This window comes from Hyla sarda, chromosome 1 (assembly GCF_029499605.1).
Source record: "Hyla sarda isolate aHylSar1 chromosome 1, aHylSar1.hap1, whole genome shotgun sequence".
In the NCBI taxonomy this organism is placed as follows: Eukaryota; Metazoa; Chordata; class Amphibia; order Anura; family Hylidae; genus Hyla; species Hyla sarda.
This window is the reverse complement of record NC_079189.1, coordinates 10,697,253-10,820,368: the sequence shown is the minus strand read 5'-3', so window position 1 is coordinate 10,820,368 and position 123,116 is coordinate 10,697,253. Positions and strand designations below refer to the sequence as shown.

Sequence of the window (123,116 nt, the reverse complement as noted above, 5' to 3'; positions counted from 1 at the left end):
GCACACTCTGCTCCATGCTAGGAGCTGTAGTACCTGCATTAATAGACAGATCGCAGCAAGTGTGAATTCTGCCACCTCTTGCGATCTGTCTATTAATGCAGGTACTACAGCTCCCAGCAGTGAGCAGAGTGTGCTCCCTGTTGGGAGTAGTAGTACTTGCAGTTAAGGAAAGATCACAGCAGATGTCACTCCTGACACTCGCTGTGATTCTCCTGTATAATGTATAGATGCAGTCGGCCACTCTTCTATGGTCCCCTGCACTGACGTGTATATACATATATTCATTTTTCCCACAGAGAGTTGTGATTGGCTGGAACCATCTGGCCAATCACATCTCTCTGTGAGAAGTATGAATAGGTGTATATATATATATATATATATATATATATATCTACAGCAGTGCAGGGGACCATAGAAGAGTGGCCGGCCGCATCTATACATTATACAGGAGGATCACAATGGGCAATCTGTCTATTAGTACAGGTACTACTACTCCCATCGTAGAACATTGTGTTCCATGCTGGGAGTAGTAGTACTACCTAAAAAAAAGTGAAAGAAAAAAAAAGTGAAAAACACACACACTATATATTTTTTTAAATGTCAGCTCCATTTTTAGTGCCCTGCCCGCACACATAAATTGATCCCTGTTTAAAAATGTATTAAAATTTAGTTATAAAAAAGATACATTTCGTTAAATACTATTTTTTCCATCACTACTGTATCTTTTTTATTATTACTTTTTTTATGGTAACCTACAAAATGTTATTAAAAACGGTATGTCCCTCACTTTTTTGGATTGCTAAAGTCCAAAAAAGAATAAAAACCGCCTGCAAAAACACCAAAGTTAAAACCCACATGGCGTTTTTCTTGAAGTTTTTTCCCTCCCATAGACTCCCATCTATGGGAGAAAAACGCGAAGATTTCAGGGAATAAAACGCCATAGGCTCAACATACTGTGACTTTGCAAAACCGCCAAGAAGCTGAAAAACGCCAAAAAAGACTGAAAAAATTCCAAAAAGATTAAAAAAAATCACCAAACTGAAAAATGCAAAGTGGAAAAATGATTTATTTTTCATTGATTTACAGCTAACATCTGGTCACAGCATTTTTTTCAATGAAAAAAATGCAATGGAGGCAGTTTTGGCATTTTTGGGGGGCAAAATGCCAAAAAAAAGGAAAAACAAGTGGAAACTTACCCTTATTCAGATATCTGGAGTGAAGAAGGACTTTTTACCCAAACATGGGAAATTGGCATCTGCCTTATGAGGATTTTTTTTGCCTTCCTATAAAAATAACACAGTAGTTATATGTGGACTTGATGGACTTTTGTCTTTTTTCAACCTTTTCATCCATTAAGAAATGCATTATGTAAAAAATACATTATTGTAAAGAATGCATAAATAACTGGTAACAATGGAATAAGAATCTGACATTTATTCAGTTTCATCCATAAAACAACTACTTTAAGTGCAAAGTTTTACTATTCTTCATGTGTATATGTTTATAGTGGGATTACATATCTTGCAGTCATTCCTTCCTTTTCCCCAGCAGGTCAGTTTTTCTGTTCATTTCAGGTTTAAATAAAATAATGAAACATTTTGGGAAAAACACCCACCCTAAAAGTCCAGCACTGGATGCCATCACTGCAAAGATCTCCACAGCCACCATGGATTTCCCTGTGGTGCTCAGATAAGCCGGGATCATGGCGATCCAGACACTGCAGAACAGCAGCATGCTGAAGGTGATGTACTTGGCCTCATTGAAAGTGTCCGGTAATGTCCTCACCATGAAAGCCAGAACAAAGCTCACCGCTGCCAGGAACCCCAGATAACCCAACACAGAGTAGAACCAGATATCTGAGCCTGTATTACACTGAATGATGATCTTCCCAGGATAAGACTGAGTGTCCAGGTCCTGGAATGGGGGAGAGATAGACAACCAGATAACACAGATTACAACTTGAATGGAAGAACACGACAACACTATGGTATAGGGCAGCTTCACATTCAGCCATTTTCTCCAGGAGCTTCCAGGCTTGGTGGACTTAAAAGCAACACAAACCATAACAGTCTTGGCAAGAAGTGAAGAGACGGCGACTGAGAAGAAGACTCCAAAACTGGTTTCACGTAATCTACAAGTGACATCACTGGGACGACCAAGAAACAAGAAGACAGAGAGGAAGCTGAGGAGGATGGAGACCAGGAGGAGATAACTCAGGTTCCGGTTATTAGCTTTAACAATAGGACTGTCCCGGTAGGAGATAAATATTCCAAATATGGAGCCAGTCACAAGACATCCGATAATGGAGACACATGAGAATACAGAAGCCATTGTGTCATTCTGGTAAGAGATGAAATCTATGACTTTGGGCAGGCATCGGTCTCTCTTCTCATTTGGCCATTCATCACTTGGGCATTTCATGCAGTTTTCAGAGTCTGTAGGAATGTATCAAATAAATTACATGTTTAAAGCGTGTATTATTTATATAATCTATCTATCTTTATTTGTCTTATATTTCTATAATAAAGTCTCTGTATTATTGACCTTATTATACAGAATTGAAACCCTTAAGGATGCTGTCCTTTTTTTTGCAAATCTGACCACTGTCACTTTACATATTAATAACTCAGGGATGCTTTTACCTTTCATTCTGATTCTGAGACTGTTTTTTCATGACATATTCTACTTTAACAAAGTGGTAAATTTTTATCGTTACTTGCATTCTTTCTAGGTGAAAATACCAAAATGTCGTAAAAATTTAGAAAATTTAACATTTTTCGAAATTTGAAACTCTCTGCTTGAAAGGAAAATGGATTTACAAATATATTATATATTTATTCACAAATACAATATGTCTACTTGATGTTAGCATCATAAAGTTGACATGTTTTTACTTTTTAAGGACAAGAGAGGGCTTCAAAGTTCAGCAGCAATTTCTAATTTTTTACGAAAATTTCAAAATCTGAATTTTTCAGGGAACAGTTCAGTTTGAAGTGGATTTGGGGGGCTTTTTTGTTAGACATACCCTATAAATTACCCCATTATACAATCTTCACTCTTCAAAGAATTCAACATGACATTTAGAAAGTTTGGTAACCCTTTAGGTGTTTCACAGGAATAGCAGAAAAGTGAAGGAGAAAATTCAAAATCGAATGTTCTTGTAGAGCCATTTGTTGAATTTTTACAGGAGGTAAAAGGAGAGAAATCTCCCCAAAATTTGTGACCCCATTTCTCTCGAGTAAGGGCTCAGAAGGGAAAGAGCGACATCAGGATTTTGGAGAGTGAATTTTGCTGAAATGGGTTTTGAGGGGCATGTCGCATTTAGGAAGCCCCTATGGTGACAGGGAGAGGATAGCTTCAAAGGAGAAGCCGACTCCACGTGGCGCAGGACACAAACCAAGGTTTGTGTCCTGTGCCACGTAAAGCCGGCGTCTCCTTTGAAGCTATCCTCTCCCGATTACCTGTACAAGCCGGAGGGCTTCGGACACTTTTATACCATACGCTCACCCTAGTTGTGTATGTGGGTACACAACCTCATCAGGTGAGTGACTTACATGCATTTTTTAATTTCCACTTAATCCTCTTTTATAACACCACGGAGCGCTGTCACCTCCATTTTCCGATCCTATGGTGACCGAACAGCAAAAAAAAAACACATGGCATACTATTTTGGAAACTACACAGCTCAATGAACGTAACAAGGGGTACAGTGAGCCTTAAAACCCCACAGGTGTTTGATGACTTTTCGTTAAAGTTGGATGTGTTAATGAAAAAAAAATAATGTTTTTTACAAAAATTTTGGCTTTTCCCCAAATTTTTGATTTTTACAAGAGGTAATTAGGAAAATGCCCCCCAAAATTTGTAACCCCATTTCTTCTGAGTATGGAAATACCCCATGTGTGGACATCAAGTGCTCTGCAGGCGAACTACAATGCTCAGAAGAGAAAGAGTCACATTTGGCTTTTGGAAAGCACATTTTGCTGAAATGGTTTTTGGGGGGCATGTCGCATTTAGGAAGCCCCTATGGTGCCAGAACAGCATAAAAAAACAAACACATGGCATACTATTTTGGAAACTACACCCCTCAAGGAACACAACAAGGGGTAGAGTGAGCCTTAACACCCCACAGATGTTTGACGACTTTTCGTTAAATTCGGATGTGTAAATGAAAAAAAAAAAACATTTTCACTAAAATGCGTTCTTTTCCCCAAATTTCACATTTTTACAAGGGGTAATAGGAGAAAATGCCCCCCAAAATGTGTTACACCAATTCTTCTAAGTATGGAAATACCCCAAGTGTGGACGTCAAGTGCTCTTCTGGCGCACTACAATGCTCAGAAGAGAAGAATGGAACAGGTGTATTTTGACTTACCCGATGACCAGGCGGCTAATTACGACATCGTCAAGGGGGAGATTTTGGCAAGACTGGGGGTAAATGTGTGGGTCTGGGCCCAGCGAGTAAGGCACTGGGAGTATAAGCTGGCAGAGCCTGCCCGACTGCAAAATTATGACTTATTGCAGTGGCTGCAGAAGTGGCTACAGCCAGAGGTCCTGAGTCCTACTGCCATACTGGACCGACTCCTGGCTGATATGTTCTGGAGGGCTCTGCCTTACACCCTCCAGTGCTGGATTGGTCAGACGTCACTTAGTAACGCACTGGGTATGGTAGACTTCGTAGAGAGGTACAAGGCCACCATCAAACTGTGGGAGGGGGCAGTTGAACCCAGGAGGTCCCCAACCTTGCCCAGGCAGCTGGAAAGCCCAAAAACCCCTGCCTCATTGCTTTGTTTTGACTGTAACGAACTGGGACATGTTAGGGCTAATTGTCCCCTGCGGCCGGAACCAATGGACACAAATTATGCACTCAGGCCGTCCCTGTATGCCCAGAGACTGTGTGCCACCGGTATCCCCAGGGCAGGAGACTCGGGACACCTCCGCCAGCTGAAGGTGGGAGGTTGTGTGGTCAAAGCATTATTGGACTCTGGGAGTATGGTGACCCTAGTGAGGTCAAATCTGGTGCTGCCCACGGACTACACAGGAACACAGGCTGGGGTATTATGTATTCACGGGGACCTGAAAAACGATCCCACCGCCCTGGATTACCGTGTTAGCCCCAAGCTACCCCTTCAACTGATTATTGTTACTTTCCGGGGTTTGTGTCTTTGTGGCCCCAGATAAGAACTCCCCAGACCTGTGAGGCAGGGGTTTCCCCCATAGATTGGCCCTACTCAGGGATGACCCTGGAACCCTTGGAACCTGAGTCAGAAGTAACCATGGTTGGTGTGACCACTCATACAGTGGAAGAGACGTAATCGTCTCCACTTCAAGTAATGGTGGGAGATGTGGAGGAGCTGCCGTCAGGTCCCGAGTTGACAGACCTCAATGTCTCCGGAGAAAATTTAGGTACAGCCCAGCACCAAGACACAACATTATCTCAGGACTGGGAAAATATCTAAATTGTAGAAGGTGCACCACAACAATCAGGAGCCGAGAATGTGTACCCCCACTTTGTCGTCCATCAGGGGATGCTGTACCGGGTAAATCAGGTGCGGGGTGAGAATGTGGAACATGTTAGAGTTAGCCCATCAACATGTTCTAGGGGGACACCTGGGCCAGCAGAAGACGCAGGACCGAATTTTGCAGCGTTTTTACTGGCTTAATATGTATAAAGAGGTCGAGAGGTACTGTGAATCTTGCCCAACATGTCAAATAACTAGCCCCCAGCCACATTACCGTAGTCCCCTGGTTCCCCTCCCGATTATCGAGGTCCCATTTGAACGGATCACTATGGATCCGGTAGACCCTTTGCCAAAATCCGCTAGGGGGCACCAACACATCCTGGTAGTCTTGGACTCTGCGACTAGGTATTCAGAGGTGCTGCCTCTGCGACATTCCTCGGCCAAACTCATAGCTAAGGAGCTAATGGAGATCTTTTCCTGAGTGGGCTTACCTAAAGAGGTATTGACTGACCAGGGCACCCTGTTTATGTCAAAAGTAAGGAAAGAGCTCAGTAAGTTACTGCAGGTAAAACAGCTACGGACCTCCGTGTATCACCCGCAAAGAGACGGGCTGGTAGAAAGGTTTAACCAAACATTAAAAAATATATTAAAGCGGGTGGTGGCTAGAGATGGGAAAAATTGGAATCTTTTATTGCCCTATCTCATGTTCGAAGTGCGAGAGGTGCACCAGGCTTCTACTGGGTTCTCGCCCTTTGAACTGCTGCATGGCAGACATCCACATGGTCTGTTAGACAAAGCTAAAGAGGCATGGGAACAACAGCCCACGCCGCACAAAAGTGTAATTGAATATGTCACTCAGTTGCAGGAACGGATGGAAACAGTGTTGCCCTTGGTTAGGGAACATATGGAGGCAGCTCAGCGAGCTCAGAGCAGAGTTTATAATCGCCAGGCTCGGGTTCAGAATTTTATCCCAGGAGATCGGGTTCTGGTTCTGGTACCAATGGTCGACAGTAAATTCCTGGCTAGGTGGCAGGATCCCTACAAAGTGGTTGAAAAGGTAGGGGAGGTGACGTACAGAGTACACAAGCCCGGGCGAAGGAAGCCAGAGCAAGTGTACCATGTAAACTTGATAAAACCTTGGAAAGATAGGTAGAATAGTGTGGATGACAGCCACCGACCAGGTTTGTTAGGGGTGGAGTTTCCGTCCCTCAGTCTGGTGCAAAGAAAGCAGTTACCACAGTGAAAATTGCTGACAGCCTTTCCTCTGCACAGACTCAGGAGGCCAGGGCGTTCATCAGTAGGAACACCGATGTGTTCTAAGACCTTCCTAGGCGTACTTCTGTCATCTGCCATGACATTGTCACTGAAGTTCAGGTAAAAATATGGTTGAAACCATACCGGGTATCTGAGTCGCGGCGACAAGCCATCTCGGAAGAAGTACAGCAGATGCTGAAACTGGATGTCATCGAGGGATCAAAGAGTGAGGGGGCCAGTCCGATAGTCTTAATACCCAAGCCAAACGGTACGTTGCGGTTTTGTAACAATTTCCGCAAACTTAAGGAGGTGTCCAAGTTTGATGCATATCCCAAGCCCCGAGTTGATGAGCTTATTGAAAGGCTAGAACAGGCTCAGTGTTTTTCTGTTGTGGACTTCACCAAAGGGTACTGGCAGGTGCCCTTGACAGAGGCTGCCAAAGAGAAAACATCCTTTGTCACACTAGAAGGTTTGTTTCAGTACAAGGTGTTATCCTTTGGTTTACATGGCGCCCCCGCTATGTTTCAAAGGCTAATGGACATTGTACTTTGGCCACATCGTTGGTATGCCTCAGCTTATCTGGATGATATCATCATCCACAGTACAGACTGGGAAAGTCCCCTTCCAAAATAACAGGCAGTGGTAGATTCCCTTAAGAAGGCCAGGTTAAATGCTAACCCCCAAAAATGTGCCATAGGGTTGCAAGAGACCAAATACCTGTTGTATGTCATTGGGCGTGGAGTTGTCAAACCCCGGGTAAACAAAATAGGCCAACCGGAATTGTCCCCGACCTGTCACTATCTGACAGGTGAAGTCGTTCCTAGGAATGGTGGGTAACTATATGAGATTCATGCCCCATTTTGCTACGGTGGCTGCGCCCTTAACAGACTTCCTGAAGGGACGCAAGTCCGTCATGGTGCGCTGGAAAGAACTAGCAGAGCAGGCGTTTTCCGCTTTGAAGTCGGCCCTATGTGGGTCTCCAGTGTTAGTGACACCCGACTTCAAAAGGGAATTTGTGGCACAGACTGAAGCCTCTGAGGTAGGTCTCGGTGCTGTACTCTCCCAGGAAGTCAACGGGGAAAAGCATCCCGTTGTCTTTCTCAGCCATAAGTTGACCCCGGGCGAGACCAGGTATAGTATAGTGGAGAAAGAGTGCCTGGTCATTAAGTGGGCACTTGAGTTTCTCCACTATTATCTGTTGGGCAGGAAGTTCCGTCTCGTCACGGATCATGCCCCCCTTAAGTGGATGTGCAAAGCTAAGGACAAAAATGCCAGGGTCACCAGGTGGTTTCTGTCATTACGGAATTTCAAGTTTAGGGTTGAACACAGAGCAGGTCATTTGCTAGGCTATGCTGATGCCCTATCACGAGTCCACTGTTATACAAGTGTTCACCCCCTCGGGCTTGAACAAATGGGGGGGGGGGGGTATGTGAGAAGGTGAAAGGTATGGTGTTTGATGGGCGAAATGTGTCACCAAGGCTCCTGGCTTTGGTGAAGAAAGAGCTGGTATAATTCAGTGTCTATGGCCGTAGTATGGCTGGAAGGCCAATCCGGGACGGCTCTTACTGGGAATGATCAAGTGTAGGGTGGGGGTCATTTCCCACAATCCAGGCGGGCTTTTGTTGGCCTTAAAGCTAGGCTGCCTCACCAGCTGAGGGGGATTTGCTAGTTGCAACTAACAGTGCCAGAGAAAGCTGTATGTGGAGTTCTTGCCTGTGGTTGCTGCAAGAGTGAGCTGGAGGCCTGGAAAAGTCTTGCTTGATGCCGCAATGGCAGAAACACAGGTGAGAACAAACACCTAGGAAATACAGGTGGACTTTTATTACGTTTTCCTTATGTTCTGCATTTAAAGACTGTTTGCCGTGTGCATAGTGTGAATAAACACTGAACTTTGATTTAATTTGTCTCCTTGCCTTTATACTGCAATCGCACCAATCTGAAAGAGCGAGTCATCACAGAGGATACATTGGTGGATACTTATGCTATGTTTATGTGGCCACCTAGGGGTTCCAGAGGGGCCTATTGTCACCTAAAAAATGAGCTATACTTTCTGTAAAGTTTGGCTTTCCTACTATGGACAGAGGTGTCAGCAGAGAGCACTGTGGTCAGACAAAAGACACTTTTGTTTTTTCCTCATCACCTTCTAAAAATCATAATGCTTTTAGTTTTGCAAATATATTAAAAAAATGTGGGAGCTCAACGTAAAAAGAGAAGACCTATACCGAGGATACTGGGTGGCACATACCCATGTGCCAAGAAAGAGTACTAATAGTGTAAAAAGGGGTGGCAGTCCTGCTAGGCTAGGTCAGAGTAAAAGATATAAGGTACAAAAATTTGAAGAAAGAGAGAGAGAGAAAAAAGAAAACGTGTCTAAAATAGCATAAAATGATAACATTTATTTGGAAAAATCATGTGAGGTCTGCGGCGGGGCCCTTGTCGCTGACTGGTCACTAGATAAAATGGTTACAATGTTATAAAATGCTAAAAATATAAAATATACACAGTGGTATTGCACTTCACTAATTGGACAATGAAAGTGGGGCAATGGGACAGTGCAAACAGTATCTGTTTAGTTATACTGTAAAGTCATATTATAAGAGCCAGGATTAATCCAGAGGAAAGTACATAGCAAAAAAGTTGATAATCCAATAAGGCAAATTTTCAGTAGCTCTGGAGCCTCCCAGATTGGGGCCCACTATAAACGTTTTTGGGTGCAGAAATACAGGCGATGCCCCCTCTACCCCGATGGCATGGGGACTGAATGCAAGAGGGCAATCGCTATACAGTTCAGGCACTTAGTGCCTCTTACCGGCTACAGTGTGCACAGTCAGGTGAGTGCAGCTGTCCCGGCGGCACGGGAGAAATGTAGCACCCCGGTGCTGGGGGTTGGAGATGATGGCTGGGAAGCAGCGTGTGGCAGCGCTGTGAAGCTTAGCGGTCGTAGCAGCGTATGGCAACGCTGGAAATATCCTCTCTACCCCGACGGCACGGGGAGCAGGTGAGAGAGTAGGTGAGGAACGGCAATGCGGTAAAGATTGTCTCAGATGATGTGCAGGGTTGTCTTAACACCAGACGTGTTTCGGGGAACTGCGTCCCCTTTTTCAATGGTGGAGGTTCAGGAAGACTGTATGGGTCATGGCTGAAAATGTCAGTCTTTCATAACCCATTTTATGGGCGTCGTCCTTGTGTAATACAAAGGCTGGATGTGGGTTTTGGAAGGGAAGTGTCAGGGTTTACAGTTAGCTTCAATAAAGTTTTTGGACACGTTCAAAAAAAATAAATAAAGAATAGAATACAGAGAAAACAGAATTGCATAGAGGAATAAAAGAAAAAGACTTAATAAGAAAAATAGGGATACATATGATACTGTGTGTAATGAGAGTAGTGTTATGTTTCTAATTGGATAGATATTAAAAGGCAGTCTTTTACGTTCTTTAATTTTGGTTGCTATGCATTATGTTCGTGAATTTTGGTTGCTATGCATTATGTCCGTGAATTTTGGTTGCTATGCATTATGTTCGTGAATTTTGGTTGCTATGCATTATGTCCGTGAATTTTGGTTGCTATGCATTATGTTCGTGAATTTTGGTTGCTATGCATTATGTCCGTGAATTTTGGTTGCTATGCATTATGTTCGTGAATTTTGGTTGCTATGCATTATGTTCATGAATTTTGGTTGCTATGCATTATGTTTGTGAATTTTGGTTGCTATGCATTATGTTCATGATTTTTGGTTGCTATGCATTATGTTCGTGAATTTTGGTTGCTATGCATTATGTTCATGAATTTTGGTTGCTATGCATTATGTTCGTGAATTTTGGTTGCTATACATTATGTTCGTGAATTAGAGTAACGGATGTAGTGCATTGAAAGATAAATTTTAGAGTATTCTGACATGCAAAGGGAAAGGGAGAGAAAAGTACGGATACAGTAAAGATAAATGACAAATTTATTTATGATGCATATTTTTATAAATGTTATTTGAGTGAATACTGAATAAAAATGGTGATGCAAAAATGATAATGATGCTGTTTATGTGAAAGGCATGGGAAAATGGATCTGAAAATGTTTGCCTGGTCAAAAATGATTTGACAGGATACTCGTATTTCGAATATCCAGTGATAAAAAGTGATGTCATATGTTTGAGCACTGTGTGTGCAGATTTAGAGACTAGCCGATAAGGCTAATAATTAATATATAATGATAATAAAAAGGGGGGGGGGGATTCAAATGTTAGGAACAAACCAGAGGTGATAAAAAACTGGTATAAAACAGGTTGTGAGATGGTGATAAAAATATAGAGAATTTATTTAGAGTGTATATGAATATTGCTATATGTAAAATGGGGGTATGAATATGATACAGTGAAGAATAAAATAGATGTGGGTATAAATATGATGTGGTGAAGGAAAGGGACGGGTGTGATCGAATAGAGCCGATAGAATAGATTAAGTAGATTTATATGTTCATATGGTGTTTATTTACAATAAAATATGTATATAATAGTGTAATAATTTATACCTATAAAAATTTGCACCCTACTTATAATTAAATAAAAATAAAGAATTTTCATATATGGGGGGGGGGGGGGGAGGGAAAGGACTGGGAAATGAATAGTTAGGGGGGGTATGTTTATAAAAAGCCGAATAATTCTAGTTCTGCATTCAAGCCTTTGGGTTCGAGGCTGCCAAACTCATAAATTTTTCGTGCCTCGGCTTTTGACATTTGTATAATAAAATTGCCACCTCTCCAATTTCTGAATAGCAGCAAAAGTGAATTCTGATGGGTCTGAATTGTGGTATTTGAGGAAATTGGCCGATAGTTAGTGTTTGTAGCTGCTTTTTTTTATGTTCTATATATGTTCGGCTATACGTGTTTTAAGGCAACGTTTGGTCCTGCCGATGTACTGTTTTTGGCAGCTGCATGTAATGATGTAGATAACACCCTTGGAATTGCATGTTAGGAATTGTTTAATGGACCACTGAAAGTTATTTGAGGTAGAGGTTACTTTTTCTGTTTTCTTTGGAAATTTGGTGTTTTTGCAACCTGAACAGGTGCCACATCTATGAAAACCGCCGGTGGTCAACCATGTGCCTGGTTTCCTTTCTTTGATGTTACGTACAGTGGGAGACACTTGAATGCTCAAATTGGGTGCTCTTGTAAAGATGATGGGAGGTGTGCTGGGGAGAAGAGGGCCTATTATTTTGTCTTGTAGAAGGAGGTGCCAATTTTTCGAGCAAATTTGTTTAAGTTTTTTATACTCTTGATTAAAAGGGAAAATTAGACGTGTTTTATTATTATCACCGTTGGATGGTCTAGTTTGTTCCTCAAAAAATTCTTGCCTGTTTAGTTTTTCGACTTTTTCTTTTGACTTTCTAAGTGTTTTAGTGGGATAGTTTTTAGCCGCAAATTTTTTGGTGAGATCGACTGCTTCTAACTGATATTGGGTCTCGTCAGTGCAATTTCTTTTTATCCTTCTGTATTGGCCAATGGGGATATTGAGTAACCATCTTGGTAAGTGGCAACTTGAAAAGAGGATAAAACTGTTACGTGCTGTTGGTTTGGTGAAGGTGCTGCAAACTAATTTCGTGGGGGTGGATGTGATTAAAAGATCTAAAAATTCAACATGTGTGTTGCTAATATGTGAAGTAAAATTCAGGTTCCAGGTGTTGATATTTAAGAAAAAAAAGAATTAAGTTCTTCCATGGGTCCGTTCCAGATTAAAAAGATGTCGTCTATGTAACGGCGCCAGAGTACCAGACCCGCACCGAGCCTTGGGGTAATATTGCTGTGCTCCCAGTGGGACATGAATAAATTAGCATAGCTCGGTGCGAATCTGATACCCATGGCAGTGCCGTTAACCTGTAGGTAAAAATCCCCTTCAAAATAAAAATAATTGTGAGTTAAAATGTATTCAATGGATTCTAGAATAAAAGATGTTTGCTCGGGTAAAATTTTGGCTTCAAGTAGGTGATATTCTACTGCAGACAGTCCCAGGTTATGCTTAATAACCGTATAGAGGGAGCTGACATCTAGGGTGGCTAAAATATATTTTTGATCCCAAGGGAACTGTTCTATTATCTGTACAATCTGTGTTGTATCTTTTAAGTAGTATGGGGTGGATTGTACATGGGGTTGCAGAAATTTATCGATATATTGAGACAGATTTGATGTTAAGGAGCCTATACCCGATATAATGGGTCGGCCGGGGGTGTGTGTAGGGTTCTTGTGGATCTTGGGGATACAGTAGAATACCGGTAGTCGTTCTTGTGTACCGAGGATGAACCTAGTCTCTTTTTCTGTTAAGATCATTTTTTCTTGGGCACGGTTGCACATAGTTTTAAGTTCTTTAGAAAAGAGGGGTAGTGGATCGCTATTGAGTTTTTTGTATGTATTGGAGTCTGATAGTTGCTTCAGACACTCTGAATTATAATCTGATGTGTTTAATAGGACTAGACCACCCCCTTTATCGGCTGGTCTGATGGTGATCTGTCCATTTTTTTGGAGCTCAGTAATGGCCATTCTTTCTTTATATATCAAATTTGGTTTATTGATCTGTCTAGTTGGCAGTTGGGATAATTCACTCTCTACTGCATATTTAAAAGCAGTTAGAGCTGGACCTGCTTCTTGTCTCGGATAAAATTTAGATTTGAGGGAGCAATCTGTGTGTATAAAAGGGTCTGATCCTGATTTTTGGGGGGAAGGGAATGTTTCAAAAAATACTTTTTGAGGCATAATTGTCTGATATATTTTTCAATCCCAATATAAGCATTGAACTTATCTAGTGGATGTGTCGGGGCAAATTTAAGGCCTTTATTAAGAAGTTTGGGCTGGAGTAAGGATGTGTTCGCTTAAATTGATGATGGCACTGGGTTCTATTGTAGTTTCCCTATTTCGGACGGGGGTTGTGTCTGTGTATTTGATTCTGTTTTTTTGTCTAACCCTCTATTTCTGGGGGTGGGTGCAAGATTGGGTGTTGGGGTGTTGAGAAGGGGTGACGATGGTATCTGGTGTATATCTGCTGTGGTGATGTGCTTCTTGACTGGGGGTGGGGGTGGGGGTGCTTGATTCTGATGTGTGGAATTGGGAATCGGATGTGATGTGGGTAGTAGTGGAGAAGGTCTTGGCGCGGGTTGTTAGTACGATAATAGTGGAGGGGGTCTTTGTGTGGGTTGCATGTGAGGTATATGTGGACATCTCTTTTTGTAAAAGTCCATTGTGTGATTGTTTCTCCAAGATTGATGGTGAGCGTGATTGGGTCTGTTGTGCCACTGAGGTGAATGTTGGGGGTAGTTTTGGTAGGTTGGATTGGGTTTGGAGGTTCTCCAAGGTGAATGGTGTGCGCGTGGATGATATGTATGGTGGGATCTTGTGGACTTTCAAGGTGAATGGTGTGAATACTGAGGTTTGTCTAAAAAAGGAGAATTGGGTTCAGTGAGTGGTGCATATTTGTTCTGTGTAGGAATGTTATAAATTGATTGTTTAACTGATGTATCCGGATTGGGTTTGGGATTGTTAGAGAGCCATAGTAATTTTTTTATATTTACGCTGGATATCTTTTTCTAATTTATCTAGTTTAAAGCATATATTGTTTTGATATTTTAGATAGAGTTCATTTTGCTCATATTTAGAAAGTTGATCTTTGATAGACACCAGTGTATTATCAAATTCTTCTAACATTTGTTGCTTTCTCTCTATGATTAATTGTATAAGGATACGTGATTGCTTCTTCAATGAGTCGTGCCATTTCTTATCAAAAACCGGACTTGAGAGGTCAGATGCCGGTGCTTTATGTAATGTTAACCCTTTAGGGATCATGTCCAAGGTTAGGAGATGTTGCAGACTTTTGATTTCCCACTGTTGCTTAAGCCTTTTAAAAGAAATATTTTCAAGTTGCCTGAAAGTATTGGACATATCTGTGTCCGATTGTTGGTATACTTTGGCAGGTTTAGTGGGGTCTGCAATATCATCCTTAAATTGGAAATTTTCAATGGCTTGTTTTTTGGACTCTATGTGTTTCCAGATGTCCATACTGAAAATGAAGATAAGGGAGATCAGAAAAGATTTTACGGAGCACTAACACCTTGGGCAAAGAGAATTGAAAATATATATATTGCTTTTAGTTTTGCACCTACAGACCCATATGAGGTCTTGTTTTTTGCGCCACTAATTTTACTTTGTAATGACATCAATCATTTTACCACCCAATCTATGGTGAAACCAGTGGGACAAAATTGGAAAAAAATGAAATTTTTTTAATTTTGGAAGCTTCTGTTTCTACACAGCGCACTTTTCCGTAAAAATGACACCTTATCTTTATTCTGTAGGCCCATACGATTAAAATGATACCCTACTTATATATATATATATATGTTTGATTTTTTTTTTTACTTCTAGCAAAAATCGTAACTACATACACCAAAATTTATACGTTTAAAAATGTCCTCTTCTGACCTCTATAACTTTTTTATTTTTCCGCATACAGGGCTATATGAGGGCTCATTTTTTTTGCGCCGTGATCTGAAGTTTTCATCGTTACCATTTTTGTTTTGATCAGACTTTTGATTGCTTTTTATTCATATTTTTATGGTATAAAAAGTTAATCAATATACGCTATTTTGGAATTTGGAATTTTTTTTACGTGTACGCCATTTACTGTGCAGTTTTATTAACAATATATTTTTTATAGTTTGGACATTTGTGCACACGGCGATTCCACATATGTTTACTTCATTTACCGTCGTCAAGTTTATGAACATTATATTTGAATAGTTTGGACAATTATGTTTTTTATTATTTTTTTTTTTTTTTTGTAAAATGGGGAAAAAGGGTGATTTTTTTTTATTAGGGGTGGGGGTTTTACATAATCATAACATTTTTCATTTTACACTTTTTAAGTTCCCATGGGGGACTTTTAGATGCAATCATTAGATTGCATATACTGTATAATGCTATGCCTATGGCATAGCATTACACAGTAAGATCGGCAATCCATTGATATAGCCCGGCTAAAGCAAGCTACATTAGTGGATCAGCAATCAGTGATCGGCGGCCGGAGGCAGGTATGGGGACCCTCCTACGTCATTTAAGCTCACATAACCCCTGCAATCATGTAGCGTGGGTTCCGTGAGCTTCACTGAGCTACCGGCAACTTTCATTTTTACTTTAGATGCTGTGAACGTGATTGATTATGGCGTCTGAAGGGATAAATGACCGCCAGCAGCCAGTGACTCCCGCTGCTAACAGTAGTCGACACACAATGCTCTGAAGCACTCTCTTTAAACCCGCTGAAGGCATCAGGGCATACAAGTACATCATTTGTTCTTAAGTATCAGAACACAAGGGTATACCTGTATGCCTGATGTCCTTAAAGGGGTACCCTGGTGAAAAACATTTTTTATTTTTTACTAGCTGAGTACCCTGTGCTGCCCGGTTTTTCCTACCTTATCCTTATGGGGGAGGAAAAGCAACAAAGGAGAAAGCTTTTGTCCTAATATCCTGTCCTTAAATCCTGACCCCATATCTAATTCTCATATCCCGACCTCATATCCCGACCTCATATCCCGACCTCATATCCTGTCCTTACTTCTAATCGTCATTTCTAATCCTCATATCCCATCCTCAGGTGGGGCTGCGTTGTGGTAAAGATATTGTAAGCTGAAAATAAAAGGGTTTGGCTACAAGGGTGGGCATGCCTTTACAAGATGGGGCATGGAATGCGGGGAGCGTGTGGCTTGGCAGTGACTGACACATTCACCAGGAGATGCAGAACGGAGGTTGTGGAGTAAGGCACCGGTCCTATATACTTGCAGGGGACTTGAAACAAAAACCTTCACATATGGGGGTAGGTTAGGGGTTAATTTAACTATTTCATATTTTTATTTTACATATAAGTAACATGTGACCAAGTATTATCGAAATATCTCCAGCAATACGGATGTTATGCTGAAACATACTTTTCCCATAGATTTGCATTGGACTTTAAACAAAAAACCCAGACCCTCACAAATGTGGGGGTAGGTTAGGGTTAAATTAACTATCCTATATTTTAAGTGGACATATGAGTAACATGTTAATGAACAACCTACTTGGGGAAATAAATCCCCTCAGGATTAACCCTGACTAAAGATCCTCTGAAAATGTACTTTTATTAATGCTTTTAAAAATATTTCTTGACTTGTGTCTCTAACCTGTAGCCCTCCAGATGTTGCAAAACTACAACTCCCAGCATGCCGAGACAGCTGTTTGTGCATGCTGGAATATGTAGTTTTTCAACATCTGGAGGGCTACAGTTTGAGAACACTATACAGTGGTCTCTAAACTGTATCCCTCCAGATCTTGCAAAACTACAACTCCTAGCATGCCCAAACAGTTTTTGCTGTCTAAGCATGCTGGGATTTGTAGTTTTGCAACATCTGGACGGTCACAGTTTGGAGATCACTGTGTAGTGGTCTATAATCTGTAGCACTCCAGATGTTGCAAAACTGCAAATTCCAGCATGCACAAACAGCAAACAGCTATCTCGGCATGCTGGGAGTTGTAGTTGCGTAACCTACAGCTGTTGCATAACTACATCTCCTAGCATTCCCTTCGGCAATCAGTACATGCTGGAAGTTGTAGTTTTGCAACAGCTGGAGGCACACTGGTTGGAAAATACTGAGTTAGGTAACAGAACCTAACTGAAGGTTTTCCAACCAGTATGCCTCCTTGCTGTTGCAAAAGTACAACTCCCAACATGAATGGTCTGTCAGTACATACTGGGAGTTGTAGCTTTGAAACAGCTGGAGGTTTGCCCCCCCCCCCCCCTCCCATGTGAATGTACAGGGTACATTCACATGGGCAGGTTTACAGTAAGTTTCCTGCTTCAAGTTTGGGCTGCGGCAAATTTTTCGCTGCAGCGCAAACTCCAAGCGGGAAACTCATCGTAACCTGCCAGTGCGAATGTACCCTAAAAACACTACACTACACTAACACATAATAAAGGGTAAAACACTACATATACACCCCCTTACACTGTCCCCCCCCCCCCCCCCACAATAAAAATGGAAAACGTATTGTACGGCAGTGTTTCCAAAATGGAGCCTCTAGCTGTTGCAAAACAACAACACCCAGCATTTCTGGACAGCCACTGACTGTCCAGGCATGCTGGGAGTTTAGCTACAGCTGGAAACAACAACAAAAAACATGGTCAAATGGCTGGAGGTGCTCAACCCCAAATGCAGTTGTGCATTTATTCTGGGGGAGCAGATCTTGCCCTTGTAGTCCGTTGCTAGGGGCGATCCCCAGCATAAAAATGCATACAATGTAAGATGCCTGCAGTGGACTACAAGTGCCACAATAGAATCCTACACCAGATAAACAGTGTGGATGTGTAACAATTAGAATACTACAATACAGAAATTTAGGTTCACTACTGTGGTAGATGTATACAATGACATTGGCTATCCCTCAACACTGATTTTAAAATTGAGACATTCGTCAGTATATCCTTATATGAAGGACATACCAGAGCCCGCACACCAACACAGTAGTGCACCCAAATTTCTGTATTGTACTACAGCTGGAGGCACCCTGTTTGGGAATCACTGGCGTAGAATATCCCTATGTCCACCCCTATGCAATGCCTAATTTAGTCCTCAAATGCGCATGGCACTCTCTCATTTCGGAGCCCTGTCGTATTTCAAGGAAACAGTTTAGGGCCACATATGGGGAGAAATTGCACTACAAATTTTGGGGGCTTTCTCTCCTTTTACCCCTTATGAAAAGTTGGGGGCTACACTAGTGTAAAAAAATAAAAATGTTTACACTAACATGCTGGTGTTGCCCCATACTTTTTAATTTCACAAGAAGTAAAAGGAAAAAAAGACCCCCAAAATTTGTAATGCAATTTCTCCTGAGTACGGAAATACCCCATATGTGGGCGTAAAATGCTCTGCGGGCGCACAACAAGCCTCAGGAGTGAGAGTGCACCATGTACATTTGAGGCCTAAATTGGTGATTTGCACAGGGGTGGCTGATTTTACAGCGGTTCTGACATAAACGCAAAAACATAAATACCCACATGTGACCCCATTTTGGAAACTACACCCCCCACGGAATGTAACAAGGGGTATAGTGAGCCTTAACACCCCACAAGTGTTTGACGAATTTTCATTAAATTTGGATGGGAAAATGAAATAAAAAAATGTTTTCACTAAAATGCTGGTGTTACCCTAAATTTTTCATTTTCACAAGGGAAAATAGGAAAAAAGCCCCCCAAAATGTGTAACTCCATTTCTTTTGAGAAAGAACATATCCCATGTGTGGATGTAAAGTGCTCTGCGGTTGAACTACAATGCTCAGAAGAGAAGGAGCGCCATTGGGATTTTGAAGAGAAAATTTGTCCGGAATTGAAGGCCTCGTGTGTTTACAAAGCCCCCATAGTGCAAGAACAATGGACCCCCCCCCCCACATGTGTCCCCATTTAGGAAACTACATCCCTCATGTAATGTATTAAGGGGTGCAGTGAGCATTTACCCCCCACAGGTGTCTGACAGATTTTTGGAACAGTGGTACGTGAAAATGAAAAATGTAATTTTTCATTTGCACAGTCCACTGTTCCAAAGATCTGTCAAGCGCCAGTGGGGAGTAAATACTCACTGCACCCCTTATTAAATTCTGTGAGGGGTATAGTTTCCAAAATGGGGTCACATGTGGCGGGTCCACTGTTCTCTTACCACAGGGGGCTTTGTAAACGCACATGGCCCCTGACTACCATGCCAAAATTTTTTTTTTCCAAAAGCTCAATGGCGCTCCTTCTCTTCTGAGCATTGTAGTTCACCCGCAGAGCATTTTACGTCCTAACATGGGGCATTTCCATACTATGAGATGGGGTTACAAAGATTGGGGGGCATTTTCTCCCATTACCCTTTGTAAAAATGGTAAATTTGGGGAAAAAACTGCACTTTAGTGAAAACATATTTTTTTTTATTTTCACATGTGGGGTCTTCTGCTGTTCTGGCACCATAGGGGCTTTCAAAATGTGACATGCCCCCCAAAAACCATTTCAGCAAAATTCACTCTCCAAAATCCCATTGTTGCTCCTTCCCTTCTGAGCCCTCTACTGTGCCCCCTGAACACTTGACATACACATATGAGGTATTTCCTTACTCGAGAGAAATTGGGTTACACATTTTGAGGGGCTTTTTCTTCTATTACCACTTGTAAAAATTCAAAAACTGGGTCTACAAGAACATGCGAGTGTAAAAAATGAAGATTTTGAATTTTCTCCTTCACTTTGCTGCTATTCCTGTGAAACACCTAGTGGGTTAACAAACTTACTGAATGTCATTTTGGATACTTTAAGGGGTGCAGTCTTTATAATTGGGTCATTTGTGGGGTATTTCTCATTTGAAGGCCCTTCAAATGCACTTTAAAACTGAACTGGTCCTTGAAAAATTCAGATTTTGAAAATTTTTAGAAAAATTTGAAAATTGCTGCTGAAATTTGAACCCCTCTGATGTCTTCCAAAAGTAAAATCATGTCAACTTTATGATGCAAACATAAAGAAGACATATTGTATATGTGAATCAATATATAATTTATTTGGAATGTCTATTTTCCTTACAAGCAGAGAGCTTCACATTTAGAAAAATGCTAAATTTTCAAATTTTTCATAGCATTTTTAAATTTTCCACCAAGAAATTATGCAAGTATAGACGGAAATTTACCACTACTATAAAGTATAATATGTCATGAAAAAACAATCTCAGAATCAAATTTATAAGTCAAAGCATCCCAGAGTTATTAATGCTTGAAGTGACAGTGGTCAGATTTTCAAAAAATGCTCCCGTCCTTAGGGTCATAATGGGCTCCGTCCCTAAGGGGTTAATATTAAAGAAGCAATGTGACTGGTTGCCCTGGTCTATTGATCAATTGTTCATCTGCACAGGTTTTGATAAATTTCCCTAATGGTCTGGTGTGAAGATATAAGAGATGTCACGCTCCGGCCACCTGCATCGGCCGCGAGCGCATTATTCCCTTATCCCCGGCTGCCGGCGGGGGTTGGATTCGCATCGCGGGATGCGCCCCCCCGCATGCGAATCCCAGCCCCTCACTCACCTCTCTCCTCTGCTGCCTCCGCTGTGTCTCAGCTCCAGCGCGCGTGTCCCCGTCCCTTAGGGTGCGCGCACGCCGGAGCTCAAAAATTTAAAGGGCCAGTATGCCTATAATTATTGTGTACACCTGACACAATTCTATAAGTTCATGCACCTCCCACACTTCCCTGCCAGATCTTCAGTGCCTGAGATTAAGCTACCCTTATAGCCTGTTAGCCTTACCTGTATATCCAGACCTTCCGCTGCATTATTAGACTCCGCACCTTTGCCGCCTGCCTTGACCTTCTGGTATGTTTGACTATGCTCCTGCTTTTTCCCTTCGGTACTTCGCCTTGCCCAGCTACCTGTGTGGTTGAGCTGTGTCGGGGGTAGCGACCTGGGTGTCGCCTGCCGCAGCAAGCCCATCCTGCCTTGCAGCGGGCTCTGGTGAAGACCAGCGGCACCTTAGACTCCGCTCCCCGATACAGTCTGAGTCATCAGCCACACAGGTTAGAGGATCCACATCCAGCTCTGTTACAAGAGATATGGCCTGGGTTTTGATTTGTCTCCAGGTTTTGGGATATAAGTAAATTGGTGGTGACTTCAGCTTTATTTCTGGATCTAATTTATTTATAGGTCTAAATACATTTTCCAGGATTGATCTATGGTCTAATTTTTCTAGGGTTGTGGCCTAGGACCTGAAAGGATGAACAGTTTGTTCCAAACGCTGAGCAGTGGAGTACCCCTTTAATATAAAAAATATTTATCAAATATATGAAGAGTTGTCTTAATTCTAGTGGTAATTCAGTACTACTACTAATACTACTATATACCAGTTATATTGGATATCATACTTCTATTTACCAGTTATATTGGATATCATACTATTATATACCGGTTATATTGGATATCTCTCCTTCTGAACATGGGGCGCAGTCATAGCAGCAGGTATAGATTGATTTTGCCGCCTTTTTCCGGCTTCCAGGTAAACATGGGTCTGAGCAGCGGGATACCGGGACCTGGATGAAAGGACAAGTCGATTGTCAGAGATTAAATGTACATGTACGAAATAGAGCTAAAAAAAAACTGATTAGGGATAAGCAAATCTATTCAATTTTAAATTTTACATGATAGAATTACTTTTGTTTACTAAAAATTGGGAAAATTACCCCTCTTTGGTCCCAGATGCCTGAAAGGGCTTATACAAATATGGTGAAAAGGGAATTTATATCTTGTATAAGTTTAGAATATTTAATTCCATAATGATGATAATGACGATAAAAACTTTTGTACAATGCTGTGGAATATGATGGGGCGGTACAAAACAAGAAATTATTGCTATTAACATCATTTTATTAAAAATCAGTAGTTTTTTTTGTCTTTTAGTCTCACTACCACGAAGACAGCATTAGTAGAGTATAATTGACAACAACAGGTACGGTCTGATTAGTTTTCTTTCCAAAACTAGAAATGGTCCAAACAGAATCACTTTCAGAAAACTAGCAAAAGGTTATTTGATGTTATTTGAAAAGAAAAATTATATAGATATTACCCAGCACATCCACAGCCAAGACTATTGACCTGTGACAGTGTGCCCGACTATTCTTGAAAGTGAAAAAACAATAGATATGGGCAATTCGTTTTGTCACAAATGCATATCCGTACGGATATTACTGAGTTTGTATGTTTGGATCGATCCGAATATACGAAATAAATTTTTTTAATATTTCCGAAAAAACTAAAATCCGAACAATGCATCGCCAAAAGCTGAAAACGAACCAACGAATGCATTTGTTAAATGTGTATCAGCAGTAATGAATTCATTTGTTTTATTTAATTGGTCCTTTTTTTACAAAAGGATCATTAAAGTTTGTTGAAAAGGTCTGGCCTGGCCTATCTGCTTATTCACTTTGGCCGTTTCCGTCATTAGTCAAAAATAACTTATAACAAATTCCGCCAAATAAGTAATAAAACACGAATAATGAATAGATCCGAAAATTTTTCAGACTCTGTTCCAAAACAGAATGAAACAAATGATTCCATCCGGAATATTGAGCAGAACCGAAATTTTTTTTTATCCCAAAATAAACGTAATGAAACTAAACATAATTTTTGGGTTCTGCACAAGTCTAAAAAAAACAATGGCCACTTATTAAAGGGGTACTCCATTGAAAACCTTTTTTCTTTTAAATCAACTGGTGGCAGAAGTTAAACATATTTGTAAATTACTTCTATTAAAAAATCTTAATCCTTCCAGTACTAATTAGCTGCTGAATGCTACAGAGGAAATTCCTTTCTTTTTGGAACACTGATGACATCACGAACACAGTGCTCTCTCCTGACATCTCTGTCCATTTTAGCAACCGTGCATAGCAGATGTATGCTAAGGGCAGCATGGTGGCTCAGTGGTTAGCACTGCTGCCTTGCAGTGCTGGGCACTTGGGTTCAAATCCCACTAAGGACAACAATAAAAAAGCGCTATTATTATTATTATTATAACGTCAGCAGAGAGAACTGTGCTCGTGATGTCATCAGAGAGCATTCCAAAAAGAAAAGAATTTCCTCTGTAGTATTCAGCAGCTAATAAGTACAGGAAGGATTAAGATTTTTTTAATAGAAGTAATTTACAAATATGTTTAACTTTCTGCCACCAGTTGATTTAAAAGAAAAAAGGTTTTCACCAGAGTACCCCTTTAAAGCCTATAAAAAATGTGGCTTACTAGGATGCTGTTTACCATGTTGGTCCTTTCTGCGACCATTAATCATGGCCAGAATCATGTTGATCTTTGTGATTATCATCACTGTCACTATTATTGTGTTATCTGGCTATAGGAGTGTGCCCCTCCGCCCCTAGGTGAATTTAAGAAAAGCCCACGTCCCCATTAGCCTCGGGTTCCTCAACATTATTTTTCCCCTTCTTTTTCATGTCCCCCTCCATGTGATTTGGTTAAGCTAAAGGTGGAAGCTGTCCTTCTTCTTCCATCCCTTGTTCTATCATAGTGAGAGTCTACTGTACGGTAAAGATTAGTGAGATGACATCATTCATCCCACTGTGGTTCCTACTGACAAAGTTTGGTTGCCTCAACGGCCGGGACCCGCGGCTAATACAGGACATCACCGATTGCGGTGATGCCCTGTATTAATCCTTCAGACGTGGCGATCAAAAATGACAGCCGCGTCTGAAGCGAAAGTGACACTAACCCGGCTGCACCGGGTAGGACCTTACCTGCTTCCTCGGTGTCTGCTCTGTGCCGGGATCCCCTGCATGGCCGGCGCTGTCCTTTGTCATCTTCACATCATCGTGCACGGCGTGCGTAGCGGCGTGCATAGTGACGCAATGGCGGCGGCAGAGAGAGAGAGAGGCGGCAGCAGAGACGTTCCGGAGAGACGGGGACACCCCGGGGACGCGGCGACAGCGATGGAGGGCGACATCCAGGGTAGCGGTGACGAGCGATGATGGGTCTAGAGTGGCGAGTACGCGTGAGAATTACCTCCTATACCAGTGGTCTTCAACCTGCGGACCTCCAGATGTTGCAAAACTACAACTCTACAACGGATCTTGCAAAACTACAACGGTTGTCCGGGCATGCCGGGAGTTGTAGTTTTGCAACATCGGGAGGTCCGTTGGTTGAAGATCACTGTCCTATACTTTACAATGTAGTCTAGATTTTCCTCCTTTAAAATTATTTATTTAAAAGTCTTATATGCCGGAGCGTCCTATATGGCGAAAAATATGGTAAATGGTGCAATAGCAGACCATCCATCAGTGAGTTCTTTGCCCTATAGGAATGGTTGAAATGGTGATCATGCCTTCCTGGTAGTGGTCAGAAACGTATCCATGCCTTGATAGGTTTTTAGAAACTTTTGGTAAAACAAACTAAACACAGGGTGCAAGCGGTATGTGGTCCAGATATAGCGAAGCAGCAATGTTTTTTCTTTCCTATGTGACATATGTCATATTGGTGCTAAAATGTAATTGGTGGAAAGACCATTGGGACAATTGGGATGTTTGCTGTTTGATACAAGATATCAACAGGGGCCAGATTTGAATAAACCCTTAAAGGGGTATTCCAGGAAAAAATATATATCAATTTTTATATATCAACTGGCTCCAGAAAGTTAAACAGATTTGTAAATTGCTTCTATAAAAAAAATATTAATCCTGTCAGTACTTATGAGCTTCTGAAGTTAAGGTTCTTTTTTTCTGTCTAAATCCTCTCTAATGACAAGTGTCTCGGGAAACGCCCAGTTTAGAAGCAAATCCCCATAGCAAACCTCTTCTAAACTGGGCGTTTCCCGAGACAGGTGTCATCAGAGAGGATTTAGACAGAAAAGAACAACTTTAACTTCAGAAGCTCATAAGTACTGAAAGGATTAAGATTTTTTTTAATAGAAGTAATTTACAAATCTGTTTAACTTTCTGGAGCCAGTTGATTTATAGGCCCATCAATTAGCACACATTGATGAGGGGGAGGTGTCAAAAACTGTCACAATCCCGTGACGTCATGTAGTAAACAGTGATTAAACAATATCACTCACAGTGATCTATCAGTATATAAAGATACATATACATCAATAACATCTATCAACAACCATATAGTGTAGATCCCCACTTAAAAGTGACAAGTTACAATACTTCCAGTGTCCGATTGTGTACCTATATTCATGATCTCCGGTGTAGTGGGCGGTCATCAGCTGTTGCTGGCTGCGTCATTCCTCCAAGCAACAGCAACAGCTGATGACCGCCCACTACACCGGAGATCATGAATATAGGTACACAATCGGACACTGGAAGTATTGTAACTTGTCACTTTTAAGTGGGGATCTACACTATATGGTTGTTGATAGATGTTATTGATGTATATGTATCTTTATATACTGATAGATCACTGTGAGTGATATTGTTTAATCACTGTTTACTACATGACGTCACGGGATTGTGACAGTTTTTGACACCTCCCCCTCATCAATGTGTGCTAATTGATGGGCCTATAAATATATTGTGCATTTCACTTGTGTTTGTGCTTGAGAAAGGCTCTATTGAGGAGCCGAAACGTTGCGCTTTTCTACAGATGTGTGAATAAATACACCCGCACGGGGTTACACGTATTTGGAGTGCCGCTCTCTTTGTTTTGTGGTGAATCTCTTGGGGCCTGAGTCGGACCCTGGAGCTGAGCACCCAACAGGATTTGGAATCCTTGGCAACAGCCACGCATGGTTGGTGCTTCTTCATTTGGATTGTTATATATATATATATATATATATATATATATATATATATATATATATATATATATATAAAGTTTTTTCCTGGAATACCCCTTTAGTTTTTTAGCGATTATATTTTATTCAAATTTCAATCTAACTACATTATATCTCTGGTGTGTGGGAATTTCAAACCATAATTTATGTAAATCCACCATAAAATGGTAAAGATAGCTGTCTGGCACTGCCAGCTTCTTATATTCCTACCCCACTGCTCTCTGTTCACTCATCGATCCCAAACAGTCATTAATCTGGGCCAACTCACTAGCAGTCTGATAGTGTATAGCGGCATAGGCCATATTTGAATTTGCGATATTTCGCGAATATGTGGCCAAATATTCGTCATATATTTGCAAAATTTGCATATTCGCAATATTCGCGGCCATAATTGCATGCACATTCACCATAAAATTTGCATGCGCAAGATCGCTTGATAAAGGAGCTAAAAGAAGGGAGTGATCAATATGTGCGAAAATTCGCATATGCAAAATTTCGGGCGCAAGCCAGTCTGACACAGTAACTAGTATTGGAGCCTTGTTGACATCACAAGCTGGAAGCAGGGAGGGAGGATCACTGTGATGTGTACTGTGAAAAAAATTGTGAATTCACGAATATGCAATATTCGTGATAAATATTCGCATTGCGAATATTCGCACCCAACACTACAGTCTCAATAAGCATTTATCATGTGGAACACAATTGGGATCTGGGGCACGGACAGCAATGGGCTGCTTCCCATGTAGAAGGTAGAAAATAGTAATTGATCCAGCTCCAGAATTTTTTTTATAAAAGGCAAAACTTTAATGAGGCTTATTAAAAACTACAAAACAACATGTCACTTAAAACAAGTGAAACACCATCACTTTTCAGGCTATATATGGGCCCTTAATTATGACAAAGGTATAATTCATGAATTTAAATATCTTATGTACGAGAACCATTTTGGGCATACGGCAAATCCATCAGCCCACACCCACCAGAAACTCAGGGAATTGGGAAATGGCTAATTGAGATCAGCCGTAGATAACAGAAACAACAAAGAAAGATAAATGTATTATGTGACATAATGTGTCTACATTGTTGTGTATGGTGTTTTCCTTTGTTGGGGTCCATTTCCCTCCAGTTTCTCTTCACACTGTGCTATAATTCATTCACATTCAATAAGAAATCCAGGGGAGTAATGTATGGGTTAAATTTTCCCAAGTGACACATTATGTCTAGAGATGAGCGAATTTAAGAAAAATTTGATTCAGCTAATTCGCCGAATTTTTCCCCAAAAAATTATTCGATCCAAATAAATTATTTTATTAGTAATGTATTTTAATGATGTGTTTAATAAAGTGCGTGTGTTTCACCTTTTTTCTCTATTTTTTTTTTTCATTTTCCATGACTGTTCCATGATGGGAGTAGTAGTACCTGTACTAATTGAAAGATTGCCCTGGGTGTCACTCCTGACACCTGCTACGATCGTCCTGTATAATGTACAGAATAGATGTGGGCGACTTTCTCACATCTAGATGGGACAATCGTATCGGTTGTCAATAGTGACACCTGCTGTGATCTGTCCTCAACTGCAGGTACTACTGCTCCCAACATGGAGCACACTCTGCTCCATGTTGGGAGCTGTAGTACCTGCATTAATAGACAGATCACAGCGGGTGTTACTTCAAACACCCGATGCGATCGTCCTGTACAATGTATAGATGCGGCCGGCCACTCATCTCTGGTCCCACTTTAGTATGAGTAAGTGCTCTCTCTCTCTCTCTCTCTATATATATATATATATATATATATATATATATATACCTATTATTCATATTTCCCAGGGCAATCTGTCTATTGTTACAGGCACTACAGCTCCAATCGTGGAACAGTTTTTTCTATGCTGAGAGTAGTAGTACTACCTAAAAAAATTTAAAAATAGAGAAAAATAATGAAATACACATACACAATATTAATTAACCCCTTAACGACTATGGACGTGCATAAATGTCCAGGCAGGATGAACTTTCCTGCACCAGGACGTGTATAATCGTCCATGGTTCTCGTGGGTGCTGCCCAGTGCACCCACGAGATCGTGGCGGGGACTTGGCTGTAACACACAGCCAGGACCCTGCCGCACTCCCGGGACCGAAGTAAACTTCGGTCCCGACAGTTTAACCCTTACAGCCGCGGTCGGAAGTGACGGCTGGCTGTAAGTGTTATGACAGAGGGAGCACCCTCTGTCACCCCTGCAGCACCCTGCAGCACAATCACGGGGTGCTGTGTGTGATCCCCGGCGGGCGGCAGTTTAACCCTTACAGCCACGGTCGGAAGCGACCGCAAGCTGTAAGGAGTTTTGACAGAGGGAGAGGGCTCCCTCTGTCTCTCTCTTGTAGCACCCCGCAATGATTGCGGGGTGCTGCTTGTTACCTGGGCAGCCGGGGGTCTTTACAAGGACCCCCAGGTCTGCCCTGGTTATTGTCTGGTTATTAAATAAATATAATGAAAAATAAAATGTGTAGAATCACACGGCGCACATCTGCAGCATATTACATGCTGCGGATGCCCACCAGCAGTCACAGCAATGAGCTCCCTGCTGTGGCTGGGTAGCTTTGTGTGTCCACTCATAGCGGCGGATTTACCACCGGTAGTCATGAGCGGACACACTGAACTACCCAGCCGCAGCAGTGATCATACCCTTGTGACTGCGGTGTGAAATAAGCTGCAGATGCGCTCTCTATGACTCTACACTGTGTCCTGTTCATACTGTATTTCTGCAGTGTAAGAGGTATCCGTCAGCATCACGTCAAAAAGAGTGATGCTGATGTATACTGTAGAAGCTCCATTTATTTCTGAATGAGACTGCTACAGTATACATTGGCATCCCTTTTTTGACATGACAACAGACACCTGTACTGCAGAAATGCAGCATGAATGGGGGCTATTCATATAATGATGCCCTGAAAGCCAAAGGGGCTCCTCTCCTTCTTGGTCCTACCAGGTGGTCAGGCAACCAGATATGGTCTAAGTAGGGGTACTGCCCAGCCCGGAACGAACAGCGTGATAAAATATGGGGCGCATTTCCTCCATTTCAAAAGCGACTTACCAAAATGATGTCCCACAAATAAAGAATTTGCGGAAAAAAAAGCTAATTGCTATTTTTTTCCACTGACTTTGAAATAATTCTAGCCACACAATAAGGGCTCAACGTACTTACTTTTTCCCTAGGTGAATACTTTCGAAAATGGGGTCAAAATGAAGATTTTGAATTTTCTCCTTCATTTTGCTGTTATTCCTACACACTTACTGAATGTCATTTTGGATACTTTGGGGGGTGCAGTTTTTATAATGGGGTCATTTATGGGGTATTTCTAATATGAAGACCCCTCAAATCCACTTCAAAACTGCACTGGTCCCTGAATTATTCCACTTTAGAAAATTTTTCTGAAAAATTGGAAAAATGCGGCTATACTTTGAAGCCCTCTGATGTCATCCAAAATTAAAAACATGTCAACTTTATGATGGAAACATTAAGTAGACATGTTGTGTATGTGAATCAATATATAATTTATTTGGAATATCCATTTTCCTTACAAGCAGAGAGTTTCAAAGTTAGAAAAATGCAACATTTTCTAAATTTTCATGAAATTTGGGGATTTTTAACCAAGAAAGGAGGCAAGTAACGACAAAAATTTAACACTGTGTTAAAGTAGAATATGCTACCAAAAAACAACCTCTGAATCAGAATAATCGGTAAAAGCATCCCAGAGTTATTAATGCATAAGGGTTCAGTCCTTAAGGGGTTAAAATACATTACTAATAAAACATTTAAAAAAATTAATTATAAAAAATTTATTATTTTTACATTTAAATGGCCCCTTTCTACATTTTTATTATTGTCGGCTATATTTTTAGGTGCCTGTCCGCCCACATAAATTGATCCCAGTTTAAAAATGAACATTAACATAATTTTTTTTTTTTTTATTGGTGGCTTTATAATTTTTTAAACACCCAAGAATGGAGTGTACATTTTAGGCTGCTTTCACACTATGAGTATTCATCCGTTAGTAAACATCTGATTTCTGTATTGTATAATTATAAAACGGATGTATAATTCCGGATGAATAATGTCCATCAAAGTAACAGGCATATTCATCCATTAAAAACCATTATAACATCCCTCATATACCGCTATTTTATGGCCATTTTAATACCTCTGCCTACAGACTCCCACAGCCGGGACTACTACTACTCCCATCATAGAACAGACTTGTTTCCATGATGGGAGTAGTGGTTCCCCGGCTGCAGAGTCTGTCGGTGGCTGGGGAGGCTACATTAGTGTTTGTACTACTACCCCCATCATGGAAGGGGGTTATAGTACATGGGCTGAGGGATTGATTGCACCAGGTCACACTTTTTAGACCCAATGCGATCAGAAGTTATTAAACATGGGAGCGGACGGCATGCGATGTACCATGTATTTTTACTTTTACTTTAAAATTCCCCGCCGGGAGCCCTGAATGGCTGCCACCGAGGAGCCATTCAGGGCTCCCGGCTGAGTTTTTAAACTACTAATTTGACCCTCAAATGTATGCCCCCCATGCATATTTATAATAATTCATCAGCCCCAGTGTGTTTAAAATAATTCATTGGCCCAATTGTGTTTATAATAATTCATTGGTCCCAGTGTGCTTATCCTTAATCTCTCCCCCGCCCCCAATGTCCTTATTTCCCCTCTTCTAGGAGCAGGGCAGCAGCGGGACATGTTAGGAGCTGGCGGCGGTAAATGAATGAATGAAGCCGTCATGTCCTGCATGTAGGCTTTATTCATTCACCGCCGCCACCCGACATGTCCCTGCTGCTGCCCTGCTCCAAGAACGGAGATGAGCAGCAGAGAATAGACATGTCCCGGCTGAGTGCTGATTGTGCTTGGAGCAGGGCAGCAGCGGGAACATGTCGGGCGACGGTGAATGAATGAAGGCTACATGTGGGACGTGTCGGCTTTATTCATTCATTCATCTCCGCTGGGTCCCGACATGTCCCGCTGATGCCCTGCTCCAAGAAGATGAGGAGCAGGCAGTGTGAGCGGAAATAAGGACACTGGGGGGGGGGGATAAACACACTGGGGCCAATTAATTATTATAAACACACTGGAGCCAATGAATTATTATAAATATGCATGGGGGAGGGCATTTGGGGGTCAAATAAGTAGTTTAAAAACCCCGCCAGGAGTCCTAAATGGCTCCTCGGTGCCGGACATTCAAGGCTCCCGGCGGAAAATTTAAAAGTGAAAGTAAAAATACACCGTACATCGCAGGGGAGCGGAGCATGCCACCCGCTCCCATGTTTATTAACTTCTGATCGCATCGGGTCTCAGAAGCGAGACTCGGTGCGATCAATCCCTCAGTCCATATACTACAACCCCCTTCATGGAACAGTGTCTGTTACATGATGGGGCAGGTAGTACAAACACTAATGTAGCCTCCCCAGCCACCGGCAGACTCTCGCAGCCGGGAACTACTACTCCCATCATGGAAACAAGTCTGTTGCATGATTGGAGTAGTAGTAGTCCTGGCTGCGGAAGTCTGTAGACAGAGGTGTTAAAATGGCCATAAAATAACGGTATATGACGGATGTTATAATGGGTCTTAACGGATGAATATGCCCGTTATTTTGACGGACATTATTCAGCCGTTAACACTTGTTATTTCATCCGTTATTATACATCTTTTTTTTTATTATGCAATACAGAAAACAGATTTTTAATAACGGATGAATACGCATAGTGTGTAGACTCCATTCTTGGATGTATAAAAATTTATAAGGCCACCCAAAAAATTTTTTTTTAATGTTAACTTACATTTTTTTCATCTTTTTAGGTAGTACTACTACTCCAAGCATGGAACAGACTTTTCCATGATGGGAGCTGTAGTACCTGTACTAATAGACAGATCACAGCAGGTATCACACCTGACACCCGATGCGATTGTTCTTTCTATTGCAGAGATGGAGTACCTTTCATCTCTGCACTATACTCTGGCCGGCCAGTGATGTGAATTCTTATTCATATTTCCTGAAGAAAGCTGTGATTGGCCAGATGGTTCCAGCCACTCACAGCTCTCTGTGGGAAATGTGAACAATAGGTATATATATGGCATATATTCATACTACAGTGGGACCAGAGAAGAGCGGCCGGCCGTCCTCATCTATACATTATACAGGATGACCGCATCCTGCAATCAGTCTATTAATGCAGGTACTACAGCTCCTAGCATGGAGCAGATTGTGCTCCATGTTGGGAGCAGTAGTGCCTGCAGTTGAGGACAGATCACAGCAGGTGTCACTCCTGACACCCGCTGCGATCATCCTATCTATTGCAGAGATGCGAGCTCAGGAGAAAGCCGCTCACATCTATACATTATACAGGACGATAGCAGGGGTGTTGCTAATGAAGAAATTTGTTATTTCGAATAGAGTCGAAGTTCGGATTCGGTCCAAATTGAATTTTTCATGAAATTTGGAACGAATTCCACTTCATCAGATTTGATTCGCTCATCTCTAATTATGTCACACGATACATTTCTCTTTCTTCTTTTTTTCTTGGATCTATGGCTGTTCTCAATTAGTCATTCCCCCCCCCCCCCCCCCCCGTCACTGATTTTCCAGTGGGTGTGGACTGATGGGATTGCCGTATGTCCAGCACGGTCATTGCACATAAGGTATTTAAACTCATGATTTATACAGTATCATTGTAATGATCAAGGACTTGTATACAGCCTGGAACACATCAGTGTTTCACTTGTTTTAAAAACATTTGTTTTATAATTTTTTATATTCTTCATTAATGTTTTTGATAAAAAAAACTCTTTCCTCAATTTGTGCGGACGCCAGTTTGATTAAACTTAGTGAGTGGCTACAACTGTTTCATGCCTTTTAGCATATATATATAACTCAACATATGTGTTTCTGCCAACAACAAACATCATGGTACAGTAATTAACCATCTGGGCTCCTCAATTTTACTCTGGGGCTGCAGATATTATTGGTATCGGGACATCTGCACTTTAGTAAAGCTTAAAGGGTAGAGATGTCGCGAATTGTTTGCCAGCGAACAGTTCCCAGCGAATTTAGCATGATCGTGTTCGCATCGCCGGGCGAACATATGTGAAGTTCGATCCGCCACCCCTTACTTTAACATTGCAGTAAACTTTGACCCTGTGAGTCAGAGTCAGCAGACACATTACAGCTAATCAGCAGCAGTCCTTCCCTTCCAGATCCTCCTACCTCTTGCACGGACGCCATTTTAGCCTCATTCAGCATGCTGCAGGCTTAGGAAGTGGAGTGTCAGAGAAGATGCTCCTGCTGTATAGGGAAAGCAATAGCTAGGTTGCTGCTAGGTGGTGTATTCAGGGTCCAGTTTCCTTCTAAAGCACTAGTGTAACATCTGCTTTAAGGACAGCACCCAAAAAAGCCCTTTTTAGGGCTGAAAGATATCAGTCCTGGTTGGGAGGGAACCGCTGGTTAAAAGGGGTACTCCAGAATCAAACTTAAGTTCCTTCAAGCAACTAACTACTACAGTCTTCAAAGGGCTGAAAGATATCAGTCTGTGTGTCTTGCAAGTTGCAACAGATGGAGGCACCCTGGTTGGGAGGGAACCGCTGGTTAAAAGGGGTACTCCAGTATAAAACTTAAGCTACTTCAAGCAACTAACTACTACAGTATTCAAAGGGCTGAAATATATCAGTCCGTGTGTTTTGCAACAGCTGGAGGCACCCTGGTTGGGGACCACTGCATAAAAGGGGAACTCCGCAGGCAAGCTTTTTTTCTTGCACTAGGGTGACACTAGGGTGACACAATTTGCCCTGCAGGCAAAAAAACTGACTACTACAGTATTCAAAGGGCTGAAATATATCAGTCCGTGTGTTTTGCAACAGCTGGAGGCACCCTGGTTGGGGACCACTGCTTAAAAGTGGAACTCCGCTGGCAAGCTTTTTTGCCAGTTGTGACAGTTGTGACAGTTGTGCAAATAAAAAAAACAAAAACCTTTTTTGGCTGTTAAATAAAATCAGTCGTCACTGTCAGTTCACGTCACAGTTGCCAGTTTTTTTTGCCTGCAGGGCAAATTGTGTAACCCTAGTGCAAATCCCATTAGGTGTGACAGTTGTGCAAATTAAAAAAACAAAAACCTTTTTTGGCTGTTAAATAAAATCAGTCGTCACTGTCAGTTCACATCACAGTTGCCAGTTTTTTTTGCCTGCAGGACAAATTGTGTCACCCTAGTGCAAATCACATTAGGTGTGACTGTGCAAATTTAACCAAAAAAAATGACAGGAAGAGGAAGGCCACCCCGCAGGGGCCGTCGCGGTGCTGGGATTCCCTTTGTCCCTAGTGTTCAGAGGCCACGTACCCTGAACCCCCAAAGTTCTGAGGACTTAGTTGACTGGTTATCACAAGACACCCAATCTACTACAGCTTCAGCTCGGAACCTTGACGCACCGTCCTTCTCCTCCTCTAGCTTAGCTTCGGGCCCCTCTCATGCTACCACTTGCCCGCCTGCCGCCACCACCAACACTAGCACTACAGCAGCTTTACTTGATCCATCAGAGGAGTTATTTACACATCAGTTTGAAGACATGAGTGATGCGGAACCATTATTGCCAGAGGATGTAGTTAACAGGGATATGTCTCAGTCAGGCAGCATTACACACATGGACGTACGGTGGTATGATGATGTTGTACCCGCTGCTGCTTCCTTTCTTGAGGTGTCAGATAGCGGTGAAGGTGTTGATGATGCCGATGTGTCCGTGGATGCCACGTGGGTGCCCGCTAGAAGAGAAGAAGAGGGGGAAAGTTCAGATGGGGAGACAGAGAGGAGGAGGAGACGAGTTGGAAGCAGGGGGAGGTTGTCGCAAGGAGCTTGTGGCACAGTCAGACAGCATGCATCGGCACCCAGGGTCAGCCAGAAGGGACGCCAATCAACGCATTCTGTTGCCACCACCAGAATTCCGTCATCGCAGAGCTCAGCAGTGTGGCATTTTTTTTGTGTGTCTGCCTCTGGCAACAGCGAGGCCATTTGCAACCTGTGCCAGAAGAAACTGAGTCGTGGGAAGTCCAACACCCACCTAGGCACAACTGCTTTGCGAAGGCACAAGATGTCACATCACAAACGCCTATGGGATCAACACGTCAGTACAAGCAGCACACAAAGTCAAAGCCGCCATCCTCCTCCTGGTCCAGCATCTTCAGCCAGGTAAACCACTGCTGCCCTCCTTGCCCCCTCTCAACCATCCGCGTCTCCGTCTCTCGCCTTGAGCAGTTCCTGCTCATCTGCCCACAGTCAGGTGTCTGTCAAGGAGATGTTTGAGCGCAAGAAGACAATGTCTCAACGTCTGACAGCTGGCTTGTCGGGACTGCTAGCCCGCCAGCTTTTACCATACAAGCTGGTGGAGTCTGAGGCCTTTAAAAAAATTGTAGCCATTGGGACACCGCAGTGGAAGGTACCCGGACGAAATTTTTTTGCACAAAAGGCAATCCCCAACTTTTACTCCATTGTGCAAAAGGAAATTATGGTATGTCTGGCACACAGTATAGGGGCAAGGGTCCATCTGACCACTGATACCTGGTCTGCAAAGCATGGTCAGGGCAGGTATATCACCTACACTGCACATTGGGTAAACCTGGTGACGGCTGCCAAGCATGGAATGCGTGGCTCTGCAGAGGAGTTGGTAACACCGCCATGACTTGCAGGCAGGCCTGCTGCCACCTCCTTTACTCCTCCTACTCCATCCTCTTCCATAACATCCTCGGCCGAGTCCTCTTCCACTGTTGCGTCTTGCTCCACATCACCGGCAGCCCCCCCCCCAGCTCCCCAGGTGCTATTCCACATCCCGGATACGGCAGTGTCACGCCATCTTGGGGTTGACTTGCCTCAAAGCGGAGAGTCACACCGCACCAGCGCTCCTGTCGGCCCTGAATGCACAGGTGGACCAGTGGCTTGCTCCGTACCAACTGGATATCGGCAAGGTGGTTTGTGACAACGGAACAAATTTGTTGGCTGCATTGAGGTTGGGCAAGTTGACACATGTGCCGTGCATGGCACATGTGTGTAATCTGATTGTACAATGCTTTGTGCTCAAGTACCCAGGCTTACAGGATTTCCTGAAGCAGTCCAGGAAGGTGTGTGGCCATTTCAGGCGTTCCTACACGGCCATGGCGCACTTGTCAGATATCCAGCGCCAAAACAACATGCCAGTGAGACGCTTGATTTGCGACAGCCCAACACGTAGGAATTCAACACTCTTAATGTTCGACCGCCTGCTCCAACAAGAAAAAGCCGTCAACGAATATTTGTATGACCGGGGTGCTAGGACATCATCTTCGGAGCTGGGAATTTTTTTGCTACGTTACTGGAGGCTCATGCGCAATGCCTGTAGGCTCATGCATCCTTTTGAGGAGGTGACAAACCTGGTCAGTCGCACCGAAGGCACCATCAGCGACATCATACCGTTTGTTTTCTTCCTGGAGTGTGCCCTGCGAAGAGTGCTGGATCAGGCAGTAGATGAGCGTGAAGAAGAAGAGTTGTGGACACCATCCCCACCAGAAACAGCCTTATCAGCATCGCTTGCTGGACCTGCGGCAATGCTGGAAGAGGATTGTGAGGAAGAGGAGTCAGAGGAGGAATGTGGCTTTGAAGAGGAGGAGGAAGACCAACCACAGCAGGCATCCCAGGGTGCTCCTTGTCACCTATCTGGTTCCCGTGGTGTTGTACGTGGCTGGGGGGAAGAAGATTAAACCTTCTCTGACATCACTGAGGACGAGGAACGGGACATGAGTAGCTCGGCATCCGTCCTTGTGCAAATGGGGTCTTTCATGCTGTCGTGCCTGTTGAGGGACCCTAGTATAAAAAGGATGAAGGAGAACGACCTGTACTGGGTGTCCACGCTACTAGACCTCCGGTATAAACATAAAGTGCCTGACATGTTACCGCATTACAGCAAGGCGTAAAGGATTCAGCAGGTCCAAAATAAATTAAGAAGTATGCAATTTTTATGGCCACTGCTACAGCTGCGACAATACCAAATTTTCCAGCCAGGTGTACATGCCTAATTTTTCTGGCCTCTGCTGCTGCACTTTTTCTGGCTGCTGCTACAGCTGCGGCTGCGAAAATACCCAATTTTTCATCCATGTGTACATGCCTAATTTTTCTGGTACTCTCTGCTGACATCTTTGTCCATTTTAGCAACCGTGGATATTAAATGTATGGTAAGGGTAGCATGGTGGCTCAGAGGTTAGCACTGCTGGTTTGCAGCGCTGGGGCCTTGGGTTCAAATCCCACTATGTGCTGCCCTAAGGGGGGCTCTAATTTGCCTAATATGGGCAAATCTATGTGCTGTCTAAAGGGGGGAATCTAACTATGTGATGCTTAAAGGGGGCTAAAGCACTTTATTCCAAACCATTTAGGAATAATAGGTGATTTATGCCCTTTATGGATTAAAACCAGACTCTGCCTCAACTATGTAATTTTCCATGGGAGTTTTGTCATGGATCCCACTCCGGCACGCCACAGTCCAGGTGTTAGTCCCCTTGAAACAACTTTTAAATCACTATTGTGGCCAGAAAGAGTCCCTGTGGGTTTTAAAATTTGCCTGCCCATTGAAGTCAATGGCGGTTCGCCCAGTTCGCCGGTTCGCGAACTTTTGCGGAAGTTCTCGGTTTGCGAACATCACTATGAAAGGGGTACTCCGGTGCTTAGACATCTTATCCCCTATCCAAAGGATAGGGGATAAGAGGCCTGATCGTGGGGGTCCCGCCGCTGGGGACCCACGTGATCTTGCACGCAGCACCCCGTTAAAATCAGTCCCCGGAGCGTGTTCGCCCCGGGTCTGATTACTGGCGATCATGGAGCCCGGAGCATTGTGATGTCACGGCTCCGCCCCTGTGTGACGTCACGCTCTGCCCCCTCAAAGCAAGCCTATGAGAGGGGGCTTGACCGTTAAAAGATGTCAAAGAAAGTTGTTGGGGGGACTGTTAGTACTTTTATACTATTATTTTTGTTTTTATTTGCTTTCTTTGGCCACTACATGTAATTTTTATATATGAGTATAAAATATGTAGACATGATACATTCTTACCTTTGGATGTCTCCATGTTATAGACTGGAGATTTATGTAAAGCTTTTGACCACTGATCGCCCAAGGTGTAAAATTTCCTACTTCGGCCCTATGTATATGTGTGGCCTCTTCTCCAAATATCCATTGTATTATCTTATATGGTAATACAGCTTCTCCTTGTTCAGTAAAGTAATATGAAGGTCTCATTGGATCCAGTGAACTCTTCATCCTCTGTATGTAGCGCTGTAACTTCCGTCTGTGTTGTATAAGTCCAGTTATGGGATTTTCTGGATATTTGTCTTTAATATATAAGAACATTTCATGTAGAGCATTTGTCAGGATTTCTACTGCATCATACACTCTTGGAGAAACCCCCGAGGAGAGGTAATTCCTCAGACTTGGCCTAACAAACGTTGTGCTTGTTTCACTTATTTTAAAAGGTAAAAAGGAATCTTTATCCCCAGATCCTGATATTAAATCTAAATCTTTCTGGTAATTGATATTAGAGTAAATATTGGGGAGTTTCCTGTAGTTTTTCACAAAATCTTCCAATTCACGAAAGAGATATAATGAAAAGTCCACAGCTAGACTTCCATTCACTTGTGGAAGCTGGAGTCGTGTAATGATGTCACTAAAAGCCCAAGATGGTGGAAGGATGAGAGTTCTGTCCAAAAATAAATATAAATATTTAAGTAGTAAAGCAACTCCATGAAAAGAGTAGGTCCCACACATTACAATGATACTTACATGTGGATTGTTTAAAAGATTTAAAATCCGGTCATCTTTACCTAAACTATTGTGTTCTGTAAGTTTTATGGTGTAGGCGGCACAGATCCCGTGCTCTCTCATGTACTTTGTTAGTATCTGTAGCTCATTCTCTCCGGCATCATCATCCGATACTAAAATCCCAACCCAGGTCCAGCCAAAGTACTTCAATAGTTTAGTCATCACCATATTGTGGACGTGGTGGCTTTGGACTGTGCGGAAAACATGTGGATAGATGCGTCTATCAGATAGTGAGTGGTCGGTGGCTCCATAGCTGATCTGCAAAACAAAGAAAGAAAAAACATTCTAGTCATTTAGTTTAAAGGGAAGTTCTAGGTAATTTAAAGTAGCATAACTACTGTGTGGAGGCAGAGAGTAAGCCTGTCATGCCTTCAGCAGTTTGGTATATAATATTACTGTATAGGTTACTATGCTTTGTATTTATAGTGTAAAGTTCTCTGTTCATGTTGCAACAGCACCATCTAGTGCCTGGGTTCTCAACCCGTGGTACCCATACCCCAAGGGGTATGCCATGGGTTGAGCGGGGGTACGCGAAAGCGCTGTCAAATACCGGCCATGCATTGGCCAGTATTTGACAGCGCACATTACTGTGAGTGAGCTGCCTGGTTGCCGGGGAGACGTGTGACCTCCCCTTACGTTGCGCAGAGTTGCAGCACAACGCAGGAGGACATCATACGTCAGTGTGGTCCCGCCGAACGGGTTGCACTGCATCAAGTGGCAGCGAACAGGGTCCCGCTGGAGGCCAGGTAATATGAAAAAAGAAAGTTAACAACTGTGCGGGCCAGAGGGGGGAAGTGTATTGGACAGGGGGAAGTGTTTTGGATGAGGTGGGGGGGAAGTGTATTGGAGGAGGGGGGGGAAGTGTATTGGACGAGGTGGGTGGGAGTGTATTGGAGGGGGGGGAGTGTATTGGAGGAGGGGGGAAGTGTATTGGAGGAGGGGGGGAAGTGTATTGAGGGGGGGAGAGTGTATTAAGGGGGGGGAGTGTATTGCGGGGGAGTGTATTGGACGGGGGGAAGTGTATTGAACAGGGGGGAGTGTATTGGAGGGGGGAAGTGTATTGGAGGGGGAGGTGTATTGGAGGGGGAGGTGTATTGGAGGGGGGGAGTGTATTGGAGGGGGGGAGTGTATTGGAGGAGGGGGGGAAGTGTATTGGAGGGGGGGGGAGTGTATTGGAGGAGGGGGGGAAGTGTATTGGAGGAGGGGGGGAAGTGTATTGGAGGGGGGGAGTGTATTGAGGGGGGAGTGTATTGGGGGGAAGTGTATTGGAGGGGGAGGGAAGTGTATTGGACGGGGGGGAGTGTATTGGAGGGGGGAAGTGTATTAGAGGGGGGAAGTGTATTAGAGGGGGGGAAGTGTATTGGAGGGAGGGAATGTATTGGAGGGGAGGAGTGTATTGGAGGGGGGGAGTGCATTGGAGGGGGGGAGTGCATTGGAGGGGGGGGAAGTGTATTGGATCGGGGGGAAGTGTATTGGACGAGGTGGGGGGGAAGTGTATTGGACGAGGTGGGGGGGAAGTGTATTGGACGAGGTGGGGGGAAGTGTTTTGGACAGGGGGAAGTGCATTGGATGGGGGGGGAGTGCATTGGAGGGGGGAAGTGTATTGGACGGGGGGGAAGTGTATTGGACGGGGGGGGAGTGTATTGGATGAGGTGGGGGGGAGTGTATTGGACAGGGTGGGGGGGAGTGAATTGGGTGAGGTGGGGGGGAAGTGTATTGGAGGGGGGGAAGTGTATTGGACGGAGCACAAGGCATTAAGATGGAGGGGGAGAAGGATAATGGCGGTGGGGTGGGGGAAGTAATAAAGCACAAGGCATTACATTTGAATGCCTTGTGCTTTATTTCTCCCTCATCCCCCCTCCGCCATTATCCCTCTCCCCCTCCATCTTAATGCCTTGCGCTTTATTACTCCCCATCTCCCCTCCGCCAGTATCCCTCTCCCCTTCCATCTTAATCCCCTTGCGCCATTCCCCCTTCCTCTTATCCCCTTTTGCCATATTGGATAATAATAACACAAGGGGATAAAGATGGAGGAGGAATAATAACACAAGGGGATAAAGATGGAGGAGGAATAATAACACAAGGGGATAAAGATGGAGGAGGGAATAATAACACAAGGGGATAAAGATGGAGGAGGAATAATAATAACACAAGGAGATAAAGATGGAGGAGGAATAATAACACAAGGGGATAAAGATGGAGGAGGAATAATAACACAAGGGGATAAAGATGGAGGAGGAATAATAACACAAGGGGATAAAGATGGAGGAGGAATAATAACACAAGGGGATAAAGATGGAGGAGGAATAATAATAACACAAGGGGATAAAGATGGAGGAGGAATAATAACACAAGGGGATAAAGATGGAGGAGGAATAATAACACAAGGGGATAAAGATGGAGGAGGAATAATAACACAAGGGGATAAAGATGGAGGAGGAATAATAACACAAGGGGATAAAGATGGAGGAGGAATAATAACACAAGGGGATAAAGATGGAGGAGGAATAATAATAACACAAGGGGATAAAGATGGAGGAGGAATAATAACACAAGGGGATAAAGATGGAGGAGGAATAATAACACAAGGGGATAAAGATGGAGGAGGAATAATAACACAAGGGGATAAAGATGGAGGAGGAATAATAACACAAGGGGATAAAGATGGAGGAGGAATAATAACACAAGGGGATAAAGATGGAGGAGGAATAATAACACAAGGGGATAAAGATGGAGGAGGAATAATAACACAAGGGGATAAAGATGGAGGAGGAATAATAACACAAGGGGATAAAGATGGAGGAGGAATAATAACACAAGGGGATAAAGATGGAGGAGGAATAATAACACAAAGGGATAAAGATGGAGGAGGAATAATAACACAAGGGGATAAAGATGGAGGAGGAATAATAACACAAGGGGATAAAGATGGAGGGGGGAAGCATTAGTATAAAGGTAAGAACACGCCTTTTGTCCACGGGTATCCCTCGCACACAAGTTCCGTGCGAGGGGGTACCCGCGGACATACTTTCAGCCTTTGGGGGTACAGTCGCCAAAAAGGTTGAGAACCACTGGCATAGGTACATCCAAGTATTGTACCGTTTAGTACCTGTTAATCTGTCAAGGTGCTCCATACCGTCAAAGTCCAAACAATAGTATCCACAGGCTGGTGTTTTTAAAAAATACTGAGTTTTTTCTGCCTATAGTTGCGCATATTACTGCCCTCATCAGTGCATACCGCATACGTACGTCCAAGTAGTGTATCATCTTGTACCTATTAATCTGTAAAGGGCCTAGATACTGTGAAAGGACAGACGTAAATAATCACCTTCTGCCGTTCTAGACAAATACTGTTTACAGAGTAGTGTAGCATATTGTAATACCCTCATTAACACACTATGTCAGGCAGAGAAGTGCCAAGACGTGCACAGAGGAGTGGCAGAGGCTTAAATACTTCACGCAGAGTTGGCAGCAGATGGGGTGAGTGGCAGAAGGATTTGCAGCGAGAGGCCTGAGTTCCCGTTATCAGCCAGCGCTCGTGTTTCCACCAGCAACCCATCAGCCGTCGTCGTTGGTTAACACGCTCATCCACCTCATCACAATTGACATCTGACACCCCCAGTCAACAGTCGGTGGGTTCCTCAGACACAACCCTCAGTTGGCATGGCCCGGGAGCAGTCCCTGTCCTCCCATTTCCTTTCTCCTATGCTGTTTCCTCTCCTAAAGAAGTATCTTCTGCTGTGGGTTCAGCTCCACTATTTACTGAGGACGATCTAATAGAGGACAGTCAGCAGCTACTGGACAGCCAAGAAGGGGAGGAGACATGCGCCGCTTACTCCGCTAGGCGGCCAAGTAGTGATGCAGAGAGTGACGTGTTGCAAAGGCTCAGGGTCCTGAAGCAGTCACTGCGGAGGACATCAGTGACGTGCACACACCTGTTGATGATGATGAAGCCGATCACAATTGGGAGCTGGGTGCAGAAGGGGCTTCATCATCATCAGGAGAAGAGAGTTGCAGGTTGCCCTTGAGACAGCAAGGCGGTAGCACGTTTGGCAGTCAGCGTGGTGGCAGGAGTGAAAATTCAGGAGCCAAATGTGCCCGGGGGAGACCACCTGCTTCGCGGCAGCCTACCTTTCCGGGAGGTAGTGGAACAGGGGTTCCTGGAGACGGCGCCAGTAGCAGTGAATTAGTGCGGACTGCGGGTGGGAAAATCAGCTACTCGGCGGTGTGGAAGTTTTTCATAAGGCATCCGGAGGAGGTTCACGTAGCCACATGCAAGATCTGTCGGCAGAAGGTGAAGCGTGGCCAGGGTCCCAATGTTGGCCCCACGGCCCTGCGTCAACACATGCTTCGCCACCATAAAGCGGCCTGGGAGAACCGTGGCTCTGATGTAGTGGTCCAGCCTGCTGCATCACCCAGTGGCCATCCGCTCCCTCCTTCATCCAGCCAAGGCTCCACTACCTCAGCCGAAGGGAGCTGTGTGTCAAACCCTCCTTCTGTCGCTCCTGCTTCTCCCGCTTTTAGTCAGCCATTCCGCCAACAATCCATCGGCGAAGCCATGTCCAAGAGACAACAGTATGCGCCCACTCATCCAACGGCGCAGAAGTTGAATGTGCTCCTGTCCAAGTTGCTGGTGTTGCAGTCCCTCCCTTTTCATTTCTTTGCGAAGAAGGCAGTACCAGCCCTGCATAAGTTTGAACAAAAGAAGGGGGGCCAGTCCTTGATCCCGTCAGTAGGTTCAAAAGTGCACGGCAGCGCCGACGTGTGGAGCTTTAACTACGGGCTGAGACAATATTTGTCTTTTACGGGCCACTGGGTAAATGTGGTTCCTGCACAGCCACAACAGCAATTTGGACAGGCCACACCGCTTCCTCCTCCTTGCTCTTGCTCCCAGGCAGTTGGTCATGTTACAGTGTGCGATGCCCCTCCTTATCCTCCACCGTGTCCTCGGCCTCCACTGCACGTCCAAATTTCGGTGGCCCTTCATCGTACCATGTGTGAAGGGGAACGGTGGTGTCAAGCTGTTCTTCACATGGTTTGCCTTGGCGAACGGAGTCACACAGGGGAGGAACTGCTAAAGTTCATTCGTAAAGAAATCCGAGTATGGCTTACTCCACGAAATCTGGAAATGGGAACCATGGTGACCGACAATGGGAAGAACATTGTGTCCGCGCTGCGACAAGGAAGTGGGAAACATGCGCCCTGCATTGCACACGTGTTAAATCTGGTTGTCAAGCACTTCCTCAAGTCTTCACCCCATTTGCAAAACATCCTGAAAATGGCAAGGAAACTGTGCATGCACTTCAGCCACTCGTACACCGCCAAGCACACCTTCCTTGAGCTGCAGCGTCAGAACGGTATCCCACAACATAGTCTTATTTGTGACGTTGCCACATGTTGGAATTCCACCCTCCATATGTTGGACAGACTATACGAACAAAGAAAAGCCATCAATGATTTCTTGATGATCCAAGCAGATATGACTACTCCCCTGTGTAACTTCAATGTGAACCAGTGGCAGCTCATAAGTAAAACCTGCCGTTTGCTGAGGCCCTTTGAGGAAGCCACATTATTTGTAAATCGCTTGGATTACGCCATGAACGACGTAATTCCACTCCTACATTTCCTACAACAAATGATTGAAACCATGGCTGGTCACGGAATTGGAGACGTTGCGCCTACATCTCAAGGCTACATGAGCCCTGTGGGGGCTGAACTGGAGGAGGATGATGATGAGGGGCAGAGAGGAGCACAGTTTAGGTTGGATGAGATGGCCGGTGTTTCTAGTCATCAGACAGGAGAGGAGGAGCAGGAGCAGCCAGAGGAGCTGGAGGTTTATGAGGAAGGCGAGACAGAGGACCCAGACACACCGTGGCAGTATGCAGTGGAGATGGAGGCAGGTAGTCCCTCCGAGTCACCGGCGCAAATGGTACGATGCATGCTCAGTTGCCTGCGTAGTGACCCCCGAATTGCCAAAATTCGTCAGCGGGATGACTTCTGCATCTCCACCTAATTAAACCCTCGCTTCTGTCCCAGAATGTGAGCCTTTTTTACACCCACTGAGAGGGAGGACAAACTGACCTTCTACATTGAGATCCTACGTAGTCGGCCACATGGTCAATCCACTCTCAGGTCTGACTCGGGGGGCCCTCTGCGCTCACCTTCCACTGCCATGGCTGCTGGGGAGGGGTGGGAGGAGCAGTACCAGCTCAATCAGCAGCAGTCTGAGTCTACAGTCGCTGATGAGTAGCTTTCTTCACCCGCATAGTGAAGCAACTCATCAGCAGCAGGTAGACATGGAGCAGGACCTGAACCAGCAGGTGGTGGCATACCTTGACATGACCATGCCAACAACCATTGAAGATTCGTTGGACTTCTGGGCAGCCAAACTTGATTTATGGCTGCAACTAGCAGAGTTTGCCCTGGAAAAGCTGTCCTGCCCGGCCAGTAGTGTGCCATCAGAGCGGGTGTTTAGTGCGGCCGGGGCCATAGACACCACAAGGCGAACTCGTCCGTCCACTAAAAATGTGGAGAGACTGACGTTTGTCAAAATGAATCAGGGATGGATCAGCTAGGATTTCCAGCCACCAATGCCAGATGCCTCAGAGTAGATTGACCATGCTGCTACACCAACACTTCCCAATTATGGTTGGCTATGAAACCCTCTTGGGTTATCAATTAGGGTTATGAAACCCTCTTTGGTACTGCCATTGCCTGCTCCTGGCTCATCCTGTGTCTTTGGGGAACTAGTTGCCTCACTGATGCTTCTGGCCTTGGGCCTTTAATTTTTGGAAGTTTAGCAGTAGCTAAATACATGCTTAATGCAAATGTCAACATTGATCTTTAAATGTAAGGGGTTATGAAACCCTCTTGGGTACTGCAAATGCCTGCTCCTGACTCATTCTGTCTCTTTCAGAAACTACTTTTCTCACTGACGCTTCTGGCCTTGGGCCTTTAATTTTTGGATGTTTAGCAGTAGCTAAATACATGCTTAATGCAAATTTTAACATTGATCTTTAAAGGAGTACCCCGCCCCTAGACATCTTATCCCCTATCCAAAGGATAGGGGATAAGATGTCAGATCACCATGGCCCCGCTGCTGGGGACCCTGGGGATCGCTGCTGCAGCACCCTGCCATTATTACTGCACAGAGCGAGATCATCAGACTCAAACCCCCCCCCCCCCCCCCCCCCCCCCGTCGGCGATCGGCGCAAATCGCAAGTGAATTCACACTTGCGATTTGCGCCGATTCCGGGTCATACGGGTCTATGGTGACCCGGAATATAAGGGGGATCGCGGTTGTCTAAGACACCCACGATCCCCCTGTATGCATAGGAGTGAGGTGGCAGGGGTGCCACCCCTCCTATCCCTGCTATTGGTCTGCTATTGATCATCAGAGGCGACGACCAATAGCAGACCGGGGGCAGGGGGGTTAACTTTCGTTTTCCCCGTCCTACCCACCCACAATAGGTGGGGCAGAACGGGGAACCGAAGGGGACCGGGCGCCGACGTCCACTTACCGATCCAGTGGCTGCGGCGACGTTGATCGGCGGGCGGCGTGACTGCGTTAGAAGAGGACGGCTCCCGGGATCCTACGGAAGCCGGTAAGTTGATCTGGAGGGCTACAGTCTGAGACTGTGGTCTCTAAACTGTAGCCCTCCAGATGTTGCAAAACTACAACTCCCAGCATGCCCAGACAGCTGTTTGGGAATGCTGGAATATGTAGTTTTGCAACAGCTGGAGGGCTGCAGTTTGAGACCACTATACAGTGGTCTCTAAACTATATCCCTCCAGATCTTGCAAAACTATAACTCTTAGCATGCCCACATAGCTGTTTGTTGTCTGGGCATGCTGGGAGTTCTAGTTTTGTAACATCTGGAGGTCCACAGTTTGGAGATCACTGCACTGGTCTAAAAACTGTAGCTCTCCAGATGTTGCAAAACTGCAAATCCCATCATGCCCAGAAAGCAAACAGCTGTCTCGGCATGCTTGGAGTTGTAGTTGGGTACCTCCAGCTGTTGCATAACTACATCTCCCAGCATGCCCTTCGGTGATTAGTACATGCTGAGAGCTGTAGTTTTGCAACAGCTGGATGCACACTGGTTGGAAAATACTGAGTTAGGTAACAGAACCTAACTGAAGGTTTTCCAACCAGTGTGCCTCCAGCTGTTGCAAAAGTACAACTCCCAGCATGCACGGTCTGTCAGTACATGCTGGGAGTTGTAGTTTTGAAACATCTGTAGGTTTGCCTCCCCATGTGAATGTACATTCACACGGACAGGTTTACAGTAAATTTCCTGCTTCAAGTTTGGGCTGCGGCAAATTTTTCGCCGCAGCGCAAACTTCTAGCGGGAAATTCACCGTAAGACACCAGTGCGAATGTACCCTAAAAACACTACACTACACTACACTAACACATAATAAAAAGTAAAACACTACATATACACCCCCTTACACTGTCCCCCCCAATAAAAGTTAAAAACGTCTTGTAGGGCAGGGTTTCCAAAACGGAGCCTCCAGCTGTTGCAAAACAACAACTCCCAGCATTTCTGGACAGCAACAGCTGGAGTCACCCTGTTTGGGAATCACTGGTGTAGAATACCCCTATGTCCACTCCTATGCAATCCCTAATTTAGTCCTCAAATGCGCATGGCGCTCTCTCACTTCGGAGCCTTGTCGTATTTCAAGGAAACAGTTTAGGGCCACATATGGGGTATCGCCGTACTCGGGAGAAATTGCACTACAAATTTTGGAGGTCTTTTTTTCCTTTTACCGCTTGTGAAAAGGAAAAGTTGGGGGCTACACCAGCCTGTTAGTGTTAAAAAATAACAAATTTTTACACTAACATGCTGGTCTTGCCCCATACTTTTTATTTCCACAAGCGGTAAAAGGAAAAAAAGACCCCCAAAATTTGTAATGTAATTTCTCCTGAGTACGGAAATACCCCAGATGTGGGCGTAAAATGGCCTAAGGACGCACAACAAGGCTCAGGAATGAGAGCGCATCATGTACATTTGAGGCCTAAATTGGTGATTTGCACAGGGGTGGCTGATTTTACAGCGGTTCTGACAAACGCAAAAAAAAAAAAATACCCACATGTGACCCCATTTTGGAAACTACACCCCTAACGGAACGTGACAAGGGGTATAGTGAGCCTGAACACCCCACAGGTGTTTGACGAATTTTCATTAAAGTTGGATGGGAAAATGAAAAAAATTATATTTTTTCACTAAAATGCTGGTGTTACCCTAAATTTTTCATTTTCACAAGGGAAAATAGGAAAAAAGCCCCCTAAATTTGTAACCCCATCACTTCTGAGTAAGAACATACCCCATATGTTAATTTAAAGTGCTCTGCTGACGAACTACAATGCTCAGAAGAGAAGGAGCGCCATTGGGATTTTGTAGAGAAAATTTGTCCGGAATTGAAGGCCACATGTGTTTACAAAGCCCCCATAGTGCCAGAACAATGGACCCCCGACACATGTGACCCCATTTTGGAAACTACACCCCTCACATAATGTAATAAGGGGTACATTGAGAATTTACGCCCCACAGGTGTCTGACAGATTTTTGGAACAGTGGTCCGTAAAAATGAAAAATTTAATTTTTCATTTGCACAGCCCACTGTTCCAAAGATCTGTTAAACGCCAGTGGGGTGTAAATACTCACTGAACCCCTTATTAAATTCTGTGAGGGGTGTAGTTTCCAAAATGGGGTCACATGTGGGGGTCCACTGTTCTGGCACCACGGGGGGCTTTGAAGACACACATGGCTCCTGACTACCATTCCAAACGAATTCTCTTTCCAAAAGCTCAATGGCGCCCCCCCTCTTCTGATCTTCTGAGCATTGTAGTTCGCCAGCAGAGCATTTTACGTCCTAACATGGGGTATCTCCATACTCAGAAGAAATGGGGTTACAAATTATGGGGGTCATTTTCTCCTATTACCCCTTGTAAAAAATGTAAAATTTAGGGGGAAAACTGCATTTTAGTTAAAAAAAAAAAAAACTATTTTTATTTACACATCCAACTTTAACGAAAAGTCGTCAAACACCTGTGGGGTGTTAAGGCTCAGCGGACCCCTTGTTACGTTCCTTGAGGGGTTTAGTTTCCAAAATAGTATGCCATGTGGGTATTTTTTGCTGTTCTCGCACCACAGGGGCTTCCTAAATGCGACATGCCCCCAAAAAACCATTTCAGCAAAAGTTGCTTTCAAAAAGCCAAATGTGACTCCTTCTCTTCTGAGCATTGTAGTTGGCCCGCAAAGCATTTTACGTCCTAACATGGGGTATTTCCATACTCAGAAGAGATGGGGTTACAAATTTGGGTGGGCATTTTCTCCCATTACCCTTTGTAAAAATGGTAAATTTGGGGGAAAAACTGCACTTTAGTGTGAAATTTTTTTTTTCATTTACACATCCGATTTTAACGAAAAGTTGTCAAACACCTGTGGGGTGTTAAGGCTAACTGGACCCCTTGTTATGTGCCTTGAGGGGTGTAGTTTCCAAAATGGTATGCCATGTGGTGTTTTCTGTTGTTCTGGCACCATAGGGGCTTTCTAAATGTGACATGCCCCCCAAAAACCATTTAAGAAAAATTCACTCTCTAAAATCCCATTGTCGCTCCTTCCCTTCTGTGCCCTCTCAAGAGAAATTGGGTTACAAATTTTGGGGGCTTTTTCTTCTATTACCACTTGTAAAAATTCAAAAACTGGGTCTACAAGAAGATGTGAGTGTAAAAAATGAAGATTTTGAATTTTCTCCTTCACTTTGCTGCCAATCCTGTGAAACACCTAAAGGGTTAACACACTTACTGAATGTCATTTTGAATACTTTGAGGGGTGCAGTTTTTATAATGGGGTCATTTGTGGGGTATTTCTAATATGAAGGCCCTTCAAATCCACTTCAAAACTGAACTGGTTTGAAAATTTTGTGAAAAATTTGAAATTTGCTGCTGAACTTTGAAGCCCTCTGATGTTTTCCAAAAGTAAAAACATGTCAACTTTATGATGCAAACATAAAGTAGACATATTGTATATGTGAATCAATATATAATTTATTTGGAATAACCATTTTCCTTATAAGCAGAGAGCTTCAAAGTTAAAAAAATGGCTACATTTTAAATTTTTTCATCAAATTTTGGAATTTTTCACCAAGAAATGATGCAAGTATCGACAAAATGTTACCACTAACATAAAGTACAATATGTAAATCTCGGAATCAGAATGAAAGGTAAAAGCATTCCAGAGTTATTAATGCTTGAAGTGACAGTGGTCAGATGTTCAAAAAATGGCCGGGTCCTTAAGGTATATTTGGGCTGGGTCCTTAAGGAGTTAAATGTAAGGGGTTATGAAACCCTCTTGGGTACTGTGAATGCCTGCTCCTGACTCATCCTGTGTCTTTCAGGAACTACTCAATTTTTGGAAGTTTAGCAATAGCTAATACATGCTTAATGCAAATTTCAACAATGATCTTTAAATTCTCGGCGCTCTGCCAGGGCCTTCTCCTACCCTGCCGGGGCCGATCCGAGCACCTCACTAAACCATCCAATAGGTAGTAGAGACTAGTGTTGCTCGAGAATATTCACAATACGATTTTTTTTTGTTTTTTTCCCACAGTACACATCACAGTGATCATCCCTCTCTGCTTCCAGCTTGTGTGGTGTAAAGAAGGCTCTAATACTACTGTGTGAGACTGGCATGCAAATTTTCGCATATGCGAAAATTAGCGTATGCTCATTTTCGCATATGCGGAAATTTGCATATGTTAATTTTCGCATCTGCGAATTTTCAACTATGTTAATATTTTATATGCTAATTTTCGCATATGCGAATTTTCACTTATGCAAATTTTTATATGCTAATTTTCGCATATGCAAATTTTGGCATACGCGAATTTTCGCACATGCGAAAATAAAACGCGAATATTATGAATATGCGAATTTAGCGAATATTCGTCCATATATTTGCAAAATATCGCGAATTTGAAAATGGCCTATGCCGCTCAACACTAGTAGAGATATGCAGGGACTTAATGGGCAGGGTCTTAATGAACCCAAGCTTATGACCCGCACTTAGTTGTGATTCTTCTTTCCTGGCAAATAATTGCAATGCCTGATCCCTATTGCAAACGGGGTTCAGCAGGTTAACCGCACCTGTCGGTGAAAGATAGACACACGCTGGTCCGTTTAGTGTTTTGCGCGTGCAGTCCAGGACATCTGAGGGCATAACACACGTGTTATTGCTAGATCTCGCAATTGATCGTGCAATGTAAGGGGTTATTGAAGCCTCTTGGGTACTGATGATGCCTACTCCTGACTGCTCCTGTGTTTTTCTGGAACTACTTGACTTCATGATGCTTCTGAGCTTGGGCCTTTAATTTTAGTATTTTTGAAATACATACATACATGCTTAATTAAAATTTCCACATTTATGGTGCAATGTATGGGGTTATTAAACACTCTTGGGTAGTGTTTTTTTCAATTTTTTTGATACTTATCACAGTAATAAACTTGAATTTTCAAGAATAATAACCATCACACCATTGAACGCTTGTTGTGTGTGATTTTTTTAAGTAAAATTTTTGTTGCGTGTGATTTTTTAAGTAAAATTTTCCCAAAAATAAAGAGAGGGATGAACTCTGCTTCTTTATTTCATAAAAAATTATTTTATAGAAGAATGTCTTTTGGTGGTCCACCGTCCTGCATTATAGAGTCTTCTGGACTCTTGGATATGCGCTTGTTCTTAAACAAAGGTACAAAAAACAAAAATAGCCGGTCAGGGCTATGGAGACGTTGCACCTACATCTTACGGCCACATGAGCCCTGTGGGTGCTTGTGAGATTAGGTCATTTGTACCCACACGGCAGGGTCCGGGACACAAATTTTGATTTAAATTTCAAATAAAAAAAATCCCACATTTCAATGGTCTCCTCATGCTGCAGCCAACTCCAGGCTGCGTCATTCTGGTAATATATAGAGAGCACTCGCTGTCCCAAATTTTCGTAAAAATTTTTCGTCAAAAACGTTTGTCTTTTTTATTAGGGATTGTGAAGCTTTGGTGCGTACTCATGCATCAGCCAACTCCAGCCTGTGTCATTTAGGCAATATATGGTTTACTGATGGCGCTGCTGGGCCTGGGTCTGGGAATTTCAAATTTTCTCATAGGTAGCACCCACTATCCAAAAGTCTTCTTCATAAATTTCTACAATTGTTGTGTTTATTTGGGGGGGATTGTGAAGCCCTAGTGTGTACTCATGCATCAGCCAACTCCAGGGTGTGTCATTCAGACAATATATAGGAAGCACTCGCTGTCTTAAATATTCTTAAATTTTTTTTTTAAATGGTTGTTTTTTCTTTGGGATTCTGAAGCCCTGGTGTGTACTCAATGCTGCTTCCTTCTACACTCTGTCAGCCCGTTGGTCCTGTGACAGTGTGCTACTCCACCTCCACATACTCCACTGTGTCTTAAGCCTCCACTGCCCACACAAGTCTCAGTGGCCCTTCAGCATACCATGTGTGCAGGTCACAGCAGTGTCACGCTGTTCTTCACATGGTTTGCCTTGGCGAAAGTCTTGGAAACAATGGCCTGTCAAGGCAATGGAGATATTGTGCCTACATCTAACGGCCACATGAGCCCTGGGGGCTTGTTGGATTTTGTCCTCCATACCCACATGCTGGGGTCCGGGACACTCAAAGGTTGTTTTAAATTACAAATCAAAAAATGATGGCGCTGCTGGGCCTGGGTCTGGGAATTTAAAATTTTCTCATAGGTAGCACCCACTATCCAAAATCTTTTCCAAAAATTTCTAAAATTGTGGTGTTTTTGGGGGGAAATTGTGAAGCCCTGCTGTTTACTCGTGCATCAGCCAACTCCAGGCTGTGTCATTCAGGCAATATATGGTTTACTGATGCCGCTGTGGGGACTGGGTCTGGGAATTTCAAATTTTATCATAGGTAGCACCCGCTATCCAAAATCTTTTCCAAAAATTTCTAAAATTGTTGTGTTTTTTGGGGGGAATTGTGAAGCCCTGCTGTGGACTCGTGAATCAGCCAACTCCAGGCTGTGTCATTCAGGCAATATATGGGTTACTGATGTTGCTGTGGGGGCTTGTTGGATTTGGTCCTTCGTACCCTCACGATGGGGTCCGGGACAATAAAAGTTTATTTTAATTTTCAAATTAAAAAAATGATGGCGCTGCTTGGCCTGGGTCTGGTAATTTCAAATTTTCTCATAGGTAGCACCCGCTATCCAAAATCTTCGGTTTAAATTTCTTAGGGATTGTGAAGGTCTAGTGCCTACTCATGCTGCTGGCAACACCGGGCTGTGCCATTCATCCACTATATGGTGTCCTCATGCTGCCAACACCTCCATGCTGTGTCTTTCAGCCACTATATGGTCTCCTCATGCTGCCAACATGTCCACACTGTTTCATTCAGCCACCATATGGTCTCCTCATGCTGCCAACACCTACACGCTGTGTCATTCAGCCACTATATGGTCTCCTCATGCTACCAACACCTGCACGCTGTGCCATTCAGCCACTTTATGGTCTCTTCATGCTGCCAACACCTCCACGCTGTGCCATTCAGCCACTAAATGGTCTCCTCATGCTGCCAACACCTCTTTGCTATGCATTCAGTCACTATATGGTCTCCTGACACTGATGCCACCACCAGGCTCTGTCATTGTGCTGCTGTGCGGCAGTGATTCTAAGAGTGATGCCGGTAATCTGCATGCTATTCTGAATAACAGTATTATTTCACTACCCCAGCACACTCCATATGCGTTTTAGGACACAGCAAAGTGTTCTATACCCCTATAGAGGCTGTATGTAGGCTAGAAATAGCCTTTTATAATATAGATTCACCGTGAAAAAATTTGGACCGAAACAAACTTTTTCAGAAAATTCGTCGAATCGGCCGTATTGAATTTTTGAAAAGTTCGCTCATCAATAATCTGAACTATTAAAATATAATGTTAAAAATAAATGTTAAATTGCTTTAAAAAAGTTTTACATATGCAAATGTTGTATCAATAAAAAGTACAGATCACGGTTCAAAAATTTTGCCCTCATACCGCTGCTTATACAAAAAAATAAGAAAGTTATAGGTCAGCAAAATAGAGGGATTTTAAATGCACTAATTTGGTTAAAAAGTTTGCAATTTTTTTTTAAGCGGTACAATAATAGAAAATTATGTAATCATGGGTATCATTTTAATTGTATTGACCCACAGAATAAAGAAAACATGTCTATTTTACCATAAAGTGTACAGCGTGAAAACGAATTCCAAAATTAGGAAAATTGCAGTTTTCTTATCAATTTCCTCACACAATTAGTATTTTTTTTTTTTTGGTTGCGCCATGCATTTTATGGTAAAATGAGTGGTGTCATTACAAAGGACAACTGGTCGTGCAAAAAGCAAACCCTCATACTAGTCTGTGGATGAAAATCTAAAAGAATTATGAGGAGTAAAAAACAAAAATGGAAAAATACAACCCCTTAAAGGGGTACTACGGCTCTGGGATAAGATGTCTCACCACGGGGGTCCCGCCACTGGGGACCCTGCAATCTTGTATTCGCCACTCACCTGTTTGAGCTGCACGCCGCGGTGCCAGCTCACAAACCACCAGGTGGCGACCACGGGGCCGGAGTATAGTGACATCACGACTCCGCCTCCATGTGACATCACCCCCACCTCCGCTTTGCAAGTCTATGGGAGGGGGCGTGACGGCCGGCACGCCCCCTCCCATAGACTTGCATAGTAGGGGGTGATGTAATTTGCAAGCCATACTGAATAACAGTATTATTTCACTAACAAAGCACACTGCCCATGTGTGTTAGGACAAAGCAAAGTGATCTACACCCCTATTGAGCCTCTCTGTAGGCCAGAAATAGCCGTTTTAATAGTAACTTGCCACAAATCAATTCGGACGTAACCAAATTTTTTTATTTATTTAGCGAATCGGCCCAATCAAATTTTTCTAAAATTTGCTCATCTCTAGTGGTCTCATTACCACAATCGTGATTTGGCAGGATCAATGTACTACAATTTTTGGCAGGATCAATGTACTAAAAAAGTTACTGTATATAATCCAAGCAATCCGGTGTAGATAGGGTTAAATGATAGGGATAAATGATAGGGATAAAGGGGATAAATGCACTATGTAGCATCTATAGGAAAAAATATAGTGGAGTTGCAACAGAATAAAAGTAGAAAATTATGAGTAAAAATTGAACACTCTACTTCAAAATATGTAGCTCAGGGGATTTTCTGGTTGACTTAAACACATCTAGATAGTGAGATAGATATGTCTCATCTGCCTAATAAACTACATCAAAACTGACGGAAAATATATAGCATAAATTGATAAGAAATCCCAGCATTTTTAATACCTATAAAAGGGGTATTCCAGGAATTTTTTTAAATTTGACTATGCTACAGCGACTGTAAAGTTAGTGTAGTTCATAATATAGTGTCTATCCCTGTGTGTGACGGTTTTCTCACAATTATTCTTTGATCTTCCCCCCAATATTTATTTTTAACAACATACAAAATGACTGTTGTCTCAGATTTTTCCCAGGTTGCAATGTGGCCGAAACCTGACCTCACTAGTCAGCTGATGACAGGGAGCCTGTCTGCTTCAATGGGTGGAGGGTTCGCTTGGTGGGAGAGAGCTAAATCTTCAACTAATGCAACAGCTGTAGGCACCCTGATTGAAAACCACAGGTCTTTTGAATGGATGCAGCTCATTTGCGTTCCAATGGGTGGGGTGGCTGATGTGTGGGAGGGAGGAAAATGGAATTATGGGATTTGTAGGCAAATAAGTAAACTCAAGAAGGAAATACCAGCTTACAAAAAGCTAGCCACAGTGTTATGGTAATCTCATAACATAGCCATTTAGCCCCAATACAAGCGTAGATCCTTCTTAAGCATGTCCATTACTGTCTGCCAGGTACGTACTAAAATCACCTTATGGTGGATAACCCCTTTATGTAAGGGGAACCTTTTTGCATATATAAAGCTACCTTCTCCTATACTAAAAGATATAGTGGACCCAACGGTCTACTACCGCTAAGAGAACTAATAAAAGAAAATGAGAGTCAAAGGGGACTATGGTTAGAATACTTCCAATTGATGGGATACATAAATACACTAATTAGGAAAAATAAACAAGACAATTATTTGACCCCTTTTGAAGAACTTTGTATTGCGGAGTAACCCCTAAGACAACTTCTATCCAGAATATATACTGTAGCATATGCATGATGGAAACCACAATAAGATATACCCCAATATAACAAAAAAAAAAAAAATTGGTAAGAGAAATGGAAGTAGTGATAACTGATGAAGACTGGCGGAAATCCAATGTTTTAACGTGTAGTTTATCAATATCACTTAAAATACAGGAACTAAATTATAAAATTTTAACACAGTGGTAAATGACGCCAGTCAAGATAAATAAAAATGATCCTACAATGTTTAATTTATGGTGGAGATGTTTTATCCTACCACTAACTATGCTGCATATCTGGTGAGGATGTAAATAAATAAGTATCCTATTTATCAGCATATAACACGCATTTTTCAACTTAGACTTTTTGCTTAAAATGTATCTGCATGTTACATGCTGATAAACTCTATCTGGCCCCACAGAAGCCGCTGCGGTTCAATGATTTAAAGCGGTCGCAGTCGCAGAGTCCCACCGCCACCCGATTCCCACATCCTTCCCCATCCCGGGCTTTCATGTTTACCTGTCAGCACGCTCCTGCAGGCTCCGACATCGTCCTGCGCTGTCGCTGTGCGCTGGGACTTTGGCCCCGCCGTAGCCACTGCAGTTACGCGATTTAAAGTAGACACTCTAAATCATTTAACCGCAGTGGCTTCTGCGGAGCAAGAAAGATTTATTGGGGTACAACACGCATTTACACACACCCACATTTTAACAAGGATATTTGGGTAAAAAAATGTTTTTACCCAAATTGCCTTTGAAAAGGGTAGAAATGTACTAAAAGTGTAGATATGTAATGTTAGATATGTATGTTGTTAACCTATGTGTTTAAAAAAGAAAAATTGATTATAAAAAAAAGCAAAAAAAAAAAGTGTGGTTCTCCCTATATTTATTTTCAGCCAGATACCAGCCAAACAGCATTTTCGTTTTTCCTCCTTTCCTTTTAAAATCCATAACTCTTCTATTTTGCTTGTTTTTTGCGCAAACAATTGTACTTTGTATTGACATCATTCATTTTACCATGAAATGTATGGCACAATCAAAAAATAACGTTTGTGGTTGGAAATTTATAAGAAAATTTGGGGGTTTCCTTTTTACGCAGTACAATTCATGGTGAAAATGATACATTATCTTTATTCTATTTTCTTTTTTTGTAAAATGGGAAAATAAGGGGGATTTTATTTATTAGGGGAGGGGGTTTTTCATATAATTTTAGAAACTTTTTTTTATTTTATTTAAACTTAAGTCCCCATAGGGAAATTTATTATATTGTACAATCATTAGATTGCATTTACTGTAAAATGCTATACCAATAGGCTACATCATTAAATCGGCAATCGTCATGGCAGGAGGCAGGTAAGCTGCCGGCATCTTTCACTTTTTTGATCTGCATTGATCACTGCTCCTAAAGGGTTAAATGCTGGGCAGCGGCGGGATCAGAACAAGCAGTGAGTGGGAGGCTACTGACAGTAGCCAACACTCGCTTCTCTGCCTGCTTCAAAACCGCTTAAGTATTCAGGGCATACAGGTACACCCTTGGTCCTTAAGTACCACGACGCAAAGGTGTACCTGTACGCCCCTTTTCATTAACAGGTTAACAGCAACTGGAGATCATATACTACAACTGCCATTATGTAGTTTAGCAACAGTCAGAGGCACGCTGTTGCTAAAATGTAAGCCCGGGAAGTGGGCGGTTTTGTTCTCCGCTCCCCGGCCGGCCAACTTACCAGTTGGGAAGAGAACTATAATTTCAAATTCCTCGCCGGCAGCTTTAATTGGACAGTTGGTCCAGGCCAATCATAGCACCCACCGGGGAATATGAAATTATAGTAGAGGATAGAATAAATGAGTGACACTGTTATGGTAAAAGGATCCTGGGCTGGCATCACTCTGTAGACACCATGTGCAAGATCCGTATGTGCAGGAGCCAGTCGTCATCCCTCAGCACTGCGGGACATGTTGTGAATAGTAGTCCTGCTGAGTTAAGGGACGGCAGGGGGAGCCAATTTTATATTCTCTGCCAGGTCCTGTGATTGGCCGCCAGGTCCTGTGATTAGCCGGGGCCGATCACTACTGCCAATGGAGAATATGAAATTTGCAGGGTATTTACATTTTAATTTTGTAAGCTTGTTTGTAGTTTCAAAAAAATTTGATTTGTGCACGTGCAACAACTTTTTGTGTGCCAATTGTAAGCAGAAAAAGAGAGAAATCCCTTGATAAATCTCCCCCATTGTGTCTTCTGATACCTTTATGCGCATTTAAAACCGGCAGGCATCTGCCAACAACCAGGAGTACTTCATCCACCCTCCAGTGAAGTATTAGAAAGAGTGATCAGTGTGGCATGACCTGTTAGCAAACAAGATTGCCTGCCAGCAATGTGAAAAAACTCACTTTTGTTCAAATTAATCAGGCATGGGGCAGGGAGAAATTTGAACTTCCAGTGCCAGATGCCACTGATTAGACAGCACTACCACAACTTCTGCTGTACACTGACTACAACTATCCCCACCAGTCCACCACCTTCTTCTGTACACTGGATACTACAAGTCCCCATCTTCTGTTGTATGCTGGTTACTAGCAGTCTGCAACCTCCTGGCTACAAGTCTGACCAGTCTGCCATCTCCTGCTGTACATTGGCTACTACAAGGCCCACCAGACTGCCATACCCTGCTGTACGCCGGATACTACTAGACTTCCACCTCCTGCTATATGCTGAATACTACAGGTTCACCTCCTGCTTTACGCTTCAAACTAAAAGCCCTCAAGTCCACCATCTCCTGCTGTATGCTGGATACTACTAGAACCAACACCTCCTGCTGTACTCTAGATACTACTGTCCCAGCAGTACGCCATCTCCTGCTGTACTGTGGCTACTAATAGCCAGCCACCTCCTGTTATACACTGGATACTACAGTTCTGCCCATACTACTGTACTCTGGATACTACAACTTCCACCAATCTGCCATTTCCTGCTGCATGCTGGTTTCTACAAAACCAGTACCTCCTGCTGTACTCTGTTAACTACAAGATCCATACAGTCGTCCGCCTCCTGATTTATGCTGGATACTTCAAGTTCTGCATCTCCTGCTGTATGCTGGCAACTACTAGACTTTCAGTCTGCCATCTTCAGGCTTTCTACTACAGCCAGCTACTACTAATAGTCCGCCACCTCATGTTGTATGCTGGGTACTACAATGACCACTAGTTTGCCATATCCTACTGTATGCTGAATACCACAGGTCGATCTTCTTCTGCTGTACCTTGTTCACTACAACTCCCACCAACTCCCTGCCATCTTCTGCTGTATGCTGGCTTGTACAACTTCCTCCAGTCCGCCATCTGCTGTACACTGGCTACTACAATCCAACACCTCATGCTGTACGCTGGATGCTACAAATCACGCAGCCCACCATCTTGTGTTGTATGCTAGCTACTACTACTAGTCAGCAATCTTGCGCTGTATGCTGGTTATTACATTTACCACCAATTAGCCATCTTCTGCTATATGCTGGATGCTACAATGCCCACCAGTTCATCATCTCCTGCTGTATGCTTGTACTGTCAGTCCATCTCCTCCTGCTGTACCCAGGACACTACAACTCCCACCAGTCCAGCATCTTCTAGTGTACACTGGTTACTAACACCTGCCACCTCCTGTTATAGACTAGTTACTACAAGTTCCATCAGTTTGCATTTTCGTGGATACTACCAGTATGCCTACACTTGTTTTTCCCTGGTCACCAGGGCCGGCCTTAGGTGTTCAGGCGCCCTTTGCGAGCTAACCTTATGGCACCCCCCCCCCTCCTATTACCCCATAAACATACACAAAGAGGGAAAAAATCTTTGTAACAAATATTATTTTTTAATATTTAACCCCTTAACGACGCAGGACGTATATTTACGTCCTGCGCCGGCTCCCGCGATATGAAGCGGGATCGCGCCGCGATCCCACATCATATCACGTCGGTCCCGCGCTCATCAACGGCCGGGACCCGCGGCTCATACCACACATTGCCGATCGCGGCGATGTGCGGTATTAATCCTTTAGAAGCGGCAGTCAAAGCTGACCGCCGCTTCTAAAGTGAAAGTGAAAGTGACCCGGCTGCTCAGTCGGGCTGTTCGGGACCGCCGCGGTGAAATTGCGGCGTCCGGAACAGCTTACAGGACACCGGGACGGCTCTTACCTGCCTCCTCGGTGTCCGATCGGCGAATGACTGCTCCGTGCCTGAGATCCAGACAGGAGCAGTCAAGCGCCGATAACACGGATCACAGGCGTGTTAATACACGCCTGTGATCAGCATAGGAGATCAGTGTGTGCAGTGTTATAGGTCCCTATGGGACCTATAACACTGCAAAAAAAAGTAAAAAAAAAGTGTTAATAAAGGTCATTCAACCCCTTCCCTAATAAAAGTTTGAAGCACCCCCCTTTCCCCATAAAAAAAATAAAACAGTGTAAAAAAAATAAAAATAAACATATGTGGTATCTCCGCGTGCGTAAATGTCCGAACTATAAAAATATATCATTAATTAAACCGTACGGACAATGGCGTGCGCGCAAAAAAATTCCAAAGTCAAAAAAAGCGCATTTTTGGTCACTTTTTCTACCATTAAAAAATGAATAAAAAGTGATTAAAAAGTCCGACCAAAACAAAAATCATACCGATAAAAACTTCAGATCACGGTGCAAAAAATGAGTCCTCATACTGCCCTGTATGTGGAAATATAAAAAAATTATAGGGGTCAGAAGATGACATTTTTAAACGTATAAATTTTTCTGCATGCAATTATGATTTTTCCAGAAGTGCGACAAAATCAAACCTATATAAGTAGGGTATCATTTTAACCGTATGGACCTACAGAATAATTATAAGGTGTAATTTTTACCGAAATATGCACTGGCGTTTTTTTCTTTGATTTTGTCGCACAATGATTTTTTTTTCCGTTTCGCCGTGCATTTTTGGGTAAAAAGACTAATGACACTGCAAAGTAGAATTGGCAACGCAAAAAATAAGCCATAATATGGATTTTTAGGTGGAAAATTGAAAGGGTTATGATTTTTAAAAGGTAAGGAGGAAAAAACGAAAGTGCAAAAACTGAAAAACCCTGAGTCCTTAAGGGGTTAATCATTCCCCTGCCCCCTTAATCAGTCCAATGTCCCCCTTAATCAGATGCAGTATAGTTCCCCCACATTAGGTGCAGTATAGCTCCCCACAGTAGGTGCAGTATAGCTCCCCACATTAGGTGCAGTATAGTTCCCCACATTAGGTGCAGTATAGCTCCCCACATTAGGTGCAGTATAGCTCCCCACATTAGGTGCAGTATAGTTTCCCACATTAGGTGCAGTATAGTTCCCCACTTTAGGTGCAGTATAGATCCCCCACATTAGGTGCCATATAGTTCCCCACATTAGGTGCAGTATAGTTCCCCCACATTAGGTGCCATATAGTTCCCCACATTAGGTGCAGTATAGTTCCCCACATTAGGTGCAGTATAGTTCCCCCACATTAGGTGCAGTATAGTTCCCCACATTAGGTGCAATATAGTTCTCAACAGTAGGTGCAGTATAGTCCTCCACATTAGGTGCAGTATAGTTCCTCCCCATTAGGTGCAGTACAGTTCCCCCACAATAGGTGCAGTACAGTTACCCAACATTAGGTGCAGTATGTTCCCCCACATTAGGTGCAGTATAGTTCTCCACATTAGGTGCAGTATAGTTCCCCACATTAGGTGCAGTATAGTTCCCCACATTAGGTGCAGTATAGTTCCCCATATTAGGTGCAGTATAGTTCCCCACATTAGGTGCAGTATAGTTCCCCCACATTAGGTGCAGTATAGTTCCCCACATTAGGTGCAGTATAGCTCCCCACATTAGATGCAGTATAGTTCCCCCACATTAGGTGCAGTATAGCTCCCCCACATTAAGTGCAGTATAATGTTCCACCACATTAGGTGCGGAATAGTTCCCCACATTAGGTGCAGTATAGTTCCCAACATTAGGTGCAGTATAGCTCCCCACATTAGGTGCAGTATAGCTCCCCCACATTAGGTTGGCAGTATAGTTCCCCACATCAGGTGCAGCATAGCTCTCCACATTAGGTGCAGTATAGCTCCCCACATTAGGTGCAGTATACTTCTCCACATTAGGTGCAGAATATTTCCCAACATTAGGTGCAGTATAGCTCCCCACATTAGGTGCAGTATAGCTCCCCACATTAGGTGCAGTATAGCCCCACATTAGGAAGAAGCAGTTTCCCATATAAGGTAGTAGCAGGTTCCCCAAATTCGGTAGCATTGTCGTTCCCCCATTCCCCCCCCCTCCCCCCACCGACTCACACACACACAGGTAACCACACATGCACACACACACAGACAGACAACCACACATGTGCACACACACACAGACACAGACACACACACACACACACACACAGACAACCACACATGCACACACACACACAGACACCCACACATACAAATAGACAACCTTACCTGACCTGCGCTGCTCTTCTCTTCTCTCCGGCGGCTCCCTGACATGTGACGTCACTGACATCCTGTGCGGGTCTGCGGAGGTACATCACATGCGCGACGTCCCTCTTCAGACTCGGGCCGCCAGCCAACCGGAGACGCGGAGGAGGTCGGGGTAAGTGAAGCCTTCCGGTGTAATGAAGAAAACTGTGCCCTGAAGCGGAATGTGACCCTCCGCATAGGGACACAGTTGAGGGAGGGTAGTGGGAATGTAATGAGAGGGAACGGCCTACAAAACAGAAAACTGTGTCCCTGTGAGGAGGGTCACATTCCGCTACAGGGCACAGTTTTCTTCATTAAACCGGCATTTAGCACTGCTTGCACGAAGCAGGGCTAAATCCCGGGCGTCGGGCAATACAGATTATATATACTTGGTGCAAGCTGTGTCGGCCACCCGGCGCCCCTGTTGCTATGGCGCTCTGTGCGGCTGCACAGGTCGCACACCCCTAAGGCCGGCCCTGCTGGTCACTACAGCTCCCACCAGGCCAACATCTTCTGCTGTACCCTGGCTACTACAATCTGCCACCTCCTGCTGTTTGCTGGCTATTACAAAGTGGTGGGAGTCTGGAGGCTTAATAGAGGCAATAGTGGTGGGGGGATAGGAGGCTGAAGGCAATAATGTATAGATCAGAAGCTAGAGGCAAAAGTGATGAGGTGGGAGGCTGCAGGCAATAATGGTGGGGGGCTCTGGAGGCAATCGTGGGGAAACTCGAGGCATTGTGTAGGGGAGTGATTGGGATAGGCTGTAGGCATTTGGAGGCATTTAATGGCATTGTGCGTGTGAGAGAGAGATTGGATGTATTTGTGTTTTGAAAGTGTAAATGTGTGTATGTTGGAGAGGATAGAGACATTCTGGGAAGGGGTGGAGGCATGGTGTGGGTGTAAAGAGACTGGATGTATTTGGAGGCATTATGTATATGTATGGGAGACTCTGGAAAAGTTTTGGTGGCATTTGGAAGGAGGCTAGTAGCATATGGGGGTGGAGGAATTGTGTGTAGGATAAGCTGCAGGCATTTGGGGAGGCATTTAAAAAAGCTAAAGGCAATGTCTGAGGCTGGAGACATGGGGGGACTAGAGGCAATTAAGGGAGGCTGTAGGAATTGTGTGTGTGGGGGGGGAGTCTGGAGACAATTTAGTGGAGGCTGGATGTTTTGGGGGGAAGGCTGAAGGCATTTGAGAGATGCTGGGGGCATTGTGTATATGAGAGGCTGAAGGCATTTGGGAGGTTGGAGGCATTGTGTGTGTTTGTGTGTGATAGGTTGGAGAATTTGGGGAAAGGCTAGAAGTATATGAGAGAGGAGCATTGTGTGTGAGGATTGAGGCATTTGGGAAAGCTGGAGGCATTGTGTGGGTTGTGTGGGGGGGCTTCAGGCATTTGGGGGAAGACTTGATGCATTGTGTGCATTAGTGGGGGTGTCTGGAGGCATCGTACAGAGGCTGGAGGCATTGTGTATATGTGTCAGAGAGAGAGAGAGAGAAAGGCTGGAGGCATTTTGGAATAGGCTAGAGATAGGCTTGCATGTGTGTGGAAGATGATGAAGACATTTTGGGGCGTCTGGGTCCATTTAAGGGAGACATTGGATGCATAGATGCATTTGGAGGGAACCTGGAGGCATTGTGTGTAAGTGAAGGGGGACACTGAACACATTGTGTGTTGGGGGGGGGGGGGGGCTGGAGACATTAATGTGAGGCTAGAGGCATTGCGTGTGTGTGAGAGAGAGAGAGAGAAACAGAGAACCTGAAGGAATTGTGTGTATGAGAGAGAGAGAGGCTGGGGGCATTTGGGGGAATTCTGGAAGCATTGTGTGAGAGAGAGACACTGTAGGGGGGTTGGAGGCACTTTGTGTATGTGGGAGAGCCTTGAGACATTGGGGGAGGCTGAAAACATTTTGGGGAGGCTGGAGGGATTTTATATGAATGTGTGAGGGAAGGGAGTCTGGGAGGGATTGTGTTTGTGGGGGATGCTGACTGCATTGTGTGTAGGATGCTGACGCCATTGTGTGTGGGGGGGGGGAGGTTGGAGGCATTTGTGGGGAAAAGGGGAGGAAATCATCATGACTGTCTTGGCCAGATGGAGAAGAAAAGAGAAAGTGAACGACTCCAATCAGAGATGACATCAACTGTGAGCTGCTGCATATAGGTGCTCCGAGCAGAAAAAGGTTGGGAAACACTGTCCTAGAAGTAAGATTTGCCGTGTAGTTTCATAAATAGTTTTGTAACATTAAATTCCATCACCTTTACCTTTATATTCTATTCACATGACATTAAAGACATTACACACACATAATTTATAGAGACATTACTACAGACAATACTACAGACATTACCGTACTTAGATATACACTACTTCTTCACTTTTATAGTACAAAAACTGTAGTAAATACAATACCTAGAGTATCCAATACCTGAGGATATCCATATAGTCCAAGGATTTGTGCTGCTGGAATAGTAGTAGATGAGTAGTGATCTCCAATGACACCAGCCAGCTGGCCATGGCTCCTACAGGAATAATTTGGTATCATCTTTTCCGAGCCACACAGAATATGTAAAACACCGTTTACTGCCAATTTTACATCTAAGCATGAGTCATAAAGATGATATCCCAGGGTAATATTGGGTAAAATGTCAGGATTCTTGTTAATATTATCAATGGCAAAAAGAAAAATCAGAGAATGTATGAATCCCAGAAAATCTGGCCTATAAATAGATAAATGCATATACAGATGAGTGACTGACTAGAGATCTAGTATTTACTTACTACATTTCCTAAGGACTGGTTCACTTCACATTCACACAGCATTTTCTTTGTCCATCCTTGGTATCTTTTATATATGTATAAATATATATTTTTTTTAATTGTTTGTTAAAGAATTTTTAAATTTTTACTAATTGCCAACATAAAAAAAAAGATGCACAACACAGGAACTACAATAGAAAAGCACACACCAGCATAGGAATTCACGGCAAATTATTGATCATAGTGCAACATAGGTCATGAGTTGCACACATAGATTAACTAGTAACAGCCCAATGAGAAATAGGCACTTCAATCCACCAAAAAATGGAGGGCATAGAAACCTTGCCAAGGCAGAGAGAAGCTGGAAGTAGAAGTACCACACTGTTAAACGTATTAGTTAGTAGACAGCCTCCAGGACCGTCACATTCACACAGCTAGTGGATTCAAACAGCTAGACTCATAAAAACTCCAGAACTGAAGGGAAACAGAAAACACATAAGACTCAGACAAGACACAAATAACGGACAAACAAAGACACAGACAAAGGACAAGAGACTTCGTGCCCTCCCACCTCTGCAAATCCAGCAAAAATAAAACTGTCTAGCCAACGGTTCCTATGTCCTTGTCCCAGGGGCGCCAGATGGCCCAGAAACGATCAGTGGTGTGTTCAGCACAAGCTAAAAGAAATTCTGTGCTGTGAACTTCCGCTACCCTGTCAGATAGGATCACCATGCTAGGAACATCAGAGCGGCCCTACCTTTGCAAGATAAGGCATTTAGCCATCGTAAGGATATGCAAAAACAATAGTGAGGGCAAATTGCCCTGAGATTTAGGGGGAACATACAGTAAGTAGATCAGGGAGTCCAAATGTATCACAACGCCAAGGACAGACTCAGCCAGGGTCCCGACTCTGTTCAAGTAGGTGACGAGAGCACTAAATTCCTCACCTCTCCAACAAACAGAGAGAGCCAAAGGGAACATACAGTGGAGGACTTCAGGTGTGTGATACCAGTGAAACCTTATCTTATATTGATTCTCTTTGTAAGTAGTACAGGAAAATGCCAAGGCGGCTCAGGACCATGTCATTTGCCATAGTGAAATTGAGATGGTGTGACCTAGAAACTGTTTCCACTCATATAGGGATGCCTGGCTGTGTGTGTGTGTGGGGGGGGGGGGGGCTTCTTCAGGGGTAGATAATAGGCTATAGATGTAAGAAATGAGCTCTCTCACAGGAAACTTTGAAGGGAGTAGACAAGTGAAAGGGGTTTCCACCGGAAGTTGCACTCCCAACAATCAATGCATAATAAGTGCAGAGGTTGATTGGGAGGGCCTCAGTTTTGCCCAAATAATGTTTTCACCCCGACATCTGGCCATAGGCTTAAAGAAGGGAATGAAGACTAGGGAGGGATATTACAGGATTGCTAAGCATAAGCAAAACATCATTTGCAAAGAGTGATATTTTTAAATCCTTATACCTAACGCTAACTCCTTGGATGTTTAGGCATCGTCTAATTGGGGCCACCAGGGCCTCAATGCTCACAATGAAAAGGAGCGTGGAGTGGAAACAACCCTGACGTGTCCCATTATGGATCTGGAGAAGATGAGAGGTAGCATGGGGCAATCTCACCTGGGTGAAAGGGAAAAAATAAAGGGGGCGGACTCCTGTGAGAAAAGGACCAAACACACCATAGACCTCAAGTGCCAACAACAGGAACAATCAGTTCAGATGATCAAAGGCCTTGAGACTCAACAATAGCCCTCGAGACTTGTTGAGAACAATGATGAGGTCTATGGTGCGCCTGCCATTGTCTCCTGCCTGCTGATGTAGCACAAAACCCACCTGATCCTTGTCAATAAGCTCAGGGATGACTGCATCTAGATCTTATTAAGATTCCAATAGATTAGATATTATAGACATTCAGTAAAGAAATAAGGTGATAGTTGTCGCAGTCAGCCGGATCCTTGTCGGGTTTGGGGATAACCGTAAGGAAAGACTCAAGCATAGTGGACGGGACAGGAGCGCCCTGTAAAAAGGAATTAGAAAGAGAGAGCAGGTGAGAAGCCAGGATATCCAGGAGGGATTTATAACATGAGTATGGCAGGCCATCAGAGGTCCTTAATCGCTTCCAAAAGTTCATCTAGCATAATTTGTTGATTAAGGGACTCCAGATCAGAAGGAGGCAAGGTCAGGAGGCCACATCCCTCTAAATATTAATGAAGAACATTGTCTCTCTCAGACAGACTCAACAGCACCAAGGAGAAAAGAGAATATAAATTAGAGTACAACTGATCAAAGAGTGATGCCATTTTACTGGGATCATAAGTCAAATGGCCATCTAGAACAAATGGAGTATTCTGAGCAGAGTGGACCAAAAGCTGGGATGCTTGTGAGATATGTGCCTTATTGGCCTTTGCATAACATATAAAAACCAGTGGCAATGTTTAGAAATCAAGATGGCCACCCCACCCCTCTTCTTGTCCTGAGTGGTCAGATGAATTATGGGAAAATGGTTTAGGGCAAAGTGAAAGGAACCGGACCGATCATGGTGCGTCTCCTGAATGAAAGCAATAGCCGCACACAGCAATTTAAGCTCCCTTATCAGGAACTTGATGTTGGTGTTTAGTCCTTTCACATTAAAAGTAAAAAGGCGAACCATGATCGATTAGGAAGGGAGACAGATGCAGTGTTGGTAAGGCCTACCTTAGGCAGAAAAAAAGATAGGAGGGAACAAACAGGGAGGGATCACCATAACCAATGGAGGATCAGGGGGGAGCCCACAAAAAGAGTATGGCGGCTCATCTCTCGAATGCCTGAAAAGCAAAAAAGGTCAGCTGGAGGAGACAATGAACCCAAAAGCAAAATAAGAGCCAGAGGAGTGTGGGGAACGCGAGGGAGACCCCTACTTCTCATGCAGCGGAGAGGAATGGGGATGAGAAAAGAGAGCACCATCATGTGACCAGTTAGCCAGGACTGAGAGGGAGTGCTTGGATGAACCGGACGAGGGGTCCCAAGGAGGGCTGCACCAGTCCAGAGCTACACCCAGAGAAGCATTCAACGGAGATTACCTGGAGTAGCATCCATGTGGAAGACAGCAGGAAGCTCAGTGAGGAGAGTGTCTCCATAAATCCTGTGCCCTGGTATGAATGGTGGCGCTTTCGGGTCTGGGCAGGTGTGTACCACTGATGACTGGTGAGGGAGAGAAGTAGCTGGTACATCCGTCTGGGTGGAGAGGATGACTGGTGACTGCTGTGCTGAGATAGTCATTGTGGCAGGTCTCTGAGGAAGGGGCTGCCATGGAGAAGCTCACTATGAGTAGAGGTAGGCGGCTAAGATGGGGCTGTAAGAGTCCAAGGTCCCAGGGACTGATTAGGAGTGCTCCAGACTGTTCCCAACCTTTAGAGTTGTTGCAAGACAGACAGGGAACGGAGCTGGCAAGCTAAGCATCAATCCACCAGGACTTCCGGTCACCCCCCATCATTTTTGTTTGAAGTTTATTGGTCTCAGTGGATGTATTTTGTGGCAGATAGCAGTGGGCCCCATTAATTTCAACAGCCTAAACCAAGCACCTAGTGACTCAGTTCGGGCCACTTGCTGCTGGTATATGCTAATTTTCTTGGACTCAATGGGAATGCCCACTACTATGCACCACAGTATCCCGACAACCCCTTCACGGGGGGATGTTAATGCATACCTATGACAGTCAAAGAAAACTCAGTGTGAACTCAGCCTTAGTAAGGATATTCGCACTGATTTCTGCTTAGTTTTATCCTATTTAATGCATCAAAACTGTTTATACCCCCTTCCTGATATCTTGTTAATATGTATTTATCAGCATCACATTTTGTATCACATTAACATGAGAAAGTAAGAAAACTATAAAATTTAAAATATCTAAAGATAAAATACATGTTGAGAAGCTTCATGGTCTACAGTAATGATAAAATGCCCGTGTCATGCGCGACTGATCCCGGCTGCTGATCGCAGCCAGGGACCCGCCGGCAATGGCCGACGCCCGCGATCTCACGGGCGTCCGCCATTAACCCCTCAGGTGCCGGGATCAATACAATACAATACAACTGGCTATTTCCTGTTGGAATTTGTTCCCTTAAACTACAAATCCCATGATTCCTTGTTTGTAAGTTTGAGGTCACTTTTCTCCCTCCCACACCTCAGCCACCACACCCATTGAAATTCCCTTCAATGCAATAAACCTGTGTTTTCTAAACCAGTGTGTGTCCAGCTGTTGCAAAAACAGAATGATCTTCCTCACACCCAGTGGTCGCTCAACTCATTGAAACAAAGACAGTCTCTCTCTAATCACCTGCCTAGTGATGTAATTTCTCTAGCCACACTGCAACTTGGGAAAACCTAAGATAACACTAATTTTGTATGCTTTTGAAAATGAAGCTTGGGGCAAAAATTACAGAAGAATTGCGAGACCACCATCACACTGGTACAGACACTATATTATGAACTACACTAACTGTACAGCCCCTGAGGCATAGTCAAATAAGAAAGATCCTGGTATGCCCCTTTAAATCTGACAGCTATTTTAATTTTGTTTGGTGTAAATGTCTTACATTAAAGCCCCTATAAGTAAACTCTGAATAAGCCCCGCTTTCGGAGAATAGGAAGAAACAAGGAGAAAAGGCCCAAAACCTATACCACTGAAAACTGGACAAGTAAACCGATTGATTATTTAGTAAAATAAATAAGTAATTTTGCTGAGCTACACATGTCGGCTTGTTATTAAGACTGTATATTATCTCTAAAAATTGTTTATATCATTTATAACACTATCTGTGCTACTGTGTATGAATCATTCTATACTGTCATGGTTTATACTGCCATTTGTGTTACCCTGATGAGCCTGGATTGAAATGAACAGGCGAAACGTGTTGGAATTCTTATTTGGCGGCATTTAAGATTTTAATTGCACAGCTTTTTTGTTGTTATCACTATTTTTGGATTGATATTTTCCTGTTTGGAGCCCTGGGTTAGAAGGCCCAGTCCTCTCTTTCCCCCTACCTTGTTACCCTCATTTTTTGGGACAGGCAACATATTGCTAGTGGGCACTTACCCTCCCCCATTCCATCTATCTGCCTGTTTTTTACTACCACCTCTTTCGGCATAAACGAGAACCCTCTCTTTTCAATTACATTAGACATTACATTAGAAAATTTCCCTCTGTCTCAAGTTAGGGTCCACTTTGTATCATCAACTGCCTTAAACCAATACCCCATTATTTGCCCTTTGCACCCCTGGGTTCCACTTATTTGGTGTTTTGAGATTTTTTGTGTCTGTTAATGGTACTACATTTTGATTTTTTTCTTCATTATCTTTGATTTTTTTTATTACGGTAATGTTAATTAAAGGTTATGTTTTAGATATTATCATTGTGATCAGGAGGACTTGTCTCTGTGATTCTTTTTGATATTGGCCTCATGACTTCCATCTCTTGTGCATGGACTACAAATACCATGTGGCCCTAGGTCGATGATGTTTTTGACAAGGTATAGTCAGATTGCTAGAATCTGAGAGATTTCCCCTTTGTTTTTCTCCTTTTCTTTTTTTTTCTCTTCTCCTCTCTTGTGTTATTGTTGTGTTTTTTTATTTTTCTGTATATGTGCAAAAGTTTATGAAAATGTAACAAATAAATAAAATCTGACAGCTATGGAGCCCTTTTCCCACTGATGCAACATGTAGGCAACTCACAGTTCACTTTTCGGATCTTTAAATCTGTGATAATCTTTCACAGGGAAATCAGATCAGAGGAGAGAGGGGGGTGGCCAGATACCAGTGGAGTAAGGGGCCAGTATTAGCCATGTGTAATGGCTGCAGCCCATTACACATGGCACATATGGATTATCTACTATAAGAGCAGTCATACGATGGAGTCTCTACTGTAAGAGCAGTCACACTATGAAGTCTCTACTGTAAGAGCAGTCACATTATGTAGCCTCTCCTGTAAGAGAAGTCACACTATGGAGCTGCTACTGTAAGATCTGTCACACTATGGAGTCTCTACAGTAAGAGCAGTCATACTATGGAGCCTCTACAGTAAGAGCAGTCACACTATGGAGTCTCTACAGTAAAAACTGTCACACTATGGAACCTCTACTGTAAGGACAGTCACACTATGGAACCTCTACTGTCAGAAGAGTCACATTATGGAACCTCTACTGTAAGAGCAGTCACACTATGGAGTCTCTACTGTAAGAACAGTCACACTATGGAGCTGTTACTGTAAGAACAGTCACAGACAGATATTTTCTACTATATAAGTAATTGAAGACGTCATTGGTGAGTTGCTGTATAAAGCAGCACTTTAAACTGCATGCCCACTGATAAATAGATATAGTGCATTGCGTTTTTTTTACCGTTTTTTCCTTTTTACTTTTGCTCGTCAATCTCGGTAGGTGTGCCCCACAGAAAACAAAATTTCCGAGGTGTGCCCCGACCCGAAAAAGGTTGGGAAACACTGCTCTACTGTAAGAGCAGTCACACTATGGAGTCTCTACTGTAAGAGCAGTCACACTATGGAACCTCTACAGTAAGAGCAGTCACACTATGGAGCCTCTACTGTAAGAGCAGTCACACAATGAAGCCTCTACTGTAAGAGCAGTTCCATTATGATGCCTCTACTGTAAGAGCACTCACACTATGGAGCCTCTACAGTAAGAGCAGTCACACTGTGGAGCCTCCATGGTAAGGATAGTTACACTATGGAGTCTCTACTGTAAGAGCAATCCCACTATAGAGCCTCTATTATTAGAGCAGTCACACTATGGAGCTGCTACTGTAAGAGCAGTCCCACTATGGAGCCTCTACTGTAAGAGCAGTCACACTATGGAGCCTCTACTGTAAGGACAGTTACACTATGGAGTCTCTACTGTAAGAGCAGTCCCACTATGGAGTCTCTACAGTATGAACAGTCACACTATGGAGCCTCTACTGTAAGGACAGTTACATTATGGAGTCTCTACTGTAAGAGCATTCACACTATGAAGCATCTACAGTAAGAGCAGCCACACTATGGAGCCTCTACTGCAAGGATAGTTACACTATGGAGTCTATACTGTAAGAGCAGTCACACTATGGAGTCTCTACTGTAAGAACAGTCTCACTATGGAGCCTCTACTTCAAGGATAGTTACACTATGGAGTCTCTACTGTAAGAACGGTCACATTATGGAACATCTACTGTAAGAGCAGTCACTCTATGGAGCCTCTACTGTAAGGACAGTGGGGGAGATTAATCAAAAATTACTCAGAGGAAAAGTTGCCCAGTTGCCCATAGCAACCAATCAGATCGCTTCTTTCATTTTTAACAAGGCCTCTGCAAAATGAAAGAAGCGATCTGATTGGTTTCTATGGGCAACTGAGCAACTTTTCCTCTGGACAGGTTTTGATAAATCTTCCCCAATTACACTATGGAGTCTCCACAGTAAGAGCAGTCACACTATGGAGTCTCTACTGTAAGAACAGTCACATTATGGAGTCTCTACTGTTAGAACAGTCACACTATGGATCCTCTACTGAAAGAGTAGTCACATTATGGAGTCTATACTGTAAGATCAGTCACACTATGGAGTCTCTACTGTGAAATCAGTCCCATTATGGAACCTCTACTGTAAGCAGTCACACTACAGAGTCTCCACTGTAAGAACAGTCACATAATGGAGTCTATACTGTAAGAACAGTCACACTATGGAGCCTTTACAGTAAGGACAGTTACACTTTGGAGTCTCTACTGTAAGAGCAGTCACACTATGGAGCTTCTACTGTAAGAGCAGTCACATTATGGAGTCTCTACTGTAAGAGCAGTCACTCTATGGAGCTGGTACTGTAAGGACAGTCACACTATGGAGCCTCTACTGTAAGAGCAATCACACTATGGAGTCTCTACTGTAAGAGCAGTCACACTATGGATCTGTTACTGTAAGAAAAGTCACATACATATATTTTCTACTATATAAGGAATCAGAGTGAGCACTGAAGATTATTAGTAACGTGTCTATAGCTCTGAACAGTGATCTGAATACATTAGCAGCACTTACTATTACTTGTGATATGATGACAATTACAATCACTATAACTTGCACCATCTCCTCCATCTCCAAAAACATTCTGGACTCAGACTCATCAATTCTTCCTGTCCTCTGTTTTCTGCACTGTCCAGGAATCTGCAGATAGTTGTCATCCCTGGACCCTTGCCCCTCATCATTTCTTACTAGAAATATTACACATAGAGGCTTGTACTTTATAAGTTAGTGAAGCTTTATCAGCAGTCACATTATTATCTGCCTTATTGGTATAGATGAAATTATCACTTACTCATCACACCATATGCCTGAGTAAGATTGTCCTTTAAGTTTCCACTCTTGTGTCTTATAATGCTTTGTGAACAATACTCCGATGATGAGGTCTCCATCCTGGTAACGTTTTTGTATTAGATCTCTAACTTCTCTTATCTTGAGATCACAGATTAATTTTGTTGAAGGAAGCCATGGAAGAACCAACAGTATAGGGAAAATGATCATCTTTTTATAGGAATAAGACGGTAAAGAAGAGAATGCATGGTTAATGGCAGCAGCAAGAACATCAGTGACACGGAGAAGACGGCAGCTCATAGTATCAGTGATATTATGGTGACTGCTCTCATCTCTCCTCTTCTTATACAGTATGATGGGATATATTTTACATTGTTTGATCTCATCACACATTATTCTGGATCTGCTCCCAGATGACTGTGGCCTGAACCATCTTTACTATAGAGAATTGTAGAACAAGATGAAGAAACATAAATGACATGTTCAAACCGTCCTTGTGTTATACAGATTTTTTTTCCATATTCCACAACCCTGTACATAAATTATCATCACTCACATTCACCCCTATCTCCAGTAAAGCTTAGATTGTAGGTTGTCCTTGGTCAGATCTTGGTTGTGCCCCTGTAGGAAGCTGAGCTTTGGCTTGGCCTGGTTACTTGGCTACACCTTAGCCAATCTGGGCTGTGAGCAACTAACCAGGTTGAGCCTGCATCTGTGAGCTTAGGTACTTAAAGGGGTACTCTGGCCCTAAAACATCTTATCCCCTATCCAAAGTATAATGGATAAGATCTCTTGTCGTGGGGTCATGCTGCTGGGGACCCCTGCTATCTCGCATGCAGCACCCACCTCTGGGAGCTGCAGATGGGATGAGATGTCTTAGGGCCAGAGTACTCCTTTAAGTCCAGCTCACTCTGTTTGCAATGGCCAGTGAAAGCACTTGCTTCGAGTAACCAGCATTGTTTGTTTCTGATTTTTGGATATTGATCTCAGCTCTGCTTTTTGACCTTTCTTCTGCTTCTGTGTATTGGTACCTCACTTATTATCTGTTGCTAAATCGACCTGTCTGACTATGATTTTAGTGTGTGTGCGTGTTTAGTTTTATTTCTGTTAGTTTTGCGTGTCTCCAGCTGTTCCCTGACACCTACATCGTATCTTATTTTATTGTTTTGAATTTGTCAGTCCCTGCGCGTATTATAGGAAAGAACTGTCTTCGTGGTTGTGGACCCGTTGTTTAGGATGGGTACGCAAGTAGGCAGGGACAGAGGGTGGGCAAGATTAAGGCTTCACTGCCCAATGTGACAGCCCCAAGCAGAAGTCTCAAATCAGGTTATCTCATAGAAGGAACCATATGGTTCCCTTTCAATCTAAAGACTACATAGCTATCCGTTCAGATGCATGGCATTAGTCTTTAGCAGATTCTTACAGGCTCCCTCAGCCTAGCTCAGCACAACTTCTCTGTTATAATGCATATATACCAAAGTGAAGAAAGTGTATTTGTAGAGTCCCTTTCTCGGAACACACCTGCCACTTAGAGTGTCTGCTAGGGGTCTGCTGCTCAGGTTTATCTGTGTAATGTCTTATGATATTTTACTGTGTAATGTATTGTAAATTCACTTTTTAGGCTTTATTGTGCCCTTTAGGGTTCACCTGTCTGAGCAGGAGGATGGGGAGGGGATCACATGTCTGCTTCAGCCAACCAGGGCTTCTGCCCTGCTCCCCCAAGTCTGGCTAGACTGGGATGAGCTAGTGCAGTCTTGAGAAAGAGGAAAGGAGACTGGGCGTGACCCCTAGACCTCTGCTTTAGACCTATTCCTCACCTCATGAGGAAATGCCTATGGAAACCCAGTTGCAGCACAAATCTGTTTCTGAGCGCCAACACATTTCACAGGGTCCTGCCGACCAGGTCATCCAGCAAGTCAGAACGAAGTCTGCAGTGGGGAGAAGAGCTAAGAGAGCCCAGGGACCCCATTTGCAAAACAGAGGATAACTGGAGATAGAAAGCCTCAGGCAACTCTGGTCCAATAGTCTAAAGCTCAAGCCTGTCAGTAAGCCTTAATTTGGGATTCCTAAGTGGAAAACAGAGTTAGTGTTTGTTAGCTCCAAGGTATTGTGCAAATTAAGTTAAGACCTGTCTAAGGTAAATCTCTGTCAAGCAAAAAGCTAGTCAGTCAGCGAGGACATAGTGCCTAGAAGAAATTGTGATCCCTAAAGCATTTTCCAGCGAACTATACACTAAATTGTGAACTGTTCCTGTTTATTTTGCAAGTGCCTGAATATAATTTAGTAGTTTCTATAACCCTGCATCTGTAGTCATTATTGCCTCAGCTTTTAGGCCATAAAGCTACTACTAGAGATGAGCAAACTTTTCAAAAATATGATTCGGCCAATTCGCCGAATATTCCGAAAAAGTTTGTTTCGATCCAAATTTTTCCGCGGTGAATCTATATTAAAAAAGGCTATTTCTAGCCTACAGACAGCCTCAATAGGGGTATAGAACGCTGGGGTAGTGAAATAATACTGTTATTCGGAATAACATGCAGATTACCGGCATCGCTCTTAGAATCACTGCCGCACAGCAGCACAATGACAGAGCCTGGTGGTGGCATCAGTGTCAGGAGACCATATAGTGACTGAATGACACAGCGTGGAAGTGTTGGCAGCATGAGGACACCATATAGTGGTTGAATGGCACAGCGTGGAGGTGTTGGCAGCATGAGGACACCATATAGTGGCTGAATGACACAGCTTGGATGAGGCTGAAGCATGAGGAGATCATATAGTGGCTGAATGACACAGCGTGGAGGTGTTGGCAGCATGAGGAGACCATATAGTAGATGAATGGCACAGCCCGGAGTTGCCAGCAGCAATGAGTAGGCACTAAGCCTTCACAATCCCTAAGATTAAAGGACAAATTTAGAAATTTAAATCGAAGATTTTGCATAGTGGGTGCTATCTATGATAAAATTTGAAATTCCAAGACCCAGGCCCAGCAGCGGCATCAGTAAACCATATATTGCCTGTATGACACAGCCTGGAGTTGGCTGATCCATGTGTACACACCAGGGCTTCACAAAAAACACAACTATTTTAGAATTTTTTTTTTAAAGATTTTGGATTGCGGGTGCTACCTATGAGAAAATGTGAAATTCCCAGAACCAGGCCCAGCAGCGCCATCAGTAAACCATATATTGCCTGAATGACACAGCTTGGAGTTGCCTGATGCACGAGTACACACCAGGCCTTCACAATCCCCCCAAAATAACACAACAATTTTAGAATTTTTTTTTAAAGATTTTGGATAGCGGGTGCTACCTATGAGAAAATTTTAAATTCCCAGAAGCTGGCCCAGCAGCGGCATCAGTAAACCATGTATTGCCTGAATGACACAGCCTGGAGTTGGCTGATGCATGAGTACACACCAGAGCTTCACAATTCAACCAAAAAACACAACATTTTTAGAAATTTTTGAAAAAGATTTTGGATAGCGGGTGCTACCTATGAGAAAATTTGAAATTCCCAGACCAAGGCCCAGCAGCGCCATCAGTAAACCATATATTGCCTGAATGACACAGGCTGGAGTTGGCTTATGCATGAGTACGCACCAAAGCTTCACAATCCCTAAGAAAAAAGACAAACATTTTTGACGAAAATTTTTGATGAAAATTTAGGACAGAGAGTGCTACCTATATATTACATGAATGACGCAGCCTGGAGTTGGCTGAAGCATGAGGAGACCATTGAAATGTCTGATTTTTTATTTGAAATTTAAATCAAAATTTGTGTCCCGGACCCCCCCCCCCCCGTGTGGGTACAAAGGACCTAATCTCACAAGCACCCAAAGGGCTCATGAGGCTGTGAGATGTAGGCGCAACGTCTCCATTGCCCTGACCTACCATTTTTGGTTTTTGTACCTTTGTTTAAGAACAAGCGCATATCCAAGAGTCCAGAAGAATCTATAATGCAGGACGGTGGACCACCAAAAGATATTCTTCTCTAAAATATTTTTTTCTGAAATAAAGAAGCAGAGTTCATCCCTCTCCGTATCATTTTTGAAAATTTTAATAAAAAAATCGCACACAACAAGCGTTCAATGGTGTAATGGTTATTATTCTGGAAAATTCAAGTTTATTACTGTGAAAATTATCAGAAAATTTGAAAAAAACACTACCCAAGAGTGTTTAATAACCCCATACATGGCACCATAAATGTTGAAATTTTAATTAAGCATGTATGTATGTATTTAAAAAATCCTAAAATTAAAGGCCCAAGCCCAGAAGCATCATGAAGGCAAGTAGTTCCTGAAAGACACAGAAAGAGCAGTCAGGAGTAGGCATCAGCAGTACCCAAGAGGCTTTCATAACCCCTTACATTGCACGATCAATTGCGAGATCGAGCAATAACAGGTGTGTTATGCCCTCAGATGTCCGGGGCTGCACGCGCGCTACACTGAACGGACCATCGTGTGTCTATCCTTCACTGTCAGGTGCGGGTAACCGATGAACCCCATTCATGATACGGATCAGGGATTGCAATTATTTGCTAGGAAAGAAGAATCCCAACTAAGTGTGGGTCATAAGCTCGGGTTCATTAAGTCCCTGCCCTTTGTACACACCGCATGTCTCTACTACCAATTGGATGGTTTAGTGAGGTCCTCGGATCGGCCCCGGCAGGGTAGGAGCAGGCCCTGGCAGAGCGCCAAGAATTTAAAGATCATTGTTGAAATTTGCATTAAGCATGTATTAGCTACTGTTAAACTTCCAAAAATTAAAGGCCCAAGGCCAGAAGCATCAGTGAGGCAAGTAGTTCCTGAAAGACACAGGATGAGTAAGGAGCAATCATTCGCAGTACCCAAGAGGGTTTCATAACCCCTTACATTTAAAGATCAATGTTGAAATTTGCATTAAGCATGTATTTAGCTACTGCTAAACATCCAAAAATTAAAGGCCCAAGGCCAGAAGCATCCGTGAGGCAAGTAGTTCCTGAAAGACACAGGATGAGTCAGGAGCAGGCATTTGCAGTACCCAAGAGGGTTTCATAACCCCTTACATTTCAAGATCAATGTTGAAATTTGCATTAAGTTAAGTATTTAACCTCTTAAGGACCCAGGACGTACGGGGACGACCCCGCACCCTGGGCTTTAAGGACCCAGGACGTCCCCGTACGTCCTGGCGTTTTCCGGTTGCTGCCGCGCGCCGGGCAGAGATCAGAACCGGATGCCTGCTGAAATGCTTCAGCAGGCATCCAGGGCAAACGCCGAGGGGGGCCATGTAGGCCCCCCATGTCGGCGATCGCCGCAAATCGCAAGGGAAATCGCCCTTGCGATCTGCGGCGATACCGGGCTGATCGGGTCTCTGGGACCCGACCGCCCGGTAATTTTGCATGATCCCGGCGGTCACAGACAGCCAGGACCATGATAAAGAATAGGAGCGAGGTGGCAAGCCTCCTATAACTAACCGACCAATCGCAGGGGGGGGGGGGGGCGGTTACTTCCTCCCGCCCTGCCCGGCCCCTGGAAGTCCGGAGAGGACGGGAGGAAGACCGGAGGACGCGGCGGGGGACGGGGGAGTCCTGGGGACCGGCCCCAGTACTTACCTCGTCCCTGAAGACCCTGATCCCGGCGATGAAGACGGCGGCGACAGGTGAGTGGATCTTCAGCCGTAAAGCGACATGCAATGCTGTATTGGGACCCTGTATACTACAACTCCCAGCATGCCCAGACAGCCCTTGGCGTCTGGGCATGCTGGGAGTTGCAGTTTTGCAACTTCTGGAGGTCCACAGTTTTGGGACCACTGTGCCCTTCCAGATGTTGCAAAACTACACATCCTCAGCATGCCCTTACTGTCCAGGCATGCTGGGAGTTGTAGTTCTGTAACATCTGGCCCTTCAGATGTTGCAGAACTACAACTCCTAGCATGCCTGGACAGTTTTGGCATACTGGGAGTTGTAGTTTTGCAACATCTAGAAGGGCACAGATTGGGAACCACTGTATTAGTGGTCTGCAAACTGTAGTCCTCCAGATGTTGCAAAACTACAACTCCAAGCATGCTGGGAGTTGTAGTTCGGCAACATCTGGCTCTAAAGATGTTGCCGAACTACTACTCCCAGCATGCCTGAGAATGTTTGGGAGTTGTGGTTTTGCAACAGCTGGAGGCACACTGGTTGGGAAACATTGTCTGTTTCCTAACTCAGTGTTTCCCAACCCGTGTGCCTCCAGCTGTTGCAAAACTATAACTACCAGCATGTACTAATAGACTGTTCACAAGACTTCATCACAGAGATTGAAATGCTGGCACTGCTCTCCCTCTATGTACTCTCCCTTAAACAGTCTGTGTGCGTACTCTAGCAGCGTATCTTCGTGCGGTGGTGCTCATGTACTGCGATAGTAATAGGATGAATGCAACTCCAAACAATCAAGAAGAAAGTACAGGCAACTCACCACGTAGTAGTAACTTCGTGTTTATTTCTGGGACATGCAGGTAAAGCGGCTCCACGCCACACCGGGATGCCGAACACTAGTGCGTTAACCGATGACAGCTGTTTCTTTCCTTTCAGGAACTTCAACAGATCGTCTCGTCTCGACGATCTGTTGAAGTTCCTGAAAGGAAAGAAACAGCTGTCATCGGTTAACGCACTAGTGTTCGGCATCCCGGTGTGGCGTGGAGCCGCTTTACCTGCATGTCCCAGAAATAAACACGAAGTTACTACTACGTGGTGAGTTGCCTGTACTTTCTTCTTGATTGTTTGGACTAATAGACTGTGCATGCTGGGAGTTGTAGTTTTGCAACAGCTGGAGGCCCCCCCCCCCCCCAATGAATGTACAGGGTACATTCACATGGGCAGGGGGCTTACAGTGAGTATCAGGCTGCAAGTTTGAGATGCAGCAAATTTTGCGCGGCAGCTCAAAAAAGCAGCGGGAAACTCGCTGTAATCCCCCGCCCGTGTGACTGTACCCTAAAAACACTACACTACACTACACTAACACAAAATAAAATAAAAAGTAAAAAATACTTCATATACACATACCCCTACACAGCCCCCCTCCCCTCCCCAATAAAAATGAAAAACGTCTGGTACGCCACTGTTTCCAAAATGGAGCCTCCAGCTGTTGCAAAACAACAACTCCCAGTATTGCCGGACAGCCGTTGACTGTCCAAGCATGCTGGGAGTTTTGCAACAGCTGGAGGCACCCTGTTTGGGAATCACTGGCGTAGAATACCCCTATGCCCACCCCTATGCAAATCCCTGATTCAGGCCTCAAATGCACATGGCGCTCTCACTTCGGAGCCCTGTCGTATTTCAAGGCAACAGTATAGGGTCACATATGGGATATCGCCGTACTCGGCAGAAATTGCCTAACAAATTTTGGGGGTCTTTTTCTCCTTTCACCCCTTATGAAAAGGTGTAGTTGGGGTCTACACCAGCATGTTAGTGTAAAAAAATAAATTTTTTACACTAACATGCTGGTGTTGCCCTATACTTTTCATTTTGACAAGAGGTAAAGGGGAAAAAAGCCCCCCAAAATTTGTAATGCAATTTCTCCCGACTACGGAGATACTCCATATGTGGGCGCAAAGTGCTCTGGGGGCGCACAAAAAGGCCCAGAAGGCACCATGTACATTTGAGGTGATTTGCACAGGGGTGGATGATTGTTACAGCGGTTTTGACAAACGCAAAAAAAAAAAAAAAAAAAACACATGTGACCCCATTTCGAAAACTACACCCCTCACGGAATGTAATGAGGGGTAGAGTGAGAATTTACACCCCACTGGTGTCTGACAGATCTTTGGAAGAGTGGGCTGTGCAAATTAAAAATTTTGTACAGCCCACTGTTCCAAAGATCTTACAGACACCAGTGGGGGGTAAATGCTCACTTTATGCCTTGTTACATTCCTCAAGGGGTCTAGTTTCCAAAATGGTATGCCATGTGGGGGTTATTTTGCTGTCCTGGCACCATATGGGCTTCCTAAATGCGACATGCCCCCCGAGCAAAATTTGCTCTCAAAAAGCCAAATATGACTCCTTCTCTTCTAAGCATAGTAGTTCGCCCGTAGTGCACTTCAGGTCAACTTATGGGGTACCTCCATACTCAGAAGAGATGGGGTTACAAATTTTGGGGGGTAATTTCTGCTATTAACCCTTGCAAAAATGTGAAATTTGGGGGGGAAACACACCTTTTAGTGAATTTTTTTTTTTTTTACGTATGCAAAAGTCGTGAAACCCCTGTGGGGTATTAAGGCCCACTTTATTTCTTGTTACGTTCCTCAAAGGGTCTAGTTTCCAAAATGGTATGCCATGTGTTCTTTTTTGCTGTACTGGCACCATAGGGGCTTCCTAAATGGGACATGCCCCCGAGCAAAATTTGCTCTCAAAAAGCCAAATATGACTCCTTCTCTTGTGAGCATTGTAGTTCACCCATAGTGCACTTCAGGTCAACTTATGGGGTACCTCCATACTCAAAAGAGATGGGGTTACAATTTTTGGGGGGTATTTTCTGCTATTAACCCTTGCAAAAATGTGAAATTTGGGGGGAAACACACATTTTAGTGAAATTTTATTTTTCTTTTTTTACATATGCAAAAGTCGTGAAACCCCTGTGGGGTATTAAGGCTCACTTTATTCCTTGTTATGTACCTCAAGAGGTCTAGTTTCCAAAATTCTGTTCTGGCACCATATGGGCTTCCTAAATGCAACATGCCCCCCAAAAACCATTTAAAAAAAACGTACTCTCCAAAATCCCCTTGTCGCTCCTTCGCTTCTGAGCCCTCTACTGCGCCCGCCGAACACTTTACATAGACATATTAGGTATGTGCTTACTCAAGAGAAATTGGGCTACAAAAATAACAATACATTTTCTCCTTTTACCCCTTGTAAAAATTCAAAAATTGGGTCTACAAGAACATGCGAGATTGTGAATTTTCTCCTTCACTTTGCTGTTATTCCTGTGAAACACTTAAAGGGTTAAAACGCTGACTGAATGTCATTTTGAATACTTGGGGGGGTGCAGTTTTTATAATGGGGTCATTTGTGGGGTATTTCTAATATGAAGACCCTTCAAATCCACTTCAAACCTGAACTGGTCCCTGAAAAATTGTGAGTTTGGAAATTTTGTGAAAAATTGGAAAACTGCTGCTGAACTTTGAAGCCCTCTGGTGTCTTCCAAAAGTAAAAACACGTAAATTTTATCATGCAAACATAAAGTGGATATATTGTATATGTGAATTAAAAAAAATTATTTGGAATATCCATTTTCCTTACAAGCAGAGAGCTTCAAAGTTAGAAAAATGCTAAATTTTGGGATTTTTCACCAAGAAAGGATGCAAAATACCACAAAATTTTACCACTATGTTAAAGTAGAATATGTCACGAAAAAACATTCTCGGAATCAGAAGGATAACTAAAAGCATTCCAGAGTTATTAATGTTTAAAGTGACAGTGGTCAGATGTGCAAAAAATTGGCCGGGTCCTAAGGTGTAAAATGGCTGGGTCCTTAAGGGGTTAAATGTAAGCAAGTCTCCAGGGCCAGATGGATTGCACCCAAGAGTTCTTAGAGAACTAAGTTCAGTAATATCTGTACCCCTGTTCATGATATTTAGAGATTCACTGGTGTCTGGTATTGTGCCAAGGGACTGGCGCAAGGCGAATGTGGTGCCAATCTTCAAAAAGGGCTCTAGGTCTTCCCCAGGAAACAATAGACCGGTAAGTTTAACGTGCATTGTGGGTAAATTGTTTGAAGGATTTATAAGGGAATACAGGAATACATAATTCTATTATAAGTGATAACCAGCACGGGTTTACTAAGGATAGAAGTTGTCAAACCAATCTAATTTGCTTTTATGAAGAGGTGAGTAGAAGCCTTGACAGAGGAATGGCTGTGGATATAGTGTTTCTGGATTTTGCCAAAGCGTTTGATACTGTCCCTCACAGACGTCTGACAGGTAAGTTAAGGTCTTTGGGTTTGGAAATTTAGTTTGTAACTGGATTGAACACTGGCTCATGGATCGTACCCAGAGAGTAGTGGTCAATGATTCATACTCTGATTGGTCCCCGGTTATTAGTGGTGTACCCCAAGGTTCAGTACTGGGCCCACTGCTGTTTAATTTATTTATCAATGATATAGAGGATGGTATTAACAGCTCTGTTTCTATCTTTGCAGATGACACCAAGCTTTGTAGCACGGTACAGTCTATAGAGGATGTGTATAGGTTACAAGATGACTTGGATAGACTACGTGTCTGGGCATCCACTTGGCAAATGAGGTTCAATGTGGATAAATGTAAAGTTATGCATCTGGGTACTAATAACCTGCATGCGTCGTATGTCTTAGGGAGGATTAAACTTTCAGAGTCACTGGTAGAGAAGGATTTGGGTGTACTTGTAGATCACAGACTACAGAATAGCATTCAATGTCAGGCTGCTGCTTCCAAGGCCAGCAGGATATTGTCATGTATAAAAAGAGGCATGGACTCAAGGGACAGGGACATAATACTCCCCTTTATAAAGCATTGGTACGGCCTCACCTGGAATATGCTGGTCAGTTTTGGGCACCAGTCCATAAAAGGGACACTGTGGAGCTGGAAAGGGTGCAAAGACGCGCGACTAAACTAATATGGGGCATGGAACATCTTAGCTATGAGGAGCGATTAAAGGAGTTACAATTGTTTAGTCTTGAGAACAGACGTTTAAGGGGGATATGATAAACGTATCTAAGTATATTAATGGCCCATACAAAAAATATGGAGAAAAACTGTTCCAGGTTAAACCCCCCCAAAGGACGAGGGGGCACTCCCTTCGTCTGGAGAAGAAAAAGTTTAGTTTCAAGGGGCGACACGCCTTCTTTACCATGAGAACTGTGAACTTATGGAACATTCTACCTCAGGAACTGGTCACAGCAGGAAAAATTAACAGCTTTAAAACAGGATTAGATACATTCCTAGAACAAAATAACATTAATGCTTATGAAGAAATATAAAATCCCATTCATTCCCCAATATCGCGCCACACCCCTACCCTTCAATTCCCTGGTTGAAGTTGATGGACGTATGTCTTTTTTCAACCGTACTAACTATGTAACTATGTAATTAAGCCTGTATTTAGCTACTGCTAAACATCCAAAAATGAAAGGCCCAAGGCCAGAAGCGTCAGTGAGGCAAGTAGTTCCTGAAAGACACAGTATGGGCCAGGAGCAGGCATTCACAGCACCCAAGAGGGTTTCATAACCCCTTACATGTAAAGATCAATGTTGAAATTTGCATTAAGCATGAATTTAGCTACTGCTAAACATCCAAAAATTAAAGGCCCAAGGCCAGAAGCGTCAGTGAGGCGAGTAGTTCCTGAAAGACACAGGATGAGCCAGGAGCAGGCATTTGCATTACCAAAGAGGGTTTCGTAACCCAAGATGGTTTCATAACCATAATTGGGAAGTGTTGGTGTAGCAGCATGGTCAATCTACTCTGAGGCATCTGGCATTGGTGGCTGGAAGTCCTGGCTGATCCATCCTGTTTCATTTTGACAAAAGTTAGTCTCTCCACATTTTTAGTGGACAGACGAGTTCGTCTTGGGGTGAATATGGCCCCGGCTGCACTAAACACCTGCTCTGATGGAACACTACTTGCCGGGCAGGACAGCTTTTTCAGGGCAAACTCTGCTAGTTGCGGCCATAAATCAAGTTTGGCTGCCCAGAAATCCAGCGGATCTTCAAAGTTTGTTGGCATGGCCATGTCAAGGTATGCCACCACCTGCTGGTTCAGGTCCTGCTCCATGTCTACCTGCTGCTGATGAGTTGCTTCACTATGCGGGTGAAGAAAGCTACTCATCAGCGACTGTAGACTCAGGCTGCTGCTTATTGAGCCGGTACTGCTCCTGCCACCCCTCCCCAGCAGCCATGGCAGTAGAAGGTGAGCGCAGAGGGCCCCCCGAGTCAAACCTGCGAGTGGATGGACCATGTGGCCGATAGGCACCAGCCAACTGACTACTAGACATGTGCAATTCGGTTCGGCACGAATGTCTAAATGACCGAATTTTACCGTTTTCGTGCATTCGGACCGATCCGAATGCACGAAAACATATTTTGAACATTCCCGAATAGCCACGATAATAGGAATAGCAAAGTAACAAATACATTCGTTATTTCCCGACCATATGTTGTAAATAACGAATGCATTCGTTATCCGTAAACGAACGTGAAGAATTCATTCTGATAACAAAGATAATAAAAAGGATACAGATAGTTTGATTTTTCGGATACATTCGGTATTCGGGTACGTTCGGTAAATCTTTTTATTCTTTTTTTGGACTTTAGCGATCCTAAAAAATATGGAGATACCTTTTTTATAAAAATTTCGTAGGGTATCATAAAAAAATTATAATAAAAAAGATACAGTGGTGATGGAAAAAATTGTATCTAATGAAATGTATCATTTTTATTATGAAATGTTTATTCATTTTTAAACAGGGATCAATTTATGTGAGCGGGTAAAGCACTAAAAATGTAGCCGACAATAATAAAAATGTAGTGTGTGCGTGTTTTTCACTTTTTTTTAAAAACATTTTTTAGGTAGTACTACTACTCCCAGCATGGAACACACTCTTCCATGATGGGAGTAGTAGTTACCTGTACTAATTGACAGATCGCCAGGGTCCCTTGCGATCCTCTTGTATAATGTATAGATGCGGCGGCCGCTCTTCTATGGTCCCCTGCACTCATGTATATATACACATATTCATATTTCCCGCAGAGCTGTGATTGGCCAGATGGTTCCAGCCAATCACAGCTCTCTGTGAGAAATATGAATATGTGTATATATACGGCCGTGCAGGGGACCATAGGAGAGCGGCCGCCACATCCATACATTATACTGGAGGATCACAGCGGGTGTCAGGAGTGATACCTGCAGTGATCTTCCCTTTACTACAAGTACTACTACTCCCAACATGGAGTACACTCTGCTCCATGCTGGGAGCTGTAGTACCTGCATTAATAGACAGATCGCAGCGGGTGTCAGAAGTTACACTCGCTGCGATATGTCCATTTAATGCAGGTACTACAGCTCCCAGCATGGAGCAGAGTGTGCTCCATGTTGGGAGTATTAGTACCTGCAGTAAGGGACAGATCCCAGGGATGTCACTCCTCCTGACACCCGCTGTGATTGTCCTTATGTGAATGTCGGGATCAGCTGTTCTCAGGGCTACAGAGCTGGGAGAACAGCTGACGCTGAGCCTTAGGTATACATGGTATATCTACTGCCCAGCAAGAACTTACAGTGAGCCTGCAATGGGTATACAGTATACACATTGCTGGCTCACTTAACCCCTTGCTGAGCTGTGCGCTATGCGCAAGCCCAGCAAGGGAAGAGTTAACTTACACTGCTGGACAGTGTAGGTTAACCCTTTGGGCGGTATACACTATATACAGCTATCTATAGATAGCTGTATACAGTGTATACAGAAGACGAAGTCCAGCTTACTTCCCTCGAGTCCCGGGCCGGGTTCGTGTAGCTCCGCCACCTAGTGATGACTCAGAGGCGAATGACCAGGGAGTCAGGAGTTTGTCTGGCGCAGAGAGGAACCATCAGACAGCCAAGTAAAATCAATGGATTTATTAGATGCAACGCGTTTCGCTGCGCATGCGCAGCTTCATCAGGCACCTAGTGATGACGTCATTAGGGGCGGAGCTACAGATGGGAACAAGGCTAGTTAATCTGAAGCTCTGTTCACATTGTACGTTTTGTATAATGTGAACAGACCCTTCTGGCAGTGTCTACCCAGACAGGGAGACTCCAGCTGTTGCTAAACTACAACTCCCAGCATGCCCAGACAGCCAAAGGCTGTCTGGGCATGCTGGGAGTTGTAGTTTTGCACCAATTGGTGGCTCCCTGTTTGGGTAGACATTGCATCATGGGTGCTCTCCCCAGCGGACAGCGCCAAAAATGTCATAACCAATTTTTTGTGTTTTTTTCTTCTCGTTTCAGATCCGTGTATGCAGAGGATTACTGCGGATTCGATGGATTACGGCGGATTATTTATTTTTTCCTTTAATAAAATGGTTAACGAGGGCTGTGGGGGAGTGTTTTTTTTAAATAAAATCATTTTTCCAATGTGTTGTGTTTTTTTTTTTTTTTTATAGAATTTTCAGGGTTAGTAGCGGGAGCTGTCTTATTGACGGAATCCATTACTAGGCCAGGGCTTAGTGCTAACCCCAAAAACAGCTAGCGCTAACCCCCAATTATTACCCCGGTACCCACCGCCACAGGGGTGCCGGGAAGAGCCGGTACCAACAGGCCCGGAGCGTCAAAATGGCGCTCCTGGGCCTAGGCGGTAACAGGCTGGCGTTATTTAGGCTGGGGAGGGCCAGTAACAATGGTCCTCGCCCACCCTGGTAACGTCAGGCTGTTGCTGTTTGGTTGGTATCTGGCTGAGAATGAAAATACGGGGAACCCTATGCGTTTATTTTTTTTTATTTTTTATTAAAATTAAAAAAAAAAAAACGCATAGGGTTCCCCGTATTTTCATTCTCAGCCAGATACCAACCAAACAGCAACAGCCTGACGTTACCAGGGTGGGCGAGGACCATTGTTACTGGCCCTCCCCAGCCTAAATAACGCCAGCCTGTTACCGCCTAGGCCCAGGAGCGCCATTTTTGATGCTCCGGGCCTGTTGGTACCGGCTCTTCCCGGCACCCCTGTGGCGTTGGGTACCAGGGTAATAATTGGGGATTAGCGCTAGCTGTTTTTGGGGCTAGCACTAAGCCCTGGCCTAGTAATGGATTCTGTCAATAAGACAGCTTCCACTACTAGCCATGAAAATTCTATAAAAAAAAAAACACAACACATTGGAAAAATTATTTTATTTAAAAAAACACTCCCCCACAGCCCTCGTTAACCATTTTATTAATGGGAAAAAAAATAATCCGCCGTAATCCATCGAATCCGCAGTAATCCTCTGCATACACGGATCTGAAACGAGAAGAAAAAAAAACACAAAAAATTGGTTATGACATTTTTGGCGCTGTCCGCTGGGCAGAGCACCCATGATGCAATGTCTACCCAAACAGGGAGCCACCAATTGGTGCAAAACTACAACTCCCAGCATGCCCAGACAGCCTTTGGCTGTCTGGGCATGCTGGGAGTTGTAGTTTAGCAACAGCTGGAGTCTCCCTGTCTGGGTAGACACTGCCAGAAGGGTCTGTTCACATTATACAAAACGTACAATGTGAACAGAGCTTCAGATTAACTAGCCTTGTTCCCTTCTGTAGCGCCGCCCCCTAATGACGTCATCACTAGGGGGTGGAGCTACACGAACCCGGCCTGGGACTCGAGGGAAGTAAGCTGGACTTCGTCTTCTGTATACACTGTATACAGCTATCTATAGATAGCTGTATATAGTGTATACCGCCCAAAGGGTTAACCTACACTGTCCAGCAGTGTAAGTTAACTCTTCCCTTGCTGGGCTTGCGCATAGCGCACAGCTCAGCAAGGGGTTAAGTGAGCCAGCAATGTGTATACTGTATACACATTGCAGGCTCACTGTAAGTTCTTGCTGGACAGTAGATATACGATGTATAGCTACGGCTCAGCATCAGCTGTTCTCCCGGCTCTGTAGCTCTGAGAACAGCTGATCCCGACATTCACATAAGGACAATCACAGCGGGTGTCAGGAGGAGTGACATCCCTGGGATCTGTCCCTTACCGCAGGTACTAATAATCCCAACATGGAGCACACTCTGCTCCATGCTGGGAGCTGTAGTACCTGCATTAATAGACACATGGCAGCCAGTGTAACTTCTGACACCTGCTGAGATCTGTCTATTAATGCAGGTACTACAGCTCCCAGCATGAGGCAGAGTATACTCCATGTTGGGAGTAGTAGTACTTGTAGTAAAGGAAAGATCACTGTGGGTATCACTCCTGACACCCGCTGTGATCCTCCAGTATAATGTATGGATGCAGCGGACGCTCTCCTATGGTCCCCTGCACGGCCGTATATATACACATATTCCTATTTCTCACAGAGAGCTGTGATTGGCTGGAACCATCTGGCCAATCACAGCTCTGCGGGAAATATGAATATGTGTATATATACGTGAGTGCAGGGGACCATAGAAGAGCAGCCGCCGCATCTGTACATTATACAAGAGGATCGCAAGGGACCCCTGCGATCTGTCAATTAGTACAGGTAACTACTACTCCCATCATGGAAGAGTGTGTTCCATGCTGGGAGTAGTAGTACTACCTAAAAAATGTTTTTTAAAAAAGTGAAAAACACGCACACACTACATTTTCATTATTGTCGGCTACATTTTTAGTGCTTTACCCGCTCACATAAATTGATCCCTGTTTAAAAATGAATAAACATTTCCTAATAAAAAAGATACATTTCGTTAGATACAATTTTTTCCATCACCACTGTATCTTTTTTATTACGATTTTTTTATGATACCCTGCGAAATTTTAATAAAAAAGGTGTCTCCATAATTTATTAGGATCGCTAAAGTCCAAAAAAAGACTAAAAAGATTTACCGAATGTACCCGAATACCGAATGTATCCGAAAAAAACAACCCGAATACCCGAATACCGAATGTATCTGAAAAATCTAAACCGAAAATATTGCCGAACCGAATTTTTTTTCCAAAACGAAAAAACGAAACGAAATTAAACGAAAATTTTTCTAGTGCACAAGTCTACTGACTACGTAGGATCTCTCTGTAGTAGGTCAGTTTGTCCTCCCTCTCAGTGGGTGTAAAAAAGGCCCCCATTCTGGGACGGTATTGAGGGTCCAATAAGGTGGAGATCCAGAAGTAATCCCACTGAAGAAATTTGACAATTCGGGGGTCACTACGCAAGCAACTGAGCATGCATCGTGCCATTTGTGACAGTGACTCGGAGGGACGACCTGCCTCCATCTCCACTGCATACTGCCACAGTGTCTCGGTCCTATGTCTCGCCTTCCTCATAACCCTCCAGCTCCTCTGTCTGCTCCTGCTCCTCCTCTCCTGTCCGATGACTAGTAACACCGGCCATCTCATCCAACCTAAACTGTGCTCCGCTCTGCCCCTCATCCTCCTCCTCCAGTTCAGCCCCCACAGGGCTCATTTAGCCTTGAGATGTGGGCGCAACGTCTCCATTGCCGTGACCAGCAATCGTTTCAATCATTTGTTGTAGGAAATGTAGGAGTGGAATTATGTCGTTCATGGCGTAATCCAGGCGACTTACAAATAATGTGGCCTCCTCAAAGGGCCTCAGCAAACGGCAGGTGTCACGTATGAGCTGCCACTGATTCACATTGAAGTTACACAGGGGAGTACTCCTATCTGCTTGGATCATCAGGAAATCGGTGATGATTTTCTTTGTTCGTATAGTCTGTCCAACATATGGAGGGTGGAATTCCAACGTGTGGCAACGTCACAAATAAGACTATGTTGTGGGATACCGTTCTGACACTGCAGCTCAATAAAGGTGTGCTTGGCAGTGTACGAGTGGCTGAAGTGCATGCACAGTTTCCTTGCCATTTTCAGGATGTTTTGCAAATGGGGTGAACACTTGAGGAAGTGCTTGACAACCAGATTCAACACGTGTGCCATGCAGGGCGCATGTTTCACACTTAATTGTCGCAGCGTGGACACGATGTTCTTCCCGTTGTCGATCACCATGGTTCTCATTTCCAGATTTCGTGGAGAAAGCCACGAATTAACTTTAGCAGTTCCTCCCCTGTGTGACTCCGTTCACCAAGGAAAACCATGTGACACCGCCGTACGATGGTACGATGAAGGGCCATCGAGATTTGGACGTGCAGTGGAGGCCGAGGACACGGTGGAGGATGAGGAGGTGGCATCGCACACTGTAACAGGACCAACTGCCTGAGAGCGAGAGAGTGGAAGAGGAAGCGGTGTGACCTGTCCAAGTTGCTTTTGTGGCTGTGCAGGAACCACATTTACCCAGTGGGCCGCAAAAGACAATTATTGTCCCTGCCCGTAGTTAAAGCTCCACACGTTGGCGCTGCCGTGCACTTTTGAACACACTGACAGGCTCAAGGACTGGCCAACCTTCTCTTGTACACACTTATACAGGGCTGGTACTGCCTTCTTCGCAAAGAAATGACGGCTTGGGACTCTCCACCTCGGCTCGGCACAAGCCATCAATGCTCTGAAAGGTGCAGAGTCCACCACTTGAAAAGGGAGGGACTGCATCACCAGCAACTTGGACAGGAGCATTTTCAACTTCTGCCCCGCTGGATGAGTGGGCGCATATTGTTGTCTCTTGGACATTGCTTCGCCGATGGATTGTTGGCAGAATGGCTGACTAAAAGCGGGAGAAGCGAAATCGACAAAAGGAGGGTTTGACACATAGCTCCCTTCGGCTGAGGTGGTGGAGCCTTGGCTGGATGAAGGAGGAAGCGGATGGCCACTGGGTGATGCAGCAGGCTGGACCATTACATCAGAGCCACGGTTCTCCCAGGCAGCTTTATGGTGGTGAAGCATGTGTTGACGCAGGGCCGTGGTGCCGACATTGGGACCCTGGGAACGCTTCACATTCTGCCGACATATCTTGCATGTGGCTACGTGAACCTCCTCCAGATGCCTGCCAAGTAGCTGATTTTCCCACCTGCAGTCCGCACTAATTGACTGCTACTGCCGCCATCTCCAGGATCCCCTGTTCCACTACCTCCCGGAAAGGTAGGCTGCCGCAAAGCAGGTGGTCTCCGCCGGGCACATTTGGCTCCAGAATTTCCACTCCTGCCACCACGCTGACTGCCAACCGTGCTACCGCCTTGCTGCCTCAAGGGCAACCTGCAACTCTCTTCTCCTGATGATGATGAAGCCCCTTCTTCACCCGGCTCCCAATTGCGATCGGCTTCATCATCATCAACAGTTGTGTGCACGTCACTGATGTCCACCTCAGGTTCCCCAACAGTGTCTGGTTCAGGACCCTGAACCCTTGCAACACCGCCTCCCACGTCTCTCTCCACATCACTAATTGGCCGCCTAGCGGAGCAAGCGGCGCATGTCTCCTCCCCTTCTTGGCTGTCCAGTAGCTTCTGACTGTCCTCTATTAGATCTACCTTAGTGAATAGTGGAGCTGAACCCACAGCATAAGATACTTCTCTAGGAGAGGAAACAGCATAGGACAAAGGCTATGGGAGGACAGGGACTGCTCCCGGGCCATGCCAACTGAGGGTTGTGTCTGAGGAACCCACCGACTGTTGACTGGGGGTGTCAGATGTTACTTGTGATGATGTGGATGAGCGTGTTAACCAATCGGCGATGGTAGATGGGTTGCTGGTTGAGACACGACCGCTGACTGATAACGGGAGCTCGGCCTCTCGCTGTGACTCCTGCTGCCCCTCGCCCCTAGTCTGCTGCCAACTCTGTGTGAAGTATTTAGGCCTCTGCCACTCCTCTGTGCACGTCCTGGCACTTCTGACATACTTAGTGCGTATATGAGGGTATTACAGTAAGCTACATTACTCTTTAAACAGTTTTTATCTAGAACAGCAGCAGGTGATTACTTATGGCTGTCCTTTCACAGTATGTAGGCCCTTGACAGATTAACAGGTACAAAAAGGTACACTACTTGGATGTACGTATGCGGTATGCACTGATGTGGGCAGTAATATGCGCAACTATACGCAGAAAAAATCAGTATTTTGTAAAACACCACCCATTGGATACTATTGTTTGGACTTTGACAGTTTGGAGCACCTTGACAGATTAACAGGTACAAAATGGTACAATACTTGGATGTTCCTATGCGGTATGCACTGATGAGGACAGTAATATGCGCAACTATACGCAGAAAAAAACATGTATTTTTGTAAAACACCAGCCGGTGAGTACTATTGTTTGGACTTTCATAGTATGTAGCCCCTTGACAGATTAAAAGGTACAAAATGGTACCATAATTGAATGTACATATGAGGTATGCACAGATGAGGGCAGTAATATGCGCAACTATATGCAGAAAAAAAATCTTTATTTTTGTAAAACACCAGCCGGTGAATATTATTGTTTGGACTTTCACAGTATGTAGCCCCTTGACAGATTAACAGGTACAAAATGGTACAATACTTGAACTACTTGGAACTTACAATACTTGTGTGTGGAAGAAATCGTGATGATGACCTGGACCAGATGGAGAAGAGAAGGCAATGATGCAAATTAGAGAAAACATCATTGGTGAGTTGCTGTATAAAGCAGCACTTTAAACTACATACCCACTGATAAAAAGATATAGTGCATTGCGTTTTTTTTTTACCATTTTTTCCTTTTTACTTTTGCTCGTCAACCTCGGTAGGTGTGCCAACACAGAAAAAAAATTTTCCAAGGTGTGCCCCGACCCGAAAAAGGTTGGGAAACACTGCTCTACAGTAAGAGCAGTCACACGATGGAGTCTCTACTGTAAGAGCAGTCACACTATGGAGCCTCTACAGTAAGAGCAGTCACACTATGGAGCCTCTACTGTAAGAGCATTCACACAATGAAGCCTCTACTGTAAGAGCAGTTCCATTATGATGCCTCTACTGTAAGAGCAGTCAGACTATGGAGCCTCTACAGTAAGAGCAGTCACACTATGGAGCCTCCATGGTAAGGATAGTTACACTATGGAGTCTCTACTGTAAGAGCAATCCCGCTATAGAGCCTCTATTATTAGAGCAGTCACACTATGGAGCTGCTACTGTAAGAGCATTCCCACTATGGAGCCTCTACTGTAAGAGCAGTCCCACTATGGAGTCTCTACAGTAAGAACAGTCACACTATGGAGCCTCTACTGTAAGGACAGTTACACTATGGAGTCTCTACTGTAAGAGCAGTCACAGTATGGAGTCTCTTCTGTAAGAACAGTCACACTATGGAGCCTCTACTGTAAGGAAAGTTACACTATGGAGTCTCTACTGTAAGAGCAGTCACACTATGACGCATCTACAGTAAGAGCAGCCACACTATGGAGCCTCTACTGCAAAGATAGTTACACTATGGAGTCTCTACTGTAAGAACGGTCACAATATGGAACATCTACTGTAAGAGCAGTCACACTATGGAGCCTCTACTGTAAGGACAGTGGGGGAGATTTATCAAAAATTACCCAGAAGAAAAGTTGCCCAGTTGCCCATAGCAACCAATCAGATCGCTTCTTTCATTTTTAACAAGGCCTCTGCAAAATGAAAGAAGCGATCTGATTGGTTGCTATGGGCAACTGAGCAACTTTTCCTCTGGACAGGTTTTGATAAATCTTTCCCAATTACACTATGGAGTCTCCACAGTAAGAGCAGTCACACTATGGAGTCTCTACTGTAAGAGCAGTCACATTATGGAGTCTCTACTATAAGAGCAGTCACACTATGGAGTCTCTACTGTAAGAACAGTCACACTATGGATCCTCTACTGAAAGAGCAGTCACATTATGGAGTCTCTACTGTAAGATCAGTTACACTATGGAGTCTCTACTGTAAGATCAGTCACATTATGGAACCTCTACTGTAAGCAGTCACACTACGGAGTCTCCACTGTAAAAACAGTCACATAATGGAGTCTATACTGTAACAACAGTCACACTATGGAGTCTCTACTGTAAGAACAGTCACATAATGGAGTCTCTACTGTAAGAACAGTCACACTATAGAGCCCCTACTGTAAGAACAGTCACATAATGGAGTCTCTACTGTAAGAGCAGTCACTCTATGGAGTCTCCACTGTAAGAACAGTCACACTATGGAGTCTCTACTGTAAAAGCAGTCACTCTATGGAATCTCCACTGTAAGAACAGTTACATAATGGAGTTTCTACTGTAAGAGCAGTCACTCTATGTAGCTGGTACTGTAAGGACAGTCACACTATGGAACCTCTACTGTAAGAGCAATCACACTATGGAGTCTCTACTATAAGAGCAGTCACACTATGGAATCTCTACAGTAAGAACAGTCACATTATGGAGTCTCTACTGTAAGAGCAGTCACACTATGGAGTCTCTACTGTAAGAACAGTCACATTGTGGAGTCTCTACTGTAAGAACAGTCACATTATGGAGTCTCTACTGTAAGAGCAGTCACACTATGGAGTCTCTACTGTAAGAACAGTCACATTGTGGAGTCTCTACTGTAAGAACAGTCACATTATGGAGTCTCTACTGTAAGAACAGTCACATTATGGAGTCTCTACTGTAAGAACAGTCACACTATGGAGCTGTTAATGTAAGAACAGTCACATACATATATTTTCTACTATATAAGGAATCAGAGTGAGCACTGAAGATTATTAGTAACGTGTCTATAGCTCTGAACAGTGATCTGAATACATTAGCAGCACTTACTATTACTTGTGGTATGATGACAATTACAATCACTATAACTTGCACCATCTCCTCCATCTCCAAAAACATTCTGGACTCAGACTCATCAATTCTTTCTGTCCTCTGTTTTCTGCACTGTCCAGGAATCTGCAGATAGTTGTCATCCCTGGACCCTTGCCCCTCATCATTTCTTACTAGAAATATTACACATAGAGGCTTGTACTTTATCTATAAGTTAGTGAAGCTTTATCAGCAGTCACATTATTATCTGCCTTATTGGTATAGATGAAATTATCACTTACTCATCACACCATATGCCTGAGTAAGATTGTCCTTTAAGTTTCCTATCTTGTGTCTTATAATGCTTTGTGAACAATACTCCGATGATGAGGTCTCCATCTTGGTAACGTTTTTGTATTAGATCTCTGACTTCTCTTATCTTGAGATCACAGATTAGTTTTGTTGAAGGAAGCCATGGAAGAACCAACAGTATAGGGAAAATGATCATCTTGTTATAGGAATAAGATGGTAAAGAAGAGAATGCATGGTTAATGGCAGCAGCAAGAACATCAGTGACACGGAGAAGACGGCAGCTCATAGTATCAGTGATATTATGGTGACTGCTCTCATCTCTCCTCTTCTTATACAGTATGATGGGATATATTTTACATTGTCTGATCTCATCACACATTATTCTGGATCTGCCCCCAGATGGTTCTTGACTTTTTTTTAGAGTACCTTTGGTTAAACACCAAACGAGAAAAATGCACCACAAGAAAAGATATTAGCAAAAATAAAAAATATATCTTTAGTATGATCACAAAAGTTAAAAAGACAATAAAATTACATTTACAAATGAAAAGGACGAAAAGGAAATAGCACCAGATACATACACATATAGGTAGGAGGGCAAAAACTTCAGTATAAAGGCAAGGACTACATCACAGGTCCATGTGTATAAGACACAATAGGCTAGTATGTAAAGTATAGTACTGCAAAATAATGGTAGACCTGGAAACAAAGAAACAGGGCTTTACATAATAGAAGAGTGCCAAACCATACCTATTTCACCCCCAACGACCGTTTCGCTATATGTTTGCTTCCTCAGGGGGCGTGGCCACGCTCCCTGAGGAAGCAAACATATAGCGAAATGGTCGTTGGGGTGATATAGGCAGTAGGTTTTCGACTCTTTCTAGTACTCCTGTGTCGATGGGTACCAGGGTAATAAAGGATGTTACTGCTAGACATTAGACATTATATAGGCTGATGCCAGTGTAAGAAGGCTTCTACTACCAAGCCAAAAATCAGTACGAAAAAAACACACTCCAGGTAAAAAAAAAAAAATAAAGAAATCTTTATTGACATAAAAAATAAAAAAAAATTAAAAAAACAAGGAAAGAAAACTGTGCTGTAAAATATAATGTTTCTCAACCTGTGGCTCTCCGGCTGTTACAAATCTACGACTTCCATCTTGCCTGGAAAGCTTTAAGCATTATTGGAGTTGTATTTTTTATTTATTTTATTTTGTTCAGATCAAAAAAAAAAATTCACAGAAAGAATATTTTTTTCTATAGAAGGGTTAACGAGGGAGCTAAGTTTATTTATTTATTTCAATAATGTTTTTTTAACTAAATAAAAAATATATAAACTAAGTGTTTTTTTTCTTCTTTTTTTATACTTTTTTTTGCCTAATAGTAGAATGTGTCTGATAGATGGAATTCATTACTAAGCCAGGACTTAGCGACAGTCTATAAAACAGCTAGCACTAACCTGGATGTTTATGGAAAATAAGGAGACCCCTCTTTTATTATTATTATTATTATTATTATTAATAATAATATTATTATTATTAATGAAAAACATGTGTGGGGTCCCTCTATTTCCCAAAACCAGCTATATACAAAACCAAACAACAGCAGCCTGGCATTACTATGATGGCAAGGGACATTTATTTTGGCTGTTGTCTGTCTAATTTTACAAGCCTGCTACCATTCAGTATGGGGGCATCATTGTTTCACACTTCTGGCCAGACTCAGACTGTAATCTTCTACTTCCGGTACCTGGGTGCCTATGGGTACCAGAGTAATAATGTGGGGTTAGTGCTACGCTTTATAGCTGCTGATGCTAAGCCCCAGCAGGAACCCCACTTCCCATGAGGAAGGTGCCAGTTTGGCAACGGAATGCATGGGGTTCCTGGTGGCCCACGTCCTCTCACACATGGCATACCATTCTCTTCTCCAGTCTGTGATGTTCGCTTTTTACTACTGGAATTTTCATATGCAAGTATAGTGATATGTATACTGAATTTATGCGGCTGCTATTGGTATTGTATTCCTTATTTTACTACGGTTATCTTGATTGTACCATTCCAGGCACTTGTCACTTTATGAATTCGGGTAGAAGAAACAGGCATGGTCGCACATCTACAATCTTGTATAATGATCTGATTGCTTCTCAGCATAATATCAAAAACTAACAGGTTGTTAGTATACATTTTTGATCAAAAAGTACAAGCCCACTCGCCACGTCAAGGCCACCTATTTAGAGTGGGTCCCTAACGTCCCTAGCATAAAATGGCGTAGCACTGGGCGGCGACCACCACCTCCGCGACACCAGTGCCCACGGGGGGAACGACCCACTGGCAGAGCGGCCCCAATGCCACTCAAACCAGTCTATGGGTCGCACCTCCCCACAGACACGGCGCCACGGCAGCAACGGACGCCGCACAGCACCACATCAGTGTGAACAAGGTGTAATAGCTCACTCACCAAGCTCTCCCAGTCAGACTGGGAGGCTGCTGGGAAAGAAATGGCCCTTGTGTAGCTAACTACTACTTATATAGGGTTGGGCTGAGGGGGTGGGGAAGAGTGCAGCACATGCTCAAACAAAAAAAAAGGAGGGGATAGAAAACACAGTGTGAATTCGGGAATAAGAAACAGGCATGGTCGCACATCTACAATCTTGTATAATGATCTGATTGCTTCTCAGCATAATATCAAAAACTAACAGGTTGTTAGTATACATTACTTTATTTTGGATATTGTATTAACTACCCAGCACTTTATGCTACATATCTTGGAGTGAGCTATTATTGTGTAAATTACTGTGCCTTGAGGACGGGTGTCAATATCAGGTGAGGGGGTTCATGGCCCCTCTCCTGGGTTGTGCTATTGGCTCTTGTGTGACACTATTTTAATGTTTTTAATGTGGTTTTTGTCATTAATCACTGTGTGTATATTGGATCTTTTTTTGTTTCTTTTTTTCTAAGAAAAATAATGTGGAATATTTTTTGGTGTGCTACTATGTTTCAGTGTTGCTTTCTTGTTATGTTGTCTTTTATCACTGAATAGCACCCAGATTTGTATATAAGGCTGAGCCCACCTTGTTCTCTTTCTCCAGACTTTGTATTATGTTGTATAGGAACGGCACTAGAGTTTTGATTCACATGTAACCTTTTTATGTATTTGTGACTGATGTATACTTTTATAATATCGCTATAGTTTATGATGAGCATTTATTTGGCATTTGATTGTTCAACTTATATGTTGAGTTATGATCACTTGAACATGCTTGAGAATGACGGCGTGATGCTGGCAAAACGGCACATCCACCTGTACATGGGCTAATAAAGCACTGTTTGCTTTCATCTTGGTGTGCTACTGGACCCTTCTTGTAGCTGTGGATCTATTGTCCAGTCTGCGACTGGGACTGGCTTATGGTCTGCTTCCACCCTACTATCTACATTACTGCCCTATGATCAAGCTTGTGCTGCTTCTGCTTGTTTTGCTACTATTCCAAGTATCTACTGTGCTGCACACAGACCACTGCATGGCTAAACCCTTAACAACCACGGACGTATATTTACGTCCGTGGTCGGCTTCCGTTATGTGAAGCGTGCTCAAGAGCTGAGCGCTATTCGTATCTGCTGGGTCCCGGTTGCTATCAGCAATCAGGACCTGCAGATAAAAGCAGACATTGATCCAGGCTGGAGCAATCAAGCACAGATTACACTGATCAATGCTATGCTATGGCATAGCACCCATTAAAAAAATGATGTAAACAAAAAAATAAAAAAAAACATATGTGGTATCGCCATGTGGGAAAATGTCCGAATTATAAAAATATAATGTTAATTAAACTGCACAGTCAATGGCATACACGTAAAAAAAAAAATCCAAAGTCCAAAATTGCATATTTTTGGTCACTTTGTATACACTAAAAAAATTCTACAAAGCGATCGAAAAGTCTCATCTAAATAGTTATGGTACCGATAAAAACTTCAGATCACGGTGGTAAAAAAATTAGCCCTCATAACGTCCCGTATACTGAAAAAATATACTTAAAAGTTATAGGGGTCAGAAGATGACTATTTTAAACATACTGTCAGGATCCGGACTGGTATGCGGGGAGGACACGGGTAGTGGATCCCCTGTGCCAGAGAGGCGATGGCGTGAGCCGTACCAGGGGAACGGAATCTAAGGGATTACTGGTTTTCACCAGAGCCCGCTGCAAAGCAGGATGGACTTGCTGCGGCAGGTAACCCCCAGGTCGTTCTACCCGGTAGCGACTCAACCTCTCTGGCGGCTGAGACTGGCGCGGGACACAAGGACAAGGCAAAGGCAAGGTCAGACGTAGCAGAAGGTCAGGGCATGTGGCAACGGTTCGTAGTCAGGGGCAACAGCAAGGGTCTGGATACACAGGCAATATTCTCACAATAAACGCTTTCACTGGCACAAGGCAACAAGATCCGGCGAGGATAGGAAGGGGAAGTGGGTTTATAAGTGTTTGGGAGTGATTAGGAACAGATTGGGCAAGAAACCAATTAATGGTGCACTGGCCCTTTAAATCTGAGAGACCCGGCGTGCGCGCGCCCTAGAGAGCAGGACCGCGCACGCCGGGACTGAGCAGATGGAGGACGGGGCAGGTGAACAGAAAGGGATGCGACCAGCGGGCTGGCACGTCCCGCCGTGCAGATCGCATCCCCGCCGGGGGAATCAGAGCAGCACTCCTGGTCAGCGAGTCTGACCGGAGCGCTGCGAACAGGAACCGAACGCCGCGAGCGCTCCAGGGGAGGAAAGGGACCTGGAGCGCTAACACATAAAAATTTTGGTGCAAATTTTTTTTTAAAGTAGTAAAATAAAAAACCTATATAAATTGGGTATCATTGTAACTGTATGAACCTACAAAAAAGAAAGTTGCAACAGCACTCTAGGTAAAAAAATGGAGGCTCTTAGCGCACTTTTTGATCAAAATGTGTCCCCCCCATCCACCACGCGGAGGTGGCCTCCTCGGATGGGACCCTAACATGATAACTCACCTCTGCTGGGCATATAGCCTCTGACTGTGTGACATGTTGGATCAGCCATTGACTAAACCACCTCCAGTCTGAGAGGGGTGGGGTGCACGGCTAAAGAGGGTGCCACACCCCCCAACTTACAAAGTAAAAGCAAAAGGAAAAAGAGCCAGAACAACAACCTAATCCGCCCTCTGCTGTGGCAAATACAAAATGTACAAAAAAGAAAGTTGCAACAGGTCTGTATGGACCTACAGAATAAATACATGGTGTACTTTCTACAGAAAAGTGCACTGCGTAGAATCGGAAGCCCCCAAAAGTCACAAAAAAGCATTTCTTTTTATTTTGCGCCACAAACATTTTTTTTCTGGTTTCGCCATAAATTTTTGGGTGTAATAATTGATTCCATTACAAAGTACAACTGGTGGCAGGAAAAACAAGCCCTCATATGAGTCTGTAGGTGCAAAATTGAAAGCGTTCAGATTTTTAGAAGGTGAGGTGGAAAATACAAAAGTGCAAAAATGTAAAAACCTGTGGTCCTTAAGGGGTTAACAACATAGGGTGTAAGTGTACGTCCTGGTGCCCTGGTACCTAACGCACCTGGACATTTACGTCCTATACGTGACACAAGCACGATAGCAGTGCTCACATCATGCACGGCAGGTCCCTGCTGTTACAGAAGCCAGAGACCCGCTGGTAATGGCAGACATAAGCGATTGCGCCAGTGTCTGCCATTAACCCCTCAGATGCTGTGATCAATTTTTTTTCCATTTCGCCGTGGATTTTTTGGTAAAATGACTAATGTCACTGCAAAGTAAAATTGGTGGCGCAAAAAATAAACCATCATATGGAATTTTATGTGCAAAAGGTGATGAGGAAAAAAATTTAAATGAAAAAACGGAAATCTTCTTAACCCACAAAATAAAGAAAACTGTAATTTGTACTCTAAAGTGTACATTGTGAAAATGAAACCTTCCAAAATTAGCATAATTGCGGTTTTCTTTTTCTTCACACAAATAAGATTTTTTTTTGTTTTGACGTACATTTATGGTAAAATAAGTGATGCATTTACGTAGTACAATTGGTTGCACAAAAAACAAGCCCTAATATGGGTCTGTGGATGGAAATATTAAAAGGTTATGATTTTTAGAAGGCGAGGAGGCAAAAAACGAAAATGCAAAAATAAAATTGGTTGTGTCCTTAAAGGGGTACTCCCCTGAAAAACAAATTCTTTTTTAAATCAACTGGTGCCAGAAAGTTAAACAGATTTGTAAATTACTTCTATTTAAAAATCTTAACCCTTCCAGTACTTTTCAGCTGCTGTATGCGCCACAGGAAGTTCTTTTCTTTTTAAATGTACTTTCTGTCTGACCACAGTGCTCTCTGCTGACCCCTCTGTGCATGTTAGGAACTGTCCAGAGCAGGAGAGGTTTTCTATGAGGATTTGCTCCTGCTCATGACAGTTCATTCCCCAATATATAACTGAAAGGATAGAGGACGATGACACAGATGAGATAGAGAATGCGTTGCCTGTGGACAAGGCCTGGCTACTATACAGATGAGAGGGATTTGGGGGAGGAGCAGCAGTCTCAGAAGCAGAGGGAATTCTTCACATTGTGGGATGTCTCGACTGTCCCATGAGGCCTTGAGATACCACTACATGTACTTACATAGAAACTAGAGATGAGCGAATCGTAGTTGACGAGCCCGAATTCGTTACGAATTTCATGAAAAATTTGATTAAACGAATGCGAATATCGCCGCGATTCGATCGCGCGAATCGCTTCATTAAACTTCATTTTGCTGCATTCCAGGCTATTGGAGACCTAAAATTGCGCATCCACGTGTGAGTACATGGGGCAGGGGATTATGGGAGGGCGGGAAACAGCAGCGGGAATGAAGGTAGGCGGGCTGACCCTGAATCACATGTGAGATGCAGCCTATCAGTATTCATTGACCCCTGTGATGTCACAGCCCCTATATAATTGGCGGCCATCTTGCCTCACTTCATTTCATCTATGCACTCAGATGGAGAGGACTGTGTGTGTGTGTGAATAGCTCATACCACAGCGTTACACAACTGCTAGTCACATCAGCATTAGGGAAAGGCAGGAGTGCAGAGTGCTGTGCTGTTACACTGAGAAGGATCATTGATTGCTAAACCTCCTATTCACGTTATTGAGCATTGCAGCAGAGAGGGGCAGATAGCTGTCAGCTGCCTCATACAGATCTCCAAGCTGCCTGCACTTTATCAACCATCTTACCACCTCATTTTTCAGCGCAATTCAGTATTTTTTTTTGCTCCACAAATCATCTGCTGCTCAGAATTGTGTGACAGAGTGCAATTTAGGGTTTAATCCCTGTATTTTTTTTTATTGTGGTGCTGCACTGTTGGGTCCTGCTGCTATTCACAAATACTTCATTTTTCAGCAGACTGTAGTGCATTTGTCTGCCCTCATACGTGCATAACACATGCCTACATCAAAGCAGTTTACTATTCTATATCTGAAACAAGTCTAGATACAGGGAAAGTCCTGAATCCTGGCAAAAGTAATCACCTGCTGGTGGTTTTTAAAATATACTTATTTTTTCTGCGCATAGTTGCGCATATTACTGCCCTCATCAGTGCATACCGCATAGGTACATCCAAGTATTGTACCATTTAGTAACTGATAATCTGTCAAGGTGCTCCATACTGTCAAAGTCCAAACAATAGTATTCACCGGCTGGTGTTTTTAAAAAAAATACAGAGTTTTCTCTGCCTATAGTTGCGCATTTTACTGCCCTCATCAGTGTATACCGCATAGGTACATCCAAGTATTGTACCATTTAGTACCTGTTAATCTGTCAAGGTGCTCCATACTGTCAAAGTCCAAACAATAGTATTCACCGGCTGGTGTTTTACAAAAATACAGAGTTTTATCTGCGTATAGTTGAGCACATTACTGCCCTCATTAGTGCATAGCGCATAGGTACATCCAAGTATTGTACCATTTTGTACCTGTTAATCTGTCAAGGTGCTCCATACCATCAAAGTCCAAACAATAGTATTCACCGCCTGGTGTTTTTAAAAAATACAGAGTTTTTTCTGCCTATAGTTGAGCATATTACTGCCCTCATCAGTGCATACCGCATAGGTACATCCAAGTATTGTACCATTTAGTACCTGTTAATCTGTCAAGGTGCTCCATACTGTCGAAGTCCAAACAATAGTATTCACCGGCTGGTGTTTAAACAAAATACAGAGTTTTTTCTGCCTATAGTAGTGCATATTACTGCCCTCATCAGTGCATACCGCATAGGTACATCTAAGTATTGTACCATTAGTACCTGTTAACCCCTTAAGGACGCAGGACGTAAATGTACGTCCTGGTGCGGTGGTACTTAACGCACCAGGACGTACATTTACGTCCTAAACATAACCGCGGGCATCGGAGCGATGCCCGTGTCATGCGCGGCTGATCCCGGCTGCTGATCGCAGCCAGGGACCCGCCGGCAATGGCCGACGCCCGCGATCTCGCGGGCGTCCGCCATTAACCCCTCAGGTGTCGGGATCAATACAGATCCCGGCATCTGCGGCAGTGCGCGATTTGAATGAATGATCGGATCGCCCGCAGCGCTGCTGCAGGGATCCGATCATTCATAACGCCGCACGGAGGTCCCCTCTCCTTCCTCCGTGTGGCTCCCGGCGTCTCCTGCTCTGGTCTGTGATCGAGCAGACCAGAGCAGAAGATGACCGAAAACACTGATCTGTTCTATGTCCTATACATAGAACAGATCAGTATTAGCAATCATGGTATTGCTATGAATAATCCCCTATGGGGACTATTCAAGTGAAAAAAAAAATTTAAAAAAATGTAAAAGTAAAAGTAAAAAAAAAGTGAAAAATCCCCTCCCCCAATAAAAAAGTAAAACGTCCGTTTTTTCCTATTTTACCTCCAAAAAGCGTAAACATTTTTTTTATAGACATATTTGGTATCACCGCGTGCATAAATGTCCGAACTATTAAAATAAAATGTTAATGATCCCGTACGGTTAACGGCGTGAACGAAAAAAAAAATAAAGTCCAAAATTCCTACTTTTTTAATACATTTTATTAAAAAAAAAATTTAAAAAATGTATTAAAAGTTTTTTATATGCAAATGTTGTATCAAAAAAATACAGATCATGGCGCAAAAAATGAGCCCCCATACCGCCGCCTATACGGAAAAATAAAAAAGTTATAGGTCATCAAAATAAAGGGATTATAAACGTACTAATTTGGTTAAAAAGTTTGTGATTTTTTTTAAGCGCAACAATAATATAAAAGTATGTAATAATGGGTATCATTTTAATCGAATTGACCCTCAGAATAAAGAACACATGTCATTTTTACCATAAATTGTACGGTGTGAAAACAAAACCTTCCAAAATTAGCAAAATTGCGTTTTTTCGTTTTAATTTCCCCACAAAAATAGTGTTTTTTGGTTGCGCCATACATTTTATGATATAATGAGTTATGTCATTACAAAGGACAACTGGTCGCGCAAAAAACAAGCCCTCATACTAGTCTGTGGATGAAAATATAAAAGAGTTATGATTTTTAGAATGCGAGGAGGAAAAAATGAAAACGTTAAAATTTAATTGTCCTTAAGGCCAAAATGGGCTGAGTCCTTAAGGGGTTAATCTGTCAAGGTGCTCCATACTGTCAAAGTCCAAACAATAGTATTCACCGGCTGGTGTTTTACAAAAATACATCGTTTTTTCTGCGTATAGTTGAGCATATTACTGCCCTCATCAGTGCATACCGCATATGTACATCCAAGTATTGTACCATTAAGTACCTGTTAATCTGTCAAGGTGCTCCATACTGTCAAAGTCCAAACAATAGTACTCACCGGCTGGTGTTTTTAAAAATATACAGAGTTTTTTCTGCCTATAGTTGTGCATATGACTACCCTCATCAGTGCATACCGCATACGTACATCCAAGTAGTGTACCATCTTGTACCTGTTAATCTGTAAAGGGCCTACATACTGTGAAAGGACAGCCATAAGTAATCACCTGCTGCTGTTCTAGACAAATACTGTTTAAAGAGTAGGGTAGCGTATTGTAATACCCTCATAAACGCACTAAGTATGTCAGGCAGAGAAGTGCCAGGAAGTGCACAATACTTCAGGCAGTGTTGGCAGCAGACTTGGGGCGAGTGGCAGCAGGAGTCGCAGCGAGAGGCCTGAGCTCCCGTTATCAGCCAGCGGTCATGTCTCAACCAGCAACCCATCAGCCGTTGTCGATTGGTTAACATGCTCATCCACATCATCACAAGTGACATCTGACACCCCCAGTCAACAGTCGGTGGGTTCCTCAGACACAACACTCAGTTGGCATGACCCGGGAGCAGTCCCTGTCCTCCCATTGCCTTTGTCCTATGCTGTTCCCTCTCCTAGAGAAGTATCTTATGCTGTGGGTTCAGCTCCACTATTCACTGAGGACGATCTAATAGAGGACAGTCAGCAGCTACTGGACAGCTAAGAAGGGGAGGTGACATGCGACGCTTGCTCCACTAAGCGGCCAAGTAGTGATGCGGAGAGTGACGTAGGAGGCGGTGTTGCAAGGGTTCAAGGTCCTGAAGCAGACACTGTTGGGAAACCTGAGGAGGACATCAGTGACGTGCACACACCTGTTGATAATGATGAAACCGATTGCAATTGGGAGCCGGGTGCAGAAGGGGCTTCATCATCGTCAGTAGAAGAGAGTTGCAGGTTGCCCTTGAGGCAGCAAGTTGGTAGCACGGTTGGCAGTCAGCGTGGTGGCAGGAGTGGAAATTCAGGAGCCAAACGTGGTCGGGCGAGACCACCTGCTTCGCGGCAGCCTAACTTTCCGGGAGGTAGAGGAACAGGGGTTCTTGGAGACGGCGCACGTAGCAGTCAATTAGTACGGACTGCATGTGGGAAAATCAGCTACTCGGTGGTGTGGAAGTTTTTCATAAGGCATCCGGAGGAGATTCACGTAGCCACATGCAAGATCTGTCGGCAGAAGGGGAAGCTTGGCCAGGGTCCCAATGTCGGCACCACGGCCCTGTGTCAACACATGCTTCGCCACCATAAAGCGGCCTGGGAGAACCGTGGCTCCGATGTAGTGGTCCAGCCTGCTGCATCACCCAGTGGCCATCCGCTCCCTCCTTCATCCAGCCAAGGCTCCACCACCTCAGCCGAAGGGAGCTGTGTGTCAAACCCTCCTTCTGTTGCTCCAGATGTCCCTGCTTCTCCCGCTTTTAGTCAGCCATTCCGCCAACAATCCATCGGCAAAGCCATGTCCAAGAGACAACAGTATGCGCTCATCCAACGGCACAGAAGTTGAATGTGCTCCTGTCCAAGTTGCTGGTGTTGCAGTCCCTCCCTTTTCAAGTGGTGGACTCTGCACCTTTCAGAGAATTGATGGCTTGTGCCGAGCCAAGGTGGAGAGTCCCAAGCCGTCATTTCTTTGCGAAGAAGGCAGTACCAGCTCTGCAAAAGTTTGTACAAGAGAAGGTGGGCCAGTCCTTGAGCATGTCGGTGTGTTCAAAAGTGCACGGCAGCACCGACATGTGAAGCTGTAACTACGGGCAGGGACAATACTTGTCTTTTACGGCCCACTAGGTAAATGTGGTTCCTGAACAGCCACAACAGCAACTTGGATAGGTCACACCGCTTCCTCCTCCGTGCTCTCGCTCTCAGACAGTTGGTTCTGTTACAGTGTGCGACGCCGCCTCCTCATCCTCCACCGTGTCCTCGGCCTCCACTGCACGTCCAAATCTCGGTGGCCCTTCATCGTACCATGTGTGTAGGGCACGGCGGAGTCAAGCTGTTCTTCACATGGTTTGCCTTGGCGAACGGAGTCACACAGGGGAGGAACTGCTAAAGTTAATTCGTGAAGAAATCGGGGCTTACTCCACGATATCTGGAAATGGGAACCATGGTGACCGACAAGAGGAAGAACATTGTGTCCGCCCTGCGACAAGGAAGTGTGCAGCATGCGCCCTGCATGGCACACGTGTTGAATCTGGTTGTCAAGCACTTCCTCAAGTCTTCACCCCATTTGCAAAACATTCTGAAAATGGCAAGGAAACTGTGCATGCACTTCAGCCACTCGTACACCGCCAAGCACACCTTCCTTGAGCTGCAGCGTCAGAACGGTATGCCACAACATAGTCTTATTTGTGACGTTGCCACACGTTGGAATTCCACCCTCCATGTGTTGGGCAGACTATACGAACAAAGAAAAGCCATCACCGATTTCTTGAAGATCCAAGCAGATAGGAGTACTCACCTTTGTAACTTCAATCTGAACCAGTGGCAGCTCATACGTGACACCACCTTGTTTGCTGAGGCCCTTTGAGGAAGCGACATTATTTGTAAGTCGCCTGGATTACGCCATGAACGACGTAATTCCACTCCTACTTTTCCTACAACAAATAAATGAAACCATGGCTGGTCACGGCAATAGAGACGTTGCGCCTACATCTCAAGGCTACATGAGCCCTGTGGGGGCTGAACTGGAGGAGGATGAGGGGCAGAGCGAAGCACAGTTTAGGTTGGATGAGATGGCCGGTGTTTCTAGGCATCGGACAGGAGAGGAGAAGCAGGAGCAGCCAGAGGAGCTGGAGGGTTATGAGGAAGGCGAGACAGAGGACCCAGACACACCATGGCAGTATGCAGTGGAGATGGAGGCAGGTAGTCCCTCCGAGTCATTGACGCAAATGGCACGATGCATGCTCAGTTGCTTGCGTAGTGACCCCCGAATTGTCAAAATTCGTCAGCGGGATCACTCCTGGATCTCCCCCTTATTAAACCCTCACTTCCGTCCCAGAATGGGGGCCTTTTTTACACCCACTAAGAGGGAGGACAAACTGACCTACTACAGAGAGATCCTACGTAGACAGTTGGCCGATGGTCCATCCACTCGCAGGTCTGACTTGGGGGGCTCTCTGCGCTCACCTTCCACTGCCATGGCTGCTGGGGAGGGGAGGGGTGGCAGGAGCAGTACCAGCTCAATCAGCAGCAGCCTGAGTCTACAGTCGCTGATGAGTAGCTTTCTTCACCCGCATAGTGAAGCAACTCATCAGAAGCAGGTAGACATGGAGCAGGACCCGAACCAGCAGGTGGAGGCATACCTTGACATGACCATGCCTACAACAATTGAAGATCCGCTGGATTTCTGGGCAGCCAAACTTGATTTATGGCCGCAACTAGCAGAGTTTGCCCTGGAAAAGCTGTCCTGCCCGGCCAGTAGTGTGCCATCAGAGCGGGTGTTTAGTGCGGCCGGGGCCATAGTCTCCCCAAGGCGAACTCGTCGGTCCACCAAAAATGTGGAGAGACTGACGTTTGTCAAGATGGATCAGGGATGGATCAGCCAGGATTTCCAGTCACCAATGCCAGATGCCTCAGAGTAGATTGACCATGCTGCTACACCAACATTTCCCAATTATGGTTGGTTATGAAACCCTCTTGGGTTATCAATTAGGGTTATGAAACCCTCTTTGATACTGCCATTGCCTGCTCCTGGCTCATCCTGTGTCTTTCAGGAACTACTTGCCTCACTGATGCTTCTGGCCTTGGGCCTTTAATTTTTGGAAGTTTAGCAGTAGCTAAATACATGCTTAATACAAATGTCAACATTGATCTTTAAATGTAAGGCGTTATGAAACCCTCTTGGGTACTGCGAATACCTGCTCCTGACTTACCCTGTGTCTTTCAGGAACTACTTGCCTCACTGACGCTTCTGGCCTTTATTTTTTGGATGTTTAGTTGTAGCTAAATACATACGTTCAGTGTAGCGCGCGTGCGGTCCCGGACATCTGAGGGCATAACACACCTGTTATTGCTCGATCTCGCGATTGATTGTGCAATGTAAGGGGTTATTAAAGCCTCTTGGGTACTGCTGATGCCTACTCCTGACTGCTCCTGTGTCTTTCAGGAACTTCTTGACTTCATGATGCTTCTGGGCTTGGGCCTTTAATTTTAGGATTTTTGAAATACATACATACATGCTTAATTTAAATTTCAACATTTATGGTGCAATGTATGGGGTTATTAAACACTCTTGGGTAGTGTTTTTTTCAAATTTTCTGATAATTATCACAGTAATAAACTTGAATTTTCCAGAATAATAACCATTGCACCATTGAACGCTTGTTGCGTGTGATTTTTTAAGTAAAATTTTCAAAAAAAATACGGAGAGGGATGAACTCTGCTTCCGTATTTCATAAAAAATTATTTTAGAGAAGAATGTCTTTTGGTAGTCCACCGTCCTGCATTATAGAGTATTCTGGACTCTTGGATATCCGCTTGTTCTTAAACAAAGGTACAAAAACCAAAAATGGCCAGTCAGGGCTATGGAGACATTGCGCCTACATCTTGAGGCCATATGAGCCCTGTGGGTGCTTGTGAGATTACGTCCTTTGTACCCACACGGCAGGGTCCGGGACACAAATTTTGATTGAAATTTCAAATAAAAAAATCACACATTTCAATGGTCTCGTCATACTGCAGCAAACTCCAGGCTGTGTCATTCTGGTAATATATAGAGAGCACACGCTGTCCTAAATTTTCATTAACATTTTTCATCAAAAATGTTTGTCTTTTTTATTAGGGATTGTGAAACTCTGGTGCATACTCATGGATCAGCTAACTCCAGCCTATGTCATTCAGGCAATATATGGTTTACTGTTGCCGCTGCTGGGCCTGGATCTGGAAATTTGAAATATTCTCATAGGTAGCACCTGCTATTCAAAAGTCTTCTTCATAAATTTCTACAATTGTTGTGTTTTTTGGGGGGAATTGTGAAGCCCTGGTGTGTACTCATGCATCAGCCAACTCCAGGCTGTGTCATTCAGGCAATATATGGTTTACTGATGCCGCTGTTGGGCCCGGGTCTGGGAATTTCAAATTTTCTCATAGGTAGCACCCGCTATCCAAAATCTTTTTCAAAAATTACTAAAATTGTGTTGTTTTTTTGGGGGGGATTGTGAAGCCCTGCTGTGTACTTGTGCATCAGCCAACTCCAGGCTGTGTCATTCAGGCAATATATGGTTTACTGATGTCGCTGTGGGTCCTGGGTCTGGGAATTTTAAATTTTCTCATAGGTAGCACCCGCTATCCAAAATCTTTGGTTTAAATTTCTTAATTCATCTTTTAATGTTAGGGATTGTGAAGGCCTAGTGCCTACTCATGCTGCTGGCAACTCCGTGCTTTGCCATTCATCCACTATATGGTGTCCTCATGCTGCCAACACCTCCACGCTGTGCCATTCAGCCACTAAATGGTCTCCTCATGCTGCCAACACCTCCACGCTATGTCATTCAGTCACTATATGGTCTCCTGACACTGATGCCACCACCAGGCTCTGTCATTGTGATGCTGTGCGGCAGTGATTCTAAGAGCGATGCCCGCAATCTGCATGTTATTCTGAATAACAGTATTATTTCACTACCCCAGCACACTCCATATGCGTTTTAGAACACAGCAAAGTGTTCTATACCCCTAAAGAGGCTGTATGTAGGCTAGAAATAGCCTTTTGTAATATAGATTCGCCGTGAAAAAAATTGTCTCGAAACAAGCTTTTTCGGAAAATTCGGCGAATCGGCCGAATCGAATTTTTGAAAAGTTTGCTCATCTCTAATAGAAACCTAGTTCCTATACTCGTACCATGGCTATGGCTTACTTTATGCTTACAGAGATAATACACCTAAGCTAAATACAACAGCAGGCGTGGGTTTGGAACATTTGACAGATGTTCTGGCTCTACCTCGGCTACGCTCGTGTTCACTGACAGTACCACCACTACGCTACCGCTCTGAACAAATCTCTTCCTCCTCCCCTGGTTCCCATGTTCTGCCCACCACATCATCATCAGCAACAAACTCCTCCTCATCGTCACCACCACTCCTCTCAGTATGAAATTCAGTCTGATCATACGCTCTATTCTCTCCCTCAGTGTATCCACCATGATGCCTTACAGTATCACCACCAGTCCCATTAGTGGTATACTAGTGAGCATTACACAGATTAATTTGGGCTTACAATCTACAAGGAGAGGGGAAACAGTAGGTGAGGGGGACAGCAAGTCATCTGTGAGCAGGTGGTGAAATATCCCTTAAAGGGGTACTCCAGCCCTAATACATCTTATCCCCCATCCACTACTGGGGACCCCCACAATCTGTCATTCCACACCCACCTTTGTGAGCTCTCTACAGCGTTGGAGGCTCAGAATGTGAAGCGTGAGGACCACAAGTTTTGTGACGTCACAAATCCGCCCCCATGACAGCTGTCACGCCCCCTCCCATTGACTTGCATTCAGGGGGCGGGGCATGATGTCACACGGGGGCAGAGTAGTAATGTCACGAAACTCCAGCCTGTAGTCGTCATGCTTCACACTCGGAGCCCCCAGCGCTGCGGAGAGCTCACAAAGGTGGGTGGGGAATGACAGATTGCTGGAGTCCCCAGCTGCGGGACCCCCGGGATCATACATCTTATCCCCTATGCTTTGGATAGGGTTATAAGATGTATTAGGGCCGGGTTACCCTTTTATTGGGGCAGTGGTAACAGGACTATTGAAGGTTGTAAGCTTGCTTGAATAGATGGGTCTTCAGGTTGCTTTTGAAGGTTTCGATAGTGGGTGAGGGCCGGATGTGCTGGGGTAGCAAGTTTCAGTGTATTGAGGAAGCTCGGGAGAAGTCTTGGAGACGGTCATGTGAAGTGCGGACCAGGGGGAGCATAGGCGGATGTCTTGAGGTGATCGGAGATTATGTGCGGGGTGGTATAGGGAGATCAGGTCGGAGGACAGTTTGTGGATGGCTTTATATGTCTTGATGAACAGTTAAAATTGACCACAATGTAGTGCATAGGGCTTTATTAGTCTCATAAACCCATTCCTATGCTGTCTCTTGACTGGCCTGGGAGCTGTATGTCAAATGAATGCAAGCAAAGATTGACTAACCTGGGGTCATGTGATCATGCTGCTAGCGGAAAGGTGTGCTGGAATACCCAGACAACATCTCAGTGTTCCTTTCTCATCCTACCATGTGTTCCTCATCTGTTCTATTATAGCACTGTTGCCATCTCGCATTAGCAATTTTACCTCAAACTTCCGCGTTTGCATTCCATTCCATTATTATCTCACAGCGAACTCAGCAAAATTCTTCATTATTGTTTTGCATGATACTGTATGATACATGAAGTGAGACATAAAAAAATACAACTCTAGTAAGATAATATTAATAAAAAAAAAAGTAATGAAAAAAATTTGGAATTGCTGAGAATGGGTCCGACAGTTTTTTTTTTGTGTGTGTCATGATGTCCACATTGCATTTGTATTGTATCATTTATTGTGTTTTATAACCTATAGTGTCCAGATCTCTGCATATATTTTATTATTCATTATATTATTCATCATAATATAACCTGTAGTGTCCAGGCCTTTACATTAATTTTATTATTTATTGTATTATTCATTGAATTATAACCTCTGGTGTCCAGACCTCTGCATTTATTTTATAATTTATTGTATTATTTATTATAACCTGTAGTGTCCAGACCTATACATATATTTTATTATTCATTATATTATTCATCATAATATAACCTGTAGTGTCCAGGCCTTTACATTTATTTTATTATTTATTGTATTATTGATTTTATTACAACCTGTAGTGTCCAGACCTCTGCATATATTTTATAATTTATTGTATTATTTATTATAACCTGTAGTGTCCAGACCTATACATATATTTTATTATTCATTATATTATTCATCATAATATAACCTGTAGTGTCCAGGCCTTTACATTTATTTTATTATTCATTATATTATTCATCATAATATAACCTGTAGTGTCCAGGCCTTTACATTTATTTTATTATTCATTATATTATTCATCATAATATAACCTGTAGTGTCCAGACCTCTGCATATATTTTATTATTCATTATATTATTCATCATAATATAACCTGTAGTGTCCAGGCCTTTACATTTATTTTATTATTCATTATATTATTCATCATAATATAACCTGTAGTGTCCAGACCTATACATATATTTTATTATTCATTATATTGTTCATCATAATATAACCTGTAGTGTCCAGGCCTTTACATTAATTTTATTATTTATTGTATTATTCATCATATTCATAATATAACCTATAGTGTCCAGACCTCTGCATTTATTTTATCATTTATTGTATTATTTATTATAACCTGTAGTGTCCAGACCTCTGCATATATTTTATAATTTATTGTATTATTTATTATAACCTGTAGTGTCCAGACCTATACATATATTTTATTATTCATTATATTATTCATCATAATATAACCCGTAGTGTCCAGGCCTTTACATTTATTTTATTATTTATTGTATTATTGATTTTATTACAACCTGTAGTGTCCAGACCTCTGCATATATTTTATTATTTATTGCATTATACATTGTGTTGTAACCTGTAGTGTCCAGACCTTTATTTTATTATTTGTTGTTTTCATTATTCATATTATTATAACCTGCGTATACAGTATTTTATTATTCATTGCATAATTTATTGTGTTATAACCTGTAGAGTCCAGACCCTTATGTTTATTTTATTATTCTCTGTGTTATAACCTGTAGTGTCCACTGGATAGATTTTATTATTCTTTGTATTAGACATTACAGTGAATTGTGCTGTAAACCAGATGAGAGATCAGAGCTGCAGCCATCTCGCTCCCCCGCCCGTACTCGCTCCCCCGCCCGTACTCACTCCTCGCTCCCCCGCCCGTACTCACTCCTCAATCCCCCGCCCGCACTCACTACCCCACCCATTCTCGCTCCCCCGCCCGCACCCCTCACTACCTGAATAGATCTGTAATACATCCAGGACTTAGTTACCTGGATACATAATTACACAGGACGGACAAAATAGAATAGTGAATAGAAAGTAAAAATAATTCAGGTGACAGGAGCGACCCCTCCCCCTCCTCACCGCTCTCGTGTAGAATTCCCCCGCCATATGCTGCTCATTCAGAGTCATAATCACAGGGGAAGAACCGTATTGTCCCTGTAATAACTTCTCTAGAGAACAACAGCAAAACTTCTAGTTATTTACAACCCAGAAACTTTCTCTTCTTTCTAGTGGGAATTAGATCTTGGATTTTCTCTTAACCCGTCTGTAACATGAGAGAAATGAATAAAGATTTTACATTTACTACTATAGGAGAAACCATGAAACCAAAAACGGAATCATACATTGTACTAGAATGTGCAGTAATATAACATCATACATTACTGTGAGCTCACACACTAGACTATATAGGAATATAACACGTCATGTGACTGTAGAGGATAGCATGTGCTACATATTTATTACTGGATTGTATTATTATTACCCTGTATGTATCACCACAGTACATCAGGTATATACACGAACATAGCAGCACATATATATATATATATATATATATATATATATATATATATGTATATATATATATATATATATCACACAAGAAAACATCCGGCACTCGGGAGGTTGCAGGTAAAACTTGTAAATGGCTTTATTCAGGCGCTATAAGGCAGGACACAATCTGACCCGTTTCGCACGCTCAGGTGCTTAGTCTACGACTAAGCACCTGAGCGTGCGAAACGCGTCAGATTGTGTCCTGCCTTATAGCGTCTGAATAAAGCCATTTACAAGTTTTACCTGCAACCTCCCGAGTGCCGGAAGTTTTCTGGTGTGACTTCTACTGAGCAGGGAGCGGTACCGGTGTCCGTAGCACGAGGACGTGCAGTAGACGCAGGAGTGGGGAGCAGCTCTACCTTGTCTGTACTCAATATATATATATATATATATATATATATATATATATATGTATATATATATATATATATATATATATATATATATATAGAAGGATAGACCCGTCACATAGACTTTCCTACAACTCAGGTTGCAACTAAATATAATGATATTTTGTAGTTAGTCTTAGGCCCCATTCCCATCAGTGTTGGAGGCATTTGTTTGGTGCCTCAGGGGTAGATCCATTAAAAAAATATATGCTGGGCATTAACCCCTTAATCCCTTTAGGACTCCATTTAGGACTCCATTTTTCCATTTATGCACTTTAGTTTTTTCCTCCTCAACTTCTAAAAATCATAACGTTTTGTTTTCCACCTACAGATGTATATGAGGGATTGTCTTATGCGCTACCAATTTTACTTTGCAATGACATTACAGATTACCTGTCATGATCTTGTTAAATGTTATAATCCTCCCAGGTCACTGCCCCATCATGATAAACCACCCCTGCCTTAATTTTTTTTTAGTTTTCTACCTTGATATTGCTCTGTATTTTCTGCTCAGTCAGATTCACAGACTGGGAAGGGGCGTTCCCCTAGCAGATGTGACATCATCTGAAGCCATACAGGGGAGAACTTCCTCCCTCACTCTGCTACACACAGCCCAGAACTGCTCTGGACTGTGTGTAGCAGAGTGAGAGAGGAAGTTAACCCCTGTTCAGTGTGAGAGGAGCTATGATTGGCTAAGGCTGCAACCCCCCCCCTCAGCATTTCCTGATTTTGGACTTCTGCCAGGTCAGCAGGAGCCCAAAGTCTGTGCAAGAGATGGGGGGAAATGTGCTCTGGACAAGTAGGGAGACAAGTGGCAGCTTTTTTAAACACAAATAAAATGTAGAAAACTTCATTTTTTTTTAACAAAGTATATTAGAAAATTTTTTTATTTTTTATCCAAAGGATAGGGGATAAGATGTCAGATTGCCGGGGTCCCGCTGCTGGGGACCCCGAGGATCGCCGCTGCAGCACCCCGCTCTCATTACTGCGCAGAGCGAGATCGCAATACAGGGGCCGGAGCATCGTTACGTCACGGCTCCGCCTCTCATGATGTCACGGCCCGCCCCCATCAATACAAGTCTATGGGAGGTCATCACGCCCCCTGCCATAGACTTGCATTAAGGGGAGGGGCCGTGATGTCATGAGGGGCGGAGCCATGACGTCACGCTGCTCCGGCCCCTGTATCGCCCGTCATTACGCACAGAGCGAACTCGCTCTGTGCAGTAATGATGGCAGGGTGCTGCTGCGGCGATCCCCGGGGTCCCCAGCAGCGGGACCGCGGCGATCTAACATCTTATCCCCTATCCTATGGATAGGGGATAAGATGCCAGGGGCAGAGTACCCCTTTAAGGAGTGCAATAGCAAAAATTAGTTTTAATGACAGTGGCCATTTAATCATTTCACTACAAAATCTATGGCGAAACCCCCAAAACAAACATTTGTGGGACAAAATTTTAGCGGCTTCCGTTTCCACGCAGTACATTTTTCAGTAAAATTTACACCTTATATTTATTCTTTAGGTCCATATGGTTACATGGATTCCCAATTCTTGTAGGTTTTATTTTATTATACTACTTAAAGAACTATAACTACATGCACCAAAATTAATATGTTTAAAATTGTCATCTTCTGACCTCTCTAACTTTTTTATTTTTCTGCATATGGGGAATATATTTATTTTATGGAATTTAGGAAAAGGGGGGTGATTTAAACTTTTAAGGGGTTAATTCAAATCTATTACTTTATTTTTCTACACCATTTTTTTAGTCCTTCATAGGGGGTTATTACATGCAATCTTCTGATTGCATACACTGTTCAATGCAATGCCATAGCATAGCATTGATCAGTGTAATCTGTGCTCAATTGCTTCAGCCTGCTGAGGCTGGCTGGAGCAACCTAGCAATGATCAGATGGCAAAGAGGCAGGTAAAGGCCCTCCACTGTCCTCTCAGTTGTTCGGGGTGCCACAATTTCACCATGGCAGTCATGAACAGGCTGACTGAGTTGCCGGGAACGTTTTTTCTTTTTTTTTCATTTTAGACATGGCGATTAAAGTTAAGGGGTTAATGCCGGGCATCACCGGGATTGGTGATGTCCGGCATTAGACACGGATCCTGGCGGCTGATAGCTGCCGAGAACATCCGGCTATGACCTAGCTACGTACACCGTTCGTCCTTAAAGTGGTAGTCTGCTACAAACATCTTTTCCCCCTATCCAAAGGATAGGGGATAAGATGTTAGATCGCAAGGGTCCCGCCGCTGGGACCCCTGTCATCTCCGTACCGGCAGCAGCGGTGTCAGGAACACGGAAGCTTGCAGCTTCTACATCGTGACATCACGCCATGCCCCCTCACGTCATAGCCATCACGCCTCCTCCCATAGAAGTGAATGGAGGGGGGTGAGCACATTGCCAGTCATCGGACATGGAGCGGAGTTTCCTCTGTGCACTGAATGATGGGGTGCCACACTGGAGATCATGGGGGTCCCCAGTGGCAGGACCCTTGCGATCTAACATCTTATCCCCTATCCTTTAAATAGGGGATAAGATGTTTGCAGCAGAGTACCCCTTTAGGGTGCGTTCACACGCTAGTAACTAGCAGCAAGTTTCTCGCTGCGGGTAACCCGCTGTGAGTTATGCTACCATTGATTTAAATGGGTCTGCGGACAGTCCACAAATCTAACACTTGCGGACTGTCTGTGGACCCATACAAATCAATGGAAGCGTAACTCACAGGAGGTTTCCCGCAGTGTGAAACCCGCTGCTAGTAATAGCGCATTTTTTCAATCTGATCTGTGTCTCTTTATGTGGTAATAATTTTTGGAATGCTTTTACTAATCTAAGCGATTCTAAGAGTTTTTTTTTTTTTTCTAGACAATTTTTTTTGTTCTAATTTTGAAGCATCAACACCATTTGTTGATTTGTTACACCCTGTTTTGTGTGGGTTGTGTCCCATTTGGGTCAATGGGGTCCACAAGCACAGATGATATAAAGATACTGATGGTTTCCTATATCCATGTAATCATATTTAAGCCTTGTAAATACCTTTGTTATAGACACTATATAGTTTGTTAGGGGTTGGTTTCCTCTTGTTAGGGATTTTTGGGAGGTTTTAATGCGGGATCACTTTTATTAAAGGGGTACTCCAGTGAAAAACTTTTTTCTTTTAAATCAACTGGTGGCAGAAAGTTAAATATATTTGTAAATTACCTCTGTTAAAAAATCTTAATCCTTCCTGTACTTATTAGCTGCTGAATACTACAGAGGAAATTCTTTTCTTTTTGGAAAGCTCTCTGATGACATCACAAGCACAGTTCTCTCTGCTGACGTTATTATAATAACAACACTTTATTTATTGTTGTCCTTAGTGGGATTTGAACCCAAGTCCCCAGTACTGCAAGGCAGCAGTGCTAACCACTGAGCCACCATGCTGCCCTTAGTATACATCTGCTATGCGTGGTTGCTAAAATGGACAGAGATGTCAGCAGAGAGCACTGTGTTCGTGATGTCATCAGTGTTCAAAAAAGAAAGGAATTTCCTCTATAGCATTCAGCAGCTAATAAGTACTGGAAGGATTAAGATTTTTTAATAGAAGTGATTTACAAATATGTTTAACTTTCAGCCACCAGTTGATTTAAAAGAAAAAAGGATTTTGCCGGAGTACCCCTTTAAGAAGGCAATCTAACAATAGTAGGTAGGATCTTAGAGAGATAGGCAGGGCATATCATGGCCCCTATAAAGAGTCCATCCTATTATTGATCCTTAGGACCAAGGAAACAGCGAGTATATATATATATATATATATATATATATATATATATATATATATATCATTATTTTTTTTCTATTGATTACATTTTATTATTTTTGTAGACCAATTAAAGTTATATTTTAGGCAGTGAACAATCTGCTTTTTATAATGGCATATTGTCTTTTGTATTAATTGTGCAGAAAACATCAGCGTATTTTTGAGGAAAAAAAAGTGTTGTTAAAATAAATAATACTGTCACGATGCCGGCTGGCAGGTAGTGGATCCTCTGTGCCAGAGAGGGATTGGCGTGGACCGTGCTAGTGGATCGGTTCTAAGTCACTACTGGTTTTCACCAGAGCCCGCCGCAAAGCGGGATGGTCTTGCTGCGGCGGTAGTGACCAGGTCGTATCCACTAGCAACGGCTCAACCTCTCTGACTGCTGAAGATAGGCGCGGTACAAGGGAGTAGACAGAAGCAAGGTCGGACGTAGCAGAAGGTCAGGGCAGGCAGCAAGGATCGTAGTCGGGGGCAACGGCAGGAGGTCTGGAACACAGGCTAGGAACACACAAGGAAACGCTTTCACTGGCACAATGGCAACAAGATCCGGCGAGGGAGTGAAGGGGAAGTGAGGTATAAATAGGGAGTGCACAGGTGAACACACTAATAGGAACCACTGCGCCAATCAGCGGCGCAGTGGCCCTTTAAATCGCAGAGACCCGGCGCGCGCGCGCCCTAGGGAGCGGGGCCGCGCGCGCCGGGACAGGACAGACGGAGAGCGAGTCAGGTACGGGAGCCGGGATGCACATCGCGAGCGGGCGCTACCCGCATCGCGAATCGCATCCCGGCTGGAGACGGTATCGCAGCGCACCGGGTCAGTGGAGCTGCCCGGAGCGCTGCGGTAGCGAGAGAGAAGCGAGCGCTCCGGGGAGGAGCGGGGACCCGGAGCGCTCGGCGTAACAGTACCCCCCCCCTTGGGTCTCCCCCTCTTCTTAGAGCCTGAGAACCTGAGGAGCAGACTTTTGTCTAGGATGTTGTCCTCAGGTTCCCAGGATCTCTCTTCAGGTCCACAGCCCTCCCAATCCACCAAAAAGAACCTTTTTCCTCTGACCGTCTTGGAGGCCAGTATCTCTTTCACTGAGAAGACGTCAGAAGAACCGGAGACAGGAGTGGGAGAAACTAATTTGGGAGAGAAACGGTTGATGATGAGTGGTTTAAGAAGAGAGACATGAAAGGCATTAGGAATACGGAGAGAAGGAGGAAGAAGAAGTTTGTAAGAGACAGGATTAATTTGGCACAAGACTTTGAAAGGACCAAGATAGCGTGGACCCAGTTTGTAACTGGGGACACGAAAGCGGACATATTTAGCGGAGAGCCATACCTTGTCTCCTGGAGCAAAAATGGGGGGAGCTCTTCTTTTCTTATCGGCAAACTTTTTCATGCGAGATGAAGCCTGTAAAAGAGAATCTTGGGTCTCTTTCCATATGGTGGAAAGATCACGAGTCACTTCATCTACAGCGGGCAAACCAGAGGGCAAGGGAGTAGGGAGGGGGGGAAGAGGGTGACGGCCGTACACCACGAAAAATGGGGATTTGGAGGAAGATTCAGAGACTCTAAAGTTATACGAGAATTCGGCCCATGGTAGAAGATCTGCCCAATCATCCTGGCGGGAGGAAACAAAATGTCGTAAATAATCACCCAAGACCTGGTTAATTCTTTCTACTTGTCCATTGGATTGAGGATGATATGCAGAAGAAAAGTTTAATTTAATCTTGAGTTGTTTACAGAGAGCCCTCCAGAATTTTGACACGAATTGGACGCCTCTATCCGAGACTATCTGTGTGGGCAACCCGTGAAGACGAAAAATGTGTACAAAAAATTGTTTAGCCAACTGAGGCGCTGAAGGAAGACCAGGAAGAGGGATGAAATGTGCCATCTTGGAGAATCGATCAACGACCACCCAAACAACAGTGTTGCCACGGGATGGGGGTAGGTCTGTAATAAAATCCATACCAATCAGAGACCAAGGCTGTTCGGGGACAGGCAGAGGATGAAGAAAACCAGCGGGCTTCTGGCGAGGAGTCTTATCCCGGGCACAGACAGTGCAGGCTCGCACAAAGTCCACAACATCCGTCTCCAGAGTCGGCCACCAATAGAAGCGAGAGATGAGTTGCACAGATTTCTTGATGCCTGCATGACCTGCGAGATGGGAGGAGTGACCCCATTTGAGGATTCCGAGGCGTTGGCGTGGAGAGACGAAGGTCTTTCCTGGAGGAGTTTGCCTGATGGAGGCTGGAGAAGTGGAAATCAGGCAGTCAGGAGGAATGATGTGTTGCGGAGAGAGTTCAACTTCCGAGGCATCCGAGGAACGAGAGAGAGCATCGGCCCTAATGTTCTTATCGGCAGGCCGAAAGTGAATTTCAAAATTAAATCGGGCAAAGAACAGAGACCACCTGGCCTGGCGAGGATTCAGCCGTTGGGCAGACTGGAGATAGGAGAGATTCTTGTGATCGGTGTAAATAATAACTGGAAATCTTGATCCCTCCAGCAGATGCCTCCATTCCTCAAGTGCTAATTTAATGGCTAGAAGCTCTCGATCCCCGATGGAGTAGTTCCTCTCCGCCGGAGAGAAGGTCCTAGAAAAAAAAACACAAGTAACAGCATGCCCGAAAGAATTTTTTTGTAGAAGGACCGCTCCAGCTCCTACAGAGGAGGCATCAACCTCCAATAGGAAGGGTTTAGATGGGTCAGGTCTGGAGAGCACGGGAGCCGAAGAAAAGGCAGACTTGAGCCGTTTAAAGGCGTCTTCCGCTTGAGGAGGCCAAGACTTGGGATTGGCATTTTTTTTGGTTAAAGCCACGATAGGGGCCACAACGGTAGAAAAATGTGGAATAAATTGCCTGTAATAATTGGCGAACCCCAAAAAACGTTGGATAGCACGGAGTCCGGAGGGGCGTGGCCAATCTAAGACGGCAGAGAGTTTGTCTGGATCCATTTGTAGTCCCTGGCCAGAGACCAAGTATCCTAGGAAAGGAAGAGATTGGCATTCAAACAGACATTTCTCTATCTTGGCATAAAGTTGATTGTCACGAAGTCTCTGAAGAACCATACGGACATGCTGGCGGTGTTCTTCTAGATTGGCAGAAAAAATCAGGATATCGTCCAGATATACAACAACACAGGAGTATAAGAGATCACGAAAAA

At 43.8% G+C, this 123,116-nt stretch overlaps 1 protein-coding gene across 1 annotated transcript; it reads right to left on the bottom strand.

Annotated features, from left to right (window-relative positions):
* Positions 1-1,527: 1,527 nt before the first annotated feature.
* On the bottom strand, positions 1,528-66,207 carry LOC130355538 (vomeronasal type-2 receptor 26-like). Its single transcript, XM_056559846.1, has 5 exons — positions 66,182-66,207; positions 65,093-65,384; positions 38,167-39,189; positions 21,684-21,807; positions 1,528-2,435 (listed from the first exon to the last, which is right to left on the bottom strand). The coding sequence occupies exons 1-5, from the start codon at positions 66,205-66,207 to the stop codon at positions 1,528-1,530; spliced, it is 2,373 nt and encodes a 790-aa protein (XP_056415821.1).
* Between the last annotated feature and the right edge of the window lie 56,909 nt (positions 66,208-123,116).

Coding starts and splice junctions, on each gene's coding strand:
- LOC130355538 (XM_056559846.1), bottom strand. CDS start 66,207: ATGGCTAAATGCCTTATCTTGCAAAG. Junction 65,385..66,181: donor AAATGCCTTATCTTGCAAAG/GTAGGGCCGCTC, acceptor ATCTATTTATAG/GCCAGATTTTCTGGGATTCA. Junction 2,436..21,683: donor AGAGATATCCAATATAACCG/GTATATAATAGT, acceptor ACATTCCTACAG/ACTCTGAAAACTGCATGAAA.